Here is a 109636-nt window from a genome sequence, read left to right on the forward strand (position 1 = left end):
TCACCAGCAATCAAGACAACACACTGAGCGTAAATATATATATTGATTGCAATTGTTCCCGAATGAGTGAGCGTTCATGTGCAAAGGATTAGCATTTCATTTGTTACAATTATCACTCTGTAGTGACTTCTTAGTCGACCCCCACTTCCCTTTTGTCAAACAAGCCGCCATGCCGGTTTAGCCCACTAGGGCACATTCTCCTATCATTTCATGTAACCATATTTACTGTTTGTTTATGCATTTCTGTGAATTACTTAGTTAGTAATAAATAAATGATTTAATACAATTGATATATGGATGACTCAAAGTGAAGACTGGGTTCGTGCAGATAACCAACAATTTAGGACGTTTGGAATGAGACTAGCATGAGGTAAAGTAAATCATTCATGAATTCGAAGACTAATTGATCAGATAAAATCGAAGACTAATCAGATTAATTCGAAGACTAATCAGATTAATTCGAAGACTAATTGATCTGAAAAGTTATTTTAGGAAATGATAACTTTGTAATCTGAATATTTTTCCTTGGTGCCCCGACTTCCTAGTAAATTACATTTACATGATTAATCAGTTGATCGCGTAATACTAATTACAGAGAATCTTTGAAGAAAACTATGTCTTCAGTTTAATGATAGTAAAGACACGACAGGGCTATTCTCGCCCTTGTCTCAGGATGGTAAGTTGGTGGTTGAAGATATCCCTCTAGTGGTGTGGGGGCTGTGCTTTGGCAAAGTGGGTGGGGTTATATCCAGCCTGTTTGGCCCTGTCCGGGGGTATCGTCGGACGGGGCCACAGTGTCTTCCGATCCCTCCTGTCTCAGCCTCCAGTATTTACACTGCAGTAGTTTATGTGTCGGGGGCTAGGGTCAGTCTGTTATATCTGGAGTATTTCTCCTGTCTTATCCGGTGTCCTGTGTGAATTTAAGCATGCCCTCTCTAATTCTCTCTCTTTTTCTCTCTTTCTTTTGTTCTTTCTCTCTCTCGGAGGACCTGAACCCTTGGACCATGCCTCAGGACTACCTGGCCTGATGACTCTTTGCTGTCCCTAGTCCACCTGGTCGTGCTGCTGCTCCAGTTTCAACTGTTCTGCCTGCGGCTATGGAACCCTGACCTGTTCACCGGACATGCTATCTGTCCCAGGCCTGCTGTTTTCAACTCTATAGAGACAGAAGGAGCGGTAGAGATACTCTGAATGATTGGCTATGAAAAGCCAACTGACATTTACTCCTGAGGTGCTGACCTGTTGCACCCTTGACAACCACTGTGATTATTATTATTTGACCCTGCTGGTCATCTATGAACATTTGAACATCTTGGCCATGTTCTGTAATAATCTCCACCCGGCACAGCTAGAAGAGGACTGGCCACCCCTCATAGCCTGGTTCCTCTCTAGGTTTCTTCCTAGGTTCTGGCCTTTCTAGGGAGTTTTTCCCAGCCACCGTGCTTCTACACCTGCATTGCTTGCTGTTTGGGGTTTTAGACTGGGTTTCTGTACAGCACTTTGAGATATCAGCTGATGTAAGAAGGGCCTTATAAATACATTTGATTGATTGATTGATTTTATTTAGAGGGTAGGGTTCCATGATGCCAAAACAAGACCCACAAAGAGGCCACACACACACACAGAAACATAACATTGACTGTGTACCACATCAACGTCTGCTGGGAGCCAGTGAACGCCAGCTGGAGGGTCTTCCCTAGCATGACCTGTGATGTAATTCATGTCACACACGAGCAGAACCAATCAACAATGCCTTTCGTTGTAAAGAGGAAGTGTTGCGTCGTACACCGTATCCTGCCGGCATTCTTTTACCAGATAAAACCTGGCTCAGAAACGGCATTATCTGGGTTTCATTCATTACCAAACCCTCCTCCTCCCTGCCCGGGAGGAACATGATTCGGAGAAAACACACTTGGAGATGTATCTTTTCTTGTGGACAATCTTTGACATCCTCTCCTCCTCCTCCACTTTCTTTTTAACCCAAGGACATTGTGGGTCAGGGCTGGTGGCCTGAAGGATGAGTTCTGTTCACAGTGCCGTTACCTCCCCACACTCCTGTTCTCAGCAAGGTTGCCAAGGTTACCGCTCTGAGGAGAATGATGTCATGGATGTGTTATGTCACAGCAGCCATTGTTTCCAGAGTCCAGCCAGATCTCTTTGGTTCATCATAACAGGGATCAGTATAGTATATTTGATCATAATGAATACCATTATATGCACAGGGAGGACCTGATTCTAGATCAGCATTCCTGTTCTGAGATACTGTGAATATAAAGTGCCTTGAGAAAGTATTCACCTCCCTTGGCATTTTTCCTATTTTGTTGCCTTACAACCTGGAGTTCAAATAGATTTTTGGGGGGGTTGTATCATTTGATTTACACAACATGCCTACCACTTTGAAGATGCACTTTTTTAAAATTGTGAAATAAGACAAAAAAACAAAAAAGTTAAGCGTGCAAAACTATTCACCCCCCAGGACAAAACTTTGTAGAGCCAGTGAACGCCAGCAATTACAGCTGCAAGTCTCTTGGGGTATGTCTCTATAAGCTTGGCACATCTAGTCACTGGGATTTTTGCCCATTCTTAAAGGCAAAACTGCTCCAGCTCCTTTAAGTTGGATGGGTTCCGCTGGTATAGAGCAATCTTTCAGCAATCTTTGAGATCTGGGCTTTGACTTGGCCATTCCAAGACATTTACATGTTTCCCCTTAAACCCCTCGAGTGTTGCTTTAACATTATGCTTAGGGTCATTGTCCTGCTGGAAGGTGAACCTCTGTCTCAGTCTCAAATCTCTGGAAGACTAAAACAGGTTTCCCTCAAGAATTACCCTGTATTTAGCACCATCCATCATTCCTTAAATTCTGACCAGTTTTCCAGTGCCTGCCAAGTAAAAACATCCCCACAGCATGATGCTGCCACCACCATGCTTCACTGTGGTGATGCCCCTTGCTTAGTGGTGTTGCAGACTTTGGGGCCTTTCAGAACAGGTGTATATTTCCTTAGATCATGTGACAGATCATGTGACACTTAGAATGCACACAGTTGGACTTTATTTAACTAATTATGTGACTTCTGAAGGTAATTGGTTGCACCATATATTATTTACAGGCTTCATAACAAAGGGGGTGAATACAATATGCATGCACCACTTTTCCATTTTAATTGTATTTTTTTAAATAAGTATTTTTTTTAAATTTCAGTTCACCAATTTGGACTATTTTGTGTATGTCTATGACATGAAGTCCAAATTAAAATCAATTTAAATTACAAGTTGAAATGCAACAAAGTAGGAAAAATGCCAAGGGGGATGAATACTTTTGCAAGGAACTGTAATCCCAGAATAACTCATAACACATCATTCCAAACATCACCTACTGTTTACGGTCCACACTGTGGTCAGTATGACCTTTTTCCCAACACATTCCCAGCCCATTGAGTAAGACGGTGATGCGAGAGTTAATTTTGGGCCAACAACATATCGTCTCCTAAGCCCTGCACCTCATCCTCTGAGAGGATTTGACAGGTGTAATCAATCTGGTGGTAGCTCCACTTTGCCCTTTGATAGGCTAGGTGGAAGTTTCACCATTTTGCTTATACCAATCAAATCGTCTCAGATCTCCACAAGTTCATAGCTTGTAGGAGACAATTTGGGATACGCCCAATATTCCCTTCAAACGCTCTCTCTGGTCCCTCTATCATGGCTGCGAGAGGTGAGAGAGCATGTATAACTGTCATCAAATGATATGGAGATTGAACCCTGTCTTTACCTCTCAGAGGTCAGCTTGGAGATTTCATGGCCAATAACTCAGAGGTAAAATAAAAAAAATACAGTAGAAGTGAGTATTTCATGGCCAATAACTCAGAGGTAAAATAAAAAAAATACAGTAGAAGTGAGTATTTCATGGCCAATAACTCAGAGGTAAAATAAAAAAAATACAGTAGAAGTGAGTATTTCATGAAGTATGTTGAAAACAAAATATAGAAAGACCTTAACTCTCTTCATTGCTGTCAAGAATCTGAGAATATAAAACCCTATTTGTGATTTTAATCTGAGAAAATTGTCCAACAACACTTTGTCTACTGCTTCATCTAAAGACAAGTCAAAGTGTAACCAGAGTTTAAAGCTGTTACTTTCCCTATGTTCTATAAACTATGGAGAAACTCCCAGTGAAACAGCTGTGAGGAAATACCCTGGTATTAACAAACGGCTCTCTGCTGTTTGAAGTCCGAGTCCCATCTGTTTGGATAGCGCTAAGTGCTTCCTGGTTGTGATTGGGCCAAACGGGTCGGAGTGAGAAACAGCAGCCATCGAGGAAGGAAGAGGGGAAATGGATGGAGATGACTGGGGTTTTATAGGAGGGAGGGAGGGAGGGAATTACGCTTCTGGCTGAACCCTGTACCATTGTGTGGTAGATCCTATCGTCTTTTCCGGAACCTGCTTACACCGGGTGATCAGAGGAACATAAACCAGAGGATATAGAACTGCGATAGGATTCAGCACAAACATTACCAAATAGACGTGGCAGGGAGAGACTTGTTATGTTCTGTGTATCTCACCTCGTCCTTACAGAGCATGATTCCTTACATCATCCACAGGATCTGGGCCGACCTTGTTTTGTTACAATGGCTTATTGTTGGAGGAAAACCCAATTATTCTGAAAGAATTCCTTTTGACGAGGCACGTAATGTACATGATGGAGCTGACCCGGTGTTCTGTTTAAGTCTGTTTCCACTTTGGTCTACCTTTACCTCACATCATATGAAGGTTTAACCTCTGTTATCACCCAATCCTTTGTCCTCCTGTGTTAACACGCCCTGACCTTGTCCTTTGTCCTCCTGTGTTAACACACCCTGACCTTGTCCTTTGTCCTCCTGTGTTAACACGCCCAGAACTTGTCCTTTGTCCTCCTGTGTTAACACGCCCTGACCTTGTCCTTTGTCCTTCTGTGTTAACACACCCTGACCTTGTCCTTTGTCCTCCTGTGTTAACACGCCCTGACCTTGTCCTTTGTCCTCCTGTGTTAACACGCCCAGAACTTGTCCTTTGTCCTCCTGTGTTAACACACCCTGACCTTGTCCTTTGTCCTTCTGTGTTAACACACCCTGACCTTGTCCTTTGTCCTCCTGTGTTAACACACCCTGACCTTGTCCTTTGTCCTTCTGTGTTAACAATGAAAGGAAGGAAGGAAGGAAGGAAGGAAGGAAGGAAGGAAGGAAGGAAGGAAGGAAGGAAGGAAGGAAGGAAGGAAGGAAGGAAAGTAAGTAAGTACAACATTGCAACATCAGGATAATGGGCTCGATTCCCAGGACCACCCAAACGTGAAATGTATGCACACGTGACTGTAAGTCGCTTTGGATAAAAGCATCTGCTAAATGGTATATATTATTATACTATGGGAAGGAAGGAAAGAAGGAAGAAAGGAAGGATTTCCTGCTAGATCAGCCAGTCAGATCCGTCTCCACTCTCAGAGCCTCTAAACACCTTAAACTGTTTAAGGTGTCACAAGGTGTTTCGGTAACACCTTTGAAGGGTACCTTTCATAAAACATTCATAGACCATGCATAAACCATTCATAAACCATTCATAAAACATTCATAAACCATGCATAATCCTTTCATAAAGAGTTATAGGTTTCTCAATCATCCAACTAGACCATGACAGAGCAAAGACACTGTGAGATTCTGGCAATTGTGACATTTTTTTTACTGACCCAGAGTCAGATGAACTTGTGGATATTCTTTTAATAGATCTCTGCATGCAGTATGAAGGAAGTTAGAGGTAGTTTGGCTAGTGTTTGCACAATGACTGGATAAGTAGAAAAACTGCTTAATTGCCAGAATCTCGCATTATTCCTTTAAGCAATGACATAAACATACAGTGAGGGGGAAAAGTATTTGATCCCCTGCTGATTTTGGACGTTTTCCCAGTGACAAAGAAATGATCATGTAAAGTACCTCGTCCTCCTCTTCTGAGGAGGAGTAGCGAGAAGGATCGGAGGACCAATTTGCAGCGTCGTAAGTGTCCATAATGTTTATTTTGATACATAAACTGAACACTACGAAATACAAAACAATAAACGTGAAATGAATGAAACACTAACACGGAAGACAAACACCCACAACCCAAAAGTGAAACCCAGGCTATCTAAGTATGATTCTCAATCAGGGACAACAATTGACAGCTGCCTCTGATTGAGAACCATACTAGGCCGAACTCAAAACCAACACCTCCTGGCTGACTGACGGCTCTGGCAGCTCCTGGTTGACTGACGGCTCAGGACAGACTGGCGGCTCTGGCAGCTCAGGACAGACGGGAGACTCTGGCAGCTCAGGACAGACGGGAGATTCTGGCAGCTCAGGACAGATGGGAGACTCTGGCAGCTCAGGACAGACAGGAGACTCTGGCAGCTCAGGACAGAGGGGAGACTCTGGCAGCGCTGGACAGGGGGGAGCACCTGTAGGGAGAAGACAGAGAAACAGCCTGGTGTGGGGGGCTGCCACCGGAGGGCTGGTACGTGGAGATGGCACCGGATAGACCGGACCGTGAAGGCGCACTGGAGCTCTTGAGCACCGAGCCTGCCCAACCTTACCTGGTTGAATGCTCCCAGTAGCCAAGCCAGTGCGGCGAGGTGGAATAGCCCGCACTGGGCTGTGCTGGCGAACCGGGGACCCATGCATAAGGCTGGTGCCATGTACACCGGCCCGAGGAGACGCACTGGAGACCAGATGCGCTGAGCAGTCTTCATGCCACCTGGGGCGATGCCCACTCTAGCCCGGCCGATACCAGGCGTTGCAATGTACCGCACCGGGCTATGCACACGCACTGGGGACACCGTGTGATCCACCGCATAACACGGTGCCTGCCCGGTCCCTCTCTCTCTCCAGTAAGCACAGGAAGATGGTGCAGGTCCTCTACCTGCCTTGGCAGCATAGACTGCCCACCCAACTCATGCCCTGTCTATACTAAAACAAAGTTATAATAACAGAACCAAGATCAGAACGTGACAGATAAGTCTATAATTTTAACGGTAGGTTTATTTGAACAGTGATAGACAGAATAACAACAACAAAAAATCCAGAAAAACACACATCAAAAATGTTAGAAATTGATTAGCATTTTAATGAGGGAAAGATTTCTGGCTCCCAGGAGTGTTTTATACAGGTAACAAGCTGAGATTAGGAGTACACTCTTAAAGGGAGTGCTCCTAATCTCAGTTTGTTGACTGGAATAAAGGACACCTGTCCACAGAATCAACCAATCAGATTATAAACCCTCCACCATGGCCAAGACCAAAGAGCTCTCCAAGGATGTCAGGGACAAGATTGTAGACCTACACAAGGCTGGAATGGGCTACAAGACTGTCGCCAAGCAGCTTGATGAGAAGGTGACAACAATTGGTGTGATTATTCACAAATGGAAGAAACACAAAAGAACTGTCAATCTCCCTCGGCCTGGGGCTCCATGCAAGATCTCACCTCGTGGAGTTGCAATGATCATGAGAACGGTGAGAAATCATCCACGGGAGGATCTTGTCAATGATCTCACTGCAGCTGGGACCATAGTCACCAAGAAAACAATTGGTAACACACTATGCCGTGAAGGACTGAAATCCTGCAGCGCCGCAAGGTCCCCCTACTCAAGAAAGCACATCTGAAGCCCGTCTGAAGTTTGCCAATGAACATCGGAATGATTCAGAGGACAACTGGGTGAAAGTGTTGTGGTCAGATGAGACCAAAATGGAGCTCTTTGGCATCAACTCAACTCGCCGTGTTTGGAGGAGGAGGAATGCTGCCTATGACCCCAAGAACACCATCCCCACCGTCAAAAATGGAGGTGGAAACATTATGCTTTGGGGGTGTTTTTCTGCTAAGAAGACAGGACAACTTCACCGCATCAAAGGGATGATGGACGGAGCCATGTACCGTCAAATCTTGGGTGAGAACCCCCTTCCCTCAGCCAGGGCATTGAAAATGGTGTCGTGGATGGGTATTCCAGCATGACAATGACCCAAAACACACGGCCAAGGAAACAAAGGAGTGGCTCAAGAAGAAGCACATTAAGGTCCTGGAGTGGCCTAGCCAGTCTCCAGACCTTAATCCCATAGAAAATCTGTGGAGGGAGCTGAAGGTTCAAGTTGCCAAACGTCAGCCTCGAAACCTTAATGACTTGGAGAAGATCTGCAAAGAGGAGTGGGACAAAATCCCTCCTGAGATGTGTGCAAACCTGGTGGCCAACTACAAGAACCGTCTGACCTCTGTGATTGCCAACAAGGGTTTTGCCACCAAGTACTAAGTCATGTTTTGCAGAGGGGTCAAATACTTATTTCCCTCATTAAAATGCAAATCAATTTCTAACATTTTTGACATGCGTTTTTCTGGATTTTATTGTTGTTATTCTGTCTCTCACTGTTCAAATAAACCTACCACTAAAATTATAGACTGATAATTTCTTTGTCAGTGGGCAAATGTACAAAATCAGCAGGGGATCAAATACTTTTTCCCCTCACTGTATGTTCTATAGACTATCTACACCAATGACGGAAAGAATTAAACACCATTGTTTGGCTTGGCCAGTGTTTTTCTCTTAGCTTTAAGTTTACCCTTAGCAACTCAGTAGCCTGTAGGAAGAGAAAGCATCCTCTTTGCCAGAGAGGGTTACCGGTATAATCACTGTTGGATGGAAATGCAAGTGATGCTGGAAAATTAATCATGAGGGTAGAATCTCAGTATGAACACATAGACAGCTATTCAACTTTTTGGAGTCGTGATAATTCGTGTGTCGTGTTAATGAGGATTTTACAGTGGCGTGCTGCTAGATAACATCACATTCATTAGTCAGACCATGACAGGCAGGGAAACAACAAAGCAATGCTTCTTAAAACTTCTTGCGGATCAGTGGGACGCTACCGTCCTACCTGGCCAACATCCGGTGAAATTGCAGAGCGCCAAATTCAAAATAAATTACTATAAATATTAAACTTTCATGAAATCCCAAATGCAATACATCAAAATTAAGCTTAACTTCTTGTTAATCCAGCCGCCATGTCAGATTTCAAAAAGGCTTTACGGCGAAAGCAAACCATGCGATTATCTGAGGACAGTGACCAGCACACAAATGCATAACAAATCATTTTCAACCAGGGAGTTGCAACGCGAAAGTCAGAAATAGCGATGTAATATATGCCTTACCTTTGAAGATCTTCTTCTGTTGGCACTCCAAAAGGTCCCAGTTACATTACAAATGGTCCTTTTGTTTGATAAACTCCTTTATATCCATAAAAATTCAGTTTAGCTGGTGCGCTTCAGTCAATAATCCACTCATTTTCCCTCCTTAAAAATGCATACAAAAATGAATTCCAAACGTTACCAATAAACTTATCCAAACAAGTCAATCAATGTTTATAATCAAACCTTAGGTACCCTAATACCCCCAAAAAAGATAAAACTTAAGACGGAGAATCGTTATTGTCTTTACCGGAGAAAAATACCAAAGAATGCGCTCTCATTCACGCGCTTGGAAACACTACAGCCAAAATGGGAGCCACCTAGAAAAACTACAATTTCTGGCTCATTTTTCCAAAAACCAGCCTGAAACTCTTTCTAAAGATGGTTGACATCTAGTGGAGGCCCTAGGAACTGCAATCGGGCACGATTTCGCCCTATTATAAAAGTGCCAGCGATTGAAATCAGTGGTAGGATGACATTTTGGAGGGGGGGGTTGGGGTTTCGCCTGCCATTTTAGTTCTGTTATACTCACAGACATTATTTTAACAGTTGAAGAAACTGTAGAGTGTTTCCAATCCAAATCTTTGGGCACGCTTTTAAAGGAGTTCTGTTTAAAAAATAAATAAATCTGGAAACCGTTTAAATCTGTAATTTACTGCACTTCATTGTTTGCACTTATAAATTCTGATAAACATTACTATGGAACGATGAAGCCTACACATGACCCACCACCAACGAATATGTTATGAAAATATCAGTCATGGCCTTCAATCTCAGCCTGCGACAGCCAGTGTCCGACCAAAACGATACAGTATGATATCCATGTCCATGTTGTCCTAGGAGGAAAGACTTTCACCATCTACTCCTTATTTCAGTCCAAGGTGGAGTAGAGGACAAGGCTGTGTGCTGTGTAAATATACCTCTGGCTTGGTGTTGTGTAAATATACCTCTGGCTTGGTGGTGTAAATATACCTCTGGATTGGTTTGGTGTTAATATTCCCTTAATTGGATACAGTGCCTTGCGAAAGTATTCGGCCCCCTTGAACTTTGCGACCTTTTGCCACATTTCAGGCTTCAAACATAAAGATATAAAACTGTATTTTTTTGTGAAGAATCAACAACAAGTGGGACACAATCATGAAGTGGAACGACATTTATTGGATATTTCAAACTTTTTAACAAATCAAAAACTGAAAAATTGGTGCTAAAATACCTCTGGCTTGGTGATGTGTTAATATACCTTTGGATTGGTGATGTGTTAATATACCTCTAGCTTGGTGTGGTGCTAAAATACCTCTGGCTTGGTGATGTGTTAATATACCTCTGGCTTGGTGATGTGTTAATATACCTCTGGCTTGGTGATGTGTTAATATACCTCTGGCTTGGTGATGTGTTAATATACCTCTGGCTTGGTGATGTGTTAATATACCTCTGGCTTGGTGATGTGTTAATATACCTCTGGCTTGGTGATGTGTTAATATACCTCTGGCTTGGTGATGTGTTAATATACCTCTGGCTTGGTGATGTGTTAATATACCTCTGGCTTGGTTCGGTGTTAATATACCTCTGGCTTGGTGATGTGTTACTATACCTCTGGCTTGGTGATGTGTTAATATACCTCTGGCTTGGTGATGTGTTAATATACCTCTGGCTTTGTGATGTGTTACTATACCTCTGGCTTGGTGATATACCTCTGTTAAAATACCTCTGGCTTGGTGATGTGTTAATATACCTCTGGCTTGGTTCGGTGTTAATATGCCTCTGGCTTGGTGATGTGTTACTATCTCTGGCTTGGTGATGTGTTAATATACCTCTGGCTTGGTGATGTGTTAATCTGGCTTGGTGCTTGTGTTAATATACCTCTTGCTTTGTGATGTGTTACTATACCTCTGGCTTGGTGATGTGTTAATATACCTCTGGCTTTGTGATGTGTTACTATACCTCTGGCTTGGTGATGTGTTAATATACCTCTTGCTTTGTGATGTGTTACTATACCTCTGGCTTGGTGATGTGTTAATATACCTCTGGCTTTGTGATGTGTTACTATACCTCTGGCTTGGTTCGGTGTTAATATACCTCTGGCTTGGTGATGTGTTACTATACCTCTGGCTTGGTGATGTGTTAATATACCTCTGGCTTTGTGATGTGTTTCTATACCTCTTTCGACCCTGAGAACCCTATTCTTGAAGTGTGACTATTTTTGTCCCAGCTGCTGGAAATTCATTATGCCAAACTCACCTTTGAACTCTGAGAAAAAAGGACCCGGCGACCTTGAGGAAACGTGTTGAGGTCAGAGACATCATCAATGCGGCACGAGAACAGCTCAAATCAAATCAAATCTTATTTGTCACATACACATGGTTAGCAGATGTTACTGCGAGTGTAGCTAAGTGCTTGGGTCAAGCAGAGTGCCGTGACCTCCCATGGTATGTGAAAATATGTGTAAATCATTGCGTTGGAGTCAAGGTGAAGAAAAAGACCTAACACTACTAAGGTATATGAGCTGAAGTGCTGAGATGGTCAAGGAACCTAAATCATCTGCGAGACAAACAGCATTTCTCCTCTGTTCTCAGATGATGAAGTACAACAGGGATCAACATTTCCTAGACATATCTCCTTGAGGAATTTCATCTCGGCTTTGAATGAAATGTATAGCCTACTGTGAGGTATAGGGACAGGGTTACAAATTCCACAAAGACAACACTTCTAAAGCATAATCAGCATGTCTGTATCTCAAGATCAACAGGCTGCATTCCCTGAGAAACTATGATGGGGGAGAAATTATATGCAGCCACCTTCACCTAGCATGATACCTCACTGCAGTTCAACCAGGGACAAACGTCAACAACAAACCCTTTCACATTGTTAAAGACGAGATAAACAGATGTTCCAGGATAATTGGGATTCCATTCATACTGAGACCTGTGACAACTGCTAAACAGTCCCCATTAAACTAAGTGGAAATATTGGCAAAGAATTGAATTTGACAAAAGCAGCACATTGGCCCAACTACAGCCATTTGACACACTCTCAATGCCACTGGTCACAGAACCATCTCTTCAATGAGCTAAGAGGTTGGCGTACACTGCTCATGTCAAGGGGAAAGTAGAGGCATAGCAAAATGCTGGAAAAATTATATTTTCAACCTTGCCAAAACACATTCCCTCACTGATTCAAAAGCCAGTAGTAGCTCTTGTGTAAAGGAGCCAGACAAACCCAGTAAAATGTTGAAAGAGTTTTGCTTTTCAATTTATCCATCCTCGTCATCCACTGGCCCGGTCATCGATGAGGTATTGCACACAGCAGCGACACTGAGCAGCCACAGCCCCATGAAAGAGTAGTGAGTGCTATACAGATGAGCAAGAAGGGAATGAAATGTAAATGGAACAAGTGGTAATCAGGTCATTTATTTAACCTGGTAAAACATCAAATAAAGTAGAAATACAAAAACATGACCTTCAATAGATGTTAAATCTGATTCACTCCTTCATTTGGAATTTCTATATCTGGAAAACACGGGAGTGGACAAAACCTTAGGAACACCTGCTCTTTCCATGACATAGATTGACCAGGTGAATCCAGGTGAAAGCTATGATCCCTTATTGTCACCTATTAAATCCACTTCAAATCAGTGTAGATGAAGGGGAGGAGACAGGTGAAAGAAGGATTCTTAAACACCTTGAGACGTGCATTGTGTATGTGTGCCATTCAGAAGGTCAATGGGCAAGACAAGATTTCAGTATGGTAGTAGGTGCCAGGCGCACCGGTTTGAGTCAAGAACTGCAACTCTGCTGGGTTTTTCCACACTTAACAGTTGCCTGTGTGTATCAAGAATGGTCCACCACCCAAAGGACATCCAGCGAACTTAATACAACTGTGGGAAGCATTGGAGTCAACATGGGCCAACATCCCTGTGGAACACTTTTGACACCATGTAGAGTCCATGGCCCCCAATGAATTGAGTCATTTTCTGAGGGCAAAGGGGGGTGCAACTCAATTTTAGGAAGGTGTTCCATTGCAGTCAAGCTAGATGTTGCTCTTAGTAGCATCAGATCTGGGATCACATATTTCTGATTCAGTGGGAGGCTGCTGAGGGAGGACGGCTCATAATAGTGGCTGGAACGGATAAATGGAATGGCATCAAACCTTGTGTTTGATGTATTTGATACAATTCCACTGATTCCACTCCAGGCATTACCACAAGCCTGTCCTCCACAATTGTATTTATTTTTTTCACCTTTATTTAACCAGGTAAAGCTAGTTGAGAACAAGTTCTCATTTACAACTGCGACCCGGCTCCCAATTAAGATGCTACCAATCTCCTGTGTTCTGATTGCATATTGGGATGAGTGGCCTGGCCTACTTCTGAGAGTCTAGTCTAGGAACGTACTCAGCACGACAGACTTGAACAGGGCATCTGGGTGGATCGTCTTCGCGGTTTAGACATACCTCGACGTCATCACCAACCCCTGGGTAAAACCAGTCACACCTTAACAAATAATTTATAGACAAAATGTTTCAGTTGAATAAAGAAAGTTGGTGATTACGGTGGTCTGCAACGTCACTCCTTATCCCAGCTTTGCTCCAGGCGGGGCAGTGATGTTTCCGTGGAGATCCACCACTGGTTCACTGAGATGTCCACAACTCAAAACGAAAACACATTGAGCAGGCCGCCTCTCAATTCACCACTACGAAACAGATTAGACCTTCAACCAGAGGCGACTCAAACTGACAAGATGATTTAATGTCTTGAAGGATCGGAGCATCTCTCTCTTCTCTCTCGCCTTCACCACACACTTCATACGGCGTAATAAAACTATGGTGTTAAACAGAAACAGATACCTGCAACAGATGGAGTCGATAAGGAAGAGATAGTAGTGTCAGTGGAGGCTGCTGATGGGAGTACGGCTCATAGTAACGTCTGGAATGGAGTGAATTGAATGGTATCAAACACATAGAAACTATGCTTTTTATATTTGATACAATTCAACTGATTCCACTCCAGCCATTACCACAAGCCCCTCCTCCACAGTTAAAGTGCCATAACCTCCTCTGCTATTGTGTCCTGTAGCTGTTTGGTCTGATTGTATTTCTATGAAGTTCAAGCAGGCTGAACTTACTGTAACAGTGGCCTGAATAGACTACAACTAGGGCCCAGAGCTGTTCCTGGTCAGGTCATATGGTCATGGAGTGACCCAAGAATTATGGTGACAGCAGGCACAGCAGAATCAAAGGTGATCTCCCCTGTCCTTACTGCCCAGAATGGCCGCAATCCACGATGCAACACAGAGATGGATGCTGCTACTGGGCGGCTCTCCCCTCTCCGAGGTGTGGTTCAGTGAACGGCAGTAAATCTGTCAATGCGGCCAGCCCTGTCTTGTTATTAGTGCAGCAGCTGCATCACCGCAGGAAAGTTGATCAGTCCATGTAGCCATTTACCAGAAATGTGAAGCAATTGAAAACATTGGCGCAACTAACTCCCCTCCATAAGACTGTCCTCTATCAGCTGATCTGGAGGCAGTTAGAACCGTCAGGGTGACTTCCTGATCTCCATCAGCTGATCTGGAGGGAGGTAGTTAGAACCGTCAGGGTGACTTACTGATCTCCATCAGCTGATCTGGGAGGGAGGTAGTTAGAACCGTCAGGGTGACTTAGTGCTCTTCATCAGCTGATCTGGGAGGGAGGTAGTTAGAACCGTCAGGGTGACTTAGTGCTCTTCATCAGCTGATCTGGGAGGTAGTTAGAACCGTCAGGGTGACTTAGTGCTCTTCATCAGCTGATCTGGGAGGGAGGTAGTTAGAACCGTCAGGGTGACTTAGTGCTCTTCTTCAGCTGATCTGGGAGGGTGACGTAGTGCTCTTCATCACTGAACTCCCCTCATCCCTCTGGTGCATGTAATACTTTCTATTTTTTACTGCAGTTATTCATTGTCTATTATGTTTTGGTTGCACCTTGACTGATGTTGCTCGAGTCCCCTTCACTTTTTTTTTCTCCATTGTATGGTAACTAATGAATTGGCTGTGGATTCAGGTAAGCTGTCTGGAGAGTCGTTTTACAGTGTCCTTGTTTCACATTGTTGACTGGTAAACCAATTGAGTTTTTATAAAGAGTTTGTTTACTATTCAAGCAAGAGTTTATAAAGTTTATAATTCAAGCTCCAAATCCTAGAGAGAGAAAGCTAGAGCCTGGACCCTAACATCCACTGAGTAAACTAATTAAAAGACGCTTGCAGCCTACATCGACCTGTTTTCCTAGTCGTGCTGCGAGGATATGGTCAGATGACTTGATTGGTCACAGCGACAGTCAACACTGCCATCTGGTGGTCAAAACAGGCTTCTTAGAGACATTTGTATAAAAAAATATATATATATTTAACTATGCAAGTCAGATAAGAACAAATTCTTATTCACAATGACAGCCTACCTCGACCAAACCCTAACGACGCTGGGCCAATTGTGCGTCGCCCTATGGGACTCCCAATCGCGCACCACCCTATGGGACTCCCAATCGCAGCCGGTTGTGATACAGCCTGGAATCGAACCAGAGTCTGCAGTGACTCGTCTAGCACTGAGATGCAGTGCCTTAGACAGCTGCACCACTCAGGAGCCCAAACAGTAATATCATAGTCCAAAACATGTAAGCACAGCAGTGTTCTAGAATGTTGGAATATTTCATACTTTAATTCTACCCCGTGGATGATGGTCTCAGAGCCGCATAACTATGTCACAGTAAGATGCCAGACTACCCCATCTCAGCCTGTGACATATGATTTACACTTAAAAGCGTCTAACGCAGGGGTGTCAAACTCATTCCACGGAGGGCAGAGTGTCTACAGATTTACCGTTTTTCCTTTAAATGTAGATATAGACCAGCAGGTGAGGTGAATTCCTTACAAATTAGTGACCTTAATTCAATCAATCAAGTACATGGGTGGAGCAGAAACCTCAGACAGGACACTCCGGCATAATAATGGCTGAAATGGTGTCATACGCATGGTTTTAATGTGTTAGATACCATTCAATTCACTCCATTCCAGACGTTATTATGAGCCGTCCTCCCCTCAGCAGCCTCCACTGGTGTAAAATATTGGACCATTGGCGTTCATATTCTCAGAGCAGCTCAATTTCTCCAACTGTCAACACATTCTAATAAATAGAGGATGTTTACCGGAGACGCGTTGGTTGGGAATTGTGGAGAGGTGCTCAATTTGGGCTGTGTCCCATGCGAATGGTAGTCTCAGAGTCACGTAGCTCTGTCACGATGGGACTCTGGACTATGATTTGCGCTCAAGGCTACGTTTAGACAGGCAGCCCAAATCTGATATTTTTTCCACTAATTGGTCTTTTGAACCAATCACATCAGGCTTTTTTTTTTTTTTTTTTTTTTTTTTTAGATCTGATTGGTCAAGACCAATTAGTGGGGAAAAAAAGATCAGAATTGTGCTGCCTGTCTAAACACACCAACAGAGCCTGATTCAGTTGAAATGAGTGCAGACCTTCACATGATTTGTTAATTGACGTCAAATGGGAGACTACCACGGTTCAAGCAACTACAATGGATGTGTAGCCGGGCCAGTGCAGTACAGCTCTGCTTGACTCGGCCCAGTACAGGTCCAATTATTTCACTGTATGCAGAGTGTGAAGGACATCGTAGTGAAAGACAGGGAGTCATTGTATCAGAGTGTGAAGGACCTCGTAGTGTGAAGGACAGGGAGTCAATGTATCAGAGTGTGAAGGACAGGGAGTCACTGTATCAGAGTGTGAAGGACCTCGTAGTGAAGGACAGGGAGTCACTGTATCAGATTGTGAAGGACCTTGTAGTGAAGGACAGGGAGTCAATGTGTGCAGAGTGTGAAGGACATCGTAGTGAAGGACAGGGAGTCACTGTATCAGAGTGTGAAGGACCTCATAGTGAACGACAGGGAGTCAATGTGTGCAGAGTGTGAAGGACATTGTAGTGAAGGACAGGGAGTCAATGTGTGCAGAGTGTGAAGGACATTGTAGTGAAGTACAGGGAGTCAATGTGTGCAGAGTGTGAAGGACATTGTAGTGAAGGACAGGGAGTCAGTGTGCAGAGTGTGAAGGACATTGTAGTGAAGGACAGGGAGTCAATGTGTGCAGAGTGTGAAGAACCTCATAGTAAAGGACAGGGAGTCATTGAAAAATTGTCTTTATTATCTGAAATTTGAATAATTGACCAAACAGACATTTACAACTACGAGACTAAAATCTTTGTTGTTACCACAACACAAAAACACTTATCTGTTTGTTATGTTTTGTTGGTTAGAGTGATCATGAGAGATGCAGTTCAGTAGGAGACCTGTAGCGTATGTATTGTAATTGCACATCATCCTAGGCTAACTAAACATCATCCTAGGCTAACTAAACATCTTCCTACGCTAACTAAACAGTATATTTACATGCTAACTACATCAAAGTCCATATATACAAAAGGTAGAAGTCAATATATGGCAGCACAGTGATCGTTCTGGTCTGTCCTGGCACCACAATGGTGGAAGGAGCTTCCAATTAATGTCAGGAAAGCGGAGTCACTGCCCATATTCTGAAAACATCTGAAAGAGTATCCCCCCTCCCCAACACCCACCCCCTCTTTTCTTACTAGCACTGACTTTGCTGATAGCTACTTTAAGAAAAAAAAATGTACTTAATCTACCACGACTGATATGTGGCTGTCTCACCTAGCCATCTTAAGATGGATGCACTAATTGTAGGTCGCTCTGGATAAGAGCGTCCACTAAATGACTCAAATGTAGATGTAAAATGGCATTCACCACTCCTTGCCAATATTCAATGCCTTCATATCAGGCAATTCAGGAGTGACCTGGTGTCTCAAGGAGGTTTCCACCTGATCAACGTTTATCCCACAGTCAGAGCAGTGGTATGACTTCTCACTAGTGTCCAATTGATTGTGTATCTTTCGATTTTACAGGTTTACAAAACTCTTTCCATACCCAGTACAGTCATAAGGACTTTCTCCAGTGTGGATTTTCTGATGTGCTCGAAGGCCAGAGATCTGCCCGAAACGCTTCCCACAGTCAGAGCAGCCATAGGGTTTATCTACAGTAGAGCGCATGTGAGGAGGCCTGTGTGTCACCTGGTGTGTTTTTAGATAATCTACCCGGGAGAAACATTTCTCACAGTCAGGGCATTGATACGGTTTTTCTCCCGTATGTTCCCGCTGATGTCTCTTTAAGTGTTTCGCGTGGGCAAACTGTTTCCCACACTCAGGGCAGACATGAGGCTTTTCCCCAGTGTGTGTTCGCTGGTGTTCTGTAAGGTTACCTAGTTTGCCAAAGCTCTTTCCACAGTCAGAGCAAAGGTACGGTTTTTCTCCCCTATGTATTATTCTCTGATGATTTTTCAATTGGGTCGAATTATTGTAGCTTTTATCACATTCGGGACATTGGAAAGGTTTCTCTCCCGTGTGTGACATCATGTGAACTTTCAACCGATCTGATCTTGTAAATTTCTCATCACAACGCTCGCAGTGGAAAGGTTTCTCTCCCGTATGTAACCTCTTGTGTTTTTTCAAATTACCTGCTGAAGAGAAACTTTTTTCACAGTCAGGGCAGTGGTGAGGCTTCTCTCCAGTGTGAATCCTTTCGTGTGCTTTTAAGTCCTCTTCTATGAGGAAACTAAGACCACAGTTAGAGCAGAGGTGAGGCTTCTCTCCAGTATGTTGTTGTTTATGTCTCTTAAAGGGAATCCAAGACGTAAAACTTTCATTACAGTCTGGACAGTGGTGGCGGGGCTTCTCTCCAGTGTGTGTGTACAGGTGATGATTAAGACCTGTTTGTGTTGTGAAACTTTTCTCACATTGAGAGCACTGGTAAGGTTTCTCACCAGTGTGTATGCGCATGTGTTCTTTAAGATGTGATCGTTTTGTGTACCTCTTTTCGCAGACGGGGCACTGGTGAGGCTTTTCCCCAGTATGCGTTCGCTGGTGGGCATTAAGGTTGCCCAGTAGACCAAAGCTCTTTCCACAGTCAGAGCAAATGTAAGAAGATGCTACATGCACTGCTTTCTGGTGAACTTTTAATTGCCTAGAATCATGGAATTTTTTTGCACAAACAGCGCATTCGTAAGGCTTCTCTTCAGAATGTATCTTCATATGATCTTTTAACTGGTCCGCTCTGGTGTACTTCTTATCACACTGTGGGCAGTGGAAAGGTTTCTCTCCTGAATGCAAAAGCTTGTGTTTCTTTAAACATCCCGCTGTAGTAAAATTTTGCCCGCAGTCAGAGCAGTGGTGAGGATTCTCTCCTGTGTGAATCCTTTCATGTGCTTTTAGATCTTCTAATAAAGAGAAACGAACGCTACAGACAGAGCAGTGGTGAGGCTTCTCTCCGATGTGCTTGTGTCTCTTATATTCGATTTCATTAAGGAAATATAAATTGCAATCTCCACAGTGGTATAGTTTCTCTCCAGTGTGTGAGTACATATGGCGCTTAAGATGGATTTGTTTTGTGAAACTCTTTTCACACTGAGAACAGTGGTAAGGTCGGTCACCAGTGTGTGAACGCAGGTGTTCTTTAAAGTGTGAAGTGCTATGGTATTTTTTCCCACATTCAGGGCAGTAGTGAGTCTTTTTCCCAGTGTGCGTTGGCTTTTCGGCAATGTGTGTTGGGCTTTCCCCAGTGTGTGTTTGCTGGTGTTTTACCAGCTTGTCTTGTTGAGCAAAATCTGTTCCGCAGTCAGAGCCGAGGTCAGCTTTGTCAACAGTATGGGCCGTCTCCTGACATTGTTCTTCTACATTTCTGGAACTTGGCGATCTATTCTCCGAAACAAGTCGGAAGTTAATCTTCTCTTCAGTATGAGACATCATATGTTCTTTCAACTCATCTGAAGTACTGTACCTCTTCTCACATTGCAGACAGTGGAAAGGTTTCTCTCCTTTGTGTAACTGCATGTGTTCCTTCAAAGTTTCCTCAGCGGAGAACCTTTGATCACAGTCGGGGCAGCGGTGAGACATCTTTACTTCATGTAATAACAGGTGCTCTTTAAGATTTGCCTTCATTTTAAAACTCTTCTCGCATTGACCACATTGGTAAGGCCGCTCCCCAGTATGCGTCATGATATGAACTTTCAACTGATCTGATCTGGTGTATCTCTTGTCACAATGGGGGCAACAGAAAGGCTTAATCCCTGAATGTATACGCTTGTGCTTAGTTAAATACCGTGCTGTAGAGAACGTTCGGCCGCAGTCAGAGCAGGGGTGAGGCTTCTCTCCAGAGTGCACTGGCAGGTGTTGATAAAGATTTTTACTCTTTATGAAACTCTTGTCACATTGTGAACATTGGAAAAGCCTCTTTCCAACATGTAATCGCAAGTGTTTTTGAAGACCTGCATTACTAGAGAATTTCTTCTTACATTCAGGGCATTGGTAAGAACTCACAGAAGATAAACTTTCTTTGCTACCTGAACAGTGGGATGACGTCTCCCCAGAGTGTGTGTGCAGGTGCCGTTTAGGGTGTGATCGTTTTGTGGATCTCTCCTTATGTTGAGGGCTGTGGTGAGATCTCTTTTCTTTGTCAAGTTCCTGGTGTTTCTCGCCTGGTGTAGATAATGTCTCCACTGATGAGTCGGAGGACTCGGGACCCTCTCCTGTATGAATGACATCAGAAAAACATATCAGAGTTGCAACAAGTTACACAATATCAACTTTGAAAAGGTGCAACACCCGCTCACCATTAAAAACATATTTTAACTTTTTAAAGGAAAGATTCACCCATTTTGGGTTGAAAGTTGAATAGCTCAGATGTACATGAACACTTGAAATAACCCTGGGAGAAAATAGAACAGTCAAAAAAGGGGTGAATCTTTCCTTTAAAAGCTTGCTGTTTCGGCCTTCATCAGAACATCAAGGCCATTGACGAAGGCTGAAAACATCAAGCTTAATAGGTGTTTAAATATAATAAGACGCTTTTTTTTTAATGGTGAGCGAAAGTTGCGCATTTTTCCTTCTCAAATGATGATCAAATGTCTTGGTTGCACCTCAACTCACGTCGGTTGAGCAGTGAGAACCCCTCCACTTCTTTCCACTAGATCAACTTTGAACATGAGAACAAATCGGCATTATCATGCAATGTGACATCATCGCCCTGCAATGTGGCATCTTAAAAGCAATCTGTTCTCTAATTCATACCTTCATTAGCAAAGACCGAAATCATCTCCTCCTGTTCTTCCACTTTGATGTTGAATCTCCGCCCCAGCATAAACCTACAGTCCTCCAGCAGCACTGTTGCCTCCTGCTGCAAAGACTGTGTGCCACTGTCACAATCAGGATCTAGTGACTCCCTCTGCTCTGGTATAATGAGCCACTCTGGAGCTGGATCCGCCAACTTCCTGTTATTAGGCAACCGAGATCCTCCCTCCTCATTCGGTACTCCGTCGCAGCTTGCTTGAGAGGTGTCCACCTCTGCTGTCGCTGATTGGCTGGGACTCGTGGGCACACCCCTGGCATCTACCTGTATTCCTTTGATGTCTTCTTTCAGTTGGAGTAACCGAGACATTCCCTGCTCATCTGATTCCATTAGATTTACATTTTCACAATATTCCCCTACTATACGACGCAATGAGCGTTGCGTCTTTCCTTTGACTTCTGACCCATCTTTGCCTCCTATTCCAATACGTTCACACAGGTAACGTAAATTGTCCTCGGTTAAAGTATATAAACTCAATTCGATTTCATCCAACAACGTTTCCCTCTCTCGACTCATATTGTCCTACTCAAGTCATGTGGCAACCTTCGACTGGTCAGCCAGCTAGCTCCTCCAAGGTCTCGGACACTCTGCACACTTCTCTTGCGTGATATGTGCTGATGCTCACATGAAAATAAAGCTGTGCTGTGCTGCCTCCAGGGTAGACAGGAGGTATCTAGGACATGGCCTCGCTCTCCTGAAATAAAATCACACAGAGAAGGGGAATGAAAATTCCAGAATGCCTTGTTGACTTGTTACCCACAGTGACATAAAAACTTTGCTTTTTTTAAACAATAATTATTGATTTGTTCCTGGAGTGCCAAAGGGTAGGCAGGATAAGGCTGCCACCTAGCACAGAATTTTCAGAGCTAAACTGACCAAGACGCACCTCCAACAACGCATTACACCTCACACAATTCTGCCCCAAAACAATGAAAACTTTTCACCCAGTGGCATATGCACTATTTCAAAATTTTAAAAGGCTCTCGCGCATCTGAGCTACCTTTTTTGCAGGTGCATGGTAACAGTTTAATAAAATGAGGAAAAAAAGAAGAAACCAACACACTGCTCTTGATTGTATCCCTGATCTTTAATAAGCTTTACGTATGGGCCTCACGGCCTTCGTCAGAGCTTTACGTATGGGCCTCACGGCCTTCGTCAGAGCTTTACGTATGGGCCTTCGTCAGAGCTTTACGTATGGGCCTCACGGCCTTCGTCAGAGCTTTACGTATGGGCCTCACGGCCTTCGTCAGAGCTTTACGTATGGGCCTCACGGCCTTCGTCAGAGCTTTACGTATGGGCCTCACGGCCTTCGTCAGAGCTTTACGTATGGGCCTCACGGCCTTCGTCAGAGCTTTACGTATGGGCCTCACGGCCTTCGTCAGAGCTTTACGTATGGGCCTCGTCAGAGCACGTATGGGCCTCACGGCCTTCGTCAGAGCTTTACGTATGGGCCTCACGGCCTTCGTCAGAGCTTTACGTATCGGCCTCACGGCCTTCGTCAGAGCTTTGCATCGGCCTCACAGCCTTTCAGAGCGTATCGGCCTCACGGCCTTCGTCAGGTATCGGCCTCACGGCCTTCGTCAGAGCTTTACGTATCGGCCTCACGGCCTTCGTCAGAGCTTTACGTATCGGCCTCACGGCCTTCGTCAGAGCTTTACGTATCGGCCTCACGGCCTTCGTCAGAGCTTTAGGTATCGGCCTCACGGCCTTCGTCAGAGCTTTACGTATCGGCCTCACGGCCTTCGTCAGAGCTTTACGTATCGGCCTCACGGCCTTCGTCAGAGCTTTACGTATCGGCCTCACGGCCTTCGTCAGAAGTTTTACGTACCGACCTCACGGCCTTCGTCAGAGCTTTCGGGAGTTTTTTAAAATTAGTACCCTTATGTAGACCTGGCCCCACCCACATCCGTTCCACGCATTGAATGGGGTTGGAATCGAGGGAGAACAAATAGGTGCTACTAAATATAACAATATACATTTCTTAAATACTCAAATAAAGTGTGTACATAAAACGTATTAAACACGTCTGTAAAACCACATTGAGGACATCGACCTACCAAGCAAATTTCATAAATCATTGGGAACAGTGGAAGAAAAACATCTGAGTAATCTGACATAGAGGCATGTTCATAATATAGTTCATATAGTAGTTCATATAATATAGTAATAATATAGTTCATATAGTTCATAATTCAACATAACATACATAGGCATTTCATCATGTAGACCTCTAGGAAATAATGTCTGGAGGGTGAAAATCACAAAACATTCCCTTTAACTCAGAGTTTTATTAATATCTCCTCCCCTGTCTGATATCTTAACTTTCTCTACGCCACAAAATCAAAAAAAGGTAGAAATGCCATGTGTTAGGTCATTAAAATGAACTGCGACTGGATAATCCCTGTCATATGTCCTGATTTAACTTTTAAATTTAAAGATTCTCTGTTTGAGAGAACAAGAGGTTTTACCTATAGAGCACAGCCCGCATAGACATTTAATCATGTAGATAACATGGGGGCACATAATAATGGCACTAATTTGGAACTGTTTTCCTGTATGTGGGTAGAAGAAATATTCACACTTCATCATATTGTTGTACTGCATTTATAGCTACCATTCGGGAAGAAGGCGTAAGAGAGCTTGGCTGATTTTCTTTTGTGGCTGGCAGTTGACATGGACCAATTTATCATGTACATTGCGACCTCTCCTAATATACAGTAAGTGGTGGATTCTTACATTCAGCTGGCAAAGCTGTGTCCGATGAGAAAATATGCCAGTGTTTCTTGACAGCATCTCCCACTTTCAAAGTATATGTTCAAAGTATATGTGGTGGTGAACATTACAGTGTTCTTTAGCTCTAGCGTGTATTTTTTGAAGCAGTTCATCTCATGTTTCCCCAATGCCAAATTAAGAGTTTTTTTTTTTTTACCTTTATTTAACCAGGCAAGTCAGTTAAGAACACATTCTTATTTTCAATGACGGCCTGGGAACAGTGGGTTAACTGCCTGTTCAGGGGCAGAACGACAGATGTGTACCTTGTCAGCTCGGGGGTTTGAACTCGCAACCTTCCGGTTACTAGTCCAACGCTCTAACCACAAGGCTACGCTGCCGCCCCTCTCCACACATTGTGGAGAGTAACCTCTTTTTAGAAACCTATTGTTCATCTCCGCTGCTTTTTCTAGATTGTCCTCTGTGGAGTGGCGTATATGCGCCGCAGTCTGAAAAACGGGCTTCGCCGAAGTCCTCTTTTTAATGGCTCAGGGTGGAAGCTGTCGCCTTGTAACATAGTACTTCTGTCCGTTTCTTTTCTATACAGAGTTGTAAATAGGGTTCCATTTGATTTCTCAATCCACATGAGAATGAACACGTTTATTGTCACATTCAATAGTGAATTTGAGATTGGGGTCAATGTCATTGAGTAATGCCATAAAGTCTGACAGCTCTGCCAAAGTCAGGAGCGCAAAATATTTATCTTGTCCATGCCCAGCGCGCCTCTCCAGGGTGCTGTTGGAGAGACGCCGCGCTCCACCACCACTCAAGTAATCTAATATAAATCATGTAGCCTATAGTAGAAAGAGTAGCAGCATATGTGGCCTTTCTATATCCTACAGACTGGAGAGCATATTTATGACAATGTTAAGTGAAACACTGTTTTTCTACATCATGCACGTGTCGCTGATCAAATAGCCTAAACGGTGCCGTATCAAATATGCTTCAATTTCAATATGACTTAGCACTCACCACATACTAAAAAAAAGGTCAGGTCGAAATGAAAACGGACGATATGGAATGAAAGTAGGCTATTGACCGGGAGTTTTACTCCTTGGGCTAAATTATTTTTAAAAAACAGTGATTTTAATTGTAGGCCTATTCGTTCTTTTTTTTACGAGCTAGTCATAGCAAAAAAATAAAATACTTTGCTTTCCCTGCTGTGTAAACACAATGATTCTCATTGCAAATGAGCTCAAAATAACTCCCGATATACTTGGGTAGCTGATATGCTGATCAGAGAGACAAAACTATTAGTCTTAAACTTTGGTCAGGATTCAGGACTGGGCTAATAATGCCAATACAGCTGCCTATGTGGCATGGATAGGTATTTATAAAACTGCATTGCGGCCGACACTATTATATTTTGCGGGGATAGGAGGAGCGGCGGCAATTTTTGGTGCTTGCCTAGGGGCGGCAGAATGGCGAGGACCGGTGTTGTGCAGAAAATCTCCCCCCTGCCAGAATCCCCCCACCTTCTAATTTCCTTCATTTTGTGGCTAGAGTCAAATACTTTCTGTGGCACACATCAGTCAAATACTTTCTATAGAACAAAATGCACGTCAGGATAGGCAACCGAAATTAATAAATGTGTGTTATATTAAACAGAAGAAGTCAAATGTTGGCAAGCAATAAACATTTCAGAATGGCTGAATTATGATCTTTACAATTACAAAAGTACTGGTCGAATAAGACATGGGCGAGATTAAGAATTTTGGCAAAAATATTTATTTATAGACCAATACAAAATAAGTAGCGAATTTAAGTACGGGCGACATAGGGGAGATTTTCGGCACAACACCGGGCCCGACTGCAGGGTTGTGTCAACCAACACCACATCAAACACCAGGCCATTTACCTAATGCAACACACCTGGTCTCCCAGACCTAAAGCAAATAGGTTACCAAGTGAATGGGGAAACAAGAGGCCCCCGTGGCATTCAGGACCAGTGTTCCCTGCTGTTCTGAGCCACATACTAACGTTCGCGTGCCAGTGTATACATCGATGCAACAAGACCGAAACGATGAAGTATCTATGAATATTTCACTCAACAGCTTAACGATTTGAGAATATGTGAAACTACCGTACAGAGAAGCTAAGTATTTGCTATCATGTTTTCGGGTTCAATTGCCTGTATAGCCAGCTAGCTGTTAGCAATACTAGCTAGGTAGGTAAGATATCTAGCGTCCTAGAGTCGAACAATGAACATATTTTGACCACGTGCACGCGGTCTTCATTGGTAGGTTAGTTTCAGGACTGTAAATATAATGGACTTGTCCTTGCAAGGCAACATTGAGCAATGTGTTTAAAAAGTGTACAAATTAAGCTATGAATCAAAGTCGGACCTTTTTTTACGTACCTTTTACCATCAGCGTCTCCTCAGCAACACTAAAAGAAAAATACTTCCGGGTCACGGAATTCGACGTTTTCAAAAGAAAAGTCCCTAATGTAATAGAAAACTGTCATTAACCTGTAATTTGTCTAAAACATTAACAATAACTCATATTTGTTCATATTTAAGTGGCATTTGCATTACATTTTGGGCTTTAAAATATGCCTGGACACTATATGGTACAAATATAGCAGTGTACAGGAAAAACGATTCTTTGTGCAAGTGTAAAGTGGTGTAGGGAGAACACAGGAGGGTCTGTAGAATCTATATTGTGTAATTACTTGGGGCGTTGAATCATGGAGTGTTGCTGGCCTTAAACTGTGGTCAAACAGCTTAAAATGGGTTGCCTGGATACTATATGGTACATAGGGCACTGTACAGGAAACATGAAATAGATTATGTCCTTAAAGCCAGGGTTCTGTCTACTTAGAGTTCCTAGAATACAAAACAGGTGAGTTTGAACACAAAGCTTGGTTATAAGAAGCTTTATGTTGATATTTGAATCGAGACACACATATTAGCACCATGCCCAGAAACACGTTCTACTCCACCCACTCAATTGGTTCCAATGCAATCCACTACAGGCCTATAAATTACATATTGGCTTATAAGTATTCAGACCCCTTGACTTTTTCCACATTTTGTTAGGTTACAGTCGTATTCTAAAATTTATTAAATTAACAAGGCAGCTCCCACAATTTTATCAATTTCTCTCAGCCAACCAGTCATTTGTGTACATGCTGTGCTTGTGTGTCCTTCCCTATAAGCGTGCTGAAAGTCTGTTGTCAATTTGTTTACTGTGAAATAGCATTGTATCTGGTCAAACAACTTTCTCCAGAAGTTTACTAAGGGTTGGTAACAGGCTGATTGGGCAGCTATTTGAGCCAGTAAAGGGGGCTTTACTATTCTTGGGTAGCGGAATGATTTTTCCTTCCCTCCAGGCCCGAGGGCACACGCTTTCTAGTATGTTCACATTGAAGATGTGGTAAAATTGTCAATCATACTCAGTAATTTTACATCCAGATTGTTAGACCCCGATGGCTTGTCATTGTTGATAGACAATTTTCTCACCTCCTCCACACTGACATTACGCAATTCAAAAGTACAATTCTTGTCTGTCATAATTTGGTCCGATATACTTGGATGTGGTGTCAGCTTTTCTGGCACGTCAGCCCTAAGTTTCTTGCTAATGAAAAAGTAATTAAAGTAGTTGGCAATATCAGTGGGTTTTGTGATGAATGAGCCATCTAATTCAGCTCGAGATGGCTTTTTTCCCCAAAAATGTCATTTAAGTTGCCCCAAAGCTTTTTACTATCATTCATTATATTTTATTTGTTTCATAGTGTGGTTGTTTATTCTTTTTTAGTCACATTTCTTTTGTACGTTTGCCAATCAGTTGTGCTACCAGACTTATTTGCCATAGCTTTTGTCTCATCCCTCTCAACCATACAATTGTTTCAATTCCTCATAAATCCAAGGGGATTTAACAGTTTAAGTCAGTTTTTCTTAATGGGTGTATGCAAATGAGTAACTGGAATAACAATTTCATTAATGTGTCAAGTGCAGCATCTTGTTGTTCCTCATTACACACCACAGACCAGCAAATATTATTTACATCAATAGCTGAAACAAGGAAGTAAAACCATTGAACATTGTTATGTAATATGACTTCATTTTTTCTGTTCAAAGACCAACATCTTCCACTGTGATGTTGACTTTCTGCTCCAGCAGCACAGTTAACCTCTTAAAGAGTTGGCCAAGATGCCATCTCTGGAGCCTGCTGTACACTCTGGGCTCTACTGTTACAACAAGGACCCGGTGACTCTGTAGGTTGTCTCAGTTTGGAAGGACAGCGGCAGGCTAAGCAAGTCCTCAATCTCCTGAAATAAACACACACCCATATATATATATTACACAAAAGGAAATCAATATGCCCCTAATGGGTTTCCAACTCTAGAGTTAAGGTTGAATCATTTCTAATTCCCAACATCTCCTTCTCAGTCCATTTACAAGTGGATGTTCTAGGCTTCTGAAGTTGTGCTTATCTTTCTAATCTCCTGTCAGTTTAAGTCTTTGACAGATTACTCACCCTTCTCACTCTGCTGTGGTATGAGTCACGGTGGAGTTGACTTTACCTCCTGCCTGTTGCTGAGAAACCAAGCCCCTCCCTCAGTCTGTATTCCTTAGATGTCTTCCTTCAGTTTGTGTAACCCGAGACATTCCCTGGTTAGTTGGCTCCAGTAAATCAACATTTTCACAATATTCTTCTTATTTTACCCAATGAGCGTTGACTCTTTCCTTTCACTTCAGATCCATTTATTCCACAACGTTCAAACAGGTAAAGTACATTGTCCTCAGTTTAAATAATCAGTTCGATGTCATCCAACAACGTTTCCCCTATCTCGATTTTATGTTTCCTACTCATGTTGCAAATATGTGGCAGGGCTCACATGAAGATCGATCCAAGTGGTGCTTCCAGCATTGAAGGAGAGGAGCAGGTTGAGGTCCTCGCTGTCTTCAATGTAAGACTACGCTATGAACTTAGAAGGTAGTCGGTACACTCAAACACACCAGCAGCATATAAGCACGAGGTAAAGCTCTTTACCACTCCAAAGGAGGACACAGTAACTTTTGAGTTAAATGTATATTCTAATATGCAATACCATCAAATGCATGCGGTAAAACAATGCAGGAAATTGAAATGCGTCTCCCATGACAACATTTTAACAATAGGCCTATGTTACGATTTGAAGCTACATCATTTTGTTAACAAAACAAAAAATGTCTTTACATTTATACAAATATATAATTAAGCAAGTCCCATGTCGTTTTGATCACAATAAATAATAACATTACCTAGGTTCTCTGGCTATCTAACTAGCTAGGGTGCAACAAATTAATATCGAATCAATACATTTCAAGCAAAGTTTTGCACAAGACTGTAAATCGCTAGGTAAATAACTCACCATTTAAACATTTTGAGCATTTATGAAGCTTTATCAGTAGTACAAATGTGTCCATGGTTGGACTCAAAGATGGTGGAGGGCATTAGCGTTTTATCAGCAACAATATAATAGTACTTCCGGGTCACAGAAATGAGGAACAGCCCACAATAAAAGCCAGGAGTCAGTATTCACGTCATGAAGTAGTCCTCTAAATCACGCCCACCAATGATGAGATAAATGGTAAAGCCTTTACTAGTGTTGTCCAATAGTGACATAACAAAAAAATATAGACATCAAATTCTTAAACCTGATAAAAGCCTTTAGATACAAATACTTCATTTTATATGAGAGGACAAACATACAAAAGGTGCAGCTCTATCTGGGGAAACTTACTTATTGGATTTTACTTTCATAAGAAATGTATTCACTTAGTCATTGCCGTACTTTATAATGCGTTATTAGAATTGATTCAGGTTATTGTTAGCTATTATACAATATACATTCCCATTTGTATTAATTTAGCTCTTATCAAGAGCGACTTGCAGCAGCGAGTGCATACGTGGTTATCAAACCCGCAAATCTGGCGTTGCAAGCACCGTGGTTTACCAACTGAGCCACACCGTGTTTATAAAAGTGTTACAGGTTTGACCAAACTTCAGAGTTCCATATAGCAAATATCTATTAATACTTGTGTATTATTTAACACACTTTACAAAAATAACTCACATACCCCTCGTTTTTTTTCTTCTTTGAAGTTTTTCTATTTGGGGTTTATCACCTTATTAAACCATCAATGGAGATTACCACAAGCACCACTAGTGACGTTTTAATTTGCCCAGAGAACATAAGCTCTACCCACAATCGGTGCAAAAGTATGTGTTCGCAGGTGACATTTTAAGTTACTCGGGCTTCTCGTCTGTGTGCACTCCCTGGTGACAAATTTATTCAGATAAAAGAAAATAAGATGAAATTAGCTATAAATAATACAGTTTAAACATATGTACATAGTGTATGTACAATGTTTACATACGTGCATAGTGAGTGGGATAATAAAGTGCAGTAGCAGCATAGAATTACAGTGCCTTGCGAAAGTATTCGGACCCCTTGAACTTTGCGACCTTTGGCCACATTTCAGGCTTCAAACAAAGATATAAAACTGTATTTTTTTGTGAAGAATCAACAACAAGTGGGACACAATCATGAAGTGGAACGACATTTATTGGATATTTCAAACTTTTTTAACAAATCCAAAACTGAAAAATTGGGCTTGCAAAATTATTCAGCCCCTTTACTTTCAGTGCAGCAAACTCTCTCCAGAAGTTCAGTGAGGATCTCTGAATGATCCAATGTTGACCTAAATGACTAATGATGATAAATACAATCCACCTGTGTGTAATCAAGTCTCCGTATAAATGCACCTGCACTGTGATAGTCTCAGAGGTCCGTTAAAAGTGCAGAGAGCATCATGAAGAACAAGGAACACACCACGCAGGTCCGAGATACTGTTGTGAAGAAGTTTAAAGCCGGATTTGGGTACAAAAAGATTTCCCAAGCTTTAAACATCCCAAGGAGCACTGTGCAAGCGATAATATTGAAATGGAAGGAGTATCAGACCACTGCAAATCTACCAAGACCTGGCTGTCCCTCTAAACTTTCAGCTCATACAAGGAGAAGACTGATCAGAGATGCAGCCAAGAGGCCCATGATCACTCTGGATGAACTGCAGAGATCTACAGCTGAGGTGGGAGACTCTGTCCATAGGACAACAATCAGTTGTATATTGCACAAATCTGGCCTTTATGGAAGAGTGGCAAGAAGAAAGACATTTCTTAAAGATATCCATAAAAAGTGTTGTTTAAAGTTTGCCACAAGCCACCTGGGAGACACACCAAACATGTGGAAGAAGGTGCTCTGGTCAGATGAAACCAAAATTGAACTTTTTGGCAACAATGCAAAACGTTATGTTTGGCGTAAAAGCAACACAGCTCATCACCCTGAACACACCATCCCCACTGTCAAACATGGTGGTGGCAGCATCATGGTCTGGGCCTGCTTTTCTACAGCAGGGACAGGGAAGATGGTTAAAATTGATGGGAAGATGGATGGAGCCAAATACAGGACCATTCTGGAAGAAAACCTGATGGAGTCTGCAAAAGACCTGAGACTGAGACGGAGATTTGTCTTCCAACAAGACAATGATCCAAAACATAAAGCAAAATCTACAATGGAATGGTTCAAAAAGAAACATAACCCGGAGTTAGAATGGCCAAGTCAAAGTCCAGACCTGAATCCAATCGAGAATCTGTGGAAAGAACTGAAAACTGCTGTTCACAAATGCTCTCCATCCAACCTCACTGAGCTCGAGCTGTTTTGCAAGGAGGAATGGGAAAAAATGTCAGTCTCTCGATGTGCAAAACTGATAGAGACATACCCCAAGCGACTTACAGCTGTAATCGCAGCAAAAGGTGGCGCTACAAAGTATTAAGTTAAGGGGGCTGAATAATTTTGCACGCCCAATTTTTCAGTTTTTGATTTGTTAAAAAAGTTTGAAATATCCAATAAATGTCGTTCCACTTCATGATTGTGTCCCACTTGTTGTTGATTCTTCACAAAAAAATACAGTTTTATATCTTTATGTTTGAAGCCTGAAATGTGGCAAAAGGTCGCAAAGTTCAAGGGGGCCGAATACTTTCGCAAGGCACTGTAACCTGCCAAAATGTTTACCTCCCGCAGCACTCACGTCAGTAGCTATGAAGGGCTTTGAAAGGCTGGTCATGGCTCACATCAACAGCATCATGCCGGATACCCTAGACCCATTCCAATTTGCATACTGCCCCAACAGATGATGCAATCTCAATCGCACTCCACACTGCCCTTTCCCACCTGGACAAAAGGAACACCTATGTGAGAATGCTGTTCATTGACTACAGCTCAGCGTTCAACACCATAGTGCCCACAAAGCTCATCACTAAGCTAAGGACCCTGGGACTAAACACCTCCCTCTACAACTGGATCCTGGACTTCCTGACGGGCTGCCCCCAGGTGGTAAGGGTAGGCAACCACACATCCGCCACGCTGATCCTAAACACTGGGGCCCCTCGGGTGCGTGCTTAGTCCCTCCTATACTCTCTGTTCTGGCCAAACACGACTCCAAAACCATCAAGTTTTCTGATGACACAGCAGTGGTAGACCTGATTATTGACAACGATGAGACAGCCTATAGGGAGGAGGTTAGTGACCTGGCAGTGAGGTGCCAGGACAATTACCTCTCTCTCAATGTGAGCAAGACAAAGGAGCTGATTTTTGACTACAGGAAAAGGCAGGCCGAACAGGCACCCGTTAACATTGATGGAGCTGTAGTGGAGCGGGTTGAGAGTTTTAAGTTCCTTGGTTTCCATATCACAAACTAATTATCATGGTCCAAACACACCAAGATAGTCGAAGAGGGCACGACAACACCTTTTCCTCCTCAGGAGACTGAAAAGATTTGGCATTAGTTCTCAGGTCCTGAAAAAGTTCTACAGCTGCACCATCGAGAGCATCCGGACCGGATTTATCACCGCCTGGTATGGCAACTGCTCGGAATCTGACCGTAAGGCGCTACAGAGGGTAATGCGTAAAGCCCAGTACATCACTGGGGCCAAGCTTCTTGCCATCCAGGACCTATATACTAGGCAGTGTCAGAGGAAAGCCCCAAAAATGGTCAAAGACTCCAGTCACCCAAGTCATAGAATGTTCTCCCTGCTACCTCACGGCAAGTGGTACCGGAGCGCCGAGTCTCTGTCCAAAAGGCTCCTTAACAGCTTCTACACCCAAGCCATAAGTCTGCTACAGAATTAATCAAATGGCCACCCGGACTATTTACATTGACAACCCCCCATGTGTTTTTACACTGCTTCTACTCGCTGTTTATTATCTATGCATAGTCACTTTTTACATGTACAAATTATCTCGACTAACCTGTACGCCCGAACATTGACTCAGTATCGCTACCCCTTTTATATATCCTTGTTATTTTGTGTTACTTTCTATTATTTTGTACTTTAGTTTGGTAAATATTTTCTTAGCTCTTTCTTGAACTGCATTGTTGGTTAAGGGCTTGTAAAATAGCATTTCACGCTAAGGTCTACCTGTTGTATTCAGCGCATGTGACAGTTTGATTTGAATAAGATTTGATTTAGTAGGGTGCAGTAGAAGATTTTTTTATAACTAAACCAAGATAGACCACAGCCTGTCGTTTCAAACGAACAACTGCGCCATAGTGGGCAGAGCCAAGCACGAGATCCTATTGGCGTGTTCTAGCATGTATTTACATATTTCCGTTGGGTAACGCCTACTTTGAAGTGCAAGTGTGCAATTACTCAATTAGCCTTTGCACCTCCTAAACAACACTTTTTTTGAAACTTTGGCAAAGGGTAAAGTCTACAGAACTGAGTCCTCTGTTCATAACAGATTATACTTTTGGGAACAGAAAACTGTTGAGATCAAATATTTAATCGATTAGTCAATTATCAGAATGTCAGACAAAATCCATCTCATTCCATCTTCTCCCACTGCTGACCACTGAGCTTCCTCGCACTACTATATTTGATAGTGAGTGGAAACGCCAACTGGATGCTTCACATTTATACATCCGGTGAAATATCGGTCTCATTGTTCCATCTGTGGTGCAGTAGTCGTTGGTGGTTCAATCATTTTTCTGATTTCTAGCTGCACCAATCAAAGCAGTGAAGGTGGTGAAAACCATTCAGCTTGGGGCGACAGGTGAGCGGGGTTCCAAAATGCAATCATATACAATTTTGCTATTTATACAGTTGTATTTTTTTGTATACAGACTAGCCTAAAAATAAGTGCAACTTGACAAAGTATCCAATAGATTGTGATCAGTTGCTGGTAAAAAATAAAAATAAAGTTTGCGCCCCATACTTTAATTTGCTCCATTGCTCAGACAGCCAGGTGTTGTCGACAATGAAAAGCTGTAGCCAGAGACTGGAGAGAAAGCGAGACACTCCACTCGCGGATTTTTTCTGGTTCAATTAAAGTCCATGACCAGTAGACCAGACCCAGGTACTACTGCATTGTGGTCTATGGGAGACACACCCTGTTAAGTTGACCGAAACTGACCATTTTGTTTCAATGATAAATGGCCTGAGTGAATTATTTTAATGTATCCACCATCTTGGCTGTAGTCAAAGATGAACTATTATGTTCCTCAGCTCAGACACGACTCGCGAACTTTGCGGGTGTTTCTGATGAATAAACAATGCCATGCTGGAGGCTGGTACCATTCAAATAAAACCCATCCCTGAAACAAAACGTATGGTAAAAATAATTTACACATCATGTCGTAAGAAGACACGTCATTGGCACGATGCAGGCATTTTGATTTTGTGACTTAAAGCCCTAATATATCATAGTGTAACGACCCTGGGTTTATAAGCGTGCCGGACCTCGGGCTCGAAGGTGGAGGGTTCGAGACCTGCTCCCCTGCCTGTTTCATTACAATACGTTGACTAAAACAATGACTTACATTGTTGTGCAAGTTATGTTCTTACCTGCTTGCCCACTAGCAAGCTGGGTCCTTAGCATGTCAGCAATCTAGTTCACCTGTTCCTCCAGTAACTCGAGATCACCAGCAACACGGGACATTTAGGTCAGCAACATGGGACATTTAGAATGTCAGCAACACGGGACATTTGGTCCTACAACATTCCGAGATCTGTATCCTTAGCTTTTGGTTTTCCTCAGCCTGCCGTCTCATTTCCTGCTGGATACTTTGCATTTCTACGCCGAAAAATCTAACAACATTATAGGTTTTAAGTTGCACTCCTGCGAAACGTACATGTTATTTTCAGCTATAAAACTGGTCCTAATGAAATGAAATGCTTTGCAAGGCAGAACACATCAGCACAGTTTGGGGTAACCTAGCGGTTAAGAGCGTTGGTAACCGAAAGGTCTTGGTTGGAATCCCCTAGGGGACCCATCGGCCGATGTGCCCTTGAGCAAGGCACTTAACCCTAATTGCTCTGGATAACAGCATCTGCTAAATGACTAAAATTAGAAAAATGTTCAACTTCATATTCATCATCTCCAGCACAACATCAACATATGTGAAAATGGCACCTTTGTTTTTTGTGTAGTAGAAAGATAAGCGTTTCCAATGATGACAGTGTGCATCATGTGATTAACCAATTATGAGTAGGCATTATCTAATTGAATGTTACTGGAAACACTTTTTTTTACTTCAAAACAGAAATGTTTTGTGTGTGGCCCTTTCAGCAAATGTGCATACAATGTTGCTGTGGCATGTGCAGTGGATGGCATAAGAATCAATAATAAATCATTGTGTAATATTTTGTTTACTAACCATACACTAATTTCACAATACTTAGAGGTAATAACTTGAAAAGACCCAACTGCTCTGGATAAAACCTGTTCTTACCATGATCAAATCATCCTTTCATCCTCCTCCATCAGGATCACCTTCACAGTGGTACCGAAATAGGACTTCCATAATGTTCTCTGGTACACAGCATCTTCTTTCAACATTCTCAAGTCGGAGGTTTACTGACTGGGCAAAACTGTCATTTTGATCAGCACTCCTGTAATTGTCCAATACATCATCAATGTTCCTCAGCATGACAGCTGAATCAATGACCTTGTTCTTGTTGATGGCCTGAGGTTGAGGGTTCTATCCCTGGATCCTGTTGTACACCTGAGGATTTGCTGGCTAGAGCTAGTTAAGGTATGAACATATCCTAAACAGTGGTCAGAGTTCAACCTCCTGTTCCTCCTTTGTGTGCCACACCCTCTCCCGTTTCTACTGTATGTATGAGCAGATTTCAAACAATTGGCTGCAGTAAGTGTTGTGGTGCTTATAAACACGAAAAGGGACGTTTTTTTGTAGATAAAAAAAAAAATTGATTGCTCCAATCGCAGATGAGTTCACAGCTCTTTCATACGGACTCTGAAATATCTATTTACATAAACGGGTCATTGATTTCCTTCTAGCTTCAGTGCAACTTTAAGAGTATTTTTCTGTTGAAATGTATCCTGAATCAAAGAGGGAAAAACATCTGAATTCAGAGTAGACTTTATTATCAGTATAACTCATAGCCAATACAGTTAGGCCTACATAACAAAAAAATAGAATTGAACAAGCTTTAAGAGTTCCATATAGCATCTAATACCTTTCAAATATATCAATCCTTTAATGCATTATTTTACCATTTCCCTTTTACACACCTTTAGCAACATTACACAGTTAAACCCCTAGATGTTTTCTCTCTCTACTTTCATTTTGATTCAATGTCCTTAAGTCGGGTTAAGCCATTGGAGATCACCACAAGCATTTTAGAATGTCCCCCACTTTTTCTATGAATGCCATTATGGTGGTAACTAAATCCTGCAGATCTGGCATTACTGATACGGCTTCTCTCCTGTGTGCCCACTGATCCACTTAAGGAATGATTTGAATGTTGAAAAAATGTACATCAGTCATATGTAAAGCTTCTGGTGGATACATACTTACTGTATTGTCTGACTGAAGTGAGTACGTTAAGAACAAGGGTCTGCTACAGTGAGATCAATGGTAAGGCTTCTCTCCTGTGTGTTCGCTGGTGTGATTTCAAGTTACTTTGTTGAGAGAAAAAGTCCCCACATTCAGAGCAGCAGAAAGGTTTCTCTCCCGTGTGCACCCTCTGGTGAACCTTTAGCTGATTCGATGAGGTGAAGCGTTTCTCACAGTCAGGACAGGAGTATGGCTTCTCTCCTGTATGTATTCTCTGGTGATGTTTGAAGCTACCTACATAAGAGAAACTCTCCCCACATTCAGAACAATTATAAGGCTTTTCTCCAGTGTGCACTCTCTTATGAACTGTTAGATGGCTTGGTGAGGTGAAACCCTTTCCACAGTCAGAGCAGGAGTATGGCTTTTCTCCTGTGTGAATCAGCTGATGACGTTGCAAGTCTCGCAGATAGGAGAAACCTTTGCTGCAGGTAGGGCAGTGGTGAGGCTTCTCTCCGGTGTGTGTTCGTTGGTGACCTTTCAAGCCACTCAGTTGAGAGAAACTCATCCCACAGTCAGAGCAGTGGTAAGGCTTCTCTCCTGTGTGCACTCGTTGATGAACTGTTAGATGATGTGATGCAGGAAAGCGCTTCCCACAGACAGAGCAGGCATAAGGCTTCTCTCCAGAATGTTTTCGAATGTGTCTTTCAAGATATGATGGGAATGGGAAGCTCTCCTCACAGTGTGGGCAGTGGTGAGACCCCTTAGCTTTGCTCCATTCCTGATGTTTCTTCCCTGATGCAGGAAATGTCTCAACTTGGTCAGAGTTGTTAGAGGTCTCTCCTGGGTGAATGACAACATTAGAACAGGTGCAACACAATTTATTTCATTTTTATTTAACCTTTATTTAATCTGGCAAGTCAGTTAAGAACAAATTCTTATTTACAATGACTGCCAAACCCGGATGACGCTGGGCCAGTGCCTCTAGCACTGAGATACAGTACCTTAGGCCTCCCGGGTGGCGCAGCGTCTAAGGCACTGCATCGCAGTGCTAGCTGTGCCACCAGAGACTCTGGGTTCGAGGCCAGGCTCTGTCGTAACCAGCCGCGACCAGGAGGTCCATGGGGCGATGCACAATTGGCCTAGCGTTGTCCGGGTTAAGGAGGGTTTGGCCAGTAGGGATATCCTTGTCTCATCGCGCACTAGCGACTCCTGTGACGGGCCGGGCACAGTGCACGCTGACCAGGTCGCTAGGTGCACAGCGTTTCCTCCGACACATTGGTGCGGCTGGCTTCCGGGTTGGATGTGCGCTGTGTTAAGAAGCAGTGCGGCTTAGTTGGGTTGTGTATCGGAGGACGCATGACTCTCGACTTCTGCACCACTCGGGAGCCTACATCCACAATCATTGTATCCAATGGAAATGTGTCCAATAAAGTACTATTGAAACAGGGTATAGAGAACTAACCTTCTAGTGTATGGAGAGTACTATTGAAACGGGGTATAGAGAACGACCCTTCTAGTGTATGGAGAGTACTATTGAAGTGGGGCTAAGTAGGTTTCTCTGGTTGAAACTATAATGCTACATTTCCTTTCACTTCTTACCGTGATCAGATTCCCCAATGTCGTCGTCTTCCTCCTCTTCTTTTATGATGACTTTCAGGCCCAGTGTTTGACTGCTGTTTGATGATGTCATCTCTGGACTCGCTCCTGTGTGAATGAGAACATAACAAATGATGCAAAAACGGTGCAACTACATCATCTTGCATTGACTTGAGGAAATACTAAAACCATGTAACAAAGTGGTTGGCGGCCATCTTTTTTTGACCTTTATTTAACTAGGCAAGTCAATTAAGAAGCAATTCTTATTTTCAATGACGGCCTAGGAACAGTGGGGTTAACTGCCTGTTCAGGGGCAGAACGACAGATTTGTGTACCTTGTCAGCTCGGGGATTTGAACTTGCAACCTTCCGGTTACTAGTCCAACCACTAGGCTACCCTGCCTCGCTCGATCAACAGCCTAAAAATGGTGTCCTAAAAAATAATTTCATTAATCTGACTCTGACTAAAAGGAAAGTAGGAAAACCAGCTGGCCTTGAGGACCAGAACACCACTGCGAAAGGGGGATATCAGGTCAGTTGTCCAACAATGTTTTTAACTGAATGTTTGGAACTGAAACGTGTCTTCCTCATTTAACCCAACCCCTCTGAATCAGAGAGGTGCGGGGTACCTGCCATAATCGACATCCACGTCTTCGGCGCCCTGGGAACAGTGGGTTAACTGCTTTGCTCAGGGGCAGAATGACAGATTTTTACTTTGTCAGCTCGGGGATTCAATCCAGCAACCTTCCGGTTACAGGCCCAACGCTCTAACCACTAGGTCTAACCGCTGTTGATAAAAACCTGCTCTCTTCTTACCTGGGTAATCATCATATTCCCAAATCTTCACTTCCTCCTCTTCATCTTTCGTGATGATATTCAACAGGAGTGTTTGACTGCTGTCTTTCACTGATGCCATTTCTTCTGCGGTGCCCAGTGATGTCAGTCAGGACCCAGTCAGTACAGTCTTGGGCTCAGTGTGGAGAAGCGAGATAGATAGTTATCCTCACTGTTCCAAAATAAAGTCCAGACTAACAACCTGTAAAATAAGTATGTATGAAATGCACGACAGTTATGTCATTTGATAGCTTGCTTGCTATATAGCTAGTTAGCACACACCTCCCTTGATTAAAAAAAAACAACACATCCCATATTTTCTGATTTATTCAATGTTGCAACGCAAACTTAGTTCCCTGTCCCGGGCCTTGGGTGGCTAAGCAACGAAATAAAGTCTACATGTGCAAGGTAGCTGGCTAACGTGAACTATGTAGGGTTTTAGCTAACATATTTCGCTAGCTAGCTAAGCAGCTACATAATATTTGGTTTAGCTAGTTAACGTTACATATTTCCGTATGTTGCTTACTTGCATTGTTTAACAATGCATTGTTTGTTAGCTTTAGCTAATGGTTGAGTCTCAAACGCTTGCGAGGCCTTCTCTGGCCATTTGCCCTGCAACCCGGCGGGTTCTTACCTTGAGGCCTTGTTTCGCAAAAAAAGTATCAGATATTTTGTTTTTTTGTGGACTGGTTGACGTTAGAGTTAATTGTTTAAATTCTACTTATGACCTAACATCTCCTCTAAAATAAGAACCAGAACAAACGCAATAGCAACTTCCTCGTTTTCTTTCTCGACATACTAGGCGTTGTCGTCAAACTACACTTAATGTGGACACACGCCACCTGTTGTCCGGGAGGGTCTTTTTCTTCTTGGATGAGGTTAAATGGCGATTGGCATCCAATGAATGTTGCATTACCGCCTACAACTAGATTGAGCCATATATCCATTCCAGCGGGAAGTTGGGGTGCTGCACTGGGCCTTTAATAGTCTTGTATTAGATGACCCTTATAGCGGCCTGCAGCATGTTGAAGAAAAATCACAACGCACCCAACCCCAAACTAATTTCCGCTGCTATGTATAAATCCCGTATGAAAACGTTAATACCCTACCATCTAAACCTACACTAATTAAAAACCCACCACCCTATTCCACTATTTAAACCTATCTAGTCCTACCTCAGGCCAACGCCTGGAAGGACGGGACACCACCACTCAACACACCCTGTAACTCTTCTGATGTCAAATCTCGTACACCCAAACACTTCTCAGCAGCTGCCACAAGAACCTCTATTTTCTGCGACCTGCGGTACGGTTTATAACCATTGCTATGAATGCTAAAAAGTCAATCTTACTGTAGCATATATCAATTGTTGGCCTATCCCTCGGGACTGGCACAGATCTACTATTCACATGAACCCTCTCAGGACCCCTCCCCCTTAACCCATCTTCCTCAGCATACAACACCTTCTGCACTATTCTAACCCTGGCAACCTCAACCTGCCTCTCTCGCACCAGACATTTCTGATCCCCAGCCCCATGGGCACCCCTACAATGAACACTTTCTCTTCTTTCTTTCACACTTCTCACATCTCCCTCCTACACCCTGATGCCACATGCCCATAATCTTGACACCTGTAACAACGTAATGGATTCGGCACAACAGCTCATAGGGGATAACTGAAATATCCTAAGTACACTTTGTCGGGCAAAGACTCAACAGCAAAACTCAAAAGAACAAATAATTACTTCTGTTTTACAACTCATACCACCATGTCTGCATCGCACCAAACAAAGAGCATCACAAACACCGGGAATCTTCCCCTTCAGTTAATCCACTGTCACATTTACCGCTACCCCAGTAATCAACCGGCATCTCTTTTCCACATTTGTTTGGCATGGAGCGCCTTCTCCCTCGGCAGAAACATAAACAATTATCACAAGATCACTTCGGGTTACCTTCACCGATTCCACAGCACCAAACTTCATTTTCACCCACTCTGAAACCACATATGGATCAGAGAACATCACCACACCTGCTAACTTCGATCATTCGCCCTCACTCACTTCCATTTTACCTCCAGACCTCGATCCGGCGTATGGCTCACTCTGTTTACACGTTCCACCATTCTTCTTCGACAAACCATCTCCCGCCATCTTCAGACGATTTCAAGCTCATCCGATTTCAAGCTCACCCTCTTCGACCTCCTCTGCCCCTCGTTTTCCCTCCATTCCTCCTCCGTATAAGTCTCCCTTATGATAATATTGCAGTTCTCCTAACAAACACCTCGTTCTTGCCCCATCTCAAGGAAAGCTATCTTCCTTCTTCCTTTCTTCCCCTATCACGGGTCAAAGTTCAGCATGCGTGTGAATCACACGAATACTAAAAAAAAAAAAAAAAAATCAAAATCAAATTTTTATTTGTCACATACACATGGTTAGCAGATGTTAATGCGAGTGTAGCGAAATGCTTGTGCTTCTAGTTCCGACAATGCAGTAATAACGAGCAAGTAATCTAACTAACAATTCCAAAAAAAAACTACTGTCTTATACACAGTGTAAGGGGATAAAGAATATGTACATAAGGATATATGAATGAGTGATGGTACAGAGCAGCATAGGCAAGATACAGTAGATGATATCGAGTACAGTATATACATATGAGATAAGTATGTAAACCAAGTGGCATAGTTAAAGTGGCTAGTGATACATGTATTACATAAGGATGCAGTCGATGATATAGAGTACAGTATCAACGTATGCATATGAGATGAACAATGTAGGGTAAGTAACATTATATAAGGTAGCATTGTTTAAAGTGGCTAGTGATATATTTACATAATTTCCCATCAATTCCCATGATTAAAGTGGCTGGAGTAGAGTCAGTGTCATTGACAGTGTGTTGGCAGTAGCCACTCAATGTTAGTGGTGGCTGTTTAACAGTCTGATGGCCTTGAGATAGAAGCTGTTTTTCAGTCTCTCGGTCCCAGCTTTGATGCACCTGTACTGACCTCGCCTTCTGGATGACAGCGGGGTGAACAGGCAGTGGCTCGGGTGGTTGATGTCCTTGATGATCTTTATGGCCTTCCTGTAGCATCGGGTGGTGTAGGTGTCCTGGAGGGCAGGTAGTTTGCCGATGCGTTGTGCAGACCTCACTACCCTCTGGAGAGCCTTACGGTTGAGGGCGGTGCAGTTGCCATACCAGGCGGTGATACAGCCCGCCAGGATGCTCTCGATTGTGCATCTGTAGAAGTTTGTGAGTGCTTTTGGTGACAAGCCGAATTTCTTCAGCCTCCTGAGGTTGAGGTACTATAAAGAATTGCTCCGATTTTAGTCATTTTATTTGTAACATAAATGTGACATTGCACTCTTCTCATGCGAAAGTGAGGTCCGTATGGAAACAAGATTTTGCGCGCACACACACACACACAAACAAACAATGACCCAGCAGCTAGATTAGCCAGAGCATTTCTGACCACCAAATTCTGAATGATGAAGTAATGTAGACATCATGTAGGGACTTGTTGTCCAAGGGCCAATAGATGGCAGTCGTTGTTCTGTAAATCGACTCACTCTTGATGAATGTTGATTTAAAGATGAACCCATCACCTTGATTGATCTACAATTGTATGGTGAACAGTGTCTAACGACCTCATTCCTGTTTGGATATAATCTCAGCATCCTGTGAATTGTGTCTGATTGACTTGAATGGTTTGCTTTTCTTCTGTAAAACAACACATACATCCAGGTCAGGTGTGATTACCATCTGTGTGGTGATTGTATTTGGTTTCAGGGACTCTGTTGCGTGTAGGTGGGTCGTTCCACAAAAAGAGTGTCTTGGTATTTTAAGTAGAAATTGTGCACCAATATTGAGTTTTAAAAGTCTGTTATATTAAATGAAGTGCCCAGTAATATAGACCACATGGAGAATTGAAATCAATAAACACTTGTTAAAGTGTCAAAATGGAGCATTTTGACATATACCTTCTGACTTCAAAGAATTTAATCCACTTATCCCCAAAAATGTCTTTCATTGTTCATCCCTGGATATTTTGTTGCTTTGAGAATCTTTTCTGAAGATTATTTATTTTGTGCGATTAGTGATTTAATATACATTACCGGTCAAAAGTTTAGACGCACCTACTCATTCCAGGGTTTTTATTTATTTAAAAAAAAAAAAAAACTATAAAAACACTAAGACATCAAAACTGTGAAATTACACATATGGAATCATGTAGTAACCAAAAACAGTGTGTAACAAATCTAAATATTTTAGATTCTTCAAAGTAGCCACACTTTTCCTTGAAGACAGCTTTGTACACTCTTGGCATTCTCTCAACCAGTTTCATGAGGTAGTCACCTGGAATGCTTTTCCAGCAGTCTTGAATAAGCTCACATATGCTGAGCACTTGTTGGCTGATTTTCCTTCACTCCGCGGTCCAACTCATTCCAAACCATCTCAATTGGCTTGAGGTAGGGTGATTGTGGAAATGAGGTCATCTGATGCAGCACTCCATCACTCTCCTTCTTGGTCAAATAGCCATTTCACAGCCTGGAGGTGTTTTGGGTCATTGTCCTGTTGAAAAACAAATAATAGTCCCACTAAGCGCAAACCAGATGGGATGGCGTATCACTGCAGAATACTGTGGTAGACATGCTGGTTAAGTGTGCCATGAACTCTAAATAATTCACTGACAATGTCACCAGCAAAGCACCCCCACACCACCTCCTCCTCCATGCTTCACAGTGGGAACCACAGATGCGAAGATCATCCGTTCACCTACTCTGTGTCTCACAAAGACACAGCGGTTGGAACCAAAAATCTCCAAATTGGACTCATCAGACCAAAGGAGTGATTTCAACTGGTCTAGTGTTTCTTGGCCCAAGCAATACTCTTCTTATTGGTGTTCTTTAGTAGTGTTTTTTTGTTGTTGCAGCAATTCAACCATGAAACCATGATTCACTCATTCTCCTCAGAACAGTTGATGTTGAGATGTGTCTGTTCCAGACGTACAAAATGCTTACTTCTCTCAAATCTGGTGCACAAATTTGTTTACATCCTTGTTAGTGAGCATTTATCCTTCATGCAAAGATAATCCATCCACCTGACAGGTGTGGCATATCAAGAAGCTGATTAAACAGCACGATTACACAGGTGCACCTTGTGCCAGGGACAATAAAAGGCCACTAAAATGTGCAGTTGTGTCACAAAACACAATGCCACAGATGTCTCAAGTTTTGAGGGAACATGTAATTGGCATGCTGACTGAAGAAATGTCTACTAGAGCTGTTTAACGCCAGCCCAGGACCTCCACATCCAGCTTCTTCAACTGCGGCATTGTCTGAGACCAGCCACCCGGACAGCTGATGAAACAGTGGGTTTGCACAACCAAATAATTTCTGCAAACTGTAAGAAACCCTCTCAGGGAAGCTTGTCGTCTTCACCAGGGTATTGACCTGACTTCAGTTCGGTGTCGTAAATGGTCACCTTCGATGGCCACTGGCATGCTGGAGAAGTGTGCTCTTCACAGATTAATCTGGTTTCAACTGTGCCAGACAGACATGTGTGCGAGCAGTTTGCTGATGTCAACGTTGTGAACCGAGTGCCCCATCGATGGCAGTTTGAATGCACAGAGATACCGTGACAAGATCCTGAGGCCAATTGTTGTACCATTCATCCTCCACCCTGACCTCCGGTTTCAGTATGACAATGCACAACCCCATGTTGCAAGAATCTGTACACAATTCCTGGAAGTTGAAAATGTCCCAGTTTTTCCATGGCCTGCATACTCACCAGACATGTCACCCATTGAGCATGTTTTGGATGCTCTGGATCGACAGTGTGTTCCAGTTCCCATCAATATCCAGCAACTTCACAGCCATTGAATAGGAGTGGAACTATATTCCACAGGCTACAATTAACAGTCGGATCAACTCTATGCGAAGGAGATGTGCGGCGCTGCATGAGGCAAATGGTGGTCACACCAGATACTGACTGGTTTCCTGATCCATACCCCTACTTTTTTTAGGCATCTATTGGTCACAGATATCTGTATTCCCAGTCATGTGAAATCCATAGATTATGGCCGAATAAATGCATTTCAATTGACAGATTTCCTTTTTATATGAACTTTAACTCAGTAAAATATTTGAAATTGTTGCATATTTTTTTGTTCAGTGTACTTCCAAAAAGGGTCTAATGTACAAACAAACCAAAAAAAATGCCTCTTCAGGACCTCAATATATTGAGACGATGTACACTTCCAACCTGTGCATGGCAGTAATGAGTGATTGGAGGTGCCGAACAGGCATTTTTTGGGGTTGCTTGTATATTTAAAAGACCTACATACTGGGCTTAACCTGAGAAAATGAAGATGGTAGCTCAGCGAAACTCCATTCTTGGTGAGTAACGAACATATTTAGACATTATACCGCTGTCTAATGAGTAGCGCTGAACGGTTAGTGTTTTTTGAGGTTGGTTCGGTTTTGGTTCGATTTATTAAAAAATTATCAGGGTTTTCAATTTTAGATTATTTAAAAGCATTATGAAATAATTACATTTATTTTAGAGCTTTTTTAATGGAAATCCCAAAAGGCAAAAATAGTGGACATTCAATTACCAAAACATTGAAAATATTCCGTTGGCTCAATCAGGTCCACATTGGTTAGACGTCAATAGGAAAATAGGAAATGACTGTGAAATAATTCAATATTTCAGTTGGGTATATTACTTTTTATTTGATGACTTTATTATTTTTCAATCCTTAAATTTAGTCATCTCATCTCAGACAGTAGAATACAGCCAGCCAGACGTCCTCTCTGTGCTCCCAATACTGTACTGTATTTAGTCATACTATTTTTTATTTCACCTTTATTTAACCAGGTAGGCCAGTTGAGAACAAGTTCTCATTTACAACTGCGACCTGGCCAAGATAAATCAAAGCAGTGTGACACAGACAACAACACAGAGTTACACATGGAGTAAACAATAAACAAGCCAATAATACAAACAAGTTAATGGCACAGTAGAAAAAGAAAGTCTATATACAGTGTGTGCAAAAGGCATGAGGAGGTAGGCAATAAATAGGCCATAGGAGCGAATGATTACAATTTAGCAGATTAACACTGGAGTGCTAAATGAGCAGATGATGATGTGCAAGTAGAGATACTGGTGTGAAAAAGAGCAGAAAAGCAAATAAAATATAAACAGTATGGGGATGAGGTAGGTAGATTGGGTGGGTGGGCTATTTACAGATGGACTATGTACAGCTGCAGGTTAGCTGCTCAGATAGTTGGTGTTTATAAAGATGGTGAGGGAAATAAGTCTCCAACTTCAGCGATTTTTGCAATTCGTTCCAGTCACTGGCAGCAGAGAACTGGAAGGATATGCGGCCAAATGAGGTGTTGGCTTTGGGGATGATCAGTGAGATATACCTGCTGGAACGTGTGCTACGGGTGGATGTTGTTATCGTGACCAGTGAACTGAGATAAGGCGGAGCTTTACCTAGCATAGACGTATAGATGACCTGGAGCCAGTGGGTCTGGCGGCGAATATGTAGCGAGGGCCAGCCGACTAGAGCATACAGGTCGCAGTGGTGGGTGGTATAAGGTGATTTGGTAACAAAACGGATGGCACTGTGACAGAATGCATCCAATTTGCTGAGTAGAGTGTTGGAGGCTATTTTGTAAATTACATCGTCAAAGACAAGGATAGTCAGTTTTACGAGGGTATGTTTGGCAGCATGGGGGAAGGATGCTTTGTTGCGAAACAGGAAGCCGATTCTTGATTTAATTTTGGATTGGAGATGCTTAATATGAGTCTGGAAGGAGAGTTTACAGTCTAACCAGACACCTAGGTATTTGTAGTTGTCCACATATTCTAAGTCCGAACCGTCCAGAATAGTGATGCGGGCAAGTGCGAGCTGCGATCAGTTGAAGAGCATGCATTTAGTTTTACTTGCATTTAAGAGCAGTTGGAGGCCACGGTGATCAGAACAAGAGTTAAGAAATGCATGGAGCTGTTTTGCATCACCCTTCCATAGAACAGAAATATCAAAAGTATGTGTGTGTGTGTGTGTTTTAAATTACAGGATGCAAAGGCATACATCATGGATCCTCAACTAGATGCGGACACGGGACAATTTATTTATTGAGCAGATGGTCAGGGGGCCGGAACGACTGCAAATTGACCACAAGAAGCCCAAACCGATAAAGTGCTTTCGGAAAGTATTCAGACTCGACTTTCTCCACATTTTGTTACGTTACAACCTTATTCTAAAATTGATTAAATTGTTTCCCTTATCAATCTACACACAATACCCTATAATGACAAAGTAAAAACAGATTTGTAGAAATGTTTGCAAATGTATGAAAATAAAAAACGGAAATATTACATTTTAAATAAGTATTCATACCCTTTATTCGGTACTTTGTTGAAACACCTTCGGCAGCGATTACAGCCTTGGGTTTTCTTCTGTATGACGCTATAAACTTGGCACATGTGTATTTGGGGAGTTTCTCCCATTCTTCTCTGCAGATCGTCTCAAGCTCTGTCAGGTTGGGTGTGGGGTGTCGCTGCACAGCTATTTTCAGGTCTCTCCAGAGATGTTTGATCGGGTTCATGTCTGGACTACTCAAGGACATTCAGATACCTCTCCCGAAGACACTCCTGCGTTGTCTTGGCTGTGTGCTTAGGGTTGTTGTCCTCTTAGAAGGTGAACCTGCCACCTGCAATCTGGTGCAGGTTTTCAAGGGATGGTGCCAGTCCCTGCCTCTGAAAAACATCCCACAGCATGATGCTGCCACCACTGCACTTCACCGTAGGGATGGTGCCAGGTTTCCTCCAGACATGATGCTGCCACCACCATGCTTCACCGTAGGGATGGTGCCAGGTTTCCTCCAGACATGATGCTGCCACCACTGCACTTCACCGTAGGGATGGTGCCAGGTTTCCTCCAGACATGATGCTGCCACCACTGCACTTCACCGTAGGGATGGTGCCAGGTTTCCTCCAGACATGATGCTGCCACCACCATGCTTCACCGTAGGGATGGTGCCAGGTTTCCTCCAGACATGATGCTGCCACCACCATGCTTCACCGTAGGGATGGTTCCAGGTTTCCTCCAGACGTGATGCTTGGCATTAAAGTTAGAGTTCAATCTTGGTTTCATCAGACCAGAGAATGTAGTTTCTCGTCACCTCCCTGACCAAGGCCCTGCTACCCAGATTGCTCAGTTTGGGCAGGCGGCCAGCTCTAGGAAGAGTCTTGGTGGTTGCAAACGTCTCCCATTTAAGAATGATGGAGGCAGTGTTCTTGGGGATCTTCAATGCTGCATAAATGTGTTGGTACCCTTCCCCAGATCTGTTCCTCAACACAATCCTGTCTCAGAGCTCTACGGACAATTCCTTCGACCGCATGTCTTAGTTTTTGCTCTGACATCTACTGTGGGACCTTGTATAGACCGGTGTGCGCCTTCCCAAATCATGTCCAATCAATTGAATTTACCACAGGTGGACTTCATCCTTGATGTTTCTAAAAATGGATGGAAACATGATGCAAAGGGTCTGAATACTAAGGTACTACAGATGATTAATTTATTATATATTAGAAACAACCTGTTTTCGCTTTGTCATTATAGGGTATTGTGTGTAGATTGAGGGGGAAAACAATATTTAATCAATTTTAGAAGGCTGTAACGTAACAATGTGGGAAGAGTCAAGGGATCTGAATACTTTCCGAATGCATTGTGTGAACAAAATAAATGACATGGCCGGCTGCCCATGAGCATGTTTAAAAAATTGCACAATTGTTCTGTTGTCAATCATTTATATTGAGTATTTGGCTGACCAGTGGGCAACGGCCAGACTCCCTACCAAGATGCCCGCTTTTCTGGTTGGATGAGCTGGCGCAATTTCACATTCAAAGTCAGTGAGACCCGCTCTGACTGTTCGGGCTCAGGCGCGAAGTGTTTAGGCCACTCAAGCTCACAAAATGAGACCACCGATGCAATCTTCGCTCTCTCCCACTACTCTTCCATCCCATCCACTTCCTTCTGTGAAATACTCCCTTCTGTCTCTTGACTGCCTTTTCAACCCGACTCTCCTCCCATCCTTTGACACCAACTGTCCCCTTTCCTCCCGGGCAGCCCGATCCTCCTCTCCATGACTGAGTGACTCACTACGTGCTAACAGAACAGGGTTGCTAACAGAACAGGGTTGCTAACAGAACAGGGTTGCTAACAGAACAGGGTTGCTAACAGAACAGGGTTGCTAACAGAACAGGGTTGCTAACAGAACAGTTACACAGAACTGGAAGAAAACTAAACTTCCGGAGGACCTATCATCCTTCCACTCTCTCTACGTAGCAAGTACGCACGATTACATGTGAGTACTGTGTAGAAAGTGTGAAGAGGCTGTAAGAAAAGAAACTTGTATTTTATTACATTTGTTTATTGGTGTTTTGTATTCTTGGCAGTGGGTCCAGGCCAAGGCCGGACTGTCTCCTGAACTCGCCGTTTAACAGATCCGGAGATTGGAGGGATGAGAGAGTGGGCAGAAACGGTTAAGGTAGGAGAGGTTGGGGCAGGGCTGGTTAAGGTAGGAGAGGTTGAGGCAGGAATTTTTAAGGTAGGGGAGGTTGGGGCAGGGCTGGTTAAGTCAGGGGAGGTTGAGGCAGGGCTGGTTTGTGATGGCTGGGTGGAATGGGTTGTGATTACCGGTAATGGGAATGGGGAAAATAAGAAATCAAAGTGTGGTGCAGTAGGTGATATTAATGTGAGGGGACTGGACATGGAGGCTGATGGTGTTCCCAGAGGAAGGGTGGGGGAGGCACTGACAGTTCTTGAACTCACAGGCGTCTGGTGTTCTAGGGCGACTGACCCAGAGACAGAGAGCTGCCGAAGCGCCTCCCCTTCCCCCAGGCGATCCTTCTCCATCTTGAGGCGCTCCCTCTCCACCTGCAGGCGCTCTGTCTCCACCCTCAAGCGCTCTCTATCCAGCTGGAGCCGGTTCTTCTCCACATCCAGGTGTGCCTTCTGTGTTTCATGTGCTTTTTCTAATAAATCATAAAGAGCTTGGTGGATGTGCTGGGCGGTCTGTGTAACATGGATTTGTTGCGTTTGTGTCTCCAGGATTTGTTGGAGCAGATTGGCTTGGGGGCCTTGTGGTGTCCAGCCAGACGTGATGGGTTGGGGTGTAGAGTCAGAGTGGATGGAGTGAGCTGGTGCAGGACAGGAGGTGATGGGTTGGGGAGCAAAGCCAGAGTGGATGGAATGAGCTGGTGCAGGACAGGAGGTGATGGGTTGGGGAGCAAAGCCAGAGTGGATGGAATGAGCTGGTGCAGGACAGGAGGTAATGGGTTGGGGAGCAAAGCCAGAGTGGATGGAATGAGCTGGTGCAGGACAGGAGGTGATGGGTTGGGGAGCAAAGCCAGAGTGGATGGAATGAGCTGGTGCAGGACAGGAGGTGATGGGTTGGGGTGCGGTGCCAGAGAGTGCATCTGCATTGCTTGCTATTTGGGGTTTCAGGCTGGGTATCTGTAAAGCACTTTGTGACAACTGCTGATGTAAAAAGGGCTTTATAAAATAAATTTGATTCATTGATTGAGAGTGGATTGAGTGAGCTGGTGCAGGACGGGAGGTGATGGGTTGGGGTGGCACTGTTGGTGCTGGCCAAGGTGTTGATGGTGAGGTGGAGGGTAGCTCCTCCATGGTGACAGAGGGTAAAGCTGCCTCCACAGTTCCCTCTGCTGCTGGTGGGGGACCAGAGCTGGAGATTTCTCCCTGAGAGAGACCTGGACAAGACGATTCGGTCAATATTATTTAAGATATTTTATATTATTTATCACTTCTTGTTGAAATTATTTATTTTAAATTGTCATGTTTTCCGTTGGTAAACCATTGTGACATTATGTTTTTTAATTCAAAAAAAGAATACACTTAAATTATTCCTGGAGTGTGTTCTGTCCTTTCCATTCATCAGGTACTCATTTAATACTGTCTTTATGGAATGTAATAAAGGTTGTGGCTCAGTGAAATGTAAACTTTGCTTTGCCTCATATAGGCGACTCATGAGACCACACAAACACATCTAAAGGGATAAAATAGTGAGGTTATTAATTACACTTTGGACGGTGTATCAATACAACCAGTCACTACAAAGATACAGGCGTCCTTCCTAACTCAGTTGCCGGAGAGGAAGGAAACTGATCAGGGATTTCACCATGAGGCCAATGGTGACTTTAAAAGCATTTATGAGCGTGGTCAGCAGGTAAGCTAGCGGTTAAGAGCTTTGGGGCAGTAACCGAAAGGTTGCCGTTTTGAATACCTGAGCTGAATTGGTGAAAAATCAGTTGATGTGCCCTTGAGTAAGGTACTTGACACTAATTGCTCCTGTGAGCCTCTCTGGATAAGAGCATTTTTCTAAATGACTAAAATTTTGTGAAAATGAAATACAAATTACCGCCCTCTGCTGGTGAATTGCTGTATGTGTAATAATACCATTAATTACATTGTCTAATTATGCCAGTTTCTATGTATTAAATGGGTCGCAGACTTAAATTAGCAGAGTTCCCTCTTTGGAACTTTGATGGATCTCGTGCAGTAGGCCTACATTCTGTCAATCTATGTAGAGCAAATCAACATTAAACCCCAATCAGAAGCAGGGTTTTTGAAATATACATTTCTTAATAATGAATGTAATTGATCTGGATATACACTTGCTTTGTAGCACATATGATAGGGCCAATCTACAAGAAGGCCTGGTTAAGGCAAATGTCAAGCAGCAACTTCAATTATTTTTTTTTAGATTACTTTTTTTTTAAAGTCCAATTTAAACCAAACAATACATAATTAAATATTGTATAATGTGAGGTATATTTCACTATGAAATATACTGTATATAGGCCTAATGTATAATATATTAGTATGATGTAATTATAATTACAATATTAGCACTCACCAAATCCCAAATCAACAGGCCCTACACCAGCTTCGGTCTCTGCCATTCGGGAGAAAAGTTGCTGCTCCAGGTCGGTCAGCGCCGGCACGGTGTTGGGCCCCCCACCAGTCTGGGTGGACCATGTCCGGATAGAAGAAACCTTTTGCTTGATTTGGCTCCTTATGAGATTGTATTTCTTCCGGACATCGTCACCACATCTCGCCACAGCCGAGGTCAAGGTCCCAGCGATGGTGTTCCAGGTTGCAGTCTTTGACCCCCGGGGGCGAATGTGGGCCTGGGCGCCGAAGAGGTCCTCCCAGTGCCCAAGTACCCCTGAAATAATAAGATCCTCATCTCCAGGGGTGAATCGGTGCCTCTTTTTTTCAGTTTCCTTCTCCATTCCTTTCGGTTTTCTTTTTCCTTTGTCTACATGTCAAATTGATATAAAATCAGCATCAGATTGAAGTTTATGATTAATTCCTAGGAAACAGGCTAAACTTTATGAACTTACTAGTGTTCTCCATTGTTGGTCACATTAAGAAACAGTTGCAACTGTGTGGTATTTAAACCATGAGGCCCAACAGGGTGTGCTATATTTATTTAACATTTATTCAATTAGGCAAGTCAGTTAAGAACAAATTCTTATTTACAATGACGGCCTACCAAAAGGCAAAAAGCCTCTGGCCATAATAATCCGATAGTTTGGGTCCTGAATGCTAATTAATAACTCAAGTTCATGCACCTAATATAGTGCACAATATGATTTACAATACTGCTCAGTCATAACAGGCATCTCTTGCAATGAAAGTCTACAGCAGAATGAGCCAGTAAACCCTCTCCAGAATGATAGTCTAGCTTCAATTTAGTCTGGATTTTTCACAGTAACTTTCTCAGAAATAATCCTGCTGCAACATGTTGAATAGACATTTCAACTGGTTGGTCCATTTGAGAGGTTGGTTCTGTTTCAGAGTTAATTGTCTGATACATTTCAGACAACATTTCACTGGAGACTTTTGGGCACCCGAGTGGCGCAGAGGTCTAAGGCACAAAACCACATTGCTAGAGGTGTCACTACAGACCCTGGTTCGAATCCAGGCTGTATCCGCACAATTGGCCGGGTTAGGGTTAGGCCGTCGTTGTAAATAAGAGTTGGTTCTTGACTGACTTGCCTAGATAAAGGTTAAAAAAACATTTTCATCCAATGATTCCTGTGGAATCTAACAAGTGCATTTCAATTTATCATGGACCTACATAACACAACATAAGGTTGGACACTACTACTCAATTATGTGTTTTTTTTTGTGCTGGGATTTTCACACTCAACAGTTGACACCTTGTTGAGTCCACGCCCCGATGAATTAAAGCTGTTCTCAGGGCAAAACGCAATATTTTGTTTCGTACACTCAGTGTATCTCTTGGACTGAGTCCAGCATGCAGGTTAATGCCATTAGCCTGACGGGTGTGCATGCGTCATAAAATCATGTGTTCTTTTTCATAACATAGTTAGAATCAAGGTATTGTTTGTCATTGGGTGTTGTTCTGCCCCCTGAAGCGAGGCAGGCAGGAGGAAACATTCTAAAAGGAAACTGCTGAGTGATGTCGGTTATCTACGTTGGTTTGAATTCTGTCCAGATTCTGAACTGTGGTTTAAATATGTTCTATGTGTGAGAAGAAAGAAAACACAGACCTTTGAGTAGTAAGACTTGGTGTTCTTCCCTGTTTTCTTTGAACTCTCCAGCCGGCCCTAAGTTGAAGACAAATATAACATGTTGATGGCAAATCAGGTGAGTAGGTTCCCCTTTTCATGACTCCAATTACATTACAGCGGAGCCGTTCCACGTCCCATTTGGCCCAGTGGGGAAAATGGCCCGATTCTCTGATGGTGCCCTGCGTTGCCCAAATGCTCTGTCTAAACGCAAATACACCTCAGTTGCGATGTAAGGTTTTGGAAACATTTGGAACTTAACATAAGCAAGACAATTTTTCTCAAATGACAAAATATATACTTACAGTACACAGTCTAGGAAAGCTGCACCTGGCTTTATTTAGAGAGATATGTGCGATGTATCCAGATATGTGGAATGGTCCAATGGAAATGTCAGCACAAGGTGAGAGAACGTCGTAGTGAAGGGTGAAAACAGCCGGATACAATTTCACTAAACTGTGCATAGTATGTATATTTTGTATTTTAAAGGTTATTTAAAATGACAGTTACATTAAAAGGTTTCCAAAAGCGTATTGCTATAGGATTAAAAAAACATTGAAAACAGGAGAATTAGCCTAATCAATTTACCTTAAAACTAGGTGTGCTGATTTCCCAGCTAGCGTATAATGTTCTGAGAACCATGTTTCTTAGAGCCTGGCGAGTGGTTTTTCATACAACCTTCCCACCATGTTCTGGGAATACTGCAGGATACCCATATAGCACAAAACATTCTGAGAACCATTTGTTTCTTGGGAATTTCAGTACTTCAGCATAACATTTCCTACAGTTCTCCTCATGGTTGTATTTAAAGCATGTGTCAAATTCATTCCACAGAGGGCCAGGTACCTGCCTTGTACTCGATTAACGAATTAAGGTCAGTAATTAGTAAGGAACTCTCCTCCCCTAGTTGTCTAAGTCTTAATTGAAAGGAAAAAAAAAAAAACAGCAGACACTAGGTCCTCCGAGAAATGAGTTTAACAGACCTGATTTAAAGTAATATTCTCAAATTGTTCAGAGAACGTTAAGAGACTACATTCTTCTGTGAGAATTTAAATACTTTAGCAGGTTTCCTCATGGTTTTGTTTACATTCATGCTCTCAGAACATTAAGAAAACTTTCCATAAAAACCACAAGAAAACATTAGTAACAGTCAAAGAACATTCTAAGGCTATTTAAAAACAAACATTTCTAAACTACTTCTGAGTTTAACGGCAGATGGCATCCAATGTTGTATTACCGCCCCCAACTGGGCTATAATATAAATCCATTATACTTTGTGATACATAATGGGGGAAAAATGAATATATAAAAGAAACACTAAAAAACATCCTGCCAACTAACCACACACTCATTCAAAACACACTAGCCCATTCTACTACTTCGACCCCATCTGCTCCTGCACCATGCCAACTAACCACACACTCATTCAAAACACACTAGCCCATTCCACTACTTCGACCCCATCTGCTCCTGCACCATGACAACGACCTGGGAGGACGGGACACCACCACTCAACACACCCTGGAACTCTTCTGAAGTCAAATCTCATATAGCCAAATACTTCTACACAGCTGCCACTACAACATTATTTTCTGTGATTTACATTCCATTTCTGTGGCACAGATGATAACCATTGCTATGAACGCTAGGAAACCAACCTTTCTGAAGCATATATCACTCATTGGCCAATCCCTCTGTGCTGGCACAGATCTACTACTCACAGGGATCCTCTTAGGATCCTTGACCCATCCTCCTCTACTTTCTTCACTGCCTCAGTATACAACACCTTCTGCACTTCTGACTCTAGCCACCTCAACCTGCCGCTCTCTCACCAGACACTTCTGACTCTAGCCACCTCAGACACTAGCCACCTCAACCTGACTCTCACCAGACACTTCTGCCAGCCACCTCAACCTGCCGCTCTCTCACCAGACACTTCACTCTCACCAGACACTTCTGACTCTAGCCACCTCAACCTGCCGCTCTCTCACCAGACACTTCTGACTCTAGCCACCTCAACCTGCCGCTCTCTCACCAGACACTTCTGATGACAAGCAACCAGGGCACTTCTACAGTTGTCACACAACTTTATCCACCGAAAGTACACAATCCTCCATCCCATTCCCTCATCTTGATTTGGGATCTCCCTCCTACAAACTGCTATGACATGACCATAAATGTTACACCTGAAACAGGGCAGTGGATTCAGCACAAAAGGCTCTAACAGGATAACTGATATATATCCTAACATAACTTTGTCAGGTAGAGACTCAAAAAGACTGACAGTGACTCCTGTTTCACCACCGGATCTGTGTCGCACCAAACACCAGGAATTTAAACTTTGATTGCTCCACCTCCACACTACCCCAGAAAATCACTACTTTCAATGGTGCCCCGTTCCTAAGAGCAAAGCAAGAAACAGATCTTGACCCAAGTTGAATGACGCGGACCGCCTGCTCCCTCTGGTCTTCACTGACTCAACTGCATCTAACTCCTTTCCCACCCACCCTGAAACCACAAATGGTTCTGCCATCTGTAAGGACGCACTTTCTCCCCAAAAAGTCACTCCTACTGGTCCAGACTCGTATTTATCATGTCCATTGACGCCAGGCTCTGTTTCCAACCTCTTCACCACACCTCACTTAACTCGCCCTCATTCACTTACATTTCACCTACAGAACTCAGTCTGGTGTACGGCTCACTCTGTTTGCACTTGACACCAAAATCCTCTTTGACACCCCATCTCCACCTTCCTCAAATTCAACCTCTGCTATTCTCTTCGACCTCTTCCTCCCCCCTCCATTCCTCTCCTTCCTCTTCAGATATCCACCTTTGTGTCCCTGTCCCAATAGTCCTCTTCTCCCGACTTGACTTGCAGCCCAGTGACATTCAGACGTAACTCCATGTCATAACCTCCGGGCAGCAACATTTTGGGAACATGAGCAGTGACCACACTGAAAAAAAAACAACAACCCCCCCCCAGACTCAACTCTTTTCTACTCGTGTCAGAAAACCTTCAGCTCTGCGCTTCTTTCGTCTCTGACCGCTGGACCTCATTCAACACACTTCCCGAATCTCCCATCAACAAAACTCTATCCTATCTTGTTAAGTGTGTTCAGGTGCGTTTGCCGCACCCACTAACTGACCACACCTGATCTTAATGAGTGATTATTTACTTTGAAATGGAGTCTGTTTGAATAGACTAAAATGAACAGAGCACTGGACTAATTCCGGGAATAGAGAGGAGAAGATCATAGGTTAGAGTCACATTCATGCGGTGCCATCATGATTAATACCCCTATGTCCTATCTGTGCTTGGAGATCACAACAGGTAACCCAAACTAAGCTAGCAGTGTGATTGAAATATCTTCTCAGAACGTCATTTAATTACCTTTAAATAACATTCGGAGAATGCAAATTATAGGTTAATAAAACATCCCATGACAACATTCTGGGAACCATAGTAAAACGTTCTCAGAACGTCCCTGCAATCTAGAACAGGCGGAATGTTCACTTCCATTCTCAGAACTTCCCTGCAATCTAGAACAGGCGGAATGTTCACTTCCATTCTCAGAACGTCCCTGCAATCTAGAACAGGCGGAATGTTCACTTCCATTCTCAGAACGTCCCTGCAATCTAGAACAGGCGGAATGTTCACTTCCATTCTCAGAACGTCCCTGCAATCTAGAACAGGCGGAATGTTCACTTCCGTTCTCAGAACGTCCCTGCAATCTAGAACAGGCGGAATGTTCACTTCCGTTCTCAGAACGTCCCTGCAATCTAGAACAGGCGGAATGTTCACTTCCGTTCTCAGAACGTCCCTGCAATCTAGAACAGGCGGAATGTTCACTTCCATTCTCAGAACATTTTTAGGAAACGTTTGGCTTTGTTCCCAGAACCAATGGGAAACCAAAAACGTACATTCACACAACTTCCAAGGAACCACATGTGCTAGCTGGTTTAAGAGCAGGTCCCTGCTGTTCATATAATCTTATTCAATATGATCTTAAAGGCAAAACTGATCCTACAAATGGCCCTACTAGCAGACTGTGAAATCAGGCGGTGCTCTGCTTTTACCATGATAGACAAATGTTTCAATCTCTTCCTCCTTTACTTCATCTTTAATGTTGACATTCAGCCCCAGTGTTTGACTGCAGTCTTCCTGCTTCACTGATGCCATCTCTGGAGCCTGCTGTTCACTCTGTTACAATCAGGACCCTCAGATTTAGGCAAGGTAAAGGAGAGCAGCAGGCAGGGTTTGTTTTCACCATCCTAAAATAAAAGACCAGACACGCATCCCAAGTAAAAAATATGAAATGACTACTATGTAATACAAATAGCTGCTATTAACTGGTATGTTGGATTTGAGAGGACATTCTCTGGTAATCTCTGATTATAAACATAAGACCAGGAAAAAAAAGTGTGAACACTGAAAATATTTGTATGCCTTCTATTTTAAGCATACTGTACATAACCCATACAACATGTAAATTAATCAATATTTTCTCTTTCCAGCCGTGCAATGGGCTGTGGATAGCCTGCACTCACCATGATATGAGCAAGCCTTAGCGACTGACATCAAGGCTCCTGTGTTGTTAACTAGCTACAGTAGCTAGTCGACAGAGATGCTGTATACTAAATTAGCTCAAATGCGTTCAATCAAAACAGAATCACAAAATTGCATTTAGCTCGTTATTCGTAAGCGAAATAAACGGTTTCTGAAGTATGGAAACGTCAAAAAAACTGACCATGAAGATCCAAAACAAAGAAACGCGGCAAAACTTCCTCATATGTCTTCTTCTGTCTTCATTAGTAACGTTTGGTGACCAACAGCAAGTGTTTACTGCCACCTAACGTCCGGGAGGGTAATGTGGGTTAATTACCAGTTCCGAATCATACCACCAGAGAGCAATAGTGATTTACACCTTATTACAACAAATCACATTTTAAGTCACAAGAGCCAGTGTCTTTAATACCAGTCTCCATTATACATTATATAGTTACTAGTTTGTTCATACAACCATTTGGACAGAAATTCTGACAGTATTGCTTTTCTTTTACAGAAGACAAAACATTAACCAAAGCAAAAGGTACAGAACATGTTCTTAAGCTCAGTTCATGTCAAAACATTAACCAAAGCAAAAGGTACAGAACATGTTCTTAAGCTCAGTTCATGTCAAAACATTAAACAATCAAATGTTTCCCTAATTAGTTCACTCAACACTTTTTCTATGAATTGTGCGTGTGTTGTGTTGCCTGGCTACCCAAACTCCTTGCTCGGACCAAACGCTACGCCAAGCTCACGGATCTCTGCAATGAGTCTGGATCAGACCTAGGAGTACCACCTGACAATTTCTAGACCGTATGATACTGATCGGTTAGAGTTCAGCCAATCGCTGACGACTATGTTTTGTTCAACACTCCATCATTTTGACGTCACCACAAACAAATGAAATGACGGCAGTCTCAGACTGAAGTACGTAGCGAACGACAGAGCAGCAGAAGAATTCAGTTTCAGTCATCGGGTAATGTGTTGTGTGTACCGGTGCAGTCCTTCACTCCTATCCCATTTGAACAGGGGATAAGGGGGGAAAAGGGCAGAAGGGTCCAGCAAAAGCAGAGGAACATTTGACCTGGCCCGAGTAAGAAAACAAGATATCACTTGTTGTATTTTATGACATTGTCTACTGACTGCCTTTTCGACCCTACCCTCTTTTCTATCCTACCCTCTTCCTAATGCTAAATCCTTCTCCCTTCTGTCTCCTCCCTTTTTATTTTTTTATTTTTATTTCACATTTATTTAACCAGGTAGGCTAGTTGAGAACAAGTTCTCATTTACAACTGCGACCTGGCCAAGATAAAGCATAGCAGTGTGAACAGACAACACAGAGTTACACATGGAGTAAACAATTAACAAGTCAATAACACAGTAGAAAAAAAAGGGGAGTCTATATACATTGTGTGCAAAAGGCATGAGGAGGTAGGCAAATAATTACAATTTTGCAGATTAATAACACTGGAGTGATAAATGATCAGATGGTCATGTACAGGTAGAAATATTGGTGTGCAAAAGAGCAGAAAAGTAAATAAATAAAAACAGTATGGGGATGAGGTAGGTAAAAATGGGTGGGCTATTTACCGATAGACTATGTACAGCTGCAGCGATCGGTTAACTGCTCAGATAGCAGATGTTTGAAGTTGGTGAGGGAGATAAAAGTCTCCAACTTCAGCGATTTATGCAATTCGTTCCAGTCACAGGCAGCAGAGAACTGGAACGAAAGGCGGCCAAATGAGGTGTTGGCTTTAGGGATGATCAGTGAGATACACCTGCTGGAGCGCGTGCTACGGATGGGTGTTGCCATCGTGACCAGTGAACTGAGATAAGGCGGAGCTTTACCTAGCATGGACTTGTAGATGACCTGGAGCCAGTGGGTCTGGTGACGAATATGTAGCGAGGGCCAGCCGACTAGAGCATACAAGTCGCAGTGGTGGGTGGTATAAGGTGCTTTAGTGACAAAACGGATGGCACTGTGATAAACTGCATCCAGTTTGCTGAGTAGAGTGTTGGAAGCAATTTTGTAGATGACATCGCCGAAGTCGAGGATCGGTAGGATAGTCAGTTTTACTAGGGTAAGTTTGGCGGCGTGAGTGAATGAGGCTTTGTTGCGGAATAGAAAGCCAATTCTTGATTTGATTTTCGATTGGAGATGAGTCTGGAAGGAGAGTTTACAGTCTAGCCAGACACCTAGGTACTTATAGATGTCCACATATTCAAGGTCGGAACCATCCAGGGTGGTGATGCTGGTCAGGCGTGCGGGTGCAGGCAGCGAACGGTTGAAAAGCATGCATTTGGTTTTACTAGCGTTTAAGAGCAGTTGGAGGCCACGGAAGGAGTGTTGTATGGCATTGAAGCTCGTTTGGAGGTTAGATAGCACAGTGTCCAAGGACGGGACGGAAGTATATAGAATGGTGTCGTCTGCGTAGAGGTGGATCAGGGAATCGCCCGCAGCAAGAGCAACATCATTGATATATACAGAGAAAAGAGTCGGCCCGAGGATTGAACCCTGTGGCACCCCCATAGAGACTGCCAGAGGACCGGACAGCATGCCCTCCGATTTGACACACTGAACTCTGTCTGCAAAGTAATTGGTGAACCAGGCAAGGCAGTCATCCGAAAAACCGAGGCTACTGAGTCTGCCGATAAGAATATGGTGATTGACAGAGTCGAAAGCCTTGGCAAGGTCGATGAAGACGGCTGCACAGTACTGTCTTTTATCGATGGCGGTTATGATATCGTTTAGTACCTTGAGCGTGGCTGAGGTGCACCCGTGACCGGCTCGGAAACCCGATTGCACAGCGGAGAAGGTACGGTGGGATTCGAGATGGTCAGTGACCTGTTTGTTGACTTGGCTTTCGAAGACCTTAGATAGGCAGGGCAGGATGGATATAGGTCTGTAACAGTTTGGGTCCAGGGTGTCTCCCCCTTTGAAGAGGGGGATGACTGCGGCAGCTTTCCAATCCTTGGGGATCTAAGATGATATGAAAGAGAGGTTGAACAGGCTGGTAATAGAACAAACTCTGAAGCTAGATGGGGGGCGATCAATTCACAAATGGTGTCCAGGGCACAGCTGGGAGCTGAGGGGGGTCGGTAGCAGGCGGCAACAGTGAGAGACTTATTTCTGGAGAGAGTAATTTTCTAAATTAGTAGTTCGAACTGTTTGGGTATGGACCTGGAAAGTATGACATTACTTTGCAGGCTCTCTCTGCAGTAAACTGCAACTCCTCCCCCTTTGTCAGTTCTATCTTGACGGAAAATGTTATAGTTGGGTATGGAAATCTCAGAATTTTTGGTGGCCTTCCTGAGCCAGGATTCAGACACGGCAAGGACATCAGGGTTAGCAGAGTGTGCTAAAGCAGTGAGTAAAACAAACTTAGGGAGGAGGCTTCTGATGTTGACATGCATGAAACCAAGGCTTTTTCGATCACAGAAGTCAAAAAATGAGGGTGCCTGGGGACATGCAGGGCCTGGGTTTACCTCCACATCACCCGCGGAACAGAGGAGGAGTAGAATGAGGGTGCGGCTAAAGGCTATCAAAACTGGTCGCCTAGAGCGTTGGGGACAGAGAATAAAAGGAGCAGATTTCTGGGCATGGTAGAATATATTCAGGGCATAATGCGCAGACAGGGGTATGGTGGGGTGCGGGTACAGCGGAAGTAAGCCCAGGCACTGGGTGATGATGAGAGGTTGTATCCCTGGACATGCTGGTTGTAATGGGTGAGGTCACCGCATGTGTGTGAGGTGGGACAAAGGAGGTATCAGGGGTATGAAGAGTGGAACTAGGGGCTCCATTGTAAACTAAAACAATGATAACTAACCTGAACAACAGTATACAAGGCATATTGACATTTGAGAGAGACATACAGTGAGGCATACAGTAATCACAGGTGTTGAATTGGGAGAGCTAGCTAAAACAGTAGCTAAAACAGTAGGTGAGACAACAACAGCTAATCAGCTAGCACAACAACGCGGCGATTCAGACGGTTAGCAGGCCTGTGCTAACAAGCTAACAGTTAGTAGGCCGGGGCTAAACAAGGTAGCAGTTAGAGGACCGGGCTAAACAAGGTAGCAGTTAGCGGACCGGGGCTAAACAAGCTAGCAGTTAGCAGGCCCTTTCCACATCCTTTGACTTCAACTGTCCCCTTTCCTCCCGGGCGGCCCGATCCTCCTCTCCCGCTCCGTGGCTGAGTGACTCACTACGTGCTTTGTTTATTTTTATTTCACCTTTATTTAACCAGGGAGGCCAGTCGAGAACAAGTTCTCATTTACAAATGCGACCTGGCCATGATAAAGCAAAGCAGTTCAACACAGAGTTACACATGGAATAAACAAACATACAGTCAATAACACAATAGAAAAGTGTATATACAGTGTGCGAAAATGAAGTAAGATAAGGGAGGTAAGGCAATAAGGCCATAGTGGCACAATAATTATAATTTAGCAATTAAACACTATAGTGATAGATGTGCAGAAGATGCAGAGTAGAGTGTTGGAGGCTATTTTATAAATGACATCGCCAAAGTCATATCAGTAGGATGGTCAGCATAAGTGAAGGATGCTTTGTTGCAAAATAGGAAGCCAATTCTAGATTTAATTTTGGATTGGAGATGTTTAATGTGAGTCTGGAAGGAGAGTTTACAGTCGAAACCAGACACCGAGGTATTTGTAGTTGTCCACATATTCTAAGTCAGAACCGCCCAGAGTAGTGATGCTAGACAGGCAGGCAGGTGCGGGCAGCGATCGGTTGAAGAGCAACAGAACAGTTGTGCGGAACTGGAAGAAAACGAAACATTCCGGAGGACCCATCATCCTTCCACTCTCTCCTCTCCGTGGCAAGTACGCAAAATTACATGTGAGCAATATGTATAGTGTAGTAAGTGTGAAGAGGCTGTAAGAAAACAAGTTAAACACTTGTTGTATTTTATTGCATTTGTTTATTGATGTTTGTTGATGTTTTTTATTCTTGGCAGTGGGTGTAGGCCAAGGCCGGACTGTCTCCTGAACTCACCGTTTAACAGATCCGGAGATTGGAGGGATGAGAGAGTGGGCAGAAACGGTTAAGGTAGGAGAGGTTGGGGCAGAGCTGGTTAAGGTAGGAGAGGTTGGGGCAGAGCTGGTTAAGGTAGGAGAGGTTGGGGCAGGAACGGTTAAGGTAGGAGAGGTTGGGGCAGAGCTGGTTAAGGTAGGAGAGGTTGAGGCAGGAATTTTTAAGGTAGGGGAGGTTGGGGCAGGGCTGGTTAAGGTAGGAGAGGTTGGGGCAGGGCTGGTTAAGGTAGAAGAGGTTGGGGCAGGGCTGGTTAAGGTAGGAGAGGTTGGGGGCAGGGCTGGTTAAGGTAGGAGGTTGGGGCAGGGCTGGTTAAGGTAGGAGAGGTTGGGGCAGGGCTGGTTAAGGTAGGAGAGGTTGGGGCAGGGCTGGTTAAGGTAGGAGAGGTTGGGGCAAGGCTGGTTAAGGTAGGAGAGGTTGGGGCAGAGCTGGTTAAGGTAGGAGAGGTTGGGGCAGAGCTGGTTAACGTAGGAGAGGTTGGGGCAGAGCTGGTTAAGGTAGGAGAGGTTGGGGCAGGGCTGGTTTGTGATGGCTGGGTGGAATGGGTTGTGATTACCGGTAATGGGAATGGGGAAAATAAGAAATCAAAGTGTGGTGCAGTAGGTGATATTAATGTGAAGGGACTGGACATGGAGGCTGATGGTGTTCCCAGAGGAAGGGTGGCTGAGGCACAAATCCTGTATGTCCAGGATTTGTTGGAGCAGATTGACTTGGGAGCCCTGTGGTGTCCAGCCAGATGTGATGGGTTGGGGTGTAGAGCCAGAGTGGATGGAGTGAGATGGTGCAGCACAGGAGGTGATGGATTGGGGTGGCACTGTTAGTGCTGGCCAAAGTGTTGATGGTGAGGGTAGCTCCTCCATGGGGGTAAAGCTGACTCCACAGTTCCCTCTGCTGCTGGTGGGGGACCAGAGTTGGAGATTTCTCCCTGAGAGAGACCTGGACAAGAGGATTCGGTCAATATTATTTCAGATATTTTATATTATTTATCACTTCTTGTTGAAATTATTTCCTTTAAAATGTCATGTTTTCTGTTAGTATGGCATTATGCTTTTTCATTAAAATAAAGAACACACACTGGTCTCTGATGAGTAGCCTTACACACGTTACACACGTCTGCAGCGATACGCAGCTAACAATGACTATACATTTATGGGCGGATCCGTTTGACTGAAACAAAAAAAATATCACAACATCCTGAATTGTTCTGAAATGTAATACACAAAAAAAATTCTGTTTGGGGAAGGATGTTTGGTATATTGGATTTTGTATGTAAAGACATTGTTCAAAATTTATAAAAATGTGGGGATGTGGCTGAACTTTTGGGCCCAGACCCAGGCCTCCTCTATGACACTATAATCTTCGGTCTGTAGATGCTACCAAGCAGGAAGTGATGTAATTTGAAGCTTTACTGCATGTTCTGTCATATGAGTCATATTTCGATTTCAAAAATAACCGTTTGATTAATAACATTGTAAACATGATGATCAAGAAGCTAAGATTTCAAATTGTATTTTTTTACAGAAAAGATATCGTGCATTTCTCGAAGCAGTAGGAAGCAGATTATTCAGTCAACCTTTTTATCCGTTCTTGATTATGGCAATATTATTTATCAAAGTGCAGATACTACTCTTGGACGCCATCTACCATAGCGCCCTTCGTTTTGTTACACGTGACAGTTTTGATACTCATCACAGTATATTAGCATAAACGTGACGTTTTATTTAACTAGGCAAGTCGGTTAAGAACAAATTCTTATTTACAATGACGGCCAAACCTGAACGACCCTGGGCCAATTGTGAGCAGCCCTATGGGAAGCTCAATCACAGCCGGTTGTGATACAGCCTGGATTCTGCGCCATTCGGGACCCCAACACCAGTCAAAACCTCTCAGAACAAGCCATGGTATTAAGAACAAGATAAAAACGAGCAATTTACGATTCACCACATGGCAGTTTCTTGTCATTGTTGCTAGCTATCTGGCCATCCAGAACAACAACCTTCTGCAAGCTTAGTTTTCGTGACGTTGTCAACTAACCCGTCTATATAAACAACGCTTTACGAGCTGAGCACAATGGTCTACCATTATAATGGTCTTACAGAACGTAAAATAAGGTCTTAGGCTATTAGTACATTTTTGGTTTTGTTGTTATTAAAAAACATTTAAGACAGTGACGTTTCCGAAATTTCTGGGGTTCTCTTTCAGATAGTGCGGGGTGCTAGGTCGGGCCTTTTGTTAAGTAAAGGAGGCTGGAGCACCACTGTGTGAGAAGAAAGGAGAAACATACCGTTGAGTAGTAAGATGTTCTGTTTTTCCGTCTCTTCTTTTAGCGGATCTATGGTGAAGAAGACAAATGTAAAATGGTTGATGGTAAATCAGGTGAGTAGCATGAGACATCATCTAGGTTACCTCTTTCAGGGAAACAGGAGCAAATAAACAGACACCTAATATGCGAGTAAAGCTGTTGTTTCACCACTCACCATAACATAAACTCCTGCGAGGTTCAAACAAAGATGGAATGAAACTCAAATCCACTGCACTTAAATTGCTGGCTAGAAGTTCCTTTAGCGAGGAGGTCAATTCAATTCAAGGGGCTTTATTGGCATGGGAAACATATGTTAACGTTGCCAAAGCAAGTGAGCTAGATAAATATACAAAAGTGAAATAAAACAAAAAATGAACAGTAAACATTACACTCACAGAAGTTCTCCTAAGTCTCTAGATATGAGAGTCCCAGTCCTCAATAGTGGTCTGAGTTCAACATCCTGGTCCTCCTGTGCATGCCCACACACCTCTCCCATTGTACTGTATGTACCGTGGGGTCCAAATTGATTGGATCCCTTGATAAAGATGAGCAACAACAACAAAAAACGTTAAAATAGATCATACAAATGCAGAGTTATATTGTATGCTCTGTTTAACAAGTCATACAATAAATACATCTAAAACAGATAAGAGTCAACATTATTGAATCCCCTGTTTTCAATAGTCCAGCACCCTCCTCACCTTTCCCGACACCGAGCCCTTCTTCTAAAAATATTTTATGAGATTGGAGAACAAAATTAGGAGGAATCTTAAGACCATTCCTCCATACAGAATCTTTACAGATCCTTGATATCCTTCGTCTGAGCTTATAGACTGACAGCCTTCTTCAATTCAAACCACAGCTTTCCGATGGGGTCCAGAGACTGAGAAAGCCATCGCAAAATGTTGATTTTTCAGGTTTTATTTGTCACATGCACAAGTACAGTGAAATGCTTAACATTAACTTGCAAGCCCTTCCCAACAGCGCAGTACTCAAAATCAAAACATGGGGCGGCAGGGTAGCCTAGTGGTTAGAGCGTAGAGGCGGCAGGGTAGCCTAGTGGTTAGAGCGTAGAGGCGGCAGGGTAGCCTAGTGGTTAGAGGCGGCAGGGTAGCCTAGCGGTTAGAGGCGGCAGGGTAGCCTAGTGGTTAGAGTGTAGAGGTGGCAGGGTAGCCTAGTGGTTAGAGCGTTGGACTAGTAACCGGAAGGTTGCAAGTTCAAACCCCCGAGCTGACAAGGTACAAAATCTGTCGTTCTGCCCTTGAACACTGTTCCTAGGCCGTCATTGAAAATAAGATTTTGTTCTTAACTGACTTGCCTAGTTAAATAAAGGTAAAATATAACAAAAACGCAATGTAAGCTACACTACATGATCAAAAGTATGTGGACGCCTCTCAAATTAGTGGATTCGTTTATTTCAGCCACACCTGTTGCTGACAGGTGTAAAGAAAAATCTGCAATCTCCACAGACAAACATTAGCAAAAGAATGGCCTTGCTGAAAAGCTCAGTGAAAAAATGTTATTAGGCTCTAAAGATGTTACTGAATGATGTATCAATGCATTTCTAGCAAATATTGATACGATAAAGAGGCAGGAATATGTTTAGTGTAAATTGTCACATGACCAGAGCTGTTTACTTCCTGGTTGCACCATGAGAAGAAGATGGTTGTGTCAAAGCTCCCAAACAAAAGGTTTGGTCACTTGACATTGATGTACCTAATGAAAGCACTTCAGATGCAATGAGGATAAATCGCTTTGATTAATTAATGGCCTCAGTTCATGTTGTTGACAACACAAAGATCACTGACGACACACTTTGTCTCTGAGCTCAATCAGTCATACAAAGTCATGCCATTTCAGGAATGGCTGTCAGTGGATGAGAGCATGATCCGATACTATGGCTGGCATGGATGTAAGCAATTCATAAGTGGGCTGGGATATACAAGAATGGTGATGACTGCATAGGGTAAATGTTAATTCAGTATACATCACATTATCTCACCTAGTATTCCATGAACATTAAAAAAAATAATGATTATTTCAAACGGTCACTAATGATTTTGATATTTTCATGTCTGGGAAAATGTGGGATTTAACACCCATGAGTTTGGAATGAGATGTTCGACGAGCAGATGTCCATATACTTTTGGCCTTGTATTGAATATACAGGATCAGTAATGGCTCAGAGAGTTTCTGCTCTATTGCTCTGAGTAGGAACTATCAGTCAGGAGAAATGAAAGACCTTTCCCTTGTAGTTTACTGCTGCTCTCTCCACTCCGTCAGGCTGGGTCATTCCCCCATGTCCCTGATACATGCTGGAGCTCCCTGTTAGGCCATTCCCTCATGTCCCTGATACATGCTGGAGCTCCCTGTTAGGCCATTCCCTCATGTCCCTGCTACATGCTGGAGCTCCCTGTTAGGCCATTCCCTCATGTCCCTGCTACATGCTGGAGCTCCCTGTTAGGCCATTCCCTCATGTCCCTGATCCATGCTGGTTGGGCTCCTCGTCCTCTGTGCGTAGCGGTCAATAACAGCTTGGAGGGACGCCATCCTCGGCAGACAGGGTCAAAGTTGGGACGGTGTAGGTACCTCTCCATGTCTTCGACAGTGTTAGAGAGGAGCTTCCTGCCTCTTCATGTCTTCGATAGTGTGAGAGAGGAGCTTCCTGCCTCTCCATGTCTTTGACAGTGTTAGAGAGGAGCTTCCTGCCTCTCCATGTCTTTGACAGTGTTAGAGAGGAGCTTCCTGCCTCTCCATGTCTTTGACAGTGTTAGAGAGGAGCTTCCTGCCTCTTCATGTCTTCGACAGTGTTAGAGAGGAGCTTCCTGCCTCTCCATGTCTTTGACAGTGTGAGAGAGGAGCTTCCTGCCTCTTCATGTCTTCGACAGTGTGAGAGAGGAGCTTCCTGCCTCTCCATGTCTTCGACAGTGTGAGAGAGGAGCTTCCTGCATCATCATAATTCTCTCTCTGTCTCTGTGTAGTTGAGTTCGGATCTGTACGGGCCCTTCCGGACAAGTCAGTTAAATTACACATACCCGAGACCCAATCAAATCAGATCCGAACCAGACCTGTAACATTATTCAGAATTCTGGATCCAGATCTGCTCATGTCCCGGATCGGATCGGTTCTCGGGTATTCCGGGTACGGGTGGATTCGTGAAGACCTCTTGTTCAGATTATGTTTTGAAGCACGTCAAGCAGGAATATGGCTTCTGTCCTAGGTGTGTATTCTCTGGTGGCGTATTAAGTTACTCAGGCTAAAGTAATTCTGCCCGCAGACAGAACAGTGGAAAGGTTTCTCTCCTGTGTGCACTCTCTGGTGACTGATTAATTCAGATGTTGTAATGAAACTCTTCCCACAATCGGAGCAGGAGTAAGGTTTCTCTCCAGTGTGTCTTTTCTGGTGACGCCGCATGTTACCATGTTGAGAAAAACTGTCTCCACAATCGGAGCAGGAGTAAGGTTTCTCTCCAGAATGTGTTCGCTGGTGTTGTTTAAAGTTACTTATAAGGGAGAAACACTTTCCACAGTCAGAGCAGGAGTAAGGTCTCTCCCCTGTGTGAACTCCCCGGTGAGTGGTTAAATGAGTTGAGGTCCTGAAGCACTTCCCACAGACAGAGCAGGAATAAGGCTTCTCTCCAGTATGTTTCCGCAGGTGTCTTTCAAGATATGATGGGAATGGGAAGCTCTTCTCACAGTGTGGGCAGTGGTTAGACTCCTTAGCTTTGCTTTCTACACTGTGTTGCGCTCTGGACGTTTCAACTTCAACCTTAAGTTCAGCGTAGTCAGGTCCTTCTCCTGTGTAAATGACAACAGAAAAACAAGTCATTTACAACAAGCAAGTCATTTGCCTAATTTATAACTCAAGTTCATGCACCTAATATAGTGCACAATATGATTTACAATACTGCTCAGTCATAACAGGCATCTCTTGCTATGGGAGTGTACAGCAAAATGAGGCAGTAAACCCTCTCCAGAATGATAGTCTAGCTTCTATTTAGTCTGGATTTTTCACAGTAACTTTCTCAGAAATAATCCTGCTGCAACATGTTGAATAGACATTTCAACTGGTTGGTCCTTTTGAGAGGTTGGTTCTGTTTCCCAGTTAGATATCCGGTACATTTCAGACAACCTTTCACCGGAGAAGATTATGGCCAGCTCTCCTCCGATGGTTCAGTTTAGTCCCGCCTCTTCCTATACTCAAACTACACACACCTTGCAGCCGCCAGGGTTGCGTTTTTAATACAAACTCAGTCTGTTGAGATTTATTTAAAGTAGAATACTCGAGGTGTAATTTCAAAATTTGGTAGTGCATCGGCAGTGTCACTCAATTAACCCACGTCAGCTGACATGTTTTAGATTGCTAGGTAAGGTAGTCTAGCCAGATATCTAAACCTTGTAGTAACCATCACCAAATTACAGACCGCGCACACAGGGCATGCGCTCAGGGGCCCTGACCTCCAGGGGGGGCCACATCACTTTTGGTAGTCACTCTCACACAGATATAATAGAAACATGTGCAGAATTGAAGGAAATTAGCTTTAGAACTCCTACATTTTGGGCCTCCAGAGTGGCGAGCGGTCTAAGTTACCAGAGGCGTCAATACAGACCCTGTTTCGATCCCGGGCTGTATCACAACCAGGCCGTGATCGGGAGTCCCCTAGGGCGGCGTACAATTGGCCCCAGCGTTGTCCGGGTTAGCGGAGGGTCTGGCCGGGATGCAACGTCAACAGTGAAGAGACGACTTCGGGATGCTGGCCTTCTAGGCAGAGTTGCAAAGACAAAGCCATATCTCAGACTGGCCAATAAAAAGAAAAGATTAAGATGGACGAAAGAACAGACACTGGACAGAGGAACTCTGCCTAGAAAGCCAGCGTCCCGGAGTCGCCTCTTCACTGTTGACGTTGAGACTGGTGTTTTGCAGGTACTATTTAATGAAGCTGCCAGTTGAGGACTCGTGAGGCATCTGTTTCTCAAACTAGACACTCTAATGTACTTGTCCTCTTGCTCAGTTGTGCACCGGGGCCTCCCACAACTCTTTCTATTCTGGTTAGAGACAGTTTGCCAGGTTCTGTGAAGGGAGTAGTACACAGCGTTGTACAAGATCTTCAGTTTCTTGGCAATTTCTTGCATGGAATAGCCTTCATTTCTCAGAACAAGAATAGACTGACAAGTTTCAGAAGAAAGTTATTTGTTTCTGGCCATTTTGAGCCTGTAATCGAACCCACAAATGCTGATGCGCCAGATACTCAACTAGTCGAAAGAAGGCCAGTTTTATTGCTTCTTTAGTTAGCACAACAGTTTTCAGCTGAGCTAACATAATTACAAAATGTTTTTCTAATGATCAACTGGCCTTATAAAAATAATAAACTTGGATTAGCTAACACAACGTGCCATTGGAACACAGGAGTGATAGTTGATAATGGGCCTCTCTGTACTTCTGTAGATATTCCATTTTTAAAAATCAGCCGTTTCCAGCTACAATAGTCATTTACAACATTAACATTGTCCGCAATGTATTTCTGATCAATTTGGTTGTTATTTTAATGGACAAAATGTTTTGCTTTCCTTTCAAATACAAGGAAATTTCTAAGTGGCCCCAAACTTTTGAATATTTTGCCCACCTAGGGCCCCCAAAAGGCTAGAGGCGGCACTGGTTCCCTTGAGTCCTGAGGAATAAAAACAATGGGTTACGAGCTTAGCACAATTGTCCACCTCTATCATGGGCCTACATAGCCGTAAAATAAGGTGCTAGACCATTATTCAATTGGCGGGGGGGGTGCATACCCCAGTGACAGGTGAATGCCATTAGCCTGATGGGTGTGCATGTATCATACTCCCCGAAACGAGGCATTCTAAAATAAAATTTTAGAATGCCTCGTTGGTTTGAATTCTGTCCAGAATCGGAACTGTGGTTTAAATATGTTCTATGTGTGAGAAGAAAGAAAACACAGACCTTTGAGTTGTAAGACTTGGTGTTCTTCCGTCTCTTCTTTGAACTCTCCAGCCGGCCCTAAGTTGAAGAATAGGGATGTGACTTATTTGTATTTATTTATTTAAAGGTTTAAACAGTTTTTTTTAAGGTTTAAAAGATACGGCAAACATAATAAAATGGCATGTATTCATCAGGCAAAAGGGTCCAGCATATGAAAACTAAGGCAATGCAGTTCAGTCTACCGCAGTCATCGCTACTCCATCCCCGGGTCTCACGGCGTGTCCTTCTCAGATTTGCATTCCACCACCTTCTCCTTTAACTTCTCAAAATATCGCCACCATACAGGACTTCGCTGCTGTCACTGGCCTTTCTCTGACATTTTTCCAACTGTTAACAACGATGACGTAGTGGTGGAGAGACAACTACAAAATAATAGATTCCCTTGCACGTCAACTCTCAGTGTCAACTCCCATTTCTAAGTGCCAAGATTCGAGTCAGCTAGAATCCAAAGCGAGTTAGCAAGGGACTGAGAGAGAGGGTAAGGGAACAGTATAGGTAGGTCAGCCACCAACAGATAAGAGTCAGAACTGTTCACTAGGACTATCTATCGGTAATCAAGATCTGTCTCTCACAATTTCAGTAAAACAGGATCCGAACATCAATGAATACATTAGGATATTCTACATGCAACAGATCGAAGACTGAACACACACTCACATTAGCGAAGAGAAAGAGCAGGTGAGCCAGAGTGAGGGAGAGAGAGGAGGGGTCAGGCAGGCCAGCATGAGGGAGAGAGGGGGGCAGGCAGGCCAGCCTGAGGGAGAGAGAGGAGGGGGTAGGCAGGCCAGCCTGAGGGAGAGAGAGGAGGGGGCAGGCAGGCCAGCGTGAGGGAGAGAGAGGAGGTTGTGTGATAACTGCACGGTGATCTACATTTTGTGTCCATTTTTTCGAAACATTAACAATCCCAATGTTGTTCAAACGTTACACGTCAAGTGAAGGAGACAAATGTAAAATGTTGATGGTAAATCAGGTGAGTAGCATGAGACATCACCTAGGTTACCTCTTTCAGGGAAACAGGAGCCTTAAGCCTTGTCAGTTCACCTGGACCTAAAGTCACACAGATTAGATGTGCTGATCTAGGATCAGGTCTCCCCATCCATATAATCTGATTCATTATGATCTAAAAGGCTAAACTGATCCTACATCAGCACTCCTACAGTTCTACTCTGAGACTGTGAAAACGTCTTTTTTTACCATGATACACAAATGTTTCAATCTCTTCCTCCTTTACTTCATCTTTAATGTTGACATTCAGCCCCAGTGTTTGACTGCAGTCTTCCTGCTTCACTGATGCCATCTCTGGAGCCTGCTGTTCACTCTGGACTTTACTGTTACAATCAGGACCCTCAGATTTAGGCGCGGTAAAGGAGAGCGGCAGGCAGGGTTTGTTCTCACTATCCTAAAATAAAAGATCAGACACACATCCCAAGGAAAAATATGAATGAAATGTATGACTATTATGTAAAACACTTAACTGCTATTAGCTGGTATGGTGGACTTGAGAGGACATTTCTCTGGTCATCTCTGATTATAAACATTATATGCATATCAGAAAAGTGTGAATGCTGAACAGATTGCATCGGCTTGCATTTCAGGGTTAGGGCTTCAGGCTTACTGTACACAAGCTCTTCAAGGTGGCTTACAGCTGGTCCTTGTATTGGGTTCTCAGCAGATGTTAAGGAGGACAGCTGGCTCCATATGAACTACAATCCCAACAATGTTTTAACATTTAGAAATGTTATTCATCCTCGCTAGCGATACGGTTTTGGAAATGTTTGGAACTTAACTGAAATAAATAACATTTCAAATACAAAAGATACTCTTACTGTGAGCAGTTTAGCAAAGTTGTACCTGGCTTCAGCTTCGACACATCCTCTCACCTTGTGCTCGCATTTGGACCATTCCATTCCACATTTCTGTCTGGATTGCATGCGTTTTTCAAAATAACCCTAACCTAAACTGCATACAGGAAGTGTGATTTTTGTATTTAAAGAATTATTTCTCGCTTATATGAAAATGAAGTTCCAAAACGTATTTGCTTTTAGCATTTTGTGCAGCATCGGGTCTGTTGTCTCATAAGGCTAAAGGCTAACGTATCATTATAAACAGAGCATTTTGTGCAGCATCGGGTCTGTTGTCTCATAAGGCTAAAGGGGACATCTAGGTGTTTTTTACAAACACTAGAGTCACTGTCAATTGTATTGGTTTTCACAAAAAAAAAACATCCGTGGGAAGCCAGAAGTGAAATACAATTCTATTATAAGTTACTGTGCTGGTGGGAAGGACGGTTGGTCATTATGACGGGGAGAATTTATTACAAAATATCTAAAGGATTGTATTATTAAACAGTTTCCAAATGTGGGTCTGTTTTAGACCCTCTTCCTCTCTGCTTACCTCATATGAAAATAAAAGTCCTACTAGCGAGACACATTTGGACTAAAACATGATTACATGTGGGAACTTGTATGTCATAAAGGTAAGAAGAGATAAAGTGGTTCTACAACAGACCCATGCTTGGAAAGTCTGTTTAATAAGATAGGATCCTTTAGATAAAAACAGCAGCTTCCCACCCTGCATCCCACCCTGCTTCCCACCCTGCTTCCCACCCTGCATCCCACCCTGCATCCCACCCTGCATCCCACCCTGCATCCCACCCTGCATCCCACCCTGCATCCCACTGCTGGCTTGCTTCTGAAGCTAAGCAGGGTTGGTCCCTGGATGGGAGACCAGATGCTGCTGGAAGTGTTGTTTGGAGGCTCAGGAAGAGGCACCTTTTCCTCTGGTCTAAAAAAATATTCCAATGCCCCAGGGCAGTGACACTGCCCTGTGTAGGGTGCCGTCTTTCAGATGGGACGTTAAACTGGTGTCACTAAAGATCCCATAGCACTTATTGTAGGGGTGTTAACCCTGGAGTCCTGGCTAAATTCCCAATCTGGACCTCATACTATCATGGTCACCTAATCATCCCCAGCTAACAATTAGCTCATTCATCCCCCTCCTCTCCCCTGTAACTATTCCCCAGGTCGTTGCTGTAAATGAGAATGTGATCTCAGTCTACTTACCTGGAATATATATATATATATATATAAAAAACTATATATATATATATATATATATTATATCATATATTGTATCAAATTCCCCCCTCTCATAATGACCAACCGTCCTGCCCAACAGCACAATAACTTGAAATAAAATTGTATTTAACCTCTGGCTTCCCACAGACGTTTTTTGTGCAAACCAATACAATTGACAGTGACTAGTGTACTAATACACCCGCGTTACTAAACAGACCTAAGAGACGTCCAATGACTCAACGTAAAGATATGGCATTTGAGTCATGATTGAGGGTTAACTGTACACAACCCATACAATATGTACATTGATTAATACATTATTAACTTTCCAGCAGTGTAGTGGGTTACGGATAGCTGGCACTCACCATCATGATTTGAGCAAACCTTCAGAGATTGACATCAATAAATGCTCCTGACTGTATTTGCTAACTAGCTACCGTTAGTAGTTATGAGAAATGATGTACACTAAATGAACTCAATCAAAACAAAATCATAAAAGTGCATGAAGTTGAGTTGCAGACTAGATGACGCTCGTTATTTGTACGCTAGCTAAAGGTTTCTGAAGTATACAAAATATGCACTTGAAGACACTAAACAAAGAAGCAAGGTAAAACTTCCTCATTGCTCTTCTTTGGTCTTCATTAAGGGTATTTGGTGACCAACTGCAAGTGTTTACTGCCACCTAATGTCCGGGAGGGTAATGTGGGTAAATTGCCAGTTCCGAATCTTCCACCAGAGGGCAATACTGATTTACACCTTATTACAACTACAGACCAATTGTCTTTTGAGTTGTGTTAATTCTGCATTAAAAATGTTATAGAGTTATTTCAATAATTTCAAACACTGTTATCAACGTTTCACTCTGCTATTCTTTGTATAATAAAATGTAATTTCCGGTTTATTTTTTACTTGAAATGAAAGACTATGGGTTCCCGAGTGGCGCAGCGGTCTAAGGCACTGCATCTCAGTACTAGAGATGTCATGACAGACACCCTGGTTCAAATCCAGGCTGTATCACAACCAGCTGTGATTGGTAGTCCCATAGGGTGGTGCACAATTGGCCCAGTGTTGTCTGGGTTTGGCCGTCATTGTAAATAAGAATTTGTGCTTAACTGACTTGCCTAGTTAAATAAAGGTTAAAAAAAAAAGGGTGACCTCATTTCTGCCTACAATTAATGCTTTTTTTACTCAGTAAAAAAACTGTTTATTAGCCTTAATTATTAGAAGAGTGGCTGGTAGAGTCAGGGAACAGCGCACAGCAAAATAAATGTTGTACATTTAACTTTAAAGGTCCACTACATATAGTTGACGTATGAGTCCGAATGTACTGGTGTTAAAACAACAATTTGGAAAGTGTTAAAAATGTCATTATGTCGCTGTGTTCCCCATTTGACTGTTTACAAGTATTCAAAGGAAGTTGATTGTAGTGTTTGCGTAGCTCATAGTCATGAAACTGCAGTGTAATCCAGTAAACATTTTTTGGGGGGGGGGTTTAACACTGTATGTTGTAAAGTCCAATTTACATATTTCCCAGGGTGCATTTTCTTTTTGAGTAAATTTAAGAGTTAACACCCATTATTTTATTTGTTAGTGACGGAGACATGGTTGTTGTTGGATTCTTTCCTTTGAAAGGCCTCAGTGAGTTCCTTGGCGACTACAAATTGAACTCTATGACAATACATTACATCTATCATAAAGCCTTACGTATTGGCTTAGTAGATGGCCTAGTTTTAATCCTAACATGGTGGTGTTAGGAAACCCGTGGTCTACAGACCACATCAGGCCTGCAAGTCACATTATGCTGACGTGCAAAATGATTTGTAATTCCCCATTGGATTCCAGACAGTAGGATATTCACCTGCAACCTGCATTCAGAATGACTACCAGGGTTAGGAAACGTGATAAAACAGCACCACCTAAACCATTAAAATCAGATAATAAACACATTTAGTTTAGAAAAAAAATGTATCTTATTTATTTTTGTGTAGCATAAGATTAAATCAATCAATGTACATGTAAAAACACAGATATATACAAAAACAATCCTTAAAGATCTACCTGCAGTCATGCATGCTGGGAAATATAATAATGATGGGTGTGGTTTTGATTGGACTGGTTTACCTCTCCACAGTGTAAAACAATAACTCTGGTTATTAACATCAACACTGGTGGTTCTTTGACACCACTAAGTGTTGATGTTACTCTTACAGGGTCAATTTAACTCTTGAATCAACAATATGAATGATACACTGAATAATCAACACTGATCAATATGCTCTGCGGGACCAGGCCCTCTGAAGCACGAAACAGCTGTAATTAACGCTTCATAAATAAGGCATCATAAATATGTTATTCATGTTTTATAAGGCATCATAAATGTGTTATTCATGTTTTATAAGGCATCATAAATATGTTATTCATGTTTTATAAGGCATCATAAATGTGTTATTCATGTTTTATAAGGCATCATAAATATGTTAGTGGTGTTTAAGGCATCGTACATGTGTTATACATGTTTAATAAGGCATCATAAATATGTTAGTGGTGTTTAAGGCATCGTACATGTGTTATTCATGTTTTATAAGGCATCATAAATATGTTAGTGGTGTTTAAGGCATCGTACATGTGTTGATAATGTTTAATAAGGCATCATAATGATATTATAAATGTTTAATGCAATCTACTTAACCTCTACAGGGTCGCTCCCCCCACCACCCCAAGCCCACAAGATGGTTGAGCTAACATAGGCTAATGTGATTAGCATGAGGTTGTAATAAACAAATAAAATCCGTAGGACGTAGACGTATCTGGTATGGGCAGAAACCTTACGTTCTTGTTAATCTAACTGCACTGTCCAATTTACAGTAGCTATTACAGTGAAATAATACCCGGCTATTGTTTGAGGAGAGTGCACAGTTTTGAACATGAAAATGTATTCATAAACCAATTAGGCACATTTGGGCAGTCTTGATACAACATTTTGAACATATGTGCAATGATTAATTGGATCAGTCTAAAACTTTGCACATACACTGCTGCCATCTACTGGCCAAAGTCTAAATTGCACCTGGGCTGGAATAATACATGATGGCCTTTCTCTTGCATTTCAAATATGATGGATTTAAAAAATGACAAAGTGCATGTTTTTTTTATTTTCTTCTTATCTTTTGCCACATCTAATATATTATATTCTCCTACGTTAATTTCTCATTTCCACAAACTTCAAAGTGTTTCCTTTCAAAAGGTACCAAGAATATGCATATCCTTGCTTCAGGTCCTGAGCTACAGTCAGTTAGATTTGTCATTTTCGGCGAAAATTTAAAGAAAAGGGCGGATACATGTATGGCGCTGCATCAGCTCTCACGGTCGTAGTCCTGTCTGGTAGTGGCAAAAAGGGTCAATGGTTCTCTCTGCCACTTTATTGATGAGAAGTCCATCCAGCGACTGAGCCGTGTGGGTGAAAGGGTTGAATATGGGACATATTTTGGATTTGCACAGGAATACCAATTTCTCATTGACAAGCTTTGATCTTTAAAAAAATCAAGAGAGAACGCAGTGACCATTTTACATGTGTACACACACGCATGCACGCACACACACACACACACACACACACACACACAAAGAGAGTGAGAGTGAGAGAACACAGAAAATACAGCATACCATCAGGGTAGGAAGCCTGTGGTCTGTGGTAGTAGGAATCACCCGGTTCTGGGCCCCTGAAAGGCCATGTCAGCGGAACCTGAACCCATTTCATTCCTGTCTCCTGATATCACTCAGGGCCCAGGGAGAACCCTAATCACACTCTCTCTCCCTCTATCTCTCTCTCTATCTCACACTCTCTCTATCTCTCACTCTCACTCTCTCTCTCTCTCTCTCAATCCCCCCCTTTTTATCCCTCTCAACTGAATGCATTCATCTGAAATGTGTCTTCTGCATGGTTCTTCTGAATCAGAGAGGCGCGGGGTGCTGCCATAATCGACATCCACGTCTTTGGCACCCGGGGAACAGTGGGTTAACTGCCCGGGGAACAGTGGGTTAACTGCCCGGGGAACAGTGGGTTAACTGCCCGGGGAACAGTGGGTTAACTGCCTTGCTGAGGGGCAGAACTGGGAAACATATGATTACATTGCCAAAGCAAGTGAAATAGATATTACACCAAGTGAAATAGATATCACACCAAGTGAAATAGATATTACACCAAGTGAAATAGATATCACACCAAGTGAAATAGATATTACACCAAGTGAAATAGATATCACACCAAGTGAAATAGATATTACACCAAGTGAAATAGATATTACACCAAGTGAAATAGATATTACACCAAGTGAAATAGATATTACACCAAGTGAAATAGATATCACAGCAAGTGAAATAGATATTACACCAAGTGAAATAGATATTACACCAAGTGAAATAGATATTACACCAAGTGAAATAGATATCACAGCAAGTGAAATAGATATTACACCAAGTGAAATAGATATTACACCAAGTGAAATAGATATTACACCAAGTGAAATAGATATCACACCAAGTGAAATAGATATTACACCAAGTGAAATAGATATTACACCAAGTGAAATAGATATCACAGCAAGTGAAATAGATATTACACCAAGTGAAATAGATATCACAGCAAGTGAAATAGATATCACACCAAGTGAAATAGATATTACACCAAGTGAAATAGATATCACACCAAGTGAAATAGATATCACACCAAGTGAAATAGATATCACACCAAGTGAAATAGATATTACACCAAGTGAAATAGATATCACACCAAGTGAAATAGATATTACACCAAGTGAAATAGATATCACACCAAGTGAAATAGATATCACAGCAAGTGAAATAGATATTACACCAAGTGAAATAGATATTACACCAAGTGAAATAGATATTACACCAAGTGAAATAGATATCACACCAAGTGAAATAGATATTACACCAAGTGAAATAGATATTACACCAAGTGAAATAGATATTACACCAAGTGAAATAGATATTACACCAAGTGAAATAGATATTACACCAAGTGAAATAGATATCACACCAAGTGAAATAGATATTACACCAAGTGAAATAGATATCACAGCAAGTGAAATAGATATTACACCAAGTGAAATAGATATCACACCAAGTGAAATAGATATCACACCAAGTGAAATAGATATCACACCAAGTGAAATAGATATTACACCAAGTGAAATAGATATCACACCAAGTGAAATAGATATTACACCAAGTGAAATAGATATTACACCAAGTGAAATAGATATCACACCAAGTGAAATAGATATTACACCAAGTGAAATAGATATCACACCAAGTGAAATAGATATCACACCAAGTGAAATAGATATTACACCAAGTGAAATAGATATTACACCAAGTGAAATAGATATTACACCAAGTGAAATAGATATTACACCAAGTGAAATAGATATCACACCAAGTGAAATAGATATTACACCAAGTGAAATAGATATCACACCAAGTGAAATAGATATCACACCAAGTGAAATAGATATTACACCAAGTGAAATAGATATTACACCAAGTGAAATAGATATTACACCAAGTGAAATAGATATTACACCAAGTGAAATAAACAATAAAAATGAACAGTAAACATTACACTCACAAAAGTTCCAAAATAATAAAGACATTTCAAATGTCATATCTATTTTACAATAGTTATATTTTGTTTGTTTTTAGTCCTTCCTCTATTTCTGATGTCCGTCCAGTTTGATTTATATTTGTAACTGTGCTATTTCACAACATTTCTGAACAGTATCTACATTTGTCAGACCCCGTATGTTTTACATTTGTTAACTTGTTGTTATTAGTCCCACCCTCCAGCTCCAGTCAATCAATAAACATATTTATCTCTCTCTCTCTCAATCCCCCCCTTTGTGTCCCTCTCTCTCTCTCTCTCTCTCTCTCTCTTGCTCAATCCCCCTTTTTATCCCCCTCTCTCTCTCTCTCTCTCGCTCAATCCCCCTTTTTATCCCTCTCTCTCTCTCTCTCTCTCTTTTGCTCAATCCCCCTTTTTATCCTCTCTCTCTCTCTCTCTCTCTCTCTCTCTCAATCCCCCCTTTTATCTCTCTCTCTCTCTCTCTCTCTCTCTCAATCCCCCTTTTTAACCCCCTCTCTCTCTCTCTCTCTCTCTCTCTCTCTCTCTCTCTCAATCTCCCCTTTTTATCCCTCTCTCTCTCTCTCTCTCTCTCTCTCTCTCGCTCAATCCCCCTTTTTATCCCTCTCTCTCTCTCTCTCTCTCTCTCTCTCTCTCTCTCTCTCTCAATCCCCCTTTTATCTCTCTCTCTCTCTCTCTCAATCCCCCTTTTTATCCCTCTCTCTCTCTCTCTCTCTCTCAATCCCCCCTTTTTGTCCCCCCCTCTCTCTCTCTCTCTCTCGCTCAATCCCCCTTTTATCCCCCTCTCTCTCTCTCTCTCTCTCTTTCTCTCTTTTGCTCAATCCCCCTTTTTATCCTCTCTCTCTCTCTCTCTCTCAATCCCCCCTTTTATCTCTCTCTCTCTCTCTCTCTCTCTCTCTCTCTCTCTCAATCCCCCCTTTTTATCCCCTCTCTCTCTCTCTCTCTCTCTCTCTCTCTCTCTCTCAATCTCCCCCTTTCTATCCCTCTATCTCTCTCTACATATATTTTTTATCAGGAATAATATTTGATTGGAAGTTTATGAAATTGTTTTGTGATATACATTTGGATAGTTGTTGTTCTTCCAGTGTTGATCATCATGATTTAGTGACTGAGAATTTATTTATCTACTGTGATTTTTAAATACAGACTAACTTTCTGTTCTTTTGAAGAATGTACTTGCAATTTTGAAGGTATACAATAGTTTGGATGAATGTTTTCATGTTTTGAGAGTTCTGTGTCTAATGCTTAATAAAAATATATGCCTGTTCCGATAATAAAAATGAACAGACAGAAATAACATTTCTAAACAACCACTTTATTCTCCAGAAGTGTTATTGTTTTTTGTCATTGGTGAATTTAAGATCAACTGAGTTAACAGAATGATAATGACAACATATAGAAGTGTTGTTCTTCATGAGATCGGTTTATTACTGAACTAAATTCCCGCTACCTTCTTTATGCAATTAGTATCTTCAATTATCAGTTATCTGTCGCGGGTTTCTTCTTATTCCAGACTCCTCACAAGTACTCAACTGGCAGCTTCATTATTAGTACCCGCAAAACACCAGTCTCAATGTCCAGTGTCTGTGTTCTTTTGCCCATCTTAATCTTTTATTTTTATTGGCCAGTCTGAGATATGTCTTTTTCTTTGCAACTCTACCTAGAAGGCCAGCATCCCGGAGTCGCCTCTTCACTGTTGACGATGAGACTGGTGTTTTGCGGGTACTATTTAATGAAGTTTCCAGTTGAGGACTTGTGAGGTGTCTGTTTCTCACACTAGACACGCTAATCCTCTCCGAAGTCGAGGATCGGTACGATAGTCAGATTTACTAGGGTAAGTTTGGCAGCATGAGTGAAGGAGGTTTTGTTGCAAAATAGAAAGCCGATTCTTGATTTAATTTTGGATTGGAGATGTTTAATATGAGTCTGGAGGGAGAGTTTACAGTCTAGCCAGACACCGAGGTATTTATAGTTGTCCACATAGGTCGGAACCATCCAGGGTGGTGATGCTAGTCGGGCGGTCGGGTGCGGGCAGCGAACAGTTGAAAAGCATGCATTTGGTTTTACTAGCGTTTAAGAGCAGTTGGAGGCCACGGAAGGAGTGTTGTATGGCATTGAAGCTCGTTTGGAGGTCAGTTAGCACAGTGTCCAAACTAGTCTAAAGGCCAGTTTTATTGCTTCTTTAATCAGGGAAGCAGCTTTCAGCTGTGCTAACATAATTGCAAAATGGTTTTCTAATGATCAATTAGCCTTTTAAAATGGTGAACTTGGATTAGCTAATACAACGTCCATTTGAACACAGGAATGGTGGTTGATGATAATGGGCCTCTGGACGCCTATGTAGACATTCCATAAAAAAATCTTCAGTTTCCAGCTACAATAGTCATTTACAACATTAACAATGTCTACACTGTATTTCGGATCAATTTGATGTTATTTTAATGAAAAACATTCTTCTATCCCTCGAAAATCATTCTTCTATCCCTCAACAAAAAAAATCTTTTGGAAACCTTTTTTCTAAAGTGTAATCCGATTAGAGTGACAGGCTTTAAATCCCTCTCCAAATGAACATGACCATTATGCAATAACCTTTATTTTATATCCCTGTTTTGTAGCGGTTCCATAACTACAGATGCTGGGAGACGGGAAGCAAGTACAGGGTGAAGATTTAATAATAAATAGACATAAAACTAAAACAAGAACAGCATCTGGACAAGAGGAACAAAACAACATCAATGCAGAAGTGGGGGATGAAACTGAGGAAGTGACAGATATAGGAGAGGCAATCAATGATGTGATTGAGTCCAGGTGAGTCCGATGAAGCACTGGTGACAGGTGTGCGTAATGACGAGCAGCCTGGCGGCCTCGAGCGCCAACGGGGGGGGAGCAGGGTAGGGTAGGGGTAATAATCCACCAGGGACAGGTGTTCTGAGATGCTGAAGGGGTAATAATCCACCTGGGACAGATGTTCTGATGCGGTAGGGGTAGTAATCTACCAGGGACAGATGTGACATGTTCTGATGTGGTAGGGGTAATAATCCACCGGGGACAGATGTTCTGATGCGGTAGGGGTAGTAATCTACCAGGGACAGATGTGACATGTTCTGATGTGGTAGGGGTAATAATCTACCAGGGACAGATGCTCTGATGTGGTAGGGGTAATAATCCACTGGGGACAGATGTTCTGATGCGGTAGGGGTAATAATCTACCAGGGACAGATGTTCTGATGTGGTAGGGGTAATAATCCACTGGGGACAGATGTTCTGATGCGGTAGGGGTAATAATCCACCGGGGACAGATGTTCTGATGCGGTAGGGGTAATAATCTACCAGGGACAGATGTTCTGATGCGGTAGGGGTAATAATCTACCAGGGACAGATGTTCTGATGCGGTAGGGGTAATAATCCACCAGGGACAGATGTTCTGATGCGGTAGGGGGAATAATCTACCAGGGACAGATGTTCTGATGTGGTAGGGGTAATAATCCACCGGGGACAGATGTGACATGTTCTGATGCGGTAGGGGTAATAATTCACCAGGGACAGATGTTCTGATGCGGTAGGGGTAATAATCCACCAGGGACTGATGTTCTGATGCGGTAGGGGTAATAATCCACCAGGGACAGATGTTCTGATGCGGTAGGGGTAATAATCTACCAGGGACAGATGTTCTGATAAGGTAGGGGTAATAATCTACCAGGACAGATGTTCTGATGCGGTAGGGGTAATAATCTACCAGGGACAGGTGTTCTGATGCGGTAGGGGTAATAATCCACCAGGGACAGATGTTCTGATGTGGTAGGGGTAATAATCCACCGGGGACAGATGTGACATGTTCTGATGCGGTAGGGGTAATAATCCACCAGGGACAGATGTTCTGATGCGGTAGGGGTAATAATCCACCAGGGACAGATGTGACATGTTCTGATGTGGTCGGGGTAATAATCTACCAGGGACAGATGTTCTGATGCGGTAGGGGTAATAATCTACCAGGGACAGATGTTCTGAAGCGGTAGGGGTAATAATCTACCAGGACAGATGTTCTGATGCATTAGGGGTAATAATCTACCAGGGACAGGTGTTCTGATGCGGTAGGGGTAATAATCTACCAGGGACAGATGTTCTGATGCGGTAGGGGTAATAATCTACCAGGGACAGATGTTCTGATGTGGTAGGGGTAATAATCTACCAGGGACAGATGTTCTGATGTGGTAGGGGTAATAATCTACCAGGGACAGATGTTCTGATGTGGTAGGGGTAATAATCTACCAGGGACAGATGTTCTGATGTGGTAGGGGTAATAATCCACTGGGGACAGATGTTCTGATGCGGTAGGGGTAATAATCTACCAGGGACAGATGTTCTGATGTGGTAGGGGTCATAATCCACTGGGGACAGATGTTCTGATGCGGTAGGGGTAATAATCCACCGGGGACAGATGTGACATGTTATGATGTGGTAGGGGTAATAATCTACCAGGGACAGATGTTCTGATGTGGTAGGGGTAATAATCTACCAGGGACAGATGTGACATTTTCTGATGTGGTAGGTGTAATAATCTACCAGGGACAGATGTTCTAATGCGGTAGGGGTAATAATCCACCAGGGACAGATGTTCTGATGCGGTAGGGGTAATAATCCACCAGGGACAGATGTTCTGATGCAGTAGGGGTAATAATCTACCAGGGACAGATGTTCTGATGCGGTAGGGGTAATAATCTACCAGGGACAGATGTTCTGATGCGGTAGGGGTAATAATCCACCAGGGACAGATGTTCTGATGCGGTAGGGGGAATAATCTACCAGGGACAGATGTTCTGATGTGGTAGGGGTAATAATCCACCGGGGACAGATGTGACATGTTCTGATGCGGTAGGGGTAATAATCCACCAGGGACAGATGTTCTGATGCGGTAGGGGTAATAATCCACCAGGGACAGATGTTCTGATGCGGTGGGGGTAATAATCCACCAGGGACAGATGGTCTGATGCGGTAGGGATAATAATCTACCAGGGACAGATGTTCTGATGCGGTAGGGGTAATAATCTACCAGGACAGATGTTCTGATGCGGTAGGGGTAATAATCCACCAGGGACAGATGTTCTGATGTGGTAGGGGTAATAATCCACCGGGGACAGATGTGACATGTTCTGATGCGGTAGGGGTAATAATCCACCAGGGACAGAAGTTCTGATGCGGTAGGGGTAATAATCCACCGGGGACAGATGTGACATGTTCTGATGTGGTCGGGGTAATAATCTACCAGGGACAGATGTTCTGATGCGGTAGGGGTAATAATCTACCAGGGACAGGTGTTCTGATGCGGTAGGGGTAATAATCCACTGGGGACAGATGTTCTGATGCGGTAGGGGTAATAATCTACCAGGGACAGATGTTCTGATGTGGTAGGGGTAATAATCCACCAGGGACAGATGTGAAATGTTCTGATGTGGTCGGGGTAATAATCTACCAGGGACAGATGTTCTGATGCGGTAGGGGTAATAATCCACCGGGGACAGATGTGACATGTTCTGATGTGGTAGGGGTAATAATCTACCAGGGACAGATGTTCTGATGTGGTTTGGGTAATAATCTACCAGGGACAGATGTGACATTTTCTGATGTGGTAGGTGTAATAATCTACCAGGGACAGATGTTCTAATGTGGTAGGGGTATTAATCCACCAGGGACAGATGTTCTGATGCGGTAGGGGTAATAATCCACCAGGGACAGATGTTCTGATGCGGTAGGGGTAATAATCCACCAGGGACAGATGTTCTGATGCGGTAGGGGTAATAATACACCGGGTACAGATGTTCTGATGCGGTATGGGTAATAATCCACCAGGGACAGATGTTCTGATGCGGTAGGGGTAATAATCCACCAGGGACAGATGTTCTGATGCGGTAGGGGTAATAATCCACCAGGGACAGATGTTCTGATGCGGTAGGGGTAATAATCTACCAGGGACAGATGTTCTGATACGGTAGGGGTAATAATCCACCAGGGACAGATGTTCTGATGCGGTAGGGGTAATAATCCACCAGGGACAGATGTTCTGATGCGGTAGGGGTAATAATCCACCAGGGACAGATGTTCTGATGCGGTAGGGGTAATAATCTACCAGGGACAGATGTTCTGATGCGGTAGGGGTAATAATCTACCAGGACAGATGTTCTGATGCGGTAGGGGTAATAATCTACCAGGGACAGGTGTTCTGATGCGGTAGGGGTAATAATCCACTGGGGACAGATGTTCTGATGCGGTAGGGGTAATATTCTACCAGGGACAGATGTTCAGATGTGGTAGGGGTAATAATCTACCAGGGACAGATGTGACATGTTCTGATGTGGTAGAGGTAATAATCTACCAGGGACAGATGTTCTAATGTGGTAGGGGTAATAATCCACCAGGGACAGATGTTCTGATGCGGTAGGGGTAATAATCCACCGGGGACAGATGTGACATGTTCTGATGTGGTAGGGGTAATAATCCACCAGGGACAGATGTTCTGATGCGGTAGGGGTAATAATCCACTGGGGACAGATGTTCTGATGCGGTAGGGGTAATAATCCACCGGGGACAGATGTGACATGTTCTGATGTGGTAGGGGTAATAATCTACCAGGGACAGATGTTCTGATGTGGTAGGGGTAATAATCCACTGGGGACAGATGTTCTGATGCGGTAGGGGTAATAATCCACCGGGGACAGATGTTCTGATGTGGTAGGGGTAATAATCTACCAGGGACAGATGTGCCATGTTCTGATGTGGTAGGGGTAATAATCTACCAGGGACAGATGTGACATGTTCAAATGTGGTAGAGGTAATAATCCACCAGGGACAGATGTTCTGATGCGGTAGGGGTAATAATCCACTGGGGACAGATGTTCTGATGCGGTAGGGGTAATAATCCACCAGGGACAGATGTTCTGATGTGGTAGGGCTAATAATCTACCAGGGACAGATGTTCTGATGTGGTAGGGCTAATAATCTACCAGGGACAGATGTTCTGATGCGGTAGGGGTAATAATCCACCAGGGACAGATGTTCTGATCCGGTAGGGGTAATAATCCACCGGGGACAGATGTTCTGATGTGGTAGGGGTAATAATCCACCAGGGACAGATGTTCTGATGCGGTAGGGGTAATAATCCACCAGGGACAGATGTTCTGATGCGGTAGGGGTAATAATCTACCAGGGACAGATGTTCTGATGTGGTAGGGGTAATAATCTACCAGGACAGATGTTCTGATGCGGTAGGGGTAATAATCCACCGGGGACAGATGTTCTGATGCGGTAGGGGTAATAATCCACGAGGGACAGATGTGACATGTTCTGATGTGGTCGGGGTAATAATCTACCAGGGACAGATGTTCTGATGCGGTAGGGGTAATAATCCACCAGGGACAGATGTTCTGATGCGGTAGGGGTAATAATCCACCAGGGACAGATGTTCTGATGCGGTAGGGGTAATAATCCACCAGGGACAGATGTTCTGATGCGGTAGGGGTAATAATCTACCAGGGACAGATGTTCTGATACGGTAGGGGTAATAATCCACCAGGGACAGATGTTCTGATGCGGTAGGGGTATTAATCCACCAGGGACAGATGTTCTGATGCGGTAGGGGTAATAATCCACCAGGGACAGATGTTCTGATGCGGTAGGGGTAATAATCTACCAGGGACAGATGTTCTGATGCGGTAGGGGTAATAATCTACCAGGACAGATGTTCTGATGCGGTAGGGGTAATAATCTAGAAGGGACAGGTGTTCTGATGCGGTAGGGGTAATAATCCACTGGGGACAGATGTTCTGATGCGGTAGGGGTAATAATCTACCAGGGACAGATGTTCAGATGTGGTAGGGGTAATAATCTACCAGGGACAGATGTGACATGTTCTGATGTGGTAGGGGTAATAATCTACCAGGGACAGATGTTCTAATGTGGTAGGGGTAATAATCCACCAGGGACAGATGTTCTGATGCGGTAGGGGTAATAATCCACCGGGGACAGATGTGATGTGACATGTTCTGATGTGGTAGGGGTAATAATCCACCAGGGACAGATGTTCTGATGCGGTAGGGGTAATAATTCACTGGGGACAGATGTTCTGATGCGGTAGGGGTAATAATCCACCGGGGACAGATGTGACATGTTCTGATGTGGTAGGGGTAATAATCTACCAGGGACAGATGTTCTGATGTGGTAGGGGTAATAATCCACTGGGGACAGATGTTCTGATGCGGTAGGGTTAATAATCCACCGGGGACAGATGTGACATGTTCTGATGTGGTAGGGGTAATAATCTACCAGGGACAGATGTTCTGATGTGGTAGGGGTAATAATCTACCAGGGACAGATGTGACATGTTCTGATGTGGTAGGGGTAATAATCTACCAGGGACAGATGTGACATGTTCAAATGTGGTAGAGGTAATAATCCACCAGGGACAGATGTTCTGATGCGGTAGGGGTAATAATCCACTGGGGACAGATGTTCTGATGCGGTAGGGGTAATAATCCACCAGGGACAGATGTTCTGATGTGGTAGGGTAATAATCCACCGGGGAGTAATAATCCACCAGGGACAGATGTTCTGATGTGGTAGGGGTAATAATCCACCAGGGACAGATGTTCTGATGCGGTAGGGGTAATAATCTACCAGGGACAGATGTTCTGATGTGGTAGGGGTAATAATCTACCAGGACAGATGTTCTGATGCGGTAGGGGGCGGTAGGGGTAATAATCTACCAGGGACAGATGTTCTGATGTGGTAGGGGTAATAATCTACCAGGACAGATGTTCTGATGCGGTAGGGGTAATAATCCACCAGGGACAGATGTTCTGATGCGGTAGGGGTAATAATCCACGAGGGACAGATGTGACATGTTCTGATGTGGTCGGGGTAATAATCTACCAGGGACAGATGTTCTGATGCGGTTGGGGTAATAATCCACCAGGGACAGATGTTCTGATGTGGTAGGGGTAATAATCTACCAAGGACAGATGTTCTGATGCGGTAGGGGTAATAATCTACCAGGACAGATGTTCTGATGCGGTAGGGGTAATAATCCACCGGGGACAGATGTTCTGATGCGGTAGGGGTAATAATCCACGAGGGACAGATGTGACATGTTCTGATGTGGTCGGGGTAATAATCTACCAGGGACAGATGTTCTGATGCGGTTGGGGTAATAATCCACCAGGGACAGATGTGACATGTTCTGATGTGGTAGGGGTAATAATCTACCAAGGACAGATGTTCTGATGCGGTAGGGGTAATAATCTACCAGGGACAGGTGTTCTGATGTGGTAAGGGTAGTAATCTACCAGGGACAGATGTTCTGATGTGGTAGGGGTGATAATCCACTGGGGACAGATGTTCTGATGTGGTAGGGGTAATAATCCACTGGGGACAGATGTTCTGATGCGGTAGGGGTAATAATCCACCGGGGACAGATGTTCTGATGCGGTAGGGGTAATAATCCACCAGGGACAGATGTTCTGATGCGGTAGGGGTAATAATCCACCAGGGACAGATGTTCTGATGCGGTAGGGGTAATAATCCACCAGGGACAGATGTTCTGATGCGGTAGGGGTAATAATCTACCAGGGACAGATGTTCTGATACGGTAGGGGTAATAATCCACCAGGGACAGATGTTCTGATGCGGTAGGGGTATTAATCCACCAGGGACAGATGTTCTGATGCGGTAGGGGTAATAATCCACCAGGGACAGATGTTCTGATGCGGTAGGGGTAATAATCTACCAGGGACAGATGTTCTGATGCGGTAGGGGTAATAATCTACCAGGACAGATGTTCTGATGCGGTAGGGGTAATAATCTACCAGGGACAGGTGTTCTGATGCGGTAGGGGTAATAATCCACTGGGGACAGATGTTCTGATGCGGTAGGGGTAATAATCTACCAGGGACAGATGTTCAGATGTGGTAGGGGTAATAATCTACCAGGGACAGATGTGACATGTTCTGATGTGGTAGGGGTAATAATCTACCAGGGACAGATGTTCTAATGTGGTAGGGGTAATAATCCACCAGGGACAGATGTTCTGATGCGGTAGGGTTAATAATCCACCGGGGACAGATGTGACATGTTCTGATGTGGTAGGGGTAATAATCCACCAGGGACAGATGTTCTGATGCGGTAGGGGTAATAATTCACTGGGGACAGATGTTCTGATGCGGTAGGGGTAATAATCCACCGGGGACAGATGTGACATGTTCTGATGTGGTAGGGGTAATAATCTACCAGGGACAGATGTTCTGATGTGGTAGGGGTAATAATCCACTGGGGACAGATGTTCTGATGCGGTAGGGTTAATAATCCACCGGGGACAGATGTGACATGTTCTGATGTGGTAGGGGTAATAATCTACCAGGGACAGATGTTCTGATGTGGTAGGGGTAATAATCTACCAGGGACAGATGTGACATGTTCTGATGTGGTAGGGGTAATAATCTACCAGGGACAGATGTGACATGTTCAAATGTGGTAGAGGTAATAATCCACCAGGGACAGATGTTCTGATGCGGTAGGGGTAATAATCCACTGGGGACAGATGTTCTGATGCGGTAGGGGTAATAATCCACCAGGGACAGATGTTCTGATGTGGTAGGGCTAATAATCTACCAGGGACAGATGTTCTGATGTGGTAGGGCTAATAATCTACCAGGGACAGATGTTCTGATGCGGTAGGGGTAATAATCCACCGGGGACAGATGTTCTGATGTGGTAGGGGTAATAATCCACCAGGGACAGATGTTCTGATGCGGTAGGGGTAATAATCCACCAGGGACAGATGTTCTGATGCGGTAGGGGTAATAATCTACCAGGGACAGATGTTCTGATGTGGTAGGGGTAATAATCTACCAGGACAGATGTTCTGATGCGGTAGGGGTAATAATCCACCGGGGACAGATGTTCTGATGCGGTAGGGGTAATAATCCACGAGGGACAGATGTGACATGTTCTGATGTGGTCGGGGTAATAATCTACCAGGGACAGATGTTCTGATGCGGTTGGGGTAATAATCCACCAGGGACAGATGTGACATGTTCTGATGTGGTAGGGGTAATAATCCACCAGGGACAGATGTTCTGATGCGGTAGGGGTAATAATCTACCAGGGACAGATGTTCTGATGCGGTAGGGGTAATAATCTACCAGGACAGATGTTCTGATGCGGTAGGGGTAATAATCTACCAGGGACAGGTGTTCTGATGCGGTAGGGGTAATAATCCACTGGGGACAGATGTTCTGATGCGGTAGGGGTAATAATCTACCAGGGACAGATGTTCAGATGTGGTAGGGGTAATAATCTACCAGGGACAGATGTGACATGTTCTGATGTGGTAGGGGTAATAATCTACCAGGGACAGATGTTCTAATGTGGTAGGGGTAATAATCCAACAGGGACAGATGTTCTGATGCGGTAGGGGTAATAATCCACCGGGGACAGATGTGACATGTTCTGATGTGGTAGGGGTAATAATCCACCAGGGACAGATGTTCTGATGCGGTAGGGGTAATAATTCACTGGGGACAGATGTTCTGATGCGGTAGGGGTAATAATCCACCGGGGACAGATGTGACATGTTCTGATGTGGTAGGGGTAATAATCTACCAGGGACAGATGTTCTGATGTGGTAGGGGTAATAATCCACTGGGGACAGATGTTCTGATGCGGTAGGGTTAATAATCCACCGGGGACAGATGTGACATGTTCTGATGTGGTAGGGGTAATAATCTACCAGGGACAGATGTTCTGATGTGGTAGGGGTAATAATCTACCAGGGACAGATGTGACATGTTCTGATGTGGTAGGGGTAATAATCTACCAAGGACAGATGTTCTGATGCGGTAGGGGTAATAATCTACCAGGGACAGGTGTTCTGATGTGGTAAGGGTAGTAATCTACCAGGGACAGATGTTCTGATGTGGTAGGGGTGATAATCCACTGGGGACAGATGTTCTGATGTGGTAGGGGTAATAATCCACTGGGGACAGATGTTCTGATGCGGTAGGGGTAGTAATACACTGGGGACAGATGTTCTGATGTGGTAGGGGTAATAATCCACTGGGGACAGATGTTCTGATGCGGTAGGGGTAATAATCCACTGGGGACAGATGTTCTGATGTGGTTGGGGTAATAATCCACTGGGGACAGGTTGCCAATTCAACATCTATACCATGTTGGATCAACTCAATTCATTTAAATGACGTGGAATTGACATTGATTCAAATAGTGTGTGCTCAATGGGAAGGAAGGTAGTGGTTTGTGACACACAAGAGCAACTGTGGGTGGGTCAACTCTCGATATGATTGAATGAAGACCCTAATTTTGGAGAGGAAAAAAATGGTCTGGAGTAAAGTCGAGTCAATGGAAACTAGTGATGCGTTGTGTTCGGGCGAAGTCCGCCCCTCTCCTTGTTCGGGCGAAGTCCGCCCCTCTCCTTGTTCTTCCGAAGTCCGCCCCTCTCCTTGTTCTTCACTGGTGACCTTCTCTCTAGTGCTTTAATCCAGTGTGTGTGTGTGCGTGTGCATGCCTGACTGTGTGTGTGTGTGTGTTTGCATGCCTGCATGCCTGACTGTGTGTGTGTGTGTGTGTGTGTGTGTGTGCCTGCATGCCTGACATTCAAGCACAGCAGCAGTAGTAAAGACGTCCTTTTGTCTGGTCAGTTTAGAGAGGGGCCGGTTGGTAAACGTTTGGACAAGCAGGCCCAGGCCTCGCTCCGGCTCCTGAACAATGGGAGATGTGAGGGGCTGACCAGAGTCAGACCTGGGCTATTATCAGCAGGGCCAGGTGAGCTATCTGAGCCCCATTGTCAACGAATAGGGGTTTGACGTTGTATGGTATGTCAACTCCAGGTAAACTCTGAGAGAGAGAGAGAGAGAGAGAGAGAGAGAGAGAGAGAGAGAGGAGAACATGAAGGGTCAGTGATTAGCCCTTGAGAATGCAGGTTTTACGAGCGGTAAAATCTCCCAGCAGACCACTGTGGAGGCCACTAGCCAGTTAAAGAAGACTGTAGGGAGATTTCATGACCTTCATTCACACTCGAGAGACACAATGCTGGGAGTAAACATGGGGTTGAGACGGAGAGAAGTTTGTGTGGCGGGAACATTCCAATCATGTCTTACTGGGGGTTTTGTTGAGTGATTGATATAACAACCATGCAAGTAGAGCTATGTGTGTGTGTGTATATGTGTGTGTGTGTGTGTGTGTGTGTGTGTGTGTGTGTGTGTGTGTGTGTGTGTGTGTGTGTGTGTGTGTGTGTGTGTGTGTATATATGTGTGTGTGTGTGTGTGTGTGTGTATATGTGTGTGTGTGTGTGTGTGTGTGTTATACAGATTTGGGGGTCAGTTCTGAGCAGCAGGCCCTTAGAGTTGAAGTGTCCTCTCCAACAAACTAAAGTCCTTTACACCTCTATCGGGACACCGCCATCGGGACACCGCCATCGGGACACCGCCATCGGGACACTTCAATGGCGACATCTCAATGGCGACATCTCAATGGCGACATCTCAGTGGCGACATCTCAGTGGCGACATCTCAGTGGCGACATCTCAGTGCCGACATCTCAGTGGCGACATCTCAGTGGTGACATCTCAGTGGTGACATCTCAGTAGTGACATCTCAGTAGTGACATCTCAGTGGTGACATCTCAGTGGTGACATCTCAGTGGCGACATCTCAGTGGTGACATCTCAGTGGCGACATCACAGTGACATCACACTGGCGACATGTCAGTGGCGACATCTCAGTGGTGACATCTCAGTGGCGACATCACAGTGACATCACACTGGCGACATCACAGTGGCGACATCTCAGTGGTGACATCTCAGTGGTGACATCTCAGTGGCGACATCTCAGTGGCGACATCTCAGTAGCGACATCTCAGTAGCGACATCTCAATGGTGACATCTCAGTGGCGACATCACAGTGACATCACACTGGCGACATCTCAGTGGTGACATCTCAGTGGCGACATCTCAGTGGTGACATCTCAGTGGTGACATCTCAGTGGTGACATCACAGTGACATCACACTGGCGACATCACAGTGACATCTCAGTGGCGACATCACAGTGGCGACATCTCAGTGGCGACATCTCAGTGGGGACATCTCAGTGGTGACATCTCAGTGGTGACATCTCAGTGGCGACATCTCAGTGGTGACATCTCAGTAGCGACATCTCAGTAGCGACATCTCAATGGTGACATCTCAGTGGCGACATCTCAGTGGCGACATCTCAGTGGTGACACCTCAGTGGCGACATCACAGTGACATCTCAGTGGTGACATCTCAGTGGTGACATCTCAGTGGTGACATCACAGTGGTGACATCACAGTGACATCACACTGGCGACATGTCAGTGGCGACATCTCAGTGGTGACATCTCAGTGGCGACATCACAGTGACATCACACTGGCGACATCACAGTGGCGACATCTCAGTGGTGACATCTCAGTGGTGACATCTCAGTGGCGACATCTCAGTGGCGACATCTCAGTAGCGACATCTCAGTAGCGACATCTCAATGGTGACATCTCAGTGGCGACATCACAGTGACATCACACTGGCGACATCTCAGTGGTGACATCTCAGTGGCGACATCTCAGTGGTGACATCTCAGTGGTGACATCTCAGTGGTGACATCACAGTGACATCACACTGGCGACATCACAGTGACATCTCAGTGGCGACATCACAGTGGCGACATCTCAGTGGCGACATCTCAGTGGGGACATCTCAGTGGTGACATCTCAGTGGTGACATCTCAGTGGCGACATCTCAGTGGTGACATCTCAGTAGCGACATCTCAGTAGCGACATCTCAATGGTGACATCTCAGTGGCGACATCTCAGTGGCGACATCTCAGTGGTGACACCTCAGTGGCGACATCACAGTGACATCACAGTGGTGACATCTCAGTGGTGACATCTCAGTGGTGACATCACAGTGGTGACATCACAGTGACATCACACTGGCGACATCACAGTGGCGACATCACAGTGGTGACATCTCAGTGGTGACATCACAGTGGTGAAATCTCAGTGGCGACATCTCAGTGGTGACATCTCAGTGGTGACATCTCAGTGGCGACATCACAGTGGCGACATCTCAATGTTGATGATTTGGTGCGTAACCATTCAGATGTCAGCGGAGCCTCTTTCGTACTCACAATACGCCGTGGATACATTTATTTAGTTGAACACGCTATGTCAAGTGATGTATGAGCAGTTATGACAATCTGATTATGACTCACTAAAGGTATCAAGGCTGCACACGTAGCTCCTTACAGCACGTGTCAAACCCGTTCCCTGGAGGGCCCGAATGTCTGTGGGTTTTCACTCCTGCCTTGTACTTGATTATTTAAGATCACTAATTAGTAAGGAACTCCCCCTCACCTGGTTGTCTACGTCTTAATTGAAAGGGGGAAAAAAAAACAGCCTCAACGAATTGAGTTTGACACCCCTGATTTAAAGCAAGGTTCTCAAATTGTTCAGAGTTCTTCTGTGGGAATTTCTATACTTCAGCAGAACTTTTTCTGTATGTTTCCTCTTAGTTTGATTTAAACTCATGTTCTCAACATTAAGAAAACTTTCCATAAAAAAACCCACAAGAAAACATTAGTGTTTGACACATGGTCTAAGGAGCTACATGTGTAGCATGGATAAACCTGAGTCTCTTATCTGGAGGTCAGGGGGTCATCGGTTCACGGGTCTCTCTGCTTACTGTCTCTCCTTACCGTAGGAGAGGAGCGCTGACGCAAACCAACGGCCCAAAAATTCATCATGGCAGACCCTGTCACCCAGGAATGGAGAGGAATACTTATTGGGTGACATCACCCTCTCTCTCTCTCTCTTTCTCTCTCTCTCTCTCCTTCTCTCCCTCTCTCCCTCTCCTTCTCTCCCTCTCTCCCTCTCTCCCTCCTTCTCTCTCTCTCTCCCTCCGTCTCTCCCTCTGTCTCTCTCTCTCTCTGTCTCTCTCTCTCCGTCTCTCTCTCTCTCTCTCCCTCCGTCTCTCTCTCTGTCTGTCTCTCTCTCTCTTTCTCTGTCTGTCTCTCTCTATATCTCTCTCTCTCTGTCTCTCTCTCTGTCTCTCTCTCTCTGTCTCTCTCTCTCTGTCTCTCTCTCTCTGTCTCTCTCTCTGTTTCTCTCTCTCCCTCTGTCTCTCTCTCTCTCTCTCCCTCCGTCTCTCTCTCATCCTCCGTCTCTCTCTCTCTCTAAGCTGTTTTTTATGCCTGTGGATATGCGGACCAGAGACTAGTACATAAACACAATTCCCCACCGATCCCGTCTAAATGACCCACAGCTGGTGTGACATAGAGCTGGGGCTGAGCTGGGGTTAAACGCACGCAAGCACACACCACAGCAAGTTCTCCAGTGTTAAATCAACACTGAAAGAGTGGGACCATATACACAATGGAACCTGTGATAAATAACACACTGCTTAGTGTAAAAGCTTATTTGAATATTTCCCAGAGTGCCTTTCCTTTCGAGTGAATTGTAGAGTTACAATATGACTGTATTTTGTTAGTGACAGAGACATGGTTGTTCAATTCAACCATTTTCTGTCCTATGAACTTCACAAAGTGAGATCCTAAGTGAATATGGCATCATTAAATATCTATATTTTTAACACAATACCATTCACATTTCATAAGGCCTTATTTTGAGGGCCTAGTTTTACCCTAATATAGGGGTCTGAAACTCATACACATCACTTTGAACAAAAACTCCGCCCATCATTATCATATTTCCCAGCATGCTGCACTGTAGAAAAGAATAATACATTAACGTGATTGTTTTTGCGTGATTAATGTTGATTGGTAAATCTTATGCTACACAAAAAAATAAATAACATACATTTTTACAGTTTTTGTTGCACCCGTTACTGAAATGACTCTCCAGTTTGATTGGGTTAGATAGTCTGATCACAAGGCACCTTTAGCAGTCATTCTGAATGCAAGTCCCAGGTGAATGAAAATGCCAGTTCTTGGCTATCTTAACTGGGTGGATTCCAATAGATATTACATGGTACTTTGTGAGCCGGCATAATGTGACTTTGGAGATATCCAACATTCAGAATGACTGGCAGGGTTGGGAAGACTAAGATGCATCTACCTAATGCATCTGAAGTGGAACAACCATTTCAGTAACGTGTGTAATAAATCCAAGTAAAATATTGGATCAGTTTTAGATGTATGTAAGTAATGTATGTATGTATGTAATTTATATATGCGTAGCATAAGATTAAGTAATCAATCAATGCACAAACGTAGACATTGAAACAAACAATTCTAAAAATCAACCTGCAATAGAGCATGCTGGGAAATACGACAATGACGAATGTGGTTTTGGTTCGCGGTGAAGTGTATGAGTTTCTGGCCCCCGAAAGCTATACACGCATGCACGCACACACACGCACGCACGCACGCACACACACACACACACACACACACCGAGCACATACACACACACACACACCGAGCACATACACACACACACACACCGAGCACATACATACTATTCACTGACTTGATTACAGAGCCGCATTCACCTAAACCAAACTGCTGCTATAACTTTGTTTGTTGTTAGTAAAGGACCTGGAAGCTGTCAACATGGTTACACTGACCTTCCTCCAAAATAGAACCACAAAATCAATGACTGCTATTCTCCACAAAGTTTATACGATTTAGCTAAACCAACTCTAATAAGCAACAGCTTTTCTTTATATTTGGCAAATCAAACGGCAGGTAAGTGAAAAAACAGTCCAGACACAGAGGGAACCGTTGACGTAGGGTTTTTTTCCTCCCTCCCTCGGCCCTCTGTCCACGCAGGCCTTGTTGTGAAACTCTGGACACACTCACTGCCCTGTTTGTCCCGGGACGGTCTGGGGGCACAGGTCTGAGCACAGGGCCACTGGCGGACTGAGCAGTGTGCTGTTCGCCCCTCTCCGACGTGAGCCAGAGGAAATCTGCGATTCCTGTTGGTGTGAGCAGAGTATGCAGTGGCTGATCCTGGTTGGCTGACTGCCTACAAGGTATAGGCTTCCCAGCGCTACCAGGGACAATGCACATAGACTGTGTGTGTGTGTGTCTGTGTGTCTATCGGCCTACTGTAGCCTGCCAACGCTGTCAGGTTCAATGTACACAGAGCTACACCTGTCAGGTGCCCAGAGAAGATAGGGAGGAGAGAGGGGTGGTTTGGGGAAGAAAGAAGTGAGCTAGACTTGGGGTTGGTGTCTACCTCAGCCTTAGTGAGCTAGCCTTGGGGTTGGTGTCTACCTCAGCCTTAGTGAGCTAGCCTTGGGGTTGGTGTCTACCTCAGCCTTAGTGAGCTAGCCTTGGGGTTGGTGTCTACCTCAGCCTTAGCGAGCTAGCCTTGGGGTTGTTGTCTACCTCAGCCTTAGTGAGCTAGCCTTGGGGTTGGTGTCTACCTCAGCCTTAGTGAGCTAGCCTTGGGGTTGGTGTCTACCTCAGCCTTAGTGAGCTAGCCTTGGTGTTGTTGTCTACCTCAGCCTTAGTGAGCTAAATCAGGTGGCTTACACAAGGGGGACTAGAGAACAGCTGTGAGACGTTCAGATAAAGCCTAGCCGTTAGCTCCACCGATAGGACTCTGCATTGCCAGTGTGTGTGTGTTTGTGTGTCTGCATACATGGTGCCGCAGGGCAGACCAGGGTCTGTGAGAGAGAGTGGAATGGTTATACAGGTCCAGGAAGTGAACTCCTCTCCTCTCCTCTCCTCTCCTCTCCTCTCCTCTCCTCTCCTCTCCTCTCCTCTCCTCTCCTCTCCTCTCCTCTCCTCTCCCTCTCCTCTCCTCTCCTCTGACTGTTCCAACAGAACCCATCTGGAGTCTCTCTCCTCTCCTCTCCTCTCCTCTCCTCTCCTCTCCTCTCCTCTCCTCTCCTCTCCTCTCCTCTCCTCTCCTCTCCTCTCCTCTCCTCTCCCTCCTCTCCTCTCCTCTCCTCTCCTCTCCTCTCCTCTCCTCTGACTGTTCCAACAGAACCCATCTGGAGTCTCTCTCCTCTCCTCTCCTCTCCTCTCCTCTCCTCTCCTCTCCTCTCCTCTCCTCTCCTCTCCTCTCCTCTCTCCTCTCCTCTCTCCTCTCCTCTCCTCTCCTCTCCTCTCCTCTGACTGTTCCAACAGAACCCATCTGGAGTCTCTCTCCTCTCCTCTCCTCTCCTCTCCTCTCCTCTCCTCTCCTCTCCTCTCCTCTCCTCTCCTCTCCTCTCCTCTCCTCTCCTCTCCTCTGACTGTTCCAACAGAACCCATCTGGAGTCTCTCTCCTCTCCTCTCCTCTCCTCTCCTCTCCTCTCCTCTCCTCTCCTCTCCTCTCCTCTCCTCTCCTCTCCTCTCCTCTCCTCTCCTCTCCTCTCCTCTCCTCTCTCTCCTCTCCTCTCCTCTCCTCTCCTCTGACTGTTCCAACAGAACCCATCTGGAGTCACTCTCCTCTCCTCTCCTCTCCCTCTCTCCTCTCCTCTCCTCTCCTCTCCTCTCCCTCTCCTCTCCCTCCTCTCCTCTCCTCTCCTCTCCTCTCCTCTCCTCTGACTGTTCCAACAGAACCCATCTGGAGTCACTCTCCTCTCCTCTCCTCTCCTCTCCTCTCTCCTCTCCTCTCCTCTCCTCTCCTCTCCTCTCCTCTCCTCTCCTCTCCTCTCCTCTCCTCTCCTCTCTCCTCTCCTCTCCTCTGACTGTTCCAACAGAACCCATCTGGAGTCTCTCTCCTCTCCTCTCCTCTCCTCTCCTCTCCTCTCCTCTCCTCTCCTCTCCTCTCCTCTCCTCTCCTCTCCTCTCCTCTCCTCTCCTCTCCTCTCCTCTCCTCTCCTCTCCTCTCCTCTCCTCTGACTGTTCCAACAGAACCCATCTGGAGTCACTCTCTCTCCTCTCCTCTCCTCTCCTCTCCTCTCCCTCTCCTCTCCTCTCCTCTCCTCTCCTCTCCTCTCCTCTCCTCTCCTCTCCTCTCCTCTCCTCTCCTCTCCTCTCCTCTGACTGTTCCAACAGAACCCATCTGGAGTCACTCTCCTCTCCTCTCCTCTCCTCTCCTCTCCTCTCCTCTCCTCTCCTCTCCTCTCCTCTCCTCTCCTCTCCTCTCCTCTCCTCTCCTCTCCTCTCCTCTCCTCTCCTCTCCTCTCCTCTCCTCTGACTGTTCCAACAGAACCCATCTGGAGTCACTCTCCTCTAGCCCTGCCTTGGATCGCTCCCCTGTATTAACAGCCCCTACGTCGCTCGTAAAACTAACCGCAACCCTCTCTCTCTTTTTCTGTAGGTACGTGTTTCCTTCTCTCTTTCATTCTCCTTCACTCCAAAGTGTGATTTGTTGCAAATTCCCAAACAGCCAGCAGCAACATTGATTTTAGGTTGCTTCTTTTTTTAGCAGGTGATGAACATTGTTAAAGTGACTCACACATCACATGACCTTTACCTTGCAATAAATGAGAGCTTTGAGACAATGATCATTTGTCCAAATGGTCACATTTAAAATCGAATCAAATGTATTTGTCACATCCACAGTTTACAGCAGGTATAAAAGGTGCAGAGAAATGCTATCTCCCTCAACAACGCAGTACATTAATCAATAGAGAAATGCTATCTCCCTCAACAACGCAGTACATTAATCAATAGAGAAATGCTATCTCCCTCAACAACGCAGTACATTAATCAATAGAGAAATGCTATCTCCCTCAACAACGCAGTACATTAATCAATAGAGAAATGCTATCTCCCTCAACAACGCAGTACACTAATCAACAATCAATAAGAACAATGAAAAGAGTCACGTCCATAATAACAATGAATAGAGGTAACAGAAGAGAAGAAGAGAAGAAGAGAAGAAGAGAAGAAGAAGAGGTAGTATAGAGAGTAATAATGGATTTACACTGTGAAATATGAAGTGGGTAGGGGAATCAATAGTATAAAAGACAGAGTTGTGTGTGTATGTGTGTGTGTGTGTGCGTGTGTGTGTGTGTGTGCGTGTGTGTGTGCGTGTGTGTGTGTGTGAGACTGGCTACCACAGGGGCCAGCAGGGGCCCCATAAAGCACAAGACCTGCAGTAAATATTCCCCTTTAACTCAAGGGCTGCCGGAGGGTATAGTTTCTGCTTGGTATTTCCATTGATAGAAAAACTGCGTTATGGGTGAGAATGTTTGGAAGTGTTCCGGAGTGTTCCACTTCAAAGGCAAGCCCAGAGCAGAGGTCTTGTTTTGGTTGGAAAAGATAAATATTGAGCAATATAAAAAGTGGCAAATGTCTTTTTTTTTATGAGGCCGACGGTCACGCTTTATAAGGTGATACGACTGTCAACGGGCAAAACGTCATCAAACTCACAGTATGTTTATGTAAAATCTTAGCAGCATATTCCCCATTACCTGATCTCTAAAATCAAGATGGCCATATAGATTCCGTTTTAAAGGAACAACACACCAGAGCAGAAAGGTTCTACTAGGGTGGGGTTGACAGGTTTAGGGGTTTAGTGGTGAGCTGAGGGGAGGGTGAGTTGTGGTTTGGGGGTAGATGAGGTGCGATATTATTTAGGGTGATCCTGTGACCCCCCAGCCACCCAGCCGACGAGGGCAACACCTGACTTGTCTGGTGTAACGGCAACCCTGGTCCTGGGTCCGGCATCCCAGCCATGCCTAATGTGGAGGCAATTAGATTATTCCAGTGCCAGATGGCAGTGACATAGCCAGATAGCTATTCTGGGATACGCCTACAAGACCCTAGAGTGCTACTCCCCCTCTTTTCAGCGTGATTCAAGTCTCTTTCTATCTCTGTCTCAATGTGATTCAAGTCTCTTTTTATCTCTGTCTCAATGTGATTCAAGTCTCTTTTTATCTCTGTCTCAATGTGATTCAAGTCTCTTTCTATCTCTGTCTCAATGTGATTCAAGTCTCTTTCTATCTCTGTCTCTGCGTGATTCAAGTCTCTTTCTATCTCTGTCTCTGCGTGATTCAAGTCTCTTTCTATCTCTGTCTCTGCGTGATTCAAGTCTCTTTCTATCTCTGTCTCTGCGTGATTCAAGTCTCTTTCTATCTCTGTCTCAATGTGATTCAAGTCTCATTCTATCTCTGTCTCAATGTGATTCAAGTCTCTTTCTATCTCTGTCTCAATGTGATTCAAGTCTCTTTCTATCTCTGTCTCTGTGTGATTCAAGTCTCTTTCTATCTCTGTCTGCGTGATTCAAGTCTCTTTCTATCTCTGTCTCTGCGTGATTCAAGTCTCTTTCTATCTCTGTCTCAATGTGATTCAAGTCTCTTTCTATCTCTGTCTCAGCGTGATTCAAGTCTCGTTCTATCTCTGTCTCAATGTGATTCAAGTCTCTTTCTATCTCTGTCTCTGCGTGATTCAAGTCTCTTTCTATCTCTGTCTCAATGTGATTCAAGTCTCTTTCTATCTCTGTCTCAGCGTGATTCAAGTCTCTTTCTATCTCTGTCTCAATGTGATTCAAGTCTCATTCTATCTCTGTCTCAATGTGATTCAAGTCTCTTTCTATCTCTGTCTCAATGTGATTCAAGTCTCTTTCTATCTCTGTCTCAATGTGATTCAAGTCTCATTCTATCTCTGTCTCAATGTGATTCAAGTCTCTTTCTATCTCTGTCTCAATGTGATTCAAGTCTCTTTTTATCTCTGTCTCTGTGTGATTCAAGTCTCTTTCTATCTCTGTCTCTGCGTGATTCAAGTCTCTTTCTATCTCTGTCTCAGCGTGATTCAAGTCTCTTTCTATCTCTGTCTCTGCGTGATTCAAGTCTCTTTCTATCTCTGTCTCTGCGTGATTCAAGTCTCTTTCTATCTCTGTCTCTGCGTGATTCAAGTCTCTTTCTATCTCTGTCTCAATGTGATTCAAGTCTCTTTCTATCTCTGTCTCAGCGTGATTCAAGTCTCTTTCTATCTCTGTCTCAATGTGATTCAAGTCTCATTCTATCTCTGTCTCAATGTGATTCAAGTCTCTTTCTATCTCTGTCTCAATGTGATTCAAGTCTCTTTCTATCTCTGTCTCAATGTGATTCAAGTCTCATTCTATCTCTGTCTCAATGTGATTCAAGTCTCTTTCTATCTCTGTCTCAATGTGATTCAAGTCTCTTTTTATCTCTGTCTCTGTGTGATTCAAGTCTCTTTCTATCTCTGTCTCTGCGTGATTCAAGTCTCTTTCTATCTCTGTCTCTGCGTGATTCAAGTCTCTTTCTATCTCTGTCTCAATGTGATTCAAGTCTCTTTCTATCTCTGTCTCAATGTGATTCAAGTCTCTTTCTATCTCTGTCTCAATGTGATTCAAGTCTCATTCTATCTCTGTCTCAATGTGATTCAAGTCTCTTTCTATCTCTGTCTCAATGTGATTCAAGTCTCTTTTTATCTCTGTCTCAGCGTGATTCAAGTCTCTTTCTATCTCTGTCTCAATGTGATTCAAGTCTCTTTCTATCTCTGTCTCAATGTGATTCAAGTCTCATTCTATCTCTGTCTCAATGTGATTCAAGTCTCTTTCTATCTCTGTCTCAATGTGATTCAAGTCTCTTTTTATCTCTGTCTCAGCGTGATTCAAGTCTCTTTCTATCTCTGTCTCAATGTGATTCAAGTCTCTTTCTATCTCTGTCTCAGCGTGATTCAAGTCTCTTTCTATCTGTCTCAACGTGATTCAAGTCTCTCTTTTCCTAAATTCATCTCTCTTTGTCAATTCCTCTTCATTCTGTCTTTCAGATTGTTATTTATGTGACAGATTAAAAATTCCAATACAACCACACGTGGATACAATGCATATTTTTAAAAAAGTTGGAAAACGTATTTCCATTGTGGTCCTCTTGAAAACACATGAGATTTAAAATATACACTCAATATTCTAAAATGAAAACAAAATGCATCATTTCATCTATAGGGAGGAAACTGTACTTTTCTTAGCCTGTTTTGCCTTGAATCATTTTGTCCCTTTGTTCATTCCTTAAGGTTTATCTTAACATTCTCCAGCGTAGGGATGGTTTTTATATTCCTCTGCACCAGTGTTAAAAAAGCTTTTTCCCCAGACATGCTCCTATAACGCAGCAGTCTAATATTGGCTCTGGTGTGATGGCTATGAGAGCTTCTAATGAACTTAGAATAACCAGACATGCTCCTATAACGCAGCAGTCTAATATTGGCTCTGGTGTGATGGCTATGAGAGCTTCTAATGAACTTAGAATAACCAGACAATTTATGGAAAAGTTATATTTATTACATTTATTAAGTCGCAGAGAAGAACGCTGAGCAGTCGATGGAAGGTACAGTAACATGGTAGGGTGTTGTGGTAGAGGTCAGTCTATGGAGGGTAACACGGTAGGGTGTTGTGGTAGAGGTCAGTCTATGGAGGGTAACATGGTAGGGTGTTGTGGTAGAGAACAGTCAGTCTATGGAGGGTAACACGGTAGGGTGTTGTGGTAGAGGTCAGTCTATGGAGGGTAACATGGTAGGGTGTTGTGGTAGAGAACAGTCAGTCTATGGAGGGTAACATGGTAGGGTGTTGTGGTAGAGGTCAGTCTATGGAGGGTAACATGGTAGGGTGTTGTGGTAGAGGTCAGTCTATGGAGGGTAACATGGTAGGGTGTTGTGGTAGAGGTCAGTCTATGGAGGGTAACATGGTAGGGTGTTGTGGTAGAGGTCAGTCTATGGAGGGTAACATGGTAGGGTGTTGTGGTAGAGAACAGTCAGTCTATGGAGGGTAACATGGTAGGGTGTTGTGGTAGAGAACAGTCAGTCTATGGAGGGTAACATGGTAGGGTGTTGTGGTAGAGGTCAGTCTATGGAGGGTAACACGGTAGGGTGTTGTGGTAGAGAACAGAGAACAACCTTTTATATTCCAGTGATCCCTTTTGTAACAGAGACCCCAGTGGAGATGCCTCGTTCTCCTGTCAGTAGTGTCTCTTCATATGATTCATTTCAATAAATACTGCACACGTTTACAGTGCATTCGGAAAGTATTCAGACCCCTTGTCTTTTTCCAAATTTTGTTAGGTTACAGCCTTATTCTAAAATGGATTACATTGTTCAGTGTGTCCGAGTCCAACTACTACAGGCCTCTGTTCTTATTGTGATTCAAGAGAAAGAAGAATAGAAAGAATGGAAACACACAGAGCCTTCAGAAAGTATTCAGACCCCTTGACTTCTCACACATTTTGTTAGGTTACAGCCTTATTCTAAAATGGACGACATTGTTTCCCCCCCTCATCAATCTACACACAATACCCAATAATGACATCACAATACCAAATAATGACATCACAATACCCAATAATGACATCACAATACCCAATAATGACGCTCATCTATAAAAAAAATTAAAAACGGAAATATCACATTTACATAAGTATTCAGACCCTTTACGCAGTACTTTGTTGAAGCACCTTTGGCAGCGATTACAACCTCGAGTCTTCTTGGGTATGACGCTACAAGCTTGGCACACCTGTATTTGGGGAGTTTCTCCCATTCTTCTCTGCAGATCCTCTCAAGCTCTGTCAGGTTGGATGGGGAGCATTGCTGCACAGCTATTTTCAGGTCTCTCCAGAGATGTTATTTATTTTATTTAACCTTTTTTAACAAGGCAAGTCAGCTAAGGACAAATTCTTATTTACAAAAATGGCCTACCTCGGCCAATTGTGCGCCGGACTCCAACTCACGGCTGGGTGTGATACAGCCTGGTATCGAACCAGGGTCTGTAGTGATGCCCCTAGCACTGAGATGCAGTGCCTTAGACCGCTGCGCCACTCGAGTTTAAGTCTCTGGCTGGGCCACTCAAGGACATTCAGAGACTTGTCCCGAAGCCACTCCTGTGTTGTCTTGGCTGTGTGCTTAGGGTCGTTGTCCTGTTGGAAGGTGAACCATCAGTCTGAGGTCTTGAGTGGTCAGAAGCAGGTTTTCATCAAGGATCTCTCTGTACATTGCTCCGTTAATCTTTGCCTTGATCCTGACTAGTCTCCCAGTCCCTGCCACTGAAAAACATCCCCACAGCATGATGCTGCCACCACCATGCTTCACCGTAGGGATGGTGCCAGGTTTCCTCCAGACGTGACGCTTGGCATTCAGGCCAAAGAGTTCAATCTTGGTTTCATCAGACCAGAGAATCTTGTTTATGTGCCGGCTGTCATGTGCCTTTCCGTCTGGTCACTCTACCACAAAGGCCTTTGGTGGAGTGCTGCAGAGATGGTTGTCCTTCTGGAAGGTTCTTCCATCTCCACAGAGGAACTCTGGAGCTCTGTCAGGGTGACCATCGGGTTCTTAGTCACCTCCCTGACCAAGGCCCTTCTCCCCCCGATTGCTCAGTTTGGCCGGGTGGCCAGCTCTAGGAAGAGTCTTGGTGGTTCCAAAGTTCTTCCATTTAAGAATGATGGAGTCCACTGTGTTCTTGGGGACCTTCAAATCTGCAAACATTTTTTGGTACCCTTCCCCAGATCTGTGCCTTGACACAATCCTGTCTCGGAAGCTCTACAGACAATTCATTCGACGGCCCAATCTCCTTCGGGCCGTCCATCAACATTACTCTCTCAGAACCACATCAGGACCCTTTCAGCCTCAACATCTCTCAGTGACACTCACACTGATAAACAGGGTTAGGATTAAGACCTCACAACACACCGGCCAAGGTCGGGGTGGAGAGGAGAGGAGGGAGAGGAACAGTTGAGGAGGGAGAGAAAGGGGGATGAGGAGGAGAAGGAGAGACCTCTTCAAAGGGCCCCACTGTTTACAGAGATGTCTCTCCACTTCCCCAGCTGGCAACTCCCACTCCTCTCTGGATAAAGGACCTCCATCCATCAACTGAGCCCAGCCCACCCCACTCCTCAACTCCCCTAACTTCCTCCCCCACCTCTCCTTTACCTCCTCCCCACCCTCACTGCTCCCCTCACCCCCATCCCCCACCTCTCTCTGACCTCAGGCCCACCCTCACCCCTCTCCTGCAGCCCAGCCCACATCCCTTCTGACCGGAGGGAGGGAAACACAAACAGACCCAACAGAGCCCCAGGACAGCATCACAATTAGACCCAACAGAGCCCCAGGACAGCATCACAATTAGACCCAACAGAGCCCCAGGACAGCATCACAATTAGACCCAACAGAGCCCCAGGACAGCATCACAATTAGACCCAACAGAGCCCCAGGACAGCATCACAATTAGACCCAAAGGAGCCCCAGGACAGCATCACAAACAGACCCAACAGAGCCCCAGGACAGCATCACAATTAGACCCAACCAAATCATGAGAAAACAAAAATATCATTACTTGACACATTGGAAAGGCATAAAAAAAACAGAATACCTGACCACTGTCACTGACCCAAAATTAAGAAAAGCTTTGACTATGCACAGACTCAGTGAGCATAGCCTTGCTATTGAGAAAGGTTGCCGTAGGCAGACATGGCTCTCAAGGGAAGACAGGCTATGTGCTCACTGCCCACAAAATGAGGTGGAAACTGAGCTGCACAACGCAACCTCCTGCCCAATGTATGACCATATTAGAGACACACATTTCCCTTAGATTACACAGACCCACAAAGAATTGAAAAACAAACCACATTTTGATAAACTCCCATATCTACTGGGTGAAATTCCACAGTGTGCCATCACAGCAGCAAGATTTGTGACCAGTTGCCACAAGAAAAGGGCAACCAGTGAAGAACAAACACCATTGTAAATACAACCCATATTTATGTTTATTTTTATTTTCCCTTTTGTACTGTAACTATTTATTTTTGAACTTTTGTGAGGCTAATGTTTACTGTACATGTTTTGTATTGTTTATTTGACCTTTATGCAACATGAGCTCATTTACCCTCATCAGGGTTTGATTAGATTTACGAAAACATTTGCATTGATGTCACAGTGATTAGAGGGACATCAGAGTGTTAACAGGATAACAGCTAGTTAGAAGATACTCATCCCCCTGTACCCATCTATCTGTACCCATCCCCCTGTACTCATCTATCTGTACCCATCCCCTGTACTCATCCCCCTGTACCCATCTCCCTGTACTCATCCCCCTGTACTCATCTATCTGTACCCATCTATCTGTACCCATCCCCCTGTACTCATCTATCTGTACCCATCTATCTGTACCCATCCCCCTGTACCCATCTATCTGTACCCATCCCCCTGTACTCATCCCCTGTACCCATCTCCCTGTACTCATCCCCCTGTACTCATCCCCTGTACCCATCTATCTGTACCCATCTATCTGTACCCATCCCCTGTACTCATCCCCCTGTACCCATCTATCTGTACCCATCCCCCTGTACTCATCCCCTGTACCCATCTATCTGTACCCATCCCCCTGTACTCATCCCCTGTACCCATCTATCTGTACCCATCCCCTGTACTCATCCCCTGTACCCATCTATCTGTACCCATCCCCCTGTACCCATCTATCTGTACCCATCTCCCTGTACCCATCCCCCTGTACCCATCCCTCTGTACTCATCCCCCTGTACCCATCTATCTGTACCCATCCCCTGTACCCATCTATCTGTACCCATCCCCCTGTACCCATCTATCTGTACCCATCCCCCTGTACTCATCCCCCTGTACCCATCTATCTGTACCCATCCCCCTGTACTCATCCCCCTGTACCCATCTATCTGTACCCATCCCCTGTACCCATCTATCTGTACCCATCCCCCTGTACCCATCTCCCTGTACCCATCTCCCTGTACCCATCTCCCTGTACCCACCTCCCTGTACCCATCCCCCTGTACCCATCTCCCTGTACCCATCTCCCTGTACCCATATCCCTGTACCCATCCCCCTGTACCCATTCCCCTGTACCCATCTATCTGTACCCATTCCCTGTACCCATCTATCTGTACCCATCCCCCTGTACCCATCTATCTGTA

The 109636-nt window shown here is 43.8% G+C and overlaps 3 protein-coding genes and 1 long non-coding RNA gene across 10 annotated transcripts; all 4 read right to left on the minus strand.

Annotated features, from left to right (window-relative positions):
• Positions 1-17835: 17835 nt before the first annotated feature.
• Positions 17836-26626, minus strand: LOC112247631 (zinc finger protein 850). 2 transcript variants are annotated; one of them, XM_024416441.2, is made up of 4 exons: positions 26576-26626; positions 21390-22141; positions 21249-21294; positions 17836-20848 (listed from the first exon to the last, which is right to left on the minus strand). In XM_024416441.2, exon 4 carries the CDS (start codon positions 20316-20318, stop codon positions 18168-18170), a length of 2151 nt encoding a protein of 716 aa, XP_024272209.1. In that variant the 5' UTR covers positions 20319-20848; positions 21249-21294; positions 21390-22141; positions 26576-26626; the 3' UTR covers positions 17836-18167. The 2 variants fall into 2 exon arrangements, with proteins under 2 accessions (XP_024272209.1, XP_024272208.1); XM_024416440.2 differs by lacking the exon at positions 21249-21294.
• A 10008-nt stretch (positions 26627-36634) lies between these two features.
• LOC112247632 (zinc finger protein 239) lies at positions 36635-41589 on the minus strand. 2 transcript variants are annotated; one of them, XM_042325187.1, is made up of 4 exons: positions 41567-41589; positions 39475-39694; positions 38663-38767; positions 36635-37903 (listed from the first exon to the last, which is right to left on the minus strand). In XM_042325187.1, the coding sequence occupies exons 2-4, from the start codon at positions 39572-39574 to the stop codon at positions 37128-37130; spliced, it is 981 nt and encodes a 326-aa protein (XP_042181121.1). In that variant the 5' UTR covers positions 39575-39694; positions 41567-41589; the 3' UTR covers positions 36635-37127. The 2 variants fall into 2 exon arrangements, with proteins under 2 accessions (XP_042181121.1, XP_024272210.1); XM_024416442.2 differs by lacking the exon at positions 41567-41589 and adding an exon at positions 40127-40418.
• An 8332-nt stretch (positions 41590-49921) lies between these two features.
• On the minus strand, positions 49922-75727 carry LOC112247634 (rho family-interacting cell polarization regulator 1). Of its 3 annotated transcripts, none has more exons than XM_024416443.2 (5): positions 75470-75727; positions 73222-73426; positions 54112-54168; positions 52446-52850; positions 49922-51279 (listed from the first exon to the last, which is right to left on the minus strand). In XM_024416443.2, exons 1-5 carry the CDS (start codon positions 75473-75475, stop codon positions 49937-49939), a joined length of 2016 nt encoding a protein of 671 aa, XP_024272211.2. In that variant the 5' UTR covers positions 75476-75727; the 3' UTR covers positions 49922-49936. The 3 variants fall into 3 exon arrangements, with proteins under 3 accessions (XP_024272211.2, XP_042181119.1, XP_042181120.1); XM_042325185.1 differs by lacking the exons at positions 73222-73426; positions 75470-75727 and adding exons at positions 58207-58401; positions 58678-59038; XM_042325186.1 differs by lacking the exons at positions 73222-73426; positions 75470-75727 and adding an exon at positions 57120-57504.
• On the minus strand, positions 63348-67123 carry LOC112247633. 3 transcript variants are annotated; one of them, XR_002953099.2, is made up of 4 exons: positions 66429-67123; positions 66209-66322; positions 66016-66063; positions 63348-64667 (listed from the first exon to the last, which is right to left on the minus strand). It is a non-coding gene; the product is annotated as an uncharacterized LOC112247633 (long non-coding RNA). The 3 variants fall into 3 exon arrangements; XR_002953097.2 differs by lacking the exon at positions 66209-66322 and having other exon boundaries at positions 63349-64667; XR_006083862.1 differs by having other exon boundaries at positions 63349-64667; positions 66209-67123.
• Positions 75728-109636: the final 33909 nt, after the last annotated feature.

This window comes from Oncorhynchus tshawytscha, linkage group LG08 (assembly GCF_018296145.1).
Source record: "Oncorhynchus tshawytscha isolate Ot180627B linkage group LG08, Otsh_v2.0, whole genome shotgun sequence".
Classification (NCBI taxonomy): Eukaryota; Metazoa; Chordata; class Actinopteri; order Salmoniformes; family Salmonidae; genus Oncorhynchus; species Oncorhynchus tshawytscha.

Coding starts and splice junctions, on each gene's coding strand:
- LOC112247631 (XM_024416440.2), bottom strand. CDS start 21,963: ATGAGTCGAGAGAGGGAAACGTTGTTGGATGAAATCGAATTGAGTTTA. Junction 20,849..21,389: donor TTCGGTCTTTGCTAATGAAG/GTATGAATTAGA, acceptor TCATTCATACAG/GAGAGGGTCCCGAGTCCTCC.
- LOC112247632 (XM_042325187.1), bottom strand. CDS start 39,574: ATGGCATCAGTGAAAGACAGCAGTCAAACACTCCTGTTGAATATCATC. Junction 38,768..39,474: donor GGAATATGATGATTACCCAG/GTAAGAAGAGAG, acceptor TCATTCACACAG/GAGCGAGTCCAGAGATGACA. Junction 37,904..38,662: donor CATTGGGGAATCTGATCACG/GTAAGAAGTGAA, acceptor TCATTCACCCAG/GAGAGACCTCTAACAACTCT.
- LOC112247634 (XM_024416443.2), bottom strand. Junction 52,851..54,111: donor CCAAGTCTTACTACTCAAAG/GTCTGTGTTTTC, acceptor TTTGACATGTAG/ACAAAGGAAAAAGAAAACCG. Junction 51,280..52,445: donor GCCTGTTGATTTGGGATTTG/GTGAGTGCTAAT, acceptor CGTCTTGTCCAG/GTCTCTCTCAGGGAGAAATC.